This window comes from Nilaparvata lugens, chromosome 6, assembly GCF_014356525.2.
Source record: "Nilaparvata lugens isolate BPH chromosome 6, ASM1435652v1, whole genome shotgun sequence".
NCBI lineage: Eukaryota > Metazoa > Arthropoda > Insecta > Hemiptera > Delphacidae > Nilaparvata > Nilaparvata lugens.
In genome coordinates this window covers 28,387,411-28,531,589 of record NC_052509.1, presented here as the reverse complement: position 1 = coordinate 28,531,589, position 144,179 = coordinate 28,387,411, and the positions used below count along the sequence as shown (strand labels likewise).

General features: G+C 33.7%; 4 protein-coding genes across 11 annotated transcripts in view; all 4 read right to left on the bottom strand.

Annotated features, from left to right (window-relative positions):
• Positions 1 to 11,676, bottom strand: part of LOC111053694 (intraflagellar transport protein 122 homolog) — a 128,839-nt gene extending 117,163 nt beyond the window's left edge. The window contains 2 exon segments of the mRNA XM_039431419.1: positions 3,161 to 3,270; positions 11,394 to 11,676. Of these exon segments, the coding sequence (XP_039287353.1) occupies positions 3,161 to 3,270; positions 11,394 to 11,452 (169 nt within the window). The 5' untranslated portion in view covers positions 11,453 to 11,676.
• Positions 11,677 to 33,384: 21,708 nt separating this feature from the next.
• LOC120351877 (52 kDa repressor of the inhibitor of the protein kinase-like) lies at positions 33,385 to 34,277 on the bottom strand. The gene has a single exon (XM_039430610.1). It carries the CDS (start codon positions 34,238 to 34,240, stop codon positions 33,569 to 33,571), a length of 672 nt encoding a protein of 223 aa, XP_039286544.1. The 5' UTR covers positions 34,241 to 34,277; the 3' UTR covers positions 33,385 to 33,568.
• Positions 34,278 to 35,272: 995 nt separating this feature from the next.
• On the bottom strand, positions 35,273 to 37,035 carry LOC120351875. Its single transcript, XM_039430607.1, has 2 exons — positions 36,914 to 37,035; positions 35,273 to 36,179 (listed from the first exon to the last, which is right to left on the bottom strand). The coding sequence occupies exons 1-2, from the start codon at positions 36,914 to 36,916 to the stop codon at positions 35,304 to 35,306; spliced, it is 879 nt and encodes a 292-aa protein (XP_039286541.1). The 5' UTR covers positions 36,917 to 37,035; the 3' UTR covers positions 35,273 to 35,303.
• Positions 37,036 to 49,194: 12,159 nt separating this feature from the next.
• On the bottom strand, positions 49,195 to 137,006 carry LOC120351873. Of its 8 annotated transcripts, none has more exons than XM_039430599.1 (4): positions 136,609 to 137,002; positions 125,225 to 125,376; positions 92,099 to 92,345; positions 49,195 to 49,510 (listed from the first exon to the last, which is right to left on the bottom strand). In XM_039430599.1, exons 3-4 carry the CDS (start codon positions 92,307 to 92,309, stop codon positions 49,413 to 49,415), a joined length of 309 nt encoding a protein of 102 aa, XP_039286533.1. In that variant the 5' UTR covers positions 92,310 to 92,345; positions 125,225 to 125,376; positions 136,609 to 137,002; the 3' UTR covers positions 49,195 to 49,412. The 8 variants fall into 8 exon arrangements, 6 of the variants coding, with proteins under 6 accessions (XP_039286533.1, XP_039286530.1, XP_039286528.1 ...); XR_005571597.1 differs by lacking the exon at positions 136,609 to 137,002 and adding an exon at positions 127,383 to 128,204 and having other exon boundaries at positions 49,473 to 49,510; positions 85,544 to 92,345; XR_005571596.1 differs by having other exon boundaries at positions 49,474 to 49,510; positions 85,544 to 92,345; positions 136,609 to 137,006.
• Positions 137,007 to 144,179: the final 7,173 nt, after the last annotated feature.

Below are 144,179 nucleotides of genomic sequence, written 5' to 3'. Positions count from 1 at the left end.
GAGACACAGCCGAGGGGCAGAGGCAGACCCCGTCTCACATGGCTAGGTTTAGTTCATAGAAATATGAAGCAGTTGGACCTGACAAATCAGACGACCCAGGATCGTTCGAACTGGAGACTGAGATCAAGGAGAGCCGACCCCAAATAATGGGAAAAAGGCAAGGAGGAAGAAGAAGAAGAAGAAGAAGAAAAATAAGTTTTGTGGGTTGTCAAAATTCCCCTTGAAAGGGAAACTATTCAACTTATCCTATCTTTTAAAATAACAATGATTTCTGCGTTGAATAACATGTTTCTTGCCAACAACAATCGAACTCATTGTGAATTTAGATATGACGTACACTGTAAATTTATATGATTCTGTCAATTAAATACATGAAAATCAGTGGTTTTTTGACAATTTCTTAGTCTTTTTCATTCAAATACATGGAAATTGAAGTATTTATTTCAGTCGGTTTATGGTTAGTTGATGAAATTGATTGGCAATAAAAAAAATGAATTGTTGTACTGAGTTCTTGATCAACTGTACTTTAATATTGGTATTTATCCATTCATTATTTTTCCAGAAGTTATTTTATTTGAATTAGAAAATATTTATCTGATCCTATTAATTTATCATTCGTAACAATGAGTTGTTCAAAACATGAATTTAATCAAATAAAAAAAGGCCCATATACTTCTGTATTCATGTTCGCGAAAGTGTTCGCATGTTTCCACGTCTGATGGATAGCCAAAATTGTAGAGCAAACTGCACGGCGAATTGTAATGGAGGCCTCTGATTGGCTGAAAAGTTCAGCGTTCCGAGTATGGTACGGCGAACAGTTAAAACAGAGGCGAGAGGCACGGCGAACGGTTCGGAGTACGGTATGGCGAATGTTCGACAGCTGATTTTTAATTTTATGAAACATATGCTCATGTTCGCTGAAAGGCACGATGTTCGGCGGAATGCACGGTTTGCTGCGCGGTTCGAGGTTCGGTTCAGCTTTTGTAGTCGCACCTTTAGATGATGCAGGACATTTATACTGATCACAGGTCAAAGCAACATAATAATCTATACCAAGGTACCTAGAATAGAAGGTACTGGCCACGCGCATCTTGATCTTTTAATGATCAGAGTCAGATGATCGGTGTGACGTCATTGGTGCTCTAAATATCTATTCTTCCTATCTTTTCAATGTTAAATTGAGCAACTTTTCAAGTCTTTTTCTCAAAAAGTGAATAGCCCCACCGACATCTCCCACGATTCATACAATATTTATCTTCAATTCTTCAAGAAGTTTAATACTTTTGGACGGTGGATCTTTCAGAATGATCGATTTTGTAAGAGCCTGCACATCGAATACCTGTTGCTCTCTTATTGTGAACATTAACATTCTTTCCCTGGCTCTTTTGTAATTCAATTACTCAATGCTAATGAATTTGATAAATCGAACATTGAATAAGGAATTAAAAATTTTAAAACATTGATTGTTCTATAATATTATTTCTCTCACAATCCTTTATCTGTCTGTGTAGTGTATATTATATGTAGAATCAATAGAACATCTTGCCTAATCTCTTAGGAGGATCTCTTTTTTTCAGGAAAATTATGGCGTTCACATACTTGATCAAGAAACAGTTTTCTGGTTGAATCCTCTAATTGGAAACTATAACAAAAGTATGGACGAATATACAGAGCGAGTCATTTGTATGGGAACCCTTTAATAAGTTGGAGACTGTTGTAGATATAATACTGTAACTTCCATGATAAGTTTTTTGTCAAATACTCCACCTTTTGATGTACAAATGAATTCCAACCCCTCATAAGGGGGTGACTTAGGGGTTGTAACTCGAATATTTTAAATGTAAACACCCATTGGGTGGTACATAATTTCAAAGGCCTTTTCAAAACAAGAAATATGGTCTCAATAAAAATTTTCTATAATACTTTTATCCAAAATGGCGGCTGATTGAAGTTTTAGTTTTTAAATAAATTATTGATAAAGTTCAATCATTAAAGTTCGCCATTTTGGATAAAAGTATTATAGAACATTTTTATTGATGCCATCTTTCTTGTTTTGAAAAAGCTTTTGAAATAATAATCACTGTTTTATCATCATATAATTTGGCATTCGTAACAATGAGTTGTTCAAAACATGAATTTAATCAAATAAAAAAAGGCCCATATACTTCTGTATTCATGTTCGCGAAAGTGTTCGCATGTTTCCACGTCTGATGGATAGCCAAAATTGTAGAGCAAACTGCACGGCGAATTGTAATGGAGGCCTCTGATTGGCTGAAAAGTTTAGCGTTCCGAGTATGGTACGGCGAACAGTTAAAACAGAGGCGAGAGGCACGGCGAACGGTTCGGAGTACGGTATGGCGAATGTTCGACAGCTGATTTTTAATTTTATGAAACATATGCTCATGTTCGCTGAAAGGCACGATGTTCGGCGGAATGCACGGTTTGCTGCGCGGTTCGAGGTTCGGTTCAGCTTTTGTAGTCGCACCTTTAGATGATGCAGGACATTTATACTGATCACAGGTCAAAGCAACATAATAATCTATACCAAGGTACCTAGAATAGAAGGTACTGGCCACGCGCATCTTGATCTTTTAATGATCAGAGTCAGATGATCGGTGTGACGTCATTGGTGCTCTAAATATCTATTCTTCCTATCTTTTCAATGTTAAATTGAGCAACTTTTCTATAATACTTTTATCCAAAATGGCGGCTGATTGAAGTTTTAGTTTTTAAATAAATTATTGATAAAGTTCAATCATTAAAGTTCGCCATTTTGGATAAAAGTATTATAGAACATTTTTATTGATGCCATCTTTCTTGTTTTGAAAAAGCTTTTGAAATAATAATCACTGTTTTATCATCATATAATTTGGCTTGGCTTGAATACTTCAATAGTTATATTGAGCTTTCTCGTTATTTATTACGTTATATTCGAGCTGTTTCCTCTGTTTATTGTGCTATCAATTTTTATAGTTTTCATTAAGTCAAGTTTTCAGTTTAAGTTTTAAAATAGACCCTTGCGAAGCACGGGTTACCTGCTAGTATTAAATAAACCCATATTGTTTCCTTCAAAAATTGCATTCAGAGGCCTGCGTGAATTTCTATAATGATGATTATTTGAAAAAGTATCCTAGATAACTAGGTACCTTGGTATCTGTACCTTTTAGAGGCTGAATAAGAGATCCATCACTTGTATCGTAAACCAATACTCTTTGACCAGCAGCCACTACTAGTTGAGATCCATCTGGGTTGAAACAAAGATCATAAATGCTGCAAGAAAATAAAAAATATATATAGGTAAATAAACAAAAGACAGCTTGAAAAACTGTACACCCACCTCAACCGCATACACACTTGGATTAGAAATTAGCAACAGCATATATTTCCTGGTTATGACAATCAAAGAACAGAACAAATCATTCAAAGTATAAAGAAAGCCCACAGCAACAGACACCACAATTCATAGAACTTCAAATCATCCTATCCAACAAAAACTAGCAGCATACAACCACATGCTATACACATTAATAAATATCCTAATGACAAACACAGATTGCAATACTGAACTGCACACAATAAAATATATTGCATAACAAAATGGATACAAACCCTCAATTATTGATAAACTACTACATAAAATGTAAAACAACAAAGACAATCTGCAAAACCCTGACAGCTACAATACTATCATACAGCATTCATCACTCTCACATACCATAAGAATAAAACTCAAAAAATAGCAGCATCATTCAAGAAAATTAGATAAAAGGTTGCATACAGAACCACAAATTCACTCAAGAAGCTCTTGTCCTCACACAACACCCCTCAGCAACAACAGAATCGACCAGGAGTTTATAAACACTTAGGGCCGGTTTCCGAGCTCGGAATTTAGTCAAGTCCTAGACTTTAAACAGCTGGAGTCAGAAAATTGGTTTTCGCCACACTGCACAGAAAGCAGCTGTTTTCCAGTCCCTACATAAATCTGAAAGACATTGTTTGCAGACAACTCTCGTCTGACGTCAGAACAGGTTTCTTGAAAGAGTACCCTTTCCAGCCGCTAACATGGAACTAAGAAAGGTGATCAAAAAACAGATGATCAAAAAACTTTTCATTAGGCTATTTGTGTTCATTATTCAATAATTGAAACATTTATAATGATATCATCTTATTATCATTTGAAAGAATGAAAAAGTATAAACTCAACCTCCCACATAATTGAACATCATCTTTTAGGTTATTTAGACAAATCAGAATAAAAAATAAAAATACTTGGACAATTTCGTGATACTCAGATTACCTTGCCAGATTTTCCAGAGCTATCACCTTCCACTTCTGCTTTCGGAAGTGCTTAGTAAACAACTATTCTCATATATGTATGTTGTTTATTTTTGTGTGTGGCGAAAAATAGCGTTCGCACCACGGGCAAAAATGTTTTTCCGACTCTCAATCTTTTCTAGTCCTCGGACTTAAAAACCGATTTCGAGCCGGAAAAGTCTCATTTTCTGCTCTAGGTGCGAAATATAGCCTACTATTTCCAAAACGGGGCGTAGTCGCAGTGATTCTCATTATAGTCACGTTTGAATTAAATTTCGAAAAACTAGAAGTAAAATTTTAATTTCGAAAAACTAAATAGTGTAAAGTTTCAGCTATTTTGAATTATATAGGATTGTCTAATTTTGTCAAGGAAAAACGTTTCCAATTATAGAAATAAGAAAATAAAAACTTCGACTACTGTTATAAAAGCTGCGACTACGCCCCGTTTTGGAAAGCCAATTTTCTGACTCCAGCTGTTTAAAGTCTAGGACTTAGCTAAATCCCGAGCTCGGATCTCGGAAACCGGCCTTAAATTGGGAAAAACAGGCAGAAATTTCAACATAAGATTCAAAGAGCACATACGAGCCATTACCCACCCTTTCTCTCATTCCACCTTTGCAGAACACATTATCTCCACTGACCACACACAAGCTGACGTAAACAATAACCTTGAAATTACTCTACTATTTCCATAAAAACAGAAAATCAGATGTACTAGAACAGTTTGAAATATATAAGTATGTAATTGAACATAATATGAAAATTGAATAAGCCATGATAGAATAGAAAATCCTCCTTCATCAACCGCTAAAACACCCCTCCTCCCACACTTTGACCAAATACTCATCCTTATAACCTAAATACTTTATTATCACAGACTTTAGTTTCTGTTTGGCTTAAAAATGTGCAACACCAGCACGAAACGGTCTTCGCCACACCAAAGAATAGAAGTGTTTTTTCACTTTAAGGCTATAAAAGATTACAATTGTAATACATATAAAGATAGAAGATGAACTACGGTATCATAGACAGAAATAAGATCATAAGCCTAGTAGATAAATAAAATTTAGGCTCTACCTTTTTGAGAAAATATACCTTTGTGAAAACGGCTAAGCTCTAGCCGGCCTGCTCCCCCTGCTATCTCAGTTATTATTGAAGATATCGACTCAATTTTTTTTTAAATGAAAGAGGAAGACAAAATAAAGCGCGCTAGCATATTTTTATACCATTTGATTTAATTTTAATATTAGAAATAGCTGTTTCAAAACTAACCTTATTCTATAGAATGGACGATTCTAAATTATAATGATTTGTATCAACTATTATTAAAGATATTATGGGACTAAATTTTTTTAATGAAAGAAGAAGAAAAAATACGTGTCGGTAACTGAATAACAATTCTAATCAATGAAATTTAATGTTATTAATATTAACAGCAAATTTTGAATTTTGTCCAACCTATAATACTATCATGTTTTTACTAGCACCATAGAGTTGTAGAGTTATAGAGTTGCTGCTCTATTCTCTACAGGTCACAAATTTGAAGCATGCTAAATAGAGTTGTCATCGGTTTTTGAAATTGCTCGATAAGAAAGATTCCGATTTCAACTTGTTCGATTAATGATTCAAGAGTTCAATATTTATTTTATTGTTTTTTTATTGTTATTGTTTTACAAACTTCAATTTGATATATTTAAATTATAATTTGTTCTACATTTTTTCCCATTATTGGAATACTTAATACATAATCGGGGAGTCCGATCTCACTAGGCATCAAACCTGCATCCTTGTAGAAACCAATCTGAAAAAACAAACCAATTCAAACTTTTTTTTGAAAAAATTGGAAACCCCAATGGGTACTAAATTTGTAAAGTCTCATTTAGGTATTAATAATTAAAGTTTATTTATTTATTCAATCATTCAGAATTATACAACTTACAGAAAAGTACCACAGGCTAACTTATGCTTAAAACGGTTCAAGTTATAATTTTCACTACCTATCTTCAATTTTTTCAAAAAAAAAATCCAATTTTGGGAAAAAAATAATTTTGAATTAGAACTCAAATGTATCAAATTTAAATAAAAATTCTAATTCCATCAAAGAGCTAACCATTACTGCTGACCACATTTTCTTCTGTATTTAATGCTATTGATGAAGTTGATAGGAAATCTGGAAAATATCAAAAATGTGCCAGTTGTTTGCCTGAAAAATGTTGAGAATATTTTTAAATGGAGCTAACCATAATTACTGCTGACCACATTTTCTCCTGTATCTAACGATATTGATGAAACCCTACCTACCAAAGTTTGATGTGACTATCAAACCTTAAGTGATGAAGACTGAGCAAGTCTGAGGGTTGCTCAGTCTTTATCTGGTAAGGCTTTGTTATATTAGGTTGGAAAATGCTTGGTTAGAGGGGAGCTCAATGGTTGGGCTGGACTGCATTTGTTAGTTCGAGTTAGGCTTTGTTGGGTTGGGGATAATAAAAAACTCAGGTTACAAAGGTTTGGGTTGAAAAAGGTTAGGTTAGGGGAGGTTAGGTTGGAAAGATTTTGCATAGAAAGGATTTGGTTAGGAGGCATTAGCTTAGAAACACTTAGGTTGAGAAAATCTTAGGTTAGGAGATACTTAGGCTAGGAAACTGTTGGGTTGGGAAAAATTAGGTTAGAAAAAGCTTTGGTTTGTGAAAGCTTAGGTTATGAAAAGCTTTGGTTGGGGAAAGCTTCGATTGGGAAATGCTTAGGTTAAAAAAAGCACAAGTTAGGGAAAGCTTAGGTTGGGGAAAAATTGGTGAGGAAAAGCTAAGGTTGGAAAAATCTAAGGTTAGGGAAAGCCTATGTTAGGAAAAGATAAGGTTAGGAGAAGCTAAGGTAAGGAAAAGCTTTGGTTGGGGAAAGCTTAGGTTAAGGAAACCTTGGGTGAGGAATAAGCTTAAGTTGGGAAAAGCTCTGGTTAGGAAAGCTTAGGTTAGGAGAAGCTAAGGTTGGGAGAATCTAAGGTTGAGTGAAGCTTAGGTTAGGGAAAGCTTTGGTTAGTGAAAGCTTAGGTGAGGAAAAGCTTTAAGTTAGGAGAAACTTAGGTTAGGTTGGGTTAGGTTAGGTTAGGTTAGGAAAAGCTTAGGTTAGGTTAGGTTAGGTTAGGTTGGGTTAGGTTAGGTTAGGAAAAGCTTAGGTTAGGTTAGGTTAGATTGGGTTAGGTTAGGTTAGGTTAGGAAAAGCTTAGGTTAGGTAAGGTTAGGTAAGGTTAGGTTAGGAAAAACTTAGGTTAGGTTAGGTTAGGTTAGGTTGGGTTAGGTTAGGTTAGGTTAGGAAAAGCTTAGGTTAGGTAAGGTTAGGTAAGGTTAGGTTATGAAAAGCTTGGGTTAGGTTAGGTTAGGTTAGGTTTGGTGAGGTTAGGTTAGGTTAGGTTTGGTTAGGTTAGGTTAGGTTTGGTTAGGTTAGGTTAGGTTTGGTTAGGTTAGGTTGAGTTAGGTTAGGAAAAGCTTAGGTTAGGTTAGGTTAGGTTAGGAAAAGCTTAGGTTAGGTTAGGTTAGGTTGGGTTAGGTTAGGTTAGGTTAGGAAAAGCTTAGGTTAGGTTAGGTTAGGTTGGGTTAGGTTAGGTTAGGTTAGGAAAAGCTTAGGTTAGGTTAGGTTAGGTTGGGTTAGGTTAGGTTAGGTTAGGTTAGGTTAGGAAAAGCTTAGGTTAGGTAAGGTTAGGTAAGGTTAGGTTAGGAAAAGCTTAGGTTAGGTTAGGTTAGGTTGGGTTAGGTTAGGTTGGTTAGGTTAGGAAAAGCTTAGGTTAGGTTAGGTTAGGTTAGGTTGGGTTAGGTTAGGTTAGGTTAGGAAAAGCTTAGGTTAGGTTAGGTTAGGTTAGGAAAAGCTTAGGTTAGGTTAGGTTAGGTTAGGTTGGGTTAGGTTAAGTTAGGTTAGGTTAGGTTAGGTTAGGATAAGCTTAGGTTAGGTTAGGTTAGGTTGGGTTAGGTTAGGTTAGGTTAGGAAAAGCTTAGGTTAGGTTAGGTTAGGTTAGGAAAAGCTTAGGTTAGGTCAGGTTAGGTTGGGTTAGGTTAGGAAAAGCTTAGGTTAGGAAAAGCTTAGGTTGAGAAAAGCATGAGTTAGGAAAAGCTTTGGTTGGGAAAAGTTAAAATTGGGGAAACCTCAGGTTAGGAGAAGCTTAGGTTAGGTAAAGCTTAGGTTAGGAAAAGCTTTGGTTAGGGGAAGCTTTGGTTAGTGAAAGCTCAGGTTAGGAAAAGCTTTAGGTTGGAAAAGCTTTGATTAGGGAAAGCTTTGGTTAGTGAAAGCTTAGGTTAGGAAAAGCTTTGAGTTAGGAGAAACTTAGGTTAGGAGAAGCTTGGGTTAGGAGAAACTTAGGTTAGGAAACTGTTGGGTTAGGAAAAGATTAGGTTAGAGGAAGCTCAGGTTAGGAAAAGCTTTAGTTAGCAAAAGTTTTGGTTTGTGAAAGCTTAGGTTGGGAAAAGCTTTGGTTGGGGAAAGCTTTGGTTAGTGAAGGCTTAGTTGAAGAAATCATTTGAGTTAGGAGAAACTTAGGTAAGGAGAAGCTAAGGTTAGGAAAAGCTTAGGTTGGGAAAAAGCTCAGGTTAGGAAAAGCTTAGGTTGGGAAAAGCTTTGGTTGGGAAAAGTTAAGGTTAGGTAAAGCTTGGGTTAGGTAAAACTTAGGTTATTAGAAGCTAACGTTAGGTAAAGCTTAGGTTAGGAAAAGCTAGGGTTGGGGAAAGCTTTGGTTAGTGAAAGCTTAGGTTAGGAAAAGCTTTAGGTTAGGGAAAGCTTTGAGTTGGGAAAAACTTAGGTTAGGAGAAGCAAAGGTTAGGATAAGCTTAGGTCAGGAAAAAGTCAAGTGTTAGGGAAAGCTTAGGTTAGAAGAAGCTAATGTTAGGAGAAGCTAAGGTTAGGTAAAGCTTATGTTAGGAAAAGCTTTGGTTAGTTAAAGCTTAGGTTAGGAAAAGCTTTAGGTTGGGAAAAACTCTAGTTAGATGAAGCTAATTTTAGGAAAATCTCAGATTAGAAAAAGTTTAGTTTAGGAGAGATCTGTTCTTGGCCCAGGCTCAGTAAGCTTTGGTCATACTTGTTCAGGTTAGTAATTATTTGACTTGATTCAAGAGTTCTGTTGTGTATTTTTGAAAGAATAAGAACTCTCAGTAGAATTATTTCAATGATCTTTATTGAACACTTTATATTATTGTTAAGTCGAATACGATACAGAATAGAAAATACTAGAACAGGTGAACAGCGCCTTATGAATGTGTCTGTCTTTGTGTTTCAAATTCAATGCCTGTCTGATCTTTTTGAATGTTGTAGTGTAGAAATGTACAATGGATAATTAGATTATAATGCAAATGTTTGTAATATTCATATCATATTCATGTAAAATAAATGTTGTTGGTAATAAATTGAATCAGTGTTTTCTTCATTTCTGTGCAATATTTTATGTTGACTACTCTGTTTAGGCGGTAGTTCAAATATATATATATAACAAGTTCATTCAATTAAAATGTATCATTGTCATAAGAAAATGTGATTAAGAGTAAAGGTTTGTACATTGTCCACCACTTCTTCAACTCCTAGTTCTTAACATTATAGTTCTTTCCATACTCAAAGAGTCTCCACTATTGAAAAATCTCTTTATCTTAACTCTTGAATCCTATCTCAATGTTCAATTGTTCTATTCAATCATCTTAATTACTATAAATATAAATGACTTGAACCTGACATAAATTGACCAGAACCTAATTGTTTTTTTAATGTTTAAATTAGTATTTTAGGATAGAATTTATATTACCGACACCTATTTTTTCTTCCTCTTCAATTTAAAAAAATTGATTGATATCTTAAAAAATAGTTGAGATACAATTTATTGTGAGATACAATTATTGTTAGTCACATAAACCAAAAATTACCAATTTCTGTTCTGTTTCAGGGTCAGCTTTAGAAAGTTAATGTTAATTTAATGAAAAACTCCCCAGAATAATATCTAATTTCTATTTAATTCATCGATTAATCAATTATATTGTATTCCAATGTTCATGCTTGCCTGTAGTTACCTCTTCAATCACTTTCGAAGAAGTTGAATTGATGCGAACATTCATTCGAGCAATCGCTTATTTTGAAATCTTTAATTCGGCCATAAAATATGAGTCAGCTGTGCTATTGGCTTCATTAATCACAGTTCATTCTTCATTGTTTACATAACATCATTCTTCATTGTTGAGTCTCACTTCAGAAATTCAAACTGTTTTTTTTTTAATGTTTTAAAAAGTCTTTCAAAATAAAATTCATAGAAGCAACACCTATTTTTCCTTCTTCTTTCATCAAAAAAAAAATTGAGTTGATACCTTCAAAAATAGTTGAGATAATAATATATTTAGAATCGTCCATTCTTCAAAATAAGGTTAGTTTTGAAACAGCTATTTCTAATATTAAAATCTAACTAAATTGTATAAAAATAGGCTAGCGCGCTTTATTTTTTCATCCTCTTTTGTTTAAAAAAAGAATTGGGTCGATATCTTCAATAATAACTGAAATAACGGGGGGAGCAGGTCGGCTAGAATTTTGCCTTTGGCTTAAAAATGTGCAACACCAGCACGAAACGGTCTTCGCCACACCAAAGAATAGAAGTGTTTTTTCACTTTAAGGCTATAAAAGATTACAATTGTAATACATATAAAGATAGAAGATGAACTACGGTATCATAGACAGAAATAAGATCATAAGCCTAGTAGATAAATAAAATTTAGGCTCTACCTTTTTGAGAAAATATACCTTTGTGAAAACAAACATCAATAATTTGTAAACAATGATTAGTGACATTAATTTAATTCTGATTATAACTTACAAACTGCAATTTTAAAATTATTATGCCATTGCCTATCAACTTATATCCGGTAAAAATTGTACCTTGTAGTCTTTTTGAAATTTTATCATCGGTAAAAAATTACCGTAGGTAGGTATCCTAAAATTATCGAGGTTAGTTGGAATTCTATATTCTATGTGCTGTATGAAATAATCTATATTATAAAAAATGTAGAGCAATTAATACAAAAAAAATGATTACTTGATTTTATTTATTTTATATTTGAATAACTCACCACTGTTCTAACTTATCACGGTCCTGAACTTTGTCAACCCAAGCCGGTACGGATCGCATTGTAAAATCAATGCATTTTTGTAAAAAAGTTCAGTAAGTAATTAAACTTCAACTAAGTCTATGTATATTAATAACTATAAATAGATGTATATCTCTAGCAAGAAAGTATAGACTTGAAAACCAAGAGACTTTAACGATTGTAACATTTTTTTGACAGTAGGCTCTATGTATGTAGAGAAGAGAAACCAAAACAAAACAGGCTAGTCGCCTAGGCAACATCAAACAGGCCTCAGTGGGTTGACGACAAGCTAGGTCGATCCTCATTTCATACTGAAGACAAACTGGGTTAACGACAAATGTGGTCAGCGACAGACTGGGTCATATTCCTGAGCAGACCCAGTTTGTCGTGTCATGAGGTGACAGATGCGGTCGATTTTTATTTCTGCACCTCCCGACAAATGCGGTCAACCAATACCTACTATTACTTCAGGCTCAACAACTGAAGCTCTGATAAATTATGACGTCATCATAGTCTACTCATTGTCATCGATGATCTACTGGCAACAGGCAAGCGAAATAAGAGCGCTGATGCTTGTTATCACATCTGAAATGGTAACCAACAAAATTCCAATTACGAATTATATTTTCACGGTCTCCCATTCCCGGTTGCGTTCGAAGCCACTGATCAATTCCATCGTCTTTTTTTACGTTCCGTAAAAAACCCATTGATATATATATATAGTTAGATGACTAAGCTATACCTTCAAGCGTTTGGAAGCATGATGCCTCCTTCATTTCTCGTCGCCATTGAATATCGGGCAAGAAGTCAGGCGCCCAGACAGACTTATATGGGAAAACATCGACTTTCATTGTGTTATATCTTTCGACATACTTGATGGATTTCAATATAATTTTTTTTTCAACTTTTTGTCATTTCCATTACCATATGATACAATGATTTGTTCATTGAACATTATTTTTAACTCGACCAAACATCTAATTTAGTGAACCTACCTCACTACAGATTTTGATCCATTCTATTAGCAAATGAATCTCATTTTTACAATATTTTCCTATTACCATGTATTTAGGATATGGAAAATAAAACATTTATTATAGAACGCTAATATTACCGTATATTTTATTAGATGGCAAATAATAATAAATCAACTGTTATCACAATATTTTGTGAAACTGTTTCCATTCGTTTTGCAACTTAAGTATAGGTACTAACTATACTATATACTCCTATATTTAATATAAGATCATAAATAACTGCATATTATAAGAACGGGAAAAATAAAACAAAAATTATAGATCGCTAATATTACCGTATATTCCATTAGATGGCAAATAATAATAAATTAACCATTATCACAATATTTCGTGAAACTGTTTCTCATTCGTTTTGCAACTTAAGTATAGGTACCTAACTATACTCTATACTCCTATATTTAATATAAGATAATAAATAACTACATATTATAGGAACGGGAAAAATAAAACAATAGCAATGATGAAGAATTTATAGACAATTTTAGTGAATAATATTTTTTATAATACAAATTTAGCATACAATATTTTCATAGTTCACAAAATATTACAATATAAGACAAATTAATGGAATGGAATATGGATACCTATATTGGATCTATGGAAATAAAATATTTATTATAATATTACTGAAACTTATATTTTATTACTTGGCAAATAGTGATAATGAATCAACCTAAGCCTGCATGAATCATGACTGATGAAAATATAAAAATACTTATGTATGATAAGAAATATTTTTATCTGGTGCATGCAGATTCGTACATCCATAAGCACTTCATGAAACTACCATACTTTGAATAGTTTTCATTGCTTCAATAAAAAAATATTATCATTTGAAGAAGGCTTTTTTTCTACACAGCGAATACAAATACAGTAGAAGCTCTCTTAACCGACCTCGGATCAACCGCCTGTCGGATTAACCGACCATTTCCAGGAATATACAAACTTCCACTGCTGCTGCAATAATGATCCAAAAATAACTTCCATGTTTCAACAGGTCAAACATATGATTCCGTAGCAAGTCAAAATTCAGTCAGTTGCTCTCAATATTATGTGCGGGAAGTTTCTAGTGTGCTAACTGTGTTTGCAAACTTTGATATTTAACAGTTTTTAATACCATAATTGTTTATGTAATTGACTTTGTTAGTGTAAAGTACAGTAGTGTAAAATGAGTGGTGTTAAACGTAAGAGACTGGTTGTGATGATGGAACAAAAACTAAAAGCAATAGAACGGCTTGATAAAGGGGAATCTGTCAAAAGCATTAGTGATGAACTCGGTGTCGGTGTTCATCAAGGGACATGGAAGATCATATTTAAGGACTATTGGGTGAGTAATGGCTACAGTAGTTTTAAAAGTTTAGCAACAGTTTTTAAAAGCTTTTTTCACGTGTTTGAATGTTTTTAACACCTATTACGACTATTTACAATATTATTCGGTTTAACCGACCTTTTTCGTTATCCGACCATGGTCCGGTCCCGTAGGGGTCGGTTAAGAGAGCTTCTACTGTACCCACAGAGAAGAGATCAGAGGGAACATTCTTACCGACTATTGTTTCGCCTTATGTGTAGTATCACTTATACCGGTAGAAAGCGCTTGTATACGCAAATGACGATTTCTGTCTGAGCTGAGTTAGTACTGTAGTAGTGGGACGTAGTGTGGAGTCATTGGCATCCTACACTTCCCTCTCCAACAAACCAGTTCACACCACTCTCTCCCCCCAGCAAAACAACTGCTGACAGCATTTGTGGCTTGAGGCATGTATGTCTATGTCATTGTTTTGCTAATAGTACATAGACTAGACATTCATTTTTCTTATTCTCATCACTTGCTACTCTCAACTCTCCAGATTGCATGAACGCTGCTTCTCCAGTGACAAAGAGGATTAATTTTTATTTCTAATCAACAAGAACTAGAAAACAATAAGTGAATGAGTGGCCAGATTTTGTAACTTTATTACATTATGTACTTCAATTCAATAATTGAAAAAATTTAAATCAATCTAATTTAATCCACAATATTGCGATTTTGAACTTAAAAATTGAGAAAGAGCATGGAATGATTTTAATAATGACATGTTCTTGAGGTGCTGTGTAATGCAGCATTATATTTCTCTATTATTGTTCTAAAATGATTTTAATAAATGATGTCAAAACTGCTCATTAACAATAATATTGTTCCAGTTACTTTTTTTTTCATTGAATAGCCAAAGATTGTTAACCTTAATAATATTATTTCAGTTGCTTTTTGTTTTCATTGAATAGCCAATGGTTGTCAACCTTTTTCATGGACTGTACCCATAGTGGAAAGATCTAATTTTGCATATGAGCTAAATGCTGTTAGGCTAGCCGTCTAGCGGGAGATTGGGGAAGAGGGAGTAATTTGAAAATTCAATGAATTCCTCTCATTATAAACTTATAAGAGCAACTATCTTCTTAGCATTCAGTAAAATAACATCCAGTTTCATTGTATATTATAAGGAGGAAATTGATTGATACTCTTTAAAAAGATTTACCTACCCCTGTTATTATGTATGTGTATTTTTGTCGTAAATGTATTTCCTTTCCTTGATATAATACAAAATTATAAGTAGAGCAATAAAGAGCAAAACTAAAATCGTAAATCGATTTAGAAATAATCTTCATGACCTTTTAGAAGAAACTTTGTGGCTGAATCTGCTAATCAATTTCGACCATGTTGATAAACTTGAAACGCAAAAAATGCTGTTGATTTTATCATTTTTATTCATAGTTTACTTGGACGCATGGTAAGATTCAATCACTTGAAAATATCAAGAGATTGAAGATATTCTCCTCATATTCACGATCTCGGTATTTCTAAGATGGAAAACAGTAGTTGAAGATAAATATTTATGGTAACTGAGCTCCTATAGAATAAAATTTAGAACCAATCATGAGTTTCTATGATGCATGATCCTCGTTTAAGAGACTCTTGATTAACAGTGGAATATTGCGAAAAAATGGTAAAACTTCAATCGTCACTACCTTTTCAATCGGTTGTAACTTTCTAATGGTATTGAAATCGAAAGTATTGTTGATTGGAGTGAGAAGAGGAGGAAATTCCTCACATCCTTGACTAGATTTTGATTTTATATCTGTATTATTTCATAAGATATGCAACATTGAATAAATAAATTGTCGTTATTCTGTGTATGGAATATGGGTTGAAGTACAGTGTACACTCAACAAAAAATTTCCCATTTCTCTTAGGAACTTGACTCATGATATTATGATTTCCAACTACCTTGACAAGCCAAAAAGAAAGAGCGTACGGGAAGATCCGAACATTGTATCAAAAGTTATGAATATATTTTATATGAATATATATAATATATTAATATATATATATATATATATATATATATATATATATATATATCAATATATGAATATATATAATATATATATATATATCAATATATGAATATATTTTCCTTTCTCCTCTCTGAGAAGTTACTGTACTAGTGTGTGATTCACTGTATGGTGTGTGCATGTGTGCGTGTAAGACAGCAGAGCAGAGCAAGCTGATCATCTACTAGTAGTATTGGATAATTGCCAATCGTGACTTGTTTTTATTTTGTTGAATGTGGATGTGGAATGACAATAGCGGAGCAAGGGGAGTAGGTGACAGAGTACTACAACTGTTGGAGGGGGATTTCTGAATTAGCGGGGAAGGCCTGTCGATGGTACTGATCTCTCGTAGCGAGTTGAAGAACTAACTGTTAGTCACCCATTTTACCCCCCTCCACACCCACTCCACACTGCTGGTCACCCATTAAGCGCAACATTAGATGAGTTCTCTGTCCTCTTCTCTTAGTCCAGGCGCTGGCTTACATTGAGCATACATGAGAGAGGCAGAGAATTTGACTTCGGATTATTGTTAGGGGGTCTTTAGTGTATATGAAACTCGATGTCGTCACGTCCCAGGGTGGTCGACAGCTTAGGGGGGAGGGGGGTAAGTTGTAAAAAACGCGCGTTTATAAAATCGCCTGTCCTGCAGTTACTATTCATAGTACAGCTTTTAATTTTTTCTCAATATTATGAATACATAACTGGCTTTCAATGTGGTCTCATACATTTTTGCGATAAACCGCATAGTTTTTCCGTAAAAAAATTAAATATCTCGAAAAATGTATTTTTTTATTATGTACTTTTTGTTATTTCTCGAATATTCAAGTAATTAGCCGACTTAGAGGAAAAGGCTCCCAATAAACGTTGTAGGCCGTTTCTTGCTGAATCCAATGATATATATAGTTTGGAGGTTACGATCATAGATGCGGCGGTGGGAGGGGGATAAGTAGCACTGTTACGCTGCGGCGCGGTCCTCCCCCAAGATTAATGCGCGTAATGGCCTGTCTATCGCATCGCTCCTACTAGTCTATGCATTCAAATTATGTATTTCAGGAACTCTATCTTATGTATTTTCGGTCGCTGAACACGATTTTTCAACTCTCAAGCCTTAATAATTGATAATTCTCATCATAATATACTAATTATGGTCAAAATTACAAACTTCATCTCATTATCATTATTTATGATTACATTGTAATGATAAACCATCCTGTTAGAAATCCTAATGTGTTTCTTAGTCGATAAAAAACTGATATTCCATTAAGAGAGAATAATTATTCGATTTAGTTCAATGATCACTTTGGAATTGCGAAAGTCAAGTAACGGAGTAAGTTAAACAAATAATATAGGCTACCCCATATAGAGCACCGTGTAACAGGAGTAAAATATTCTCTTAATATAAATTTACAGTTGAAGCACAAATACTGCCAATTACTCCCATGATTAAATATTTGATTACAAAGGAAATACAACTCTAAAGCTGCGTTTACACCAAAGTTATTAAGGAGATGTTAATATAACTTAATCTTTATAGATTCTATTAGATTGAACATAACATATCATACATATGATGGACATATGTGTTTGCCAAGTTCCGTTCAATCTAATAGAATCTATAAAGATTAAGTTATTAACATTTTGTTAATAACTTTGGTGTAAAAGCAGCTTTATCAACTGATTTCTGTAACTTATATCTACGTATAGATACTTTTCATCTGGCTGAGTTTGACTGATTGTCTTGGGGTGGTACTTGAATGAAAGTGGAATGAGAGATATCTTTGTTGAATTTGAAATATTTGGAGAGAATACTGTTGGAAATCTATTGAGGGGAGGTCAGTATAATTAAGGTGTGAGAGCAAGCAATCAATTCAATGAAACAACTACAAGGACTCATGAACGGTTCAAATATGAGAGATTGTCAAAGTATATTTGAAAGAAGTCAGGAGCTATTTGTGGAGTTTTTTTAGAATCAAAATCAATGACTACTTGAAATTTATGACTGATTATTGTAACATAGTTTAAATTATCTTAAATTGTATTCATGTTCATAAGGAAGGACTCTGGTATTGCACATAGAAACTGTACGAGAAAAGATCCCATACTTTTTTAATTCAATCACACAAACTATGTTATAAAGTCTGTGTCATATCTAGAAAATATAAAAAAATTCCCATAGAAGTAGAAAATAATTTCCAATAAGGAAACATTAAATCTATACAGTCAATACATTGACTCTCTGTCAAATGAAGCCTTGAAAATTTAATAAATGTGACAACCGATCATGCTTTGGAGCAAACCCTCATTCGATCATCCAAAACTGAGTGATTGGAATAGCTAGTTCTTCAAAGGCTTTCCTAAAATGGCTGCTACTATATAAATAAATCTTCCATCAAAGATATTCTGTTCAAGTATGTTAACATCATTATGGATATCACTGGAGATTGTGAAGAAAGTCATCTAATGAAGTAAAACAAGAATAATGAGAGATGAGAATGATTTCCAGAAGCATAATCTTCTCAAGAGAACATAACATTTTTCTTCAAGACTCTGATGGACAACAGAATCTGCATAATGTTATCAATGGTCTGGAAGCAAGTGAAGAAGTGTGTGATTCTCTTTTGAACGTATAGAAAGAAATAGTTATTCGGTCTCCAACGATTTTTATCTGAACATAGTTGTGGCAAATTGTAAAAGTGTATTCTCACCTATAAAAAGAAACAGAGTTCTTTCATTCTCCAAGATGCAATCAAACAAAAATCCTAGTCTTAGTTAATTCTAGAACAAAAAGATCTGCTCTCTGTATTTTTACTAGGTAGCTGTTTAAAGATAATTCAGCATTGAAGTTTTAGTGCAGCATGCATTTCTACAATAACCGCAATCTCTGTCAACATCTGATGGATATTTGAAAAAAAAACTCTTAATCTCACTTGGCCCATGAAATTGTAAGTGAAACTAGTTGTGGATTTGACTAAATCCCTAAATATCGTTGACAAATTCGCATAATGATGACATGGCTCTCCTGGATTCAACTCCTACTTCACTTTTCAAAACTTCAATACGCTGCAAGATTATGGAAACTTTGTGATGAGAAGAGTTATGAAAATTCTCAATAAAGATGGAGTGATACAGGTGGACATAGCTTTTCATGTCTATGGTCTAAAATCAAACAAAGGTAGTGAACATATTAGAAGCAGCAGAGTAAAAGAATCACTCCAATAATATGCTCTCCAAACCATCGAGACTTGATTTCTAAATCTGTGGCAGAGATTTATTAATGTGACATGCAAGAATCTATAAAGGAATAATCCATACGTTAGCTACGTGCAGGAATACATACATTCATTCATTCATTTGTAGATAAAATTACAAATCATATAAATATGTTTGGGAAAGAATAACAGGCATGGCCCAAAACCCATCGAATCCCAAATTTTGATACTGAATAACTTGTTACCATTTCAAAACAGTCTGAACGGGAATACCATAATGGATGAATCAATCAAAAGTTGGTGAAATATCATTATAATAATACTGTTAGAAATAATATGAATGAATATTTAAATTTTCATTTCATTTTGATTTGACACATATCTATATATTGGATATAATTTCTCAAAAGTTCACGACAAACTGAAGATTCACGAAAGATTAATATTTTCATACTAAACATAATCATTATGATAATGAATGGATGATGAATTCCATTTCCACCATGAAGAACTAAGAAATTCCACAAATATTTCTTGGAAATTAACTGACCACTATATCAAGTAAGCGTGGCCAGTGTGCAATTAATAATATAATTTAGTCTGCAGCGCTTCACATTAAATTAATTTGAGATAAAAACAATAGAACATAAACATATATGAATATTATCTTTATTCTATCATAATATATTTCTTGAAACCCAAGTTTCGCTTATTTCAAACAGTCATTTCTTATAGTTTCCTTGCAGAATGAGATGAAGTTTGTAATTTTGACCATAATTAGTATATTATGATGAGAATTATCAATTATTAAGGCTTGAGAGTTGAAAAATCGTGTTCAGCGACCGAAAATACATAAGATAGAGTTCCTGAAATACATAATTTGAATGCATAGACTAGTAGGAGCGATGCGATAGACAGGCCATTACGCGCATTAATCTTGGGGGAGGACCGCGCCGCAGCGTAACAGTGCTACTTATCCCCCTCCCACCGCCGCATCTATGATCGTAACCTCCAAACTATATATATCATTGGATTCAGCAAGAAACGGCCTACAACGTTTATTGGGAGCCTTTTCCTCCAAGTCGGCTAATTACTTGAATATTCGAGAAATAACAAAAAGTACATAATAAAAAAATACATTTTTCGAGATATTTAATTTTTTTACGGAAAAACTATGCGGTTTATCGCAAAAATGTATGAGACCACATTGAAAGCCAGTTATGTGTACATAGTATTGAGAAAAAATTAAAAGCTGTACTATGAATAGTAACTGCAGGACAGGCGATTTTATAAACGCGCGTTTTTTACAACTTACCCCCCTCCCCCCTAAGCTGTCGACCACCCTGGGACGTGACGACATCGAGTTTCATATACACTAAAGACCCCCTAACAATAATCCGAAGTCAAATTCTCTGCCTCTCTCATGTATGCTCAATGTAAGCCAGCGCCTGGACTATCTGTGCTGTACCCGACTTCTTGCCCGAAATTTCTGGTAGCTACACTAGCGCAGTGGCATCATAGCGGATATCGCTCTTCTTATTCTCTATATCAATGAAAAAACCTGATCACAGAATGAAAAGTCGGTTAGTATCCTGACGCCAAAATCCGCCATCTTGAAAGAAAGTAGTATTGTACTATGGCGGTAATTTCGATGTCTATAGTGAGGTCCACGTTATAATGACAGTATTTGATAAACTTTGATGTTGCTATCCTTGTCTATCATTCGACAAAGCAGGTAGTACTATCCTTTTCTAGCCCCGCAACGATGCCAAATATGTTTTTGACAGTGTATAAATATAATTAATTAAGGCAGAGAATCGGCAACGCTGTTCTTCTATCTTTATCCACTGCCATTATAATGTGGACCTTACTATAACAAGATGATGCAGTCACGTGTCGTGGTCTTGGTGCACTCAAGCACAGAATACATAACAATTAGTTCATAAGTGTTCTTTACTCCATGACTCAAGTCTTGGTTAGATTGATACCTTCCATTCTGTATGTATTCTGTGGCTGAACAGTTGCTCATGAGTCATGACTGACAGATGTTTATCTGCTGCTTATTATTTGTAAACAAAACTAGAACCCAACCAATTGCATTGTATAATCAATTGAAAACCTTCAAATTATTGGAGTTGTTAGTGCTTTGGATGATATCTTGAATGTTATTGAATTTATGTAATCATGCATTTCTGTGCTCCCAAATACATTATAATGGAGTCCAATATAATAATTGTAAACAATCTCGTATTCAGTCATGTTTGTTCACATTCAGCTACTCTGCTTACGTTCTTTTCCATCTGTAGAAAAGTATGATGAGTGTTGATCAGTGAACGAATCTGATATGACTTTGTTTTTATCAGTTAGACCAAAGACGTTGAAGAGGTATAAACCCACAATTCCTATGCCTTCCCAATGTTAACTCTCACTTGAAATTTAACACTACCATTGAGGTATTTTAGTGTGAGATATTATATAATATATATTTTTGTAATATAGATTACGAAAATCTTCAAGATTTTGCCTTCCCAATGTTAACTCTCACTTGAAATTTAACACTACCATTGAGGTATTTTAGTGCGAGATATTATATAATATATATTTTTGTAATATAGATTACGAAAATCTCCAAGATCTTTAGTATATAATAATTTTCCAGTTTGTCCCCTCAAGTAGATTGTGAAGATTTAGCCATGTCATCTATTATTTTCTCCATTGAAAGTGCTAGAGACACTGTTTGCAGGGAAACCAGACATATCAAGGAGGTACCTTTATATCATCTCCATACTCACAATATAAACATATATTACAACTTTTCTAATAATTAATTATAAGAAATTGGTCAAGTGACGGAAAAATGGAATATGCAGTAGGCAATTTAGATGATGAATTGTCTCACAGATGATGGTGAGATGGAAAATTATTCTAAATAAGATGGGTTTGTTGGTGACAATGTCAGGAGGTTGCTAATGATGTTTTTCATGAAAAGTGGATTTAATGTTATGGCTTGCCTATGCAGAATGAATGCTCACAAATCGGTTTCTGATCTCATACCAAAAGGAAAACAAAAGACTTGTAACTGTAGAGTGACACAAAAATGCACAAAAAATGCATACAATACAATAATTATTGTACCTGATGAACTGAAAATTCAGTTAAAAAAATAACCAAAATAATAATTGATAGTTTTGAATAAAATAAGTTGGAGATTAAAGAAATGTCTATGATGTTAAATATTGTCTACAGCTGAAATAGTTGTTGATTTACTAGTTGATTAATTTTTATGATTATAATATTTGAGTTATCTGTAACATAGATGATAATAATAGTAATTTATGTATTGGTCGTTAAAAATATTGATGTAAAAAATCGTTACACATATGTTTCTGCGCCTTGTTTCAAAGAACTTGCATACCAAATTCCATCCAAATCGGACAATAACTGCGACTGTAACTGCGTTACAAACAAACAAACAGACAAAAGCCGATCGAGTCGAAACTAAGCTTCGGTTCTCCTCGTTCACTCACTGATCAGTGGCTTTGAACGCAACCATTGGTTGCAATCTTAGACCAGTTATAGAATAGACACGGCCCATTGTATAATTATGCTCAAAGTCGATGAAGCCAACATCTACTGTCATATCTCCAAATCGTGACGTCAGCATCGGATAGAAAACAATAAACTCTGCAGAAAAGTTTTCTATCCGATGCTGACGTCACGATATGGTGATATGGCACCAATGGCAGTGAAATGTTGGCTTCCGAGGCTAGACTTCCCAGCGTGTCTATTCTATAACAGGTGTAAGGCCAACGAGCTATTATAGTAAACTACAAAGACCTTAAAGATGTATAGACTCACATACAGCGCTAGTGTCGTACTTGGAATTGAAATCCGCCATTGAGGGGACAACCCATAAGATTATTACATACCAATGCCACCAATGCCTTTGTGATCTATTGTATTACAAATATATTTAGATATAAAATCTGAGAGCAGCCATGACAGAGAGAGGCAAGATTTCAAGAAGAGCCAGTATGCCACTGCAGGAATAGATGTGTTTTTTTTATTTCAAATTGATTTCTATCAATATAAAATTATCATTCCAATGGGTACTTCTACGAAAATTGAATGAGGTATGTGTGAGAATATTTATCTCATTGAAATAACCTCTAGAATGTTCAGAATCGACTGAGGATACAAAATATAAATGTAGGTCTATAGAAGTAGGATAGACTAGATCATGCCGACTATTTCATAACTTTGTTTGTGATATTACTTACAAATTGAATTGCATATGAAACTACAGTCGAGTTGGATAGATTTAGACTTATTTAACATTTCAACTATACACTGTTAATATATTATTTATTTGTATTGTGTAGAGAATGTCAATGAAGTCATTCATCATACAAAAAGTTCCCACAGTAACAATTTTTTTGGTATGTGTTTGTATATATTGCCATTATTTTATTGACTGCACTATCCCCAACGCAAGGTAACAAGAGGTGTTTTCATGTTGAGAAGATAAAAGGAAATAGTGTTTCAAAATTGTTTAGTAAATGTCTACTATAGTTATGTTCATTCACATCTTTTGTATGAAGCAATATTATGGGCCAATTGTAGTGATTTCCATTCACGTTTTGTGTTACAAAAAAGAGCAATAAGAACCATGTATAATGTAATGTTCCTCCCCTTAAGTACTGCAAACCGCTATTTGTTAGATTGAGAATTATGTGTTTGCCGTGTATTTTTATTTTCAATGTTCATTATTTATAAAGATTAACTTGCTCTCATTCTCTAGTCATTTTGATGTTTATTCGCACAACACAAGAAATAGGTTGAACCTAGAAACGAATATTGTTGGTATAAATCTAGTCATATCAGTTTTAGAGCTTGTGCAATTAGGTTTTATAATCAGTTACCGTTACATATAAATAGGCTTACTAGTGAGTGAATATAAACTTAAAATTGAGGATTTTCTAATAAGAAACTTGTTTTTATACTAATGATGAATATTTTGCCTTTATATGGAGAATTTGTAAGATGTTAATGTGATGATTTATTGTTTTTATGTGGTATGATTATATGTTTTTTATGTAATAATTTATGTAATTTTCTCATGAAGTGGCCTATACAAATTGTAATTTGTCTTTGGAAATAAATGGATTTTGATTTGATTTATAGCCTAAAGCTGGGTTTACACCAAAGTTATTAACAAAATATCAATAGCTTAATCCTTATAGATACTATTACATTGAACGGAACTTGACAAACACATATATTATGTTCATCATGTGTATGATAAGTTATGTTCAATCTAATAGAATATATATAGGGATTAAGTTATTAACATTTTGTTAATAACTTTGGTGTAAACCCAGTTTAATAGATTATAAACATGTTTTGTTGAACTGAGTAGCCTACTATTTTACTAAAACTCAGAAAAATTAATAATTTTCAACGAGTAGCCTACTATAGCCTTTTACTAGCTACTGAATTCATGTAAGTAGATGTTAATATGAGAGTTCTATTCCACTCACTAGAGACACAGTTTTAAGCAGAGAAATAAGTACATTTTCAACCAATAGTCTCCAAAAAAAATCAATTTAATTTAATTTAATTTAGAATTTATTAAATAAATCAAGAAAATTGAATTTTACTTGGAGACTAAAAGTATCCATTTTAATTTGATTTAGAATTTAATTTTTAATTTTTTAATTTTTTATTAGAATTTTAAATTTTAAAAAATTATGAAAATTCTCTCATTTCTAATATAGGATATTTATCATCATCTTCTAAACCTAATAAAACTAATTTCATTTTAAGTTTATTAAATTCTTTAATAGATTTTTCATCAAACATTTCTAAATACTTTTTTGGTAAATATGTTATAAATTCTTCTAATTCAACTGACATGAAACATCCATTATTTTTTGTTTTGATTTTTTTAATATTTAAAATTTCATATTCTTTATTAATTTCTAACTCTTTTATTTTTTTAGTTATCTTAATTTTTCCATAATTATTGAATTGTTTTATTAATGAAGACATTTTTATATTTCTATTTATATGGAAAAAATTTTAAGATATTTTATATTTTTATAAATCATTATATAGATACTTGAATCTATTATAATATTCATTATTTATTGAAGATATATGTTTGAAAAGTTCAGTCCATCTATCTGTATCAAGAATAATTTTATCATTTCCATTTTGTAAAACTATTTCAGTTTTTTCTCTAACTCCTTTTATAAATACTTGAAATGATTCTGTTAAATTGAATGTTTTAATTTGTTCCATTTATTAAAAAATTTATTTAATAAAAAACATACATCCATCATCTTAAAAATTATGAAGTAATTTTTCAAGATGATGGATGTATTTTTCTTATTGAATAAATGGATGAGCTTATTCATTGTCATAAATGTAAAAAGAAAACTAAAAATAAGAATTCAGAAATAGTTCAAACTAGTAATGGATTATATAGAATAGCAGCTAAATGTTTGGTATGTAAAACTAATAAAAGTAAATTCATAAAATCACCAGTAACTAAAGAAATTATTGAAAATAATTTAACTAAGGAAGAAGAAAAAATTGAAGCTATTGAAATACATAAACCAGTTATAAAAAAATTTAAAAGAAGAAAAATTTTAACATTAGGAATTGATAATTTATGGGCTATAGATCTTATGATATTTGATAAGTATCATGAACAAAATGATGGATATAAATATATTTTGAATGTTATAGATACATTTTCAAAGTATGTATGGGTTGAACCATTGAAAAAGAAGAATGGATTAGAAGTTTCTAAAGCATTTGAAAAAATTTTAAATAATACTAAAAAAGTTAATCATAAATCTCCAAATCTTATACATTCTGATAAAGGTCTTGAATTTAGAAATAAATAATTCAATCAATTATTAAAAAAATATAAAATAAAATTATATCATACTGAAAATGAAGAAAAAAGTGCAATAATTGCAAGATTTAATAGAACATTAAATAATAAATTGAAAATTATTTTTGAAATAAATAAAAATTTTAGATGGATTGATGAATTACAAAACATTATTGAAAAATATAATAATACTAAACATAGTACTATAAAAATGAATCCTATAGATGTAGATGAGAATAAGGAGAATATATTATTGAATACTGTTTATAATTTCAAAACTTCAATAATATTATTAAACCAAAATTTGAAATAGATGATAGAGTTAGAATTCCATCATTTAAAAAATCATTTCAGAATAAATATAAAAATAATTGGACTAGAGAAATTTTTATTATTACTAAAATTATCTATACAGATCCTATAACATATAAATTGAAAGATTTAAATAATGAAGATATAATTGGTAGTTTTTATGAAGATGAATTGAAGAAAACATTATTATAAAATATATAATTTTTTATATATAAATGGAAAATAAAAATCATATATGTTCAAGATGTAAAATAAATAATGAATACATGAAAACATGTTCAAAATGTGCAATAGATAAAACTCATGATAATTTCTATAAAAGTAAAACTTGTAAAAATAATATATCAAGTTGGTGTAAAGAATGCGATATTAAGAAAGTTAGAAATTACTATTATAAAAATAAAGATAAAATTTTAGAAAAAGTTAAATGTGATGTATGTGATAAATTCATTACTAAAACATATATGAAAAAACATCAAGAAATGGAAAGTCATATTTCAAATCTAAAAAAAATAATTTAAGTTTCATTTAAAAGTGAATTTATATGTTCAATTTTAGATTCAAAATCTTTTAATTTATCATTTATTTCATTTTTAAGATTATTATATGTATCCTGATTTCTATCTATACTACTTTTATCAAGTTTTTCAAATAAGATATGATTAGCTTTATTAAGTTTTTCATCTAAATTTTTCATAAAATTTTTAAAATAATCCATTGTTATAAACTCTTCATTAAGTTTTTCATCTATATTTTTTTAGAATTTTTAAAATAATCCAATGTTATAGACTCTTTCATTATATTATCAATTTTATGTTTACATTCTTTTATAATATTTTGTAATTCATCAATTTCAAATTTTTGTTCTGATTTTATATCATCACCAAATTGATTAAATATCAATGAATGATAAGAAACCATATTTATTATTAAAAATTTTTTGTGAAATTATTTTTAAATTACATCCTTCTGAAAATAATTTCAAAGCATATAAACAAAGATGTCCACATATTGGTGGATCATAATCGTTTTGTATTTCATCTGTTGAAATAAAAATTTTATTATTCAATAAATATTTTTGTAATTCTAATGGTGGATTAGCATTTCCATAACTATCAAAATAAAGTACATTATTATTTTTTTTCATATAATAAGTCCAATGTGTTCCTGTAGAAAACATACTATCTAAATTAATAATTCCACATTCAATATTATATGGTTTATCAATTGGGAGATTATCTCTCATAAAAATTCCTTTAAAATATTTTAATTTTCTTGAATAATTTTCTAAATCACTAATAGATAATGGAGTTATTTTTTTTTTTTTAAGTAAATTAGAATAAATTGAATCAATTTTTTTATTTATAAAAGATTTAAGTCCTTTACCTGTTTGATCATATTTAATAATATCATCAAGTTCTCTATCTATGAGATTATGTAACCAAGGAACAAGTTTTTCTTTAATTAGAGGAGCTAAATCATCTCTTAAATAAGGTGTTACAGTTTTAACTAAAGGAATATTATTTTCAGCTTTTGTTATTAAATCATTTAATAGACCATTACCAATTTGATTATATAATAAGGATAATCTTATACCTTTTTTATTTTTTAAAGCTTTATTTAAATTTTTATATTGTACATTAGTTAATAAAATTTCATTTTCACCTGATGATAATTGATCATATTTTAATCCTATTGTTATAGTTTTATGTTTCTTTTGTGCTATTCTAAAATTATTTTTTTGTCTTTCTGATAAATTGACTTTATGTTTTATTAAATCCATTTATTATAAAAAGATTCAAATCATATTAACAGTATTTCTATTAATATCATATATAAAATGCATTTTTGAAAATACAATTACATAAGCTATTGTTCCATTATTATTATTTGGAGCAGTTACAGGAGATGCAAAATCAAGTTCAATCAATATATCATTTTTAGTATTTCCTACATTTGTTGGATGTAAATGGGTATCAATTACAACTATTGGATATGTATTTATAAATTCTTCATATCCAAGATATACATAATCATCTCTAAACATGACTCTTCTAAAGTTTTGGTACATGTCATAGAGAATAGATGTATTTTTATTTTGAAAATCTATATTTTCTAATTCATTTGGATATCTTTCACCATTTATTTTAACTATAGCATTTTTCAATTTAACTTGATCAAATGTTGAAGGATTCTTTTTTTGATCATTCAATTTATCAGTTTGTAGACATATGATTATAAATTTAGGATTGTAAACATTTCTAAAAGAATTAGTTATTTCAAAACTAAAAGAAGATCCAAAAACTCCTTTTTTATCAATGGTTTGTCATTGAAAATAATCATATTTCAATTTTCTATCATCGCTTAATGATTTTAAATTATTAACTATTTGAATTTTAGCTATATTAGAAAATTCAACTATTGGTACTCTTAAAGTAAAAGTTTCAATAACTATCTTTCCTTCTTGTGGTTCAATTGCCCCTTGTGTTGTATCTTTCCATCTAAAGATAGCATCATTATCTTCAGATCTGGTAAATATTATTTCAAATCCTCCTTTGAACATTGGATATCTAAGATGATCAAAAAATCCTAAACCTAATTGACTTAATGTACATAATATTTCAAATTTTCCACTAGTAAATTTAGAAACAAATCCTGTATTACTAATTGTTTGTTTTTGAGAATTATGATAACTTACTAATCCTTTAACAGTACTTGTAATTCCTGGAAAATCAACAAAATCAATTAATGTATGTTGTTTTTTCAATTCAATTCTTGAAAATAGATATGGTAGAAAATTATCAATCAATTTAATTGTTGAATTATCTTCATAATCACCTCCTCCAGCTTTTTTAATTAATTTACCAGTTACATGAATTTGAAATTTAGAATTATAAAATGAGTCTCCATGATCTATTTTAAAAATTGTATAATTATTTGGTGAATTAAAATTTAATTCACTAACAGGATTTATAGTCCTGTATTCACTTTTAATTATATCACCAAAAAACTCATCAAATATCTTATTCATTTATTATAAAAAAATTTTATATATTTTATTTTTTAAGACCTAAATAAATAATATTATTTACATCAGGATTTACTATTGAATTATTATTTTGATCAGTAATTGAAATTACTATTTCTTGAATTTTATGTAAATTTTTTTCAATGGAACAAATATTTTATGATTTGGTTGAATTGAAATTTTAGATCCACGAATTGTATTATGAAAAAATTGATATAGTAACTCTTTCTCATTATGTTTATGTGAATGATTTTCATGATTACTAAGACTCTTTTCTACTAAATTACAATGTATTTCAATTACATCAACTGATCTTAAATTTTGAATTTTTTCATTATAGAATGTATCACGATAAATTATATCATTTTTTGTTAATCCTAATACATTTTTCATTGATTCTGAAAATCCAAATAGATAATGAGATGTAATAAATTGAATTTTATTATCATCTCTACTAATAATAACATTATAATCTTCATTTTCCATATGAATATTTATGAGTGTTTGTATTCTTTCTAAAGTATAGTAATTTTTTGGAAAATTAATAGTTTTATAATTTTTTCTTTCTTTTCTTTATAATATATTTGACCATCTTCTCTTAAATTATAAATATTGTTATCAGAATAAAATCCTAATAATGTTAATTTATAATTATCTTCTTCATTGATATATATTAGATGCTCCAGATGCAATCTCAATTTAGAATTTGATCCACTTAGTTTTAATAATTTCATTTATAATAGAATAATTTTGAAATAAATAATGGATATAACAAATATTTATGAAGAAAAAATTAATAATTCATTATTACCACATCCATTGAGAGCTATTATTATTGGTAGTTCTGGTAGTGGAAAAACTAATTTATTATTAAATTTAATTTATAAAAAAGAAAGTGGCTTAAAATTTTTATATCTTTATGTTTTTAGTAAATCACTAGAACAAAGATCATATACAGATTTACAAAAACATTATCAAAAAATTGAAAATAAAATTAATAATAAAATAGCTTTTTTCTATAATTCTTGTGATGATTTAATTTCAATAGATGAATGTTATGAAAATTCATTAATTGTATTTGATGATTGTTTAATGGAAGAACAAACAAAAATTAAAGAATATTTTATAAGAGGAAGACATAAAAATATTTCATGTATCTATCTAAGTCAAAGTTATTGTCATCTAGATTTAAGAGTAATTAGAAATAATGTAAATTTATTATTTATTTTTAGACAAAATAAATATTATACTAAACGAATTTATGATGATCATGTAGGATCAGAAATGAGTTTTAATGAATTTCAAATTTTATGTAAAAAATGTTGGGATGAACCTTATGGTTTTATCACAATAGATATGACTAGAAAATCAAATGATGGAAAATATAAACTAATGTTGAAAAATGATATATTAAATAAAAAACGTACATTTAACATTATAAAAAATTAACGTTCAAAAACATACATTTAACGTTATAAAAAATTAATGTTCAAAAACATACATTTAACGTTTAAAAAATTAACGTTCAAAAACATACATTTAACGTTATAAAAATTTAACGTTCAAAAACATACATTTAACGTTTAAAAAATTAAAGTTCAAAAACATATATTTAACGTTATAAAAAATTAACGTTCAAAAACATACATTTAACGTTATAAAAAATTAATGTTCAAAAACATACATTTAACATTTAAAAAATTAACGTTTAAAAAAGTTTAAAAACGTTTATTTAACTTTTTTTTAAATAATAATAAATTTTTTATTTATAAATGAAGGATCTAAAAAATGAAGATTTGAAAAAGTTAAATCAAATTGAAAAAGATTTATTACAAAGATTCAAAGAAGGTGAAAAAGAAAGAGATAAAATTGAACAAAAGAGTAAACTTATTAAAAAAGATCCATATAATGGACCAGAATTTGATGAATTATTATTAAATCCAAAAAATGATGAAATATCATTATCTAAAGCTAAATATGTTTATGATTTAGAAAAAAAACTTAAAGATGAGTTTAAATCTAATCATATTCGTGAAGGACTAGAATTAAAAGAAAGAGAAAAGAAATATGAACCTATTATTAATGCTTTGAAAGAAAATAGAATTAATGATGATGATAGAAAAGTTGAAAATTCAAAAGATATTCAAATTTTTAATCCAAACATAGTTAGTACTCCATTTCGAAAAATTCAATTTGAAGATGAAGATGAAAATGATTTTCATTATAATGAATCTACATCTACAATTGAAGATCCAATAACACCCGAAAAAGAAACTTTTAAAACTAATAAATCTTTGAAAAAAATTATGGAATCATCTATTATTAATATTGGATCAATTGCTTCAAAATTTTTACCAAGAGCACATGATAAACAATTTGGTATTTGGTATGATGAAGATATTGAAGAATGGAAAATTGGTAATTATCCTATGACTGTTGATATAGATGATATTATAATAAAATATAATGAAAATGAAGAAAAATATAAAGGTACAGAAGGTTTATGGAGACTTTTAACTAGAAATGATTATTTAGAACGTGAAATGTTTACAGATGATGATTGGGATAATTATAAAAAAATTATGATTAAAACTAATTCTTTATTTCAAAATAATGATCCAAAAAGTAGAAAACCAAAATCAAGTAAAGGTAGAAAATGGAAATTAGTTAAAACTATTTGGGAAGAACTTATTAATCAGAAAGGATCTGGAGTATTAGAATTTAATCATCAACCAATTGAATATAGATATGTAAATAATTTAAATGAATTAGTTAAAATACTTAATTATATTTCAGCTCAAGAAAATGCTGGAAATAATAGTTTTCATAATGAAAAAATGTCTCTTGTTAAATTTATGAATGATAGACTTACAGAAATAATTGATACACCAAATAGTACTAAATATTTAATTAGATGTATGTCTTTATTACCTGAAAATGTTATAGGATGTGGTTTAGTTAATGATATTATAAATAATTTACCTTTAGAGTTTATCTTAGAGTATCCAGGTGCAAATTTCTGTGGTCCAGGAACAAAACTTAAAGAAAGATTAGAGAGAGGTGATAAAGGAATTAATCCAACTGATGAATTTTGTAAGGAACATGATATATTTTATTCAAATAATAGAACTCCAGAACAAAGATGGATAGCTGATAAAAAATTAGAAGATCAAGCTTTAAATCGTTTATTTTCAAAAGATGCTACTTTAAATGAAAGAGCTATGGATTTAGTTATTGCTCCTACAATGTGGGCTAAAAGAAAATTAGGATTTGGTTTAAATAGCTCTTCATTAATATATTCTGATGAATGAAATATTAAATTTTTTGAAAAAAATCATTTTATTAAAAAATTATTTTTTAAAAATTTATTCCTCTAAATTTTTTTAAAAATTATTTATTATTTTATATTTTTATGACCCCATGGTAAAGTATTTATTTTATCTTTCAATATGTATCTTTCAGGGGCGGATCCAGCAGCGGATTTTGGGGGGGGAAATTCCTTAGGTACTTTAAAATACTAAAAATATATGACTATATATAGTCATTTTCCACTATATATTTTACCACATATTTATATTCATATATAATGACTATCTCCGGTATTTCCTGATTTGTGACATGATAACAAACAATAATTAACTAATAATAAATTACAACAGAATTTCACAATTCAATTTCGTTATGGACATTATGTAACAGGAGAAAAGAAGACAAAAATATATGCAAAATTTTATTAATTCAACGGAATCAGTAGGCTACTATAACAAACTCTTCTTTCAAAATCAAAATAAAAAAACATAGTATTCATGATAGGCTAAGACAATTCATTTGTGATATATGTTATTATTTGACAAAACGCAAGCCGATTACCTGAATTAAATTACAAGCTTTGATAGTGAGTCTTCAATCTAGGAACTTAGAAGCGGAAATAGGATTATTATTCAAACAGGAACAATAGTTATTTACAATAGGTATACAGTAATTATAATTTTACAATATATATAATCAGTTCTAGTTCAATGACATTCTATATGAACTATTCCGTTTAAAAATCTAGATGCATGTAGGAAATTCAATTTACAGATTGTAATTTAATAGAAGCAATCATTTCTAATAATAATTATTAGGCCTATAATAGAAAAAAAATCAATAATCAGGACTAAACTGTAGGCTAATGATAACAACTGTTATTATTTATGTAATTGTGATAAGGAAAGCAATCAGTAATATAATAAAAAGAATTCTTGACTACCGTAGCAAAGTTTCTATTAATTGTTTATTTACAAGGATAGGCAAAATTATAAAATTATTCTATGGGTCCCTGATTTGGCAAACCTCTCAACAATTTTTTCAGGATCTATAACTATATCCGGGTGAATGTAAAGTAGGGCCAATCCTACTAGACGGTTCTCCGACATTGTACTCCTCAACCAAGTTTTTAAGAGTCGCAGAGTTGAGAAAGATCTTTCTGAGCTTGCGTTACTTACAGGTAAAGTACACAAAACTCTCAATAGAAAATGGATCATTGGGTAGATGTCTTTTTCGCATTCTCTCAAGACATTCAAAGCGTTTGTTGGTAATGGCAACCCTTCCTTATTATTTCTCTGCCATTTGTTTCTCCAATGAGCCATTTCTGCATTAAGCTTCAGGGAAGACAGGTCACGATTATCTTTCATTATTGAACCAAATCTATTCATAATAGGATCAATTGATTTTTGCATATCTTGCACACTAGTATTTACAATTCCCTCTGGAAGCAGTAGGGGGAGGTGGAATACGTTAAGGACATCAGATGTGAATCTTGTCTTTAGATCCTGAATTATATTATCCAGTACTGGAACATACACAGTGAGTCTAAAGTACTCTTCTGTTGTTGCTGATGGATGATTGGACCGTTGAGTTTGACGCCCACATAATCTTGGGATTTTCAGTTCAACGTCCAATTTCCTGGCGATTTCTTGGGCTTGCATGTAGACACAATTGAAGTACTCAATACTGTTTTGCCTTCTCTCATTCAACAGCTCTAGAAGGCTATTTAGAAGTTCGGCTGACTTACAAAGGTCCAGTGTTTCTTTTTGTAGTATTCTACTCAATGGCAGAGATAAACTCAAGATATCACTAAGGCAAAATAAACCAATTATTAGTTTACTGTCACATAAGGCGGTTATCAATAAGGATGCTTTGCCTGAGGTTTTTTATCCTTCCACTCAGAAATTTTATGTAGGCAAGCCAGGATATCAGGTTAACTGGTTGTGAACTGAAGAACTCCATCATGCCTCTCAGTCCACCTGGTTTCACATAGGTGAGTCATTTTCTTCCCAAGAAAATTTTTCAATGCTGTATTTCTTTTTGGAAATGAGAAGAAAGCGATCACCTCTTTTAGAACACTCGCTGAATTCTCTATGAGTTTTATATTGGAGCATTTTGAAATGCTATTGTTCAACTTATGGTTATAGCAGGGTGTTGTTATAGCATTTTTAGCAACTTTTTGTATCTCCTTGACAGCCCCATTATCAGACAGCATAACGCTACAGCCATCAGTTCCAATCCCTATACACTTATCAAAAGGAAGTTTTAAATCGTCAATTTTTCTCAAAATGATTGCACCCAGGTTCTTACCACTAATACTCATTTCGACCTCACTATTACTTCTTTCGTCGCCCAGATTATCTTCATCAGCTTCTTTCATGTCTTCAAATGCATCAATAAATGTGATGAAGTCCTCTCTTATTTCAAATTCCTTTTCAAAGTGCACATAACGCAGTACAATACTCACCTGTGCTCTCTGTGAAATATCACTGGTTTCATCAAACATAATCGAATAAAGCTCAGCTTTCGCAATTCTACTCAGAATAACATCAGTAATTTCTGCTTTGCAGCACTCTATGATATTATTCTGAGTAGATTTGCTGATGTAAGTGGATCTTGATGATGATGTATTGATGTGATCCTCCAAAACTTTATCCCCAGCATCAATTCTAAATTTAATCAAAGCTCTAAAGTTACCCTCATTAGAGACTGTATCACTCATCTCTAAATTGAGTGGCCAATGTCTCTGTGCCCCCTCATAGGAATATTCTGCCTACCAAGCAAAATGACAGTTTTAACTATAGAAAGAAGTTTCTGACGATTTTTCTGGGATTGAGAGAGCCGTTCTTCATTGATGAGGTTATTTACTTCCATTTTCGGGCAGTGGTATACTCTTAGAAAGTTTTTCCCTGCTGTCACGGCATCTTTATGATATTGGGTATTGCAGTGGACTTCCAAGTGTCCATCAGATCCTGTTAATTTTTTGAAATTTCTCAAAGGTTCGGTTACAAGAGTTTTTAGAGCAACATTCTTGCAGTAGCCCCCCTCATTACGATTAGTGAACCACGGACAGTATTTACAGAACAGCCCTTGTTTTACATCGGAAAGTACGAGCCAATCCTTATGTGCCTGTAAATGACTTGGCCTAAGAAAATTTTTTATTGATTTTCCTGATACAGATCGTTTTGAGTGAGGAAAAGAGTAATTTTCTGGTGGGACCCACGGTTGCTCCAATAATTTCATTTTAGTATGTTCATCGATGGTTTTACCAATATAATGTCCAATGTCATTTAATGAGGAATTAGGGCATGCATCTGACCTCATTGATTCCGTAGATGATGTGGTGTAAGAGTCGTGCTGCAAGTGGTGGAGTTCAGCATCTGGATTACTAGTTGCTGATGCCGATGAGCACTGAGCAATATTCTCTAAAGTTTTGTCATCACTTGCCTGATGAGGTTCGACTGTATCATCTGCAAACGATGGAGAATCAGTAGCGGGCTCGGTAGCATCTACAGCAATCCTCTCTTCCTGATCGGTTCTGCGTTTCTTCGCAGCCTGACCAAAGAAGGCAGAAATCAGACTTTGGTTGGATCGTTGAGCCTGGGAATGAAAAAAAAATTATAAGTTACAAGTCATGAAAAGCACTTTCATTTCACATTTCCATGACACACCTGTAATGTGGAAAATATAAACTGTTAAACAGAAAAAAAACAAGTTTGTTTATCTGAAAAATGAACAAGGTGGTGTTTTGAAGTTTACAGTAAATAATAAGTTAGCCTATAGAGCATAAGAATTTTTTTTTTCAAATTAATCAGCTCTAGCTGTAAAAACAGAAACACAGACTGAATTCAAATAATAAAATAAATAATAAAAAATCAAGTGACTGTTACTTCTCGCAAGACTCTCAACAAGACGTAGGCTAAGCGTCCTGGAATTTAACGTAAAAATAGTAATTATATTTTTGTACAGTTATTGTTAATCTAATCAGAATGAGTGGAAGTCAACTGTCCTATCTAATGAAACATTAACTATGTTAGTTATTGCACTGATGAGCTATGTTATATTGTCATTCCACGTCAGTTGAATAAAATATTCTCTGTAATCAGCATTTGTGAGTAGATTTTCTCTTCGATAATAATTATAATTCATGACGTATAAAATCACACCCTTTATCTATTCATGTCTTATTGGCGGTGGTTTAAATTGAATTTAGATCAATCTTTATTCTAGTCTACAATAAATTGGGAAAAATAGAGATGTACCAATAATATCATTATTTAGCATAAATAATGCCATACCCATACTCTCATAATAGAATGCATTTTAATACTCACCATTGTGAAGTGTTGAAAATATTTTTCTAGAGATGTAGCGATTTCCTCAGTTCCTTCATCACAAGCTGTTCTGGTACATGACTGCGTTGATGTGACTCCAATAATGTTTCCATACCGACTGTTAGTACTGAACTAAAATGCTTTCAACGATTTCCAACCAGTCAAGAAATGCTTGCCATCCAGATTTATAAAATTTCTGAGAATTGTGCTACTTGGAATAGCTAACAATTCTCATAGTTGAAAACGAAATAATGATCGCACAAAGGCGACTACCGGACCAACCACAGCCTGGACCAAATAATTAGTTCATAGAAACAATTATAAAATTATAACAAGCCTACGATCAAACAAGTCGGCTTCCTTTGATAGTCATGGTGGCAGGAGCTCGCCGCTCGGACCGTCAAAGGAGTTGACGCCGGTATTTTTCTAGGAACTGAGCGCTTTGATCTCTATATCCAGTAGAAAGCATCACAAGTGTGTGGACAAGAATTGCTGACCTAGCAGCCTGACGTCAGCCTAGACTATTATCATCTTTGATGAATTGTCTTAAAAAAACTATAGAAAGTAGAAACAATACTCATGCACTTCAAACAAGAGTTTATTGATGTATTCATAGTCAGAGAGTATTGAATAGGAATATTTATATTTTATATTGAATATATTCAATTCTCTCTACAGGTTGAATATGAAAGAATATGATTTTTCAGTTTTAGTGTACAGATATTTATATTCACTTAAATGGTTGAAAAATCAATTCTATATAGTGCTTAAGCCAAAATTTTGGGGGGGGGAAATTTCCCCTTCCCCCCCCCCCCGTGGATCCGCGCCTGGTATCTTTTTTCATCTTTTGAACTTAAAGCTAATTTATTCAAACTTATTATGTATAATTCATGTTTATAACTTCTAATACAATTCATTTCTCTATACTCTTCTTTATCTTCAAATAAACATTTCTTAAAATTTTCCATTTTTATGTATCTATTTTTAGTATTTTCATCTAATTCATCTAATTTTATATTTTTGTTCATTAATAAACATTTTTTAATACCTTTACATTTTACTTCATTTTTATTATTTGAAAACATATAACTATAGCATTTAGATCTTAATCCACAAAACTCTTCTAAAGGTATACCATTTAATTCATCTTTAAATTTTCCAATTACTTTCTTATTTTTATCATTATAACATTCATGATTCTTATCATAATCACTTGTATCAAATTCTTTTTGATTATTTTTTATTATTTCATAAGGATCTTTACTCATTTCTAAAAAGAAACTATCTGTATCCATGTATAATAAATTAGCATCTGGATCATATTTTTTAATTTTATCATAATAAAATTGATACATTAATAATTTAGATAAATCTAAAACTGAAAATCCAATATAAATTGGTTTATCAAATTTAACCTTTTGTTTATGAAAATGTGTAGCAATACAATCATCATCAAATATTTTGAATCCTTTAAAATTAGATTTTTTAGAAAATTTGTATGACGATTCTTCATTACCTAATTTTATTTCTAATCTATTTCTTACATTCTCCATCGTCTTTCCAAATACACTGTTACACATAAGTTTATAAAAGTCCTTTTCAAAATCACTTTTACTTTTAGCTCTCATATTTGTATTAAAATTTATATATTCTTCCATAAAATTACTTTGTTTAAATTCTATAACTCTATTAATATTTTTTAAAATCATACCTTTCTCTAAATAATATTTTAAATTTCTAATGTGAACAACATAATTATTTTTATCATAAAGAGTTGTACATAATCTTTTATTATAATGTTCAGGAGCTAAAGGTAAATCTTTATGATTATCATGCAATTCTTCTGGATATTTTAAATCTACTTAAAAAATATATCCAACATCATCATTTTCATCATAATTTTTAATTATATCTTCCCATTCATCCAAATTTCTAATATCTGAATTTATAAATTGTAAATCTTTATATGGTAATTTTTGTGATAAGGCCCAACCATATAAATTGTTCGCATCGATATAAAATAAATAATTTTGTTTTTTATTTGGATTATAATTTTTTATATATTTATTATTTGCTTTAGAATATCTAGTTATACATTGTGAAATACCACCTCTAATTCCTTTTTCAATCATTAAATACATGTTATAATCATGTATTAAATCTAGTTCTATTTTTGTAAGTTTTAACATTGCATCCCATGCTAATGATGGAGCTGTTAGATAATGAGCAGGATCTAATTTATAATTATTTATACAACAATCTCTAAAATTTTCAAATATATCAGCTAATAATAATACATCTTGTATATTATATAAATCAGAATAATTTCCTAAATTTTTATTTTTTAATTTATTCCATACCATTTTATAATGTAAATAATCTTTTGTATTTATACCTTCATGATTTAAACAACTATAAAACTTATCTTGTTCTAAAATTTTATTATATTCTAATTTTTCAAAATCATCAATAAATTCATAAGGAAAAATTCCTTTACCACTTAAAATATTAAAAATTTGATCTTCATCATTAATAATCATATAATGAATATATCTTAATTAATAATCATTAATAATCAATATAATAATGATCTTCATCATTCTCTTTTAATAATCTCATTTAAAACTTTTCCATTTTTTATAAAATTATTTATATGCTTACAATCTTCTTTTTTTAGTGATTTTGCTAATTTTTCAATTGATGAAGCCATAAATCTGAATGTATCAACAAATGAAAATTTTATATTTTTTCTTGGTTTATTATCTTCACCAAATTCATAACAATATCCTGATTTGACTGAATAATTAATATATTTTTCATCAGTATTAGCTATAAGATCTACCTTTTTATATTTTTTAAATAACTCTCTTATATATAAATGAGTATCATATCCACTCATATTATGACAATAAATAGGTATAGTTTGTGGAAGTTTAAAATTCAAATTACAAATTGAATGAGCTGCACCTATATATTTTCCACTTAAATGACACTGGTTTCTTACTTTTTCATAATTTATATTATCATTAAAAGGTTTTTCACAAATATGACAAATTTTAGTTTTTTGAAATTCTATTTCTTCATATTTAGTTAATTCCATTGGAATTTGATTTTCGGAATTATATTTGTATGCTATTTTATAGCAATTTTTTCTAAATTTTCAAATAAATATTCTGGAATTTTTTCTAATTCATCTTCATTTTTAGCTCTATAACAAATTGGTTTATAAAATATATTTTCTGCTCTATTAACTAAATAAATTGTAAAACAATATGGAATATGTTTTTGAATTTTAGTTGTAGAAGAATTATTTGGATTATTTTTACAATGGTCAATTTTTTGTAATATACTTTCAAAATCTAAATAAATTACGAATGGATGTTCAATTTTTTTATTATAATTTTTAAAATAAACTGTTGATCCTTCTTGTGGCATAATAGGTTTAACCACTTCATGATTTTTACAAATTTCTAAATGTTCATTCAATTTATATTCTGAATGAAAATGTGATAAACATCTTCTACAAATAAATAATTTACCATTATGTTTGGAAACTTGATCATTCAATAATCTACTCATATTTTTTATTAAGCAATAATGGGAGTTATCATCTTTTTTTATGTATAATAAATTAATTACCAACTCTGAATCATTAATTTCAGATATTTGTAATGGAATAATACTATCTTTATCTAAAGTATAAACATTAATAGATAAAGTTGGATAATTTTCATAATTTTCTAATGATCTTTTTTCAAATATTCTTATATTTTTTAATGATATGGGAAATTCTAATCCTTTAAAAATTTTATCATTTATGTATTTTTCATATTGTTTCACCCTTTCTGGATGCATTGAATTTATTCTATTATGGAGATCAATTGCACAACAAATTGAATAAATAAAACAATAATTATCTTTATTAGTGAAATTTATACATGCTTTTTTATTTTTAATATTTTCTGGTAATTCAAAATATGAACCTGCATTTAATGAATCTTTTTTATTTAATCTTAAAATTGAACTTTCACAATTTGATAATGACCATCCTGATCCTGAATTAGGTTGATACCTAGATTCTCTTGATAAAATATCTTTAAATTGGTTATCAATAAATTCATCAATATCTAAAATGAAAGTAGAAGTTTTAGTTGTGAAATATTTTGTAGTATTCTGTGTTACCTTTAAATCATTTGGATTTTTCCTTCCATAAATACATTTTAAACTCAATTGTCCTTTAAGACTCTTATTAATTTTAAGCATCTCATTAATTTTTGATTTTAATTCTTCTCTTTGACTATTTAATATTCTTCAATATTATTATTGATAGAATTATTTTTTAAAGTATATTCACTAAATAAACTATTTTTACTTCTTTTAGTATTTATTTCTTTCCTTTTTTTACTATTAATTGCTATAATCAATTCATTTCTACTTTTATTTTTTGCTTCAATATTATTTTTATTAGCTAAATCAATTATATAATTATTATTTCTTAATCCTAATCTTTCTGGAAATTTTTCAATTTTTTCTAATCTATTAATAAGTTGTGCTCTACTTAAATTATTTAAATTGTTTATAGATTTTTTATTAGCTAATTCTTTCAATTTTTCAATATTATATGATTCATAATTAATTGGATTCTTCTTAATTTGTTCTAAAGCATCTATATTCATTCTATCATAATTAAAAATAGAATTTAATTCAGCCCATTCTCTTAATTCATTTAATTTTTTAAATTCTAATTGAACTTTATCTTTATGCTTTTTAGAATCTAAATGTTTGGTGTAAGTTTTTTTATTTAATAATTCACTATTACAAAGTGTACAAGTTATTTTATTCGAGTTACTCATGATTTCTGTTATCTATTTATTAAGAAAAAAATTAAGGTAAAATATTTTTTAGTTTCTCAAAAAACATTTGGAGCTAAATGAGAATTATATGGATCAAAGTACTTCCTTGAAACTAAATGGATCACTTGAAAATAAGTTGAGTGAAAATAATGAACTGCACTGAACAAAATGAAACACAAGACTGAATGTTTTGGGTGTATGATATCAACTTCCTACTTTGATTACAATTTCCTTTGTAGTTATATTCTTTCCTCATTCATAATATTGAATTGTATTCTCTAGCATTCTTTTCAATTATTCATGAATGTGGAAAAATAAATGAATCCTATTGAATAAATCTTAATTTATGAATCTTCAAAAATGGATCTAATTCATGTATCTTGAAAAATGGATCTAATTCATGTATCTTGAAAAATGGATCTAATTTATTTAACTTAAAAATGGATCTAATTTATTTAACTTAAAAATGGATCTAATTTATTTAACTTAAAAATAGGATCTAATTCATGAACTCAATTAATCTAATAATTTAATTTATTAATTTATAAAATAATATAATAGATCAACCTTATTCATGAATCTTAATTAATTAATAATTATAACAATAATAATTTATTCATGAATCTTAATTAATGAAAGAATTATATTATTAAAATATAATTTTTCAAGATGATGGATGTATGTTTTTTATTGAATAAATTTTTCAATAAATGGAACAAATTAAAACATTCAATTTAACAGAATCATTTCAAGTATTTATAAAAGGAGTTAGAGAAAAAACTGAAATAGTTTTACAAAATGGAAATGATAAAATTATTCTTGATACAGATAGATGGACTGAACTTTTCAAACATATATCTTCAATAAATAATGAATATTATAATAGATTCAAGTATCAATATAATGATTTATAAAAATATAAAATATCTTAAAATTTTTTCCATATAAATAGAAATATAAAAATGTCTTCATTAATAAAACAATTCAATATTTATGGAAAAATTAAGATAACTAAAAAAATAAAAGAGTTAGAAATTAATAAAGAATATGAAATTTTAAATATTAAAAAAATCAAAACAAAAAATAATGGATGTTTCATGTCAGTTGAATTAGAAGAATTTATAACATATTTACCAAAAAAGTATTTAGAAATGTTTGATGAAAAATCTATTAAAGAATTTAATAAACTTAAAATAAAATTAGTTTTATTAGGTTTAGAAGATGATGATAAATATCCTATATTAGAAATGAGAGAATTTTCATAATTTTTTAAAATTTAAAATTCTAATAAAAAATTAAAAATTAAATTCTAAATCAAATTAAAATGGAGACTTTTAGTCTCCAAGTAAAATTCAATTTTCTTGATTTATTTAATAAATTCTAAATTAAATTAAATTAGATTGATTTTTTTTTGGAGACTATTGGTTGAAAATGTACTTATTTCTCTGCTTAAAACTGTGTCTCTAGTGAGTGGAATAGAACTCTCATATTAACATCTACTCATGTACTTACTAATAACTATGGAATACTATTGTGCAAAATTTATATTGTTTGGTGCTAAAGAATGTTACTTAATTCAATTAATTATAAATAGACAAATCATTTTTAGATTGTTGTCTCTCGTTGGTTCTTTTATACCCATTTGTAGTCCAACTGGATTATATAAAATGTGTACATTATATTTCAGAAAGTAAACAATCATACTAAATAATAGAGAATATATTATTTTGAATATTATTATAATGGTATGTGGAAAAAATGCATGCTATTTTGTTGAAAATGAAACTGGACATGCAGCTTACATTCTACCAGAATAGTGTATGTGTCTATTTTACATATTACAAAATAATATAATCAAGGTCTATAAAGAGACCATGACTATAATAGTATCCATATAATAATAAGAGAGAGTAGGGTTGTGTTTGTTTGTGTGTTTGTTTGTTCGCATCAAAACATGTCAACTTGTGGATTGCATACTGGAAAAACGGGAATGATTCAGATCTCCTAATTTTGAACATAGATTCTAAAAATGTCAATCTCGTGCACCTGGAAGCCCAAATTTCAATTTTCCTTCTAGATTTTTCAAAATTAATGTTCAAACTCCATTAATAGTAGGTACATACGATTTCATAAAAAAATCACCAAATCATATGGTCAGAATTAAAAAAATTATTATATTAAAGAACTGGATTATACAGTATACAGGTGTAAAGTAGTATAGGAAAATTATTATGTTTGACGCATCATCACGTCTGAACTACTGGACTGATTAACTTGAAATTTTGCATTATAGATTCTTGCTTAACCGAAGATGTTTATAAACTTATTTTAAATTCTTCAATATATATATTTTTTTTTGATTACATCAAGTTTTCAGTTTGTCATACTTTCACTTGTTGTAAGGAAGCAGCAGAAAATTTCTCTTAAAAGGGAAATTAGAAGATAGGTATGATTGAGGATCCTTTTCGAATGATAAAAACAGGTTTTCCGTTGCACCCAAATTTTTTCCGCCATTTTGAATACAATTTCTTTCTTTAATTGAAAGGTGGTCATATGATACATGATTTCCAGAGAAAAGGTATGGTGAAAACCGCACATCAATATCTCAAACCTTTCAAAATGTATTCTCATTCATTTCCTTTATTATAGTTTAGAAGATGATAGATAAAATGGATGATATATCCATTTATCTATCATCTTCTATACTATAATAGAGGAAAGATCTGGCTTAAAGACGTATGTATACACACGTGTGTAGAGGATGGGGAAATTATGTTTGACGCATCATCACGTTTGATCTACTGGACTGATTTACTTGATATGCTGCTTATAAATAATTCTTAATCAACCGAGGATTCTTATAGGCCTACCTATTTTCAATTCTTCTGGATTTCATTACGTCAAGTTTTAAAATAGACCCTTGCGAAGCACGGGTTATCTGCTAGTGATATATGTAATAATGATGATGATGATGGTATACTAACTTGACTGGAATGAACATAGACATTAGCTTATATGTATGATCATGTTATGCCTGTTATGTGTGATGTTGGGCCGGTATTAGGCGGTAATAGTTCTATGACATGAAAAAATTATTTCATACAACTTATTTCCAAAGACCTTAAAGAGATAATGTTAAAGGTCTTTGCTTATTTCATATGATCTGAATATGACAGAAATATTACCGTCCAATAGTGTCTTCAAGTTAGTTTGTTATTTTTTTGACTACCTACCTATCATACTTTGCCTTCTTGTTTTGAACTTGGAGATATTGTAGATACTAAGTAAATAAGTACCGTAAGCTGATATCAAAGAAACGTCAACATAAACTGGTTTCTCGAATTCTTTGTTCAAAATAGCATAAAAATCCAATCTCTAAAATCATAATTTTACAGTTACGGTATGGCTTTTCAACTTGTAGAGCACTTGTACGGCTGAGCAGTATCAACAATGTAACTAAGGCTTCAAGTAAAACAATTCAAACAGTTAATTTTATGGATGCATAACAACTGTAATACATACATTTAAAATGCTCAATAAAAATTCAATTTAGTTATTATTAAATATAACTGATTTGCGCCTTGTATTTTATGCAAGTTCTCATTATAACAATAGGGCCATTCAAATTTCCCGCCGCTTCTTGCCTCTCTCTGTCATGGCTGCCAATGTTCAATTCGTAACAGGAATAGTGGCCACTCAGCCGCTCTATAGTTTACTATAAAGCCTTGTACACACGTCCGTACAGATTCGCGCGAACAATCGTAAAATTTTTTAAAAATTAAATAAAATTATAAAGTAAAATATTTTTAGTCTATTAATTAATTTGGAGAAACCTTTTTGTTTTACATACATTACTAATACTTTTTTCAGTTTATTTGACCAAAAATAAAACAACAAATTTGGTTATATATTCCTAGTATATGGTGATAGTTTCTATGCTAATTGAGAATTTAGGCCTACTTTATAGCATCTAAAATAAAGAAACAGTTGAAGAACAAATTAATCCTTATTCAAAAAAGAATAAATACAAATTATTAATAATTCTGAGTTATCATCACCATATGACAATTTATACCTACTTTTATTTTGAAAAATATGATATTGCTATCAGCTGAATTGTGATTAATTTTTGAAACCTTTCCGTTTCAAATGAATAATCGTTCAATTTAAAATATTATAATAATTATTATTTAGCATATTTTACTGTTTGCTTATCATATGGTCATAATTATAATACAATTAATATAAATGTTTCTCCATAGATTTCTTTGCATCATTTCTGAAACTCCCACACTTACATGATTTGAAATTTTATCAGAATACCTATATAGTATCATTATATATTCAATAATCCTGTGTTATTGAATCATCATGAGTCCATATAATTCATTTTATCTACCTACTTTTATTGTAAAAAATATGAGATTGTTATCAGCTGAATTGTAATTAATTTTTGAAACCTTTTAATTTCAAATTGTTCATTTTACTCTGGTAATTATGTAGCATATTTTACTGTTTGCTTATCATAGTCATACAATATAATAAAATGTTTCTTCGTTATTTGCTTCATTTCTGAAAGTCCCACTCTTACATGATTTGAAATTACACCAATGCACACTACATAATTCTACATTCATAGCCTGCTGTAAGTAAACCTATATTATTTAATTGATATATTTCCTTAAACAATAAATCATGAATCTTTCCTTTAACAATAAAAATAAATCATATAAACCAAAAAACAATAGTATATCCTATCAGATCCACCTACGGCCTTGGACTTGAAAATCGATTTCGAGCCGGAAAAGTTTCATCTTCGGCCCTTTTAATTATAATTAATTATAAGAAATCGGTCAACTGACGGAAAAATGGAATATGCAGTAGGCAATTTAGATGATGAATTGTCTCACAGATGATGGTGAGATGGAAAATGATTCTAAATAAGATGGGTTTGTTGGTGACAATGACAAGAGGTTGCTAATGATGTTTTTCATGAAAAATGGATTCAATGTTATGGCTTGTTATGCCTATGCAGAATGTTAATGCTCACAAATCGGTTTCCGATCTCATACCAAAAGGAAAACAAAAGACTTGACACTGTAGAGTGACACAGAAATACATACAATACAATAATTATTGTACCTGATAAACTGAAAATTCAGCTAAAAATAACTTAAATAATAACTGATAGTTATGAATAAAGGGAGTTGAAGATTAAAGAGATAATGTTTATGATGTTAAATATTGTCTACTACTAAAATAGTTCTTGATGTATTAGTTGATTCATTTTCATGATTATAAAAATTGTCCACAACAAAAATAGTCGAGTTATCTGTAACATGAATAATAATAGTTATTTATGTGTTGATATTAAAGATTTTTTCAAAAATAATTTATCCAATTAATTTGATGAATCAATTTAATAATAATAAGATGATTCTATATTATTATTCTATATAGTCATAATGATAATTTATATTATTAATGATATATTATTAGAATAAGTTAAAACAATCAATATTGTCTTCAAAAAAATCAGGTCAGACCGAGATTTAAACCTGGGTCCCATGGTGTGATAAACCACGCTCTAACCGCCTTGTACACCATGCCCTGGTAAAAGTGAATGCGAAAAAGTAGGAACTTGAGTTGCTGTATCTTCAAAGATACTTTTGAGGCTATTCTACGTTTTTTTTAATATTACAAAAAACCGGAGGTCTTACCAAAAATCGTTACACATACGTTTCTGCGCCTTGTTTCAAAGAACTTGCATACCAAATCGGACAATAACTGTGACTGTAACTGCGGTACAAACAAAAAACAAACAGATAAAAGCCGATTGAGTCAAAACTAAGACCTCAGCTTTGCTTCGGTCAAAAAAACTACAAAATATCTTACAACAAATAAAATTACATTAATCTTGTTTGAAATGTTTTCTCTTTCCAACAATGCCCTTGATATCGAAATTCGACCAGTAGTTTTCAAGTTATTGAGTGGGCATATTCTGGAAATATTGAAAAATCTATATATCTCGAAAACTAAGGTCGATAGGAAAGAAGTTTACTGAACATTTTTTGTCAGAAATGTCGAGTAGAATCTATGGTCAACGGCTGTTACAACCTTGGTGGGACACTTTGTATAAGTTGCCTTTTTTGTTTCAATAATTTTTCCAGTGCATGTTGTAAATTAGTTATAGGTATTACTTGTAATTAAAAATTTATTAGTTTTTATCTGTTAATTTGTTTCAATTGAGTCTATATAATAGGTAGCTTATATAGTCTGTCCAGACAGCCATGAGCCATGATAGATTAAGCCGACCCTCACTCCCCCAGGCGCAGACAAGGCACACACACCCTAGAATCTATGGTCAACGGCTGTTATAACCTTGGTGGGATACATCCTGTATAAGGACGGAAAAATAAACATTTTATTCATTTACAACAATATTTATTACTAGCAGAAACCCGTGCTCCGCAAGGATCTATTTTCAAACTTGACAAACTGGAAACTTTACATAATGCAATTTTGAAGAATTGAGAGTAGGCCAATAACTATCCTTGGTTAATTAAGAATCTAAATATATGCAAAATTTCAAGTTAATTAGTCAAGTAGTTCAGACGTGATGGTGCATCAAAAATGATTTTCCCATTCCGTATGTGTAAAAGCCAGCTCTTTACTTTATTATAGATATAGTTAACAACTGCAAGAGATAGGACTATGGAACAGAATAGTGGTGAAACTATGATAGCACCAGAAGTGTCTCAAACACAATAGTAGGCACTACATGAACTTTTTGGAAGTGATTTGAAAAAAAAATGTTGAAACAACAGAACTGAAAGTTGTCAACCTTATCATTTACCTCCATTTAGAGAGGTTTTTGTTTGAGCCGAATATATCCACACAGCACGGTTATGTATCAGATGCATATCCTTGAAACCTTCGGTACATATCAGAAACGTATGGATACATATCTGATATAAATCAGTTATGTCTCAGATAGGTAGAAATGTCCACTTTTGTGATATGTACCAAACAAGTATCAGCAATACATAACTGATATGCATCAAAGATACATATCAGTTATGTATCAATGATAGGTATCAGTTATGTATCAATTATACCTATCAGTTATGTATCACTGATACTTGCTGATACATATCACAAAAGCGGACATTTTTACCTATCTGATACATAACTGATTCATATCAGATATGTATCTGCACGTTTCTGATATGTATACAATGTACATATCATATACCTATCAGATGTGTATCACAATGTACATATCAGAGAATTAATTTTTTCTATGTATTTCAATTTTTGTCAAGTTTTATTCTTCACAAGAATCAGAATACACATTTTGAAGATGTCAAATTCACATAGGGGCTAGAATAGAAGAGGAAAATATTAATCAATAGCATGAGCATGAATGAATTTAAATGAATTTTATTTCAACATTTTGAAAGATACAACAAATATAAAAAGATTTGAAAAATGAAAGATTCAAAATTTGAAAAAAATTAACAAATATAATAATTCACAATCTATATTACATACTTATATACATGAAATACACCACTGCTGGATGAAGTTGAACAACAATCATTATAAAATAACAAACTTGAATTTTTCATTTGCAATTAGATAATTTAATGTGCAGAATTTTCATCTATATTTTCGTCATAAGCTTTATTTTTCCTCCTAGACATCTCGTTAGTATTTCTCCTCACTTCCATCAGCACAGAGCCTAGAAAAAAAATGTAAATCATTACAAGAAATGAAAGAAGTTGATGAAAATTGATTTTTAAGCAAGTTTTGTGTCTAAATATGCAAACATTTAAAATAATAATTATAATCAGAAAAGAAAACACCCAAAGAGATGATATTATAAGGTTGGTGAAAATTATGGAAACAGCTTAAAATTTCTTCCACAATGATTATTTGAGAGGATTTTATTGCAATTAAAAAAGCTACTGTACTTTTTTCAATTACCTTTTCCAATAAGTAGTATTTTTAAATCTAATATGATGCTCAATGAAATTCACTGTCAATTATCCTTGTAAAAGAAATATTAGGCTGTTTCCATAATTTTCATCAACCTTTTCATCAACCCTTGTTATGTATCATTCTATCGCTGGTGATGGATTCTTTTATGTTATATTTGAATAAACCGAGCAATGATTGAAAAGAAAAGCATGTACTGAAGATGACTCAAGAAAGTCAGTGGTGTCGGTTTCAAGAAGAGGATTTTTAGACATATACTGCTTCATTAGAATTTGCTTGGTTCCCGAAAAAAATTCAAGGTAGCCCCAAAAATATTATAAAAGAATAATAAATAATGATAGAAAGTGAAATAGATTTATCACGACGACTGATGACCTTCATTTTTTTAAACACCCCTAGTAATATATTAATAACAACAATGATTTCAATTTTGAATTACTTTATTATACTATACATTTACAATTTATTATTTCTCTATTAGTTATGTTGGCGGCAGTGCGACCAACAGTTTTGAATTTATATGTTGCCTTGCCTGTGTGCTTGGCCCTTTCTCTTCTTGCTGCTTAATTAATGAAACGTTCAATAAATGGAATTATGTGAATTCTAAAATGTTGGTTAATTTGCGTGCACCCACCCAAAACACTACAATTATTGGCGACGATGGATAAATGGGTAATGAAGAAAAATGGAACTGGAAAAACAACGGAACTTGGATGTGATTATTGTAAAACGAAAGTGAAATTTGAACTGAACACGGGTACAAGTAACGACCTAATTGAACAAGATGGCATCAGATGGACAGGCTTCTACTTCAATTGTTAGGGGAACAATTGGGAGTATCAGTGAGTTTCGACTTCAAGACAATTGGGACCAGTGGTGTGATCGACTTGACCATTTTTTTTGTAGCTAATGATGTAACTGAAACTAAAAAGGTAGCTATATTTCTTACGATGATAGGGTCGGAAGGTTATTCCTTGCTCTGCGACTTATGTACCCCGGACAAGCCAGCAACAAAACCCTTGAACACTCTTCAGAAGTTAATGTGTGACTACCTGCAACCTAAACCATCGACGATAACAGAACGCTATAAATTTAAGGAGAGAAAGCAGCTGTCTAACGAAAGTATTGCATCGTTTATCGCGAATTTGAGAAAACTATCCAAAAATTGTGATTTCGGTGATAAATTGGATGAACATCTAAGAGACCAGATTGTATGGGGATTGAAGGAAGAACATATCAAGAAGCGTTTACTAGGCGAAGCGGATCTAACCTTCCAGAGAGCAGTAGAGTCGTTGGCCTTGGCCCTGGAGACGGCGACGCATGATGTGGGGGAGTTAAGCGGTAATTCGACTTCGCGGATGATGAACTACTACAAAAATGAAAGACGGCAACCCAGTTTCCAGATGAATTCCAGATTTCAGAAGACTAATCAAGGAGGAAATTTCAATCGGTCCAGCCAAGCAGAGAGTAAGAACATGGGACAAAATAAGGGGGTATGCTATTGTTGTGGTAAGTCCACTATTCACCACAATGTAAGCATAAAAATAAGAAATGTGATAATTGCGGGAGAGTAGGACACTATAAGTAATATGTAGATCAAAAACTTCAGATTCTAAATTCAAAAGCAACGGTAATAAATTTGTAAAGAAACAGTCCTGCTATTAAATTATCAAATGTGGATAATAATGCTATGAAAGGTAGGAATATCCTTTGTGATGAATTTTTTAAATAGACCTCATGAGAAGAGAGAAAAATTGTGATTACTTTTAAAATGAAAGAATTTGCTAAAGGAATAGTTAGCGACCGAGCGATAAAGCTTACTTATCAGTAACTGTATATTAGATAAGAGTACCGTTCTGTACTGAATATTTTCTAGAAAATTATTCAATAAAATTATAATTATTCTGCAAATAAAGCACGAATTATTTATAAATTGCTCATTGATTTTGAGGTTACACTTTGTTTACTATCGATCAGATGTTTTTAAAACAGTTCGAACGCAGCTGACTGATTCAAAGTATTGTCAAATGTCATGCTGGCTTCACGCAAGATATAATATCATTTCTAAAAATTAGAAAACTATCAATAAAGGACCAAGAATTTCGAATAAAAAAAATAAAATGTATGTATTATCGTTGAAATTATTTATTATTTAAGAAATTATATTATATGTCAGGTCTTATTGTAACTAACTAGGTCATAGCATGAACAGTATATTATTGATAAAACGGCAGAAATTAATTATAACAGTCTCAAACATAATAAAATTTGTATAAGAATATTAATTTATTAATGATTAATTCAACTGAACCACATGGTAATTAAATCTCTTTGGCAAGCCTAAGCCAATCATAGTGCATAGAAATAGCACCAAAAAGGTGATCGTTTGAAAGCAACACATGTTAATCTACTATCAGACAACAAACCTGCCTTATCATATACGCTAGCACATGTACATTGTATGAGAGGAACTATGTCTAGAAGATTAAGCAGTTTTAAGAATTACATAAATTGAGTTATTATTGTAATTAAAGGAATTATATTCTACTGCCTGCCACTGACGTCACGTCTACGTCACAATCGTTCTACCAATGGCAAATTTTCATGCAAATTATTACATCGAGATTCTCAGAAGAAAGGTCTAGCCAAGAAGCTTAGAGAAAAAGACGGCACTTCCCTTTTGAAATCCTCACCGTTCAGACCTCGTTATAGTTACCAAGACCTATTTATAAGATTTTCGTTCGATTTTATATGTTTCATTTGTGAGCCAATATTTTAGGCCAATCTATTTGTTATTTGTAAATTTATTTTCATCAATCAATAAATTTAAAAGTTTAAAGTAAATTATCCCTTAATTAATTTGGTGAAGGAGATATTTTAATTAAAATTCCCCACGTGCTGAAACCGAAGCCTGGATCCGCTGCCGATCAAACGATTTTTGATCTAAAGAAGAAAACCACGACCGCCAAGGAAATTCACGTGAGTTATAAGTTTAAAGGGGCCCCAATCTACGCTTCGAAAATATTTCAGTGCAGAAAAACATAAAATTTTCTTCGTTAAATTATTGGCCACGCCGACAAGCGCTTTTAGTTATTAAGAGCCTAGAATTTATCCATATAGAATTTCTAAGAATTTGTAGTTTGATTAGCTATCCTCCGCTGCCAGAACCACGACCCCGAGCATTTTAAAAAAATATTTTATAATTTATTTTCACTATTTTTTCAAAACTGTTAAATTTTATCGATTGTAAAATTCTGTCGATTCACGCATGGTATCATGCAAGCTCAAGAACATTTTTAACTCTTTTTGTTAATGCTAAATTATTATCAATCTGTAAATCAAATTCTGAATCTGCACTGTATGATCATATATTTTATTATAATATATTTCAATTCCATTAATTCGTTTTCTGAGTTCGATTATTTCTTAAGCCTGTCAATTATTGTGTCTGATACGTTCTATATAATCAAGAACCGATCGAATACGATCATTGAAATAATTGAATTAAGCTGGATATTGGAACAGGTCTAAGTGGATGTAGCGAGTGGGGTCAGATCGAGATATTTATTCTGTATCCTTACCTGCTCATATATCAGCTTTTATCTGTTACCAACCTCGACTTAGGAGCGAACACATCAATTGTACAGCAGATGCGGCCAGAGATCATATAAATTCCTACAATAGAGCTTAAAACCCGACAAGACTCTGTTCTTGAAGTATATTCTGAACGATATTTGGTCCAAATACCGTATTTTAATCCTTCAGAACTTATTAGAGACGCAGTCCCGTAAATTATCTACATCAGGATTTTTGCTCGACCTGTATGATTTTGTGTGCTCATTCTTCACAGGTAATAATTTTAAGGTATCCGTATTCAGTGTTTAGCGTCCGCTACACTACTTATAAAAATTTCATCATTATACAATCTGTCATTAGAAGAATCAAGGGTGAGCGAGCGTTTAGGCCTCCCGCGATTCCGACAATTGTATTGAATCCTGTAGTGAATCAATCAGTCTGGTGTACACTCAGTGTCCACACACGCAATTGCAAAATTTATAGCCTCTACACCATTGATTCAGCACAAGATTCACCCTACATATGTGAGGCGAGTAAAATACCGCTTTACACCTTATGAGTAGATATCCTAATGTTTTTTCCTACAAGCTAGGACTTTACAATAAAACGAAATTTAAGTTGTATTTGAAGGATGATGCATCTCCGAAATTTTTCAAGCCTAGGCAAGTACCTGTTAGTTTGAAAGAGAAAATTGAAAACGAATTGTCAAGATTGGTTGATTGTAAAAATCTAGAACCAATTGAGAATAGCAAATGGGGGACTCCTATTGTTCCAGTTTTGAAACCTGATGGCACCATAAGAATTTGCGGTGATTATAAGGTAACTATTAATCAGCATTTGAAAGTTGATAGATATCCTATTCCACGAATTGATGACTTATTTTTAGCACTTAAAGGAGGTAAAAATATTCGAAAATTGATCTATCTCAAGCTTATCAGCAAGTTGAATAAGAAGATGATTCTAAAAATATTGTGACAATTTCTACCCATCAAGGTTTGTTTAGATATAATCGTTTACCTTATGGTGTTGCTTCTGTTCCAGGTTTATTTCAAAGAGAAATGGAAAAATTAATTCTAGGTATTGATGGAGTTGTATGCTTTCTTGATGATATTTTTGTAACAGGAATTAATGATAAGGAGCATTTCTCATGACATGATAAGGTAATTTCTAGACTTAATGATGCAGGTCTGACTGTAAAACAAGAGAAATGTGCGTTTTTTGGAGATAGTGTTAGTTTTTTAGGCTATACTATTGATAAAAATGGTTTGCATCCTTCTGTGAGCAAAGTTGAAGCTATTAAAAATGCACCAGTACCGAGGTCAGTAACTCAGCTGAAATCATTCCTAGGTATGGTAGTAGAGTAAGATTGGGATAACTGAGAAGCTTTTTTGCTCGAAATCCCCTCCCCCCTCTCCCCCCTCGTCCATCCCTCCTCCCCTTCCCCCCGCCTGTAGGGTGGGGGGTGTTCTAAAAATAGATTTCCCCTTCCCCCTGCCCAGTTGGGGTGAGGGGGATGAAAAGAGAGAGAGATATATCTTTCTCTCTCTTTCTAAAAATAGATTTCCCCTTCCCCTTGCCCAGTGGAGGTGAGGGGGATGAAAAGAGAGAGAGATATATCTTTCTCTCTCTCTTTCTAAAAATAGATTTCCCCTTCCCCTTGCCCAGTGGAGATGAGGGGGATGAAAAGAGAGAGATATCTCTCTCTCTCCCCTTCCCCTTGCCAAGGTAAGGGAAAAAAATTTCCCTTTTAGGAGGAAAAATTCCCTCTCTATAGTGACAGATTGAAGTGAATCCATATTTCTACATCTAATGCTATACTGACAGATTGAGGTGAATGCTAGATGAGGGAAAAAAATCTCTTTGAGAGGGAAAAATTCTCTACTGTCAAATTAAAGTGAATCCATATTTCTACATCTAATGCTATACTGACAGATTGAGGTGAATGCTAGATGAGGGAAAAAATCTCTTTGAGAAATTCTCTATAGTGACAGATTAAAGTGAATTCATATTTCTACATCTAATGCTATACTGACAGATTGAAGTGAATCCATTTCGCTCTAATGCTATACTACGATGCCAGACTCACTTTGAGAAATTCCCTTGGTGTCAGATTAAAGTGAATTCATATTTCTACATCTAATGCTATACTGACAGATTGAAGTGAATCCATATTGCTATACTACGATGATGGGCTCAAGAGAGAGAGAGAGGAGGATACGCTCCCCTCGCTTCTCACAACCAGCAGACGGATCTGCTTTCTCCTTCTTTTACTCGTGCCATCTCTTTCCCGCACCCTTCTAAATTCCTCCTTTATTACGAAAGGCGAGTAAAGGAGATAAGGATCAAGTTCCATTTTGATCGGGCGTTCCTATACTGTCAGATTAAAGTGAAACGTTTCTCTCTGCCCAGCATTACGAAAGGCGAGTAAGGAAGAATGTTATGGCGTGTGCCTCATCTAGACACATGCGCTCTCCTCCCTGTGAGGTCCCTTTCCAAGCCCGATAACTCCTGCACCGAAAACCATTACATGAAAAAATGTGTAAATCGATTTATGTGACAAGTGTTTAGTCGTTAAAGCTACTTCACTCTCTCTCACACATCCTTTTACAAGATTTATTGATATAGTCAGAAATGTCTAGGGTGAAAACCATAGGTTACTTCACTCACACAAGTGTTTATACAATCAATCACGGAGGTGTAGACTGAAATTTGAAACTGCAGGTGTTCACTCTCTCTCATAATATGTCTACCTTTTACAAGATTTATGCATGTATCAGATTGCTATGTGCTTATAACATTGCTTGAATGATAAGAATATTATTTCAAATCTGAAAAGGTGAATGCAATTTGAAAAGGGGGAGGTGCGCCCACCCACATCTGTAGGAACACCTGCTAATGTAGGAGGGAGCGAGCGCTTGGGTGTACGGCTGTGTGTGTGTGTGTGTGTGTGTGTGTGGTGTGTGTGTGTGTGTGTGTGTGCGTGTGTAGCGGAAAAGACTAGTGAGCATGCTCACAACAAACTATAAAAGACGCAGTCACCTTATTTGAATATCATTCACAACAGAGCAGCTGAAGCATTTCTTCTTCTGCGTGTTTCTACTATTCATTACGAACTTATCAACAACGGCAACAACAGGTAAGAATTGAAAACAATTTTTATAGAAACAATATTACAATTTTATTTTATCTATATTCACACATACATACAATTCGTAACACATAGGTCATATGTATACAGATATAAAAATTGTTAAGCAATAACAATTTTTATATCCGACCAATTTGCCGACTTATGTGTTACTAGCAACACATAATTTTTACAGTTGATGTTAAAATGTTCTATTTTTTCTCTGGTAATGCAGGAAGCAAATCTTTGAGGCAGATACACCTCACATTTGCTTCCTGCATTCCTTATTTTTAAAATTACACGTCGACCGTGTTTATTGGTGTCCTCTCGAGCTCCGATGATGCGGTACGGTAGATCCGAGTTCAACTCCCTCAGCGGGATCCATGGTTTGGGTAGAGGTTTGTTTATGAGTTGGACAAAGTCCAACTCTCCCGCACCCTCCACCTCCTTCATTAACGGCACGAGTGAGGAGTCCTCGTCCATTACAGCTCGTTTCTGTTGAAAAATATTTGATTAGTGTCTTATTTGTTTCAGATCATACTACAGATCAAGATCTCTACATCAGATTATCATCGAATTGTCATCATCGAATTCTCTGCATAAAGTGAGTAATATCAGTTATTGAAATAACATTGTTGCATGATCGAGTACTTTAAACAATAATTTCTAATCAGTTCAAATAATATTTCCTTTGCATTCCAAGCAGTTCAAATAATATTGGTAACATTTATGCATGATTTATTACTCTAAACAATAATTTCTAATCAGTTCAAATAATATTTCCTTTACATTCTTATCACTTCAAATAATATTGGTAACATTTATGCATGATCGATTACTTTAAACAATAATATCTCATAATTCAAATTCCTTGCATTCTAATCATATCAAATAATATTCGTATCAAATAATCAAAGACTTGTATGTGCACAGATTTTTTAACAATCAATCACGGAAAAAAATCTGTGCATACACAAGTTAATAATATTTGTTGAAACTAACCTTTGATTGAGTGAGCACGTCCTCCTCCTCTTCCCCGCTAACCTCAGGCTCGTCCCCAAACACCAACTTCCTCTTCGCCTGCTTCTTCCTCTCATCATTTTCCTCTCCCTACATTTTCCTCTCATCAGTTCTGTTTATATAGCATACGTTTCTCTCTCTGTTCCAGGCTCGTGCGAGCGAGAGCGTGCTACAAGGCGAAAAAAATTCGAATTTCTCCCCAACAACACGTGCTCCCAGATCGTTATCAGATTGTAAGTATCCCACACACGATCATTTTTCAAATAGCATCCATGTGTTAGAAGACGAAAAAAAAAAATCTCGTCTAGAACTCAGCATGAGACTTCACCTGCTAGAAGCTGAAATCCCCATGTCTACGGGAATAAAACCCTTGATTCTAATTTTATAATTCAAATCAATGTTAGATCCTTCAACATGGAAGTAAGAGGACCTCATTTTTCAAACATGAATCTTATCTTGTCAGTGTTTTCTATCATCAATGAGATAATGCATTTCAATATTTAATGTATTACAGTAGCAAAGTTGTTACATTTCATTTATTTACAATATTGCACACATACTTGATTTTGATCTTTCTTTGTCAATCCTGTTCTAACCCTGTCTCATCTGCAGAATCTCGTAAAAAATTGCAGATAAGTTGATTTAATTGTTCTTCTGTTAAATGAACATTGTTTTCTATTATATATCTTTTTTAATTCTATTGATAGACTCTTTAAGATGTGCACACACACATCTCCATGAATCGGGGCGGTCCCCATTCCCCCAGAATTTATCATATGATGTACCATATTAATCACAAACAAGAATATGATCGTATCCATCACTGAAGCAAGAACCTAATTTTTCATAATCTCTCACAAAAGTTGAATATTGTAGATTTGTCCATCCTTTTTCTGCTAATCTCTGCAATATATCTAGGTGCATGTCCAAGAGTTCACTTAATTTATATTGATATCTCATTTTTTCTAAAGGAACAGAATGGTATTCACTTAATTGATTAAAATGTCTATCTATAATGAATTGAACGCACAAATCTGAAGACTTTAACTCAGACTCCGCACCAAACACATTATCCATCTCAGTACAGTAGCTTGATGTTGTATCAGCAAAGACAAGATCACTACTAACAGATTACCTTGCTCTAGCTTATTATTATTATTATGAAAAGCACACTCTAGCGATAATTTATTGTACTTTATAGCACTCTATTTCTAATAAATATTTCAGGCCATAGAGGAATAGCATTCTCGATTCAGTTATTAAATATTTCACAACATTTCAAGATAGAGGAATAGCATTCTCGATTCAGTTATTAAATATTTCAAGATAGAGGAATAGCATTTCTCGATTCAGTTATTAAATATTTCATTGTTTTCACAGCATTTTCTCACCTCTCAACTCGAGTTCCGAACCTCATAACCAGTTGAGCTCTCGTTGAGACAAGACAGCTGAGAGGAATCAATCATAGGGCGCTATCTACAGCTCTAGCATAGACCGCTATCTACACCTGTAGCCCGCTATCTACACCTGTAGCCCTCTATCTACACTCGAGGAGATTCATGCAGCATCAACCACTACATGTAAGTACATTTTTACTTTGATTTTATCCTCTGAGGAGGAAAATAGTCCTCCGAGGACAGTTTTTCTCCTCCGAGGACTATTTTTCTCCTCCGAGCACAGTTTTTCTCCTCCGAGGAGAAAAAACCTTCTACAATATACTGCATGCATGCAATTTATCTTTAGAATATGGTATATCCGGAACATCCAAGCCCCGCTCTTCTTTCTCACACTCTTCATATAAACAAAATGGTAAATGTATTACTTTTTCAAATGGATTTTCCATAATATATTTGCAATAGACACATTGCAGATAGAATGGATTTTTATGTAAGAAATAACCATTTCTCGCAAAATACTCTGCTTTATTGCATAATGATTTACAAAAGTCACAATGATGATGCTTTTCAAAATACTCTCCTTGAAAGGATGAATCTTCTACACAATTAAAAGTTGAATATCTTTCTTCATATTCTCGTAGAATATTATTATCGAAATTCTCCTCTTCAATTGTTATATTATCTTTTCTTCTACAGTTCGGACTGTACCTTACATGTTCTATTGCTGGTATGTCACTTTCTTCCCATTTTCCCAAATAAATTGAACAAAATACACATCACACAATGTCTGGTGGAGATGAGAATATAAATCCCTCTTTCGCCATGTTTTCCGCGGACAAATTCTGACTAGTTTTTGTCCATCTTTTATCAAAAGATAATAATCTTAATCTTTCATACAACATTATGTAATCTTGTGATATCATTTTCACACACCCTTCTTCTACCAATGTCAATTCACAACTAAACATGTTGTTGTACTCTATCTCATCCTGATCGTTTTGTTTTTCAGAATCATGCCGAGGGAACGCAGACTACGTGGCATCAATTCAAGCACAGCCGGCCATTGCATCACCCTCGATGACGAGGATATCGACATTACCAGCGTGCTTGAGAGCTCGAAACGTCGAGTTTCCGATATAATTAGGGAACATGCGGCACGCCATGATGGGAATGTTAAGTGGTTTATAGTCTTAAACGTTTTGCTGTATAAATTAGTGGTGATGGATGACAAGCAGGTTGGTGACTCTGTCTCATCTCTAATAAATCTACATAGTTACTCCAACATAGCGCTAAACGTGCTTGAGAACTATGAAGATTTTAATGAGCATTTTTTCTTGGCTGTGAAAAAAATCCTCTCATCTTTCGAAAATTTTGTAAGACATGGGAGTGGATGGGTGCTAAAGAAAATTGAATCACTGGATGTGAACGTGATTAATTTAATCCTATATACACATCCAGTTTCATTCAAACACCCCAGTTTTTGAAAAACAAACATTGCATTATAAATGTCAAAAATCTCTCTGACAAAAAATGCTTTTTATGGTCAGTGCTCGTGTATTTCCATCAGAAGCCAAGGAACTCGGACTTGACTGTAAAGTATTTGAGCAAGTTTGCTCACACACTTAATACGCGAGGTGTAAATTTCCCGGTGACGACACGCGATATTAAGAAATTTGAAATACTCAATCCGGACATTGCAATTCACGTCATCGCGTATGACAACAAAAAGTTTTTCCCCTTCCGTACAAGCATTTTCCGCACTCGTGAACACCAAATTAATCTTTTAATGCTAAAAGGCGATGCAGGAAAAACTCATTTCTGTTTAGTAAATACCGCGAACGGGAAAAACGGGCTATCACGTCTTCTCTCCCACCTTTCAAAATGCCACGGTCAAGTACACATTTGCAATTTTTGTTTCCATAGATTTACATCAAACAAAACTAAAAATTGTGATGCTGAAGCAAATTTGTTGAAACATGTGGAACTTTGTTCCAAGTTTGAATCCCAGCGCGTTTCATATCCTAAACACGGAGAGACAATTAAATTCAAGAAACTAGGCGCGACGTTGAAGAAAAAGTACACCATTTACGCGGATTTAGAAACATACGTTGTGAATATTAATGATGATGATGATTCCGATTCTGATGAAGTTACTAGTAGTTACACAAAGAAAACGGCGCATCATATTCCCTGCGGCTATTGTTTCGTTGTTATAGATGTTAACGGGGAAATCGCCTACGGACCTGTACTCCATAGATCGACTAGTTTAAACGAAAAAATCATGGAGAAATTTCTTCAGGAAATTACAGATCTCGGAGACATTTTGTATGAGGATATGAAACGAGAAATTCCGATGCAAGCTTTATCCGAAAGTCAAGAGCTGGAATTTCAAAATTCAGTAAACTGCGGGCTTTGTGCTGAACTGTTTTTAGACAGCGATATTAAATGTTGTCACCACGCGCATGAAACTGGTAATTACTTGTGTGCGGCACATGTTTCTTGTAATTTAACAGCTCGTACTCCGGAGTACATATCATGTTATTTTCATAATTTCTCCGGTTTTGATTCGCATTTTATTCTGAAATCGCTCAGTAAATGTAAAAAAGAAATTTCCTGCATCGCAAATACGTCAGAGAGATTTTTGTCACTTTCAGTAGGCAAAATTAAATTTTTAGATTCCTACAAGTTTATGTCTGAATCCTTGGAAGTATTGGTGCGTAATTTGGTAGAAAGTACAGACATGGAAAAGAAGTTCGAACGATTATTTTCGGTGTTTCATGATCCACCTCGCGAACACAGACAGCTCTTGTTGAAAAAAGGAGTATATCCCTACTCGTACATGAGCTGTCCCGAAAAATTCGCGGAAACATCGCTTCCTCCCATCGAATGTTTTCATAACGATTTAACTGATAGACCTCTGTCTCACGAAGAATATGAGCATGCGCAAAGAGTGTTCTCAACATTCAAGCTGAAAAATCTGGGTGAATATCACGATTTTCATTTATGTTTGGACGTAATGCTATTAGCGGTAGTTTTTGAATCCATGAGGTCTACGCTTTTTAGCTCATACGGCCTCGATGTGACCCATTTTCTTTCTCTCGCCCACTTCACCTGGAATTGCATGCTGAAACACACTAAAGTCGAACTAGAATTGATTACTCGACATGCATCTTATGTTTGAGGCAAGGATGAGGGGTGGGGTGTCATTTATCGGTAAACGTTATTGCGAAGCAAATAACAAACATCTACCCGAAACATACGATCCTTCTAATTATCTGCTTTATATCGATGCAAACAGTTTATACTCGGAAGCTATGAGCCAAAGCTTGCCTGTTGGAAATTTCAAATTCCTCTCAGAGGAAGAAATTTCCAGCCTTGATTTCGCGAATTTGGACAGCAATTCAGAAACCGGATATATAATAGAATGTGATCTCAAGTACCCTCAAGAGTTACATGATAAGCATGCCAGCTTCCCCCTTGCACCTCTCCACCAAACGCCGCCGCGCAAATTGCTGTCGAACTACCAAACAAATGAGAACGGTCAAACTGGAACCAAAAAGCTCATGAACACACTTTTCGATCGTGAAAAGTACATTGTTCACTATGTCAATTTAAAGCTCTACCTTCAGCTCGGTTTGAATTTATTGAAAGTGCATCGCGTCATTAGCTTTTCCCAATCTCCCTGGCTGAAAAGCTACATCGACTTGAATATCCGGAATAGACAGAACGCGAAAAATAAATTTGAAATATCCTTCTTTAAGGCCTGTTGTAACTTGATATTTGGAAAAACTATTCAAAGTAGTCGTAAGCAAATGAATGTTAAAATTATCACGGATGAAAAACGGTTAGATAAGTACATTTCAAATCCACTATGTAAACGCTGGCAAATAATTAGTCCTAACGTGATCGTGGTTTTCTCTCGTAAGTTGGAACTTAAAATGAACAAGCCTGTCTATTTCAGCTTTTCCGTACTGGAGTTGAGTAAATTCCATATGTACGATTTTTTCTATTGTAAATTACAAAAAATTATACCGTGGGATCGTATAGAACTGTGTATGACTGACACCGACAGTTTTCTTCTAAACCTAAAAGTCGAAGATGTGTATCAGTTGATTAGAGAAAATTTGACCCTTTTCGATACTTCTAACTATCCACCTTCCCACCCTTGCTTTTCCATGGAGAGAAATAAAGTTGTAGGAAAGTTCAAGGATGAGACCGGGTCAAAACCTGTCCATAAATTTCTTGGACTTAGATCCAAACTTTACTCATTTTTAGTATGTAACGAGAATGAAGAACCTGTAAATAAATGTATAGCAAAGGGTGTACAGAGCGGAGTGAAATGTAGAAAGCTTAATTTTAATTTATATAAGAAATCATTGTTTGAACGTAGTGAACATGTAGAAAAATTTAATATGTTAAGATCCTATAATCACACCATGTATCAGGTTGAATGTGCAAAAATCTGTTTGAGCCCTTATGATGATAAGAGGTATATTGCTGAGAATGGTGTTGATACTCTCCCATTTGGACATTATAGAGTGCCAACTGTGAACTGATTGCTCAGTATGTCCCATGACAATCATCCGACACCACTGATTTGACTATATCATGAATATTATTAGATCTAAGTTAGCTTTAGAGCTTCATAGCGTGCCGCGTGTGAACTATCCCACTCGCAAATATGAGTTGAAAAGTGAAAAAGACTTGCTTCAAGCCGATCTCATTGAGATGACGAGTTTATCGCGTTTTAATAAGGGTTACAAATATATCTTAGCTGTTATTAATTGTTTTTCAAAATTTGCATATTGTGTACCATTAAAAGACAAGGCAAGCCAATCTGTATTTAATGCTCTCGAGCCAATTATTTCTAAAAATAAGGAGTTAAGCTGTTCCAAACAGATCAGGGAACAGAATTCTTTAATTCAAAAGTTAAAGCGTTATTAGATAGATATAGTATTAAACATTATCATGTTTTTACCGATAAGAAAGCCTCCATAGTTGAAAGGTTTAATAGAACACTTAAAGCAAAAATTTATAGATATTTAACTGAACATGGAACCAAAAACTGGATATCGCAACTAGACAGTTTAGTTCGTGATTATAATGCAACAATGCATTCATCCATAAGAATGAAACCTAAAGATGTGGGGAAAAAAGATCGTAATCATGTTTTAATGTCTTTGAATTCTGCATTCAATAGACAATATAAATTGAAAAATTCAAAACCGAAATTTAAGCTAGGAGATGTTGTACGAATCTCAAAGAAAAGGTTCTTTTCGATAAATCTTATAACATAAACTGGAGCGCAGAGTATTTTGTAATTCATTCTATATTTCCTTCTCAACCTGTAACGTATAGCTTACGAGATCTAAACGGAGAAGTAATTAGTGGTAGGTTTTATGCAGAAGAAATTAAAAAAACACAATTAAACGAATCGGAGAGACAAGTGTATTTGATTGAAAAAATATTAAAACGTGATAAAAAAGGATTGTTAGTGAAATGGATTGGGTTTTCAACGCCTAGTTATATTAGTAAGGATCAACTATTAGATGAAAAATAATCTTTTGTAATCTATTGTAAATATCATGTAAATTTATTGTAAATAATCTATTGTAAATATCATGTACATTTATTGTAAATAATCTATTGCAAATACATTCCATTCAGTGTAAATATCATGATGTACATTCGTTGAAAATATAATAGCTCCTCATCAAACATTGCTTTTCATTTCAAGTTTCGTAATTTGCTAAGCCTCAACCAACAGATGCATTCTCGTGAAGAGGGTGCGGGAAAGAGAGCCCCATGTGCTGTGAGCCTCTCTGATAACTTATCAGTTCCTTATCAGATCACATGCTGTACACGTGACTAACATGATTCCGATAGTAAATTTCGACAATGTTATAAGAGAGAAAGAAATGCCAACATGGTGTAAAAATGGTAAGTTATTACCACATAATGCAAGGATCCTTATAATAGGCTCTTCAGGTTGTGGCAGAACCAATTTACTATTTAATTTAATTTTTTCAAAGAATGGGTTGAGATTTAAAACTATATACTTGCACACGAAGAGCGAGTATCAAGATAAGTACTTGTTTTTGAGAAAAGTCTTTTCAAAAATGAAGGGTATTGAATTTCATATAAACAGCAATTCGGAATCTATACCTCACCCCAACAAAATTCAACAATTTTCTCTTGTCATATTCGACGACTTCCAACTTAATCACGTACCTCAAATAAGAGAATATTTTACCATGGGACGACATCATAATATTGACACTGCATATTTAATTCAGAGTTATGGAGCTACACAGAAACATTTCACTAGGGACAACGCGAATATGATTATAATCTTCAAGGTAGATTTATTGAGTCTGAAATTAATTCACAGAGATCATGTTGGAGCAGATATTTCTTATAAAGATTTCATTAAACTTTGTCATACAGTTTGGAATCGTAAACCTCATAATTTTCTAACTATTATGACCGAGTGTGGAATTAATAGCGGCAAGTACCGAGATTCGCTCGATACATTTCTTACCGTTCAGTAGAGATTAATTCTTTGTGCAGACATGTTGTCATACAGCAGCAGAAAACTGAATAGAATATAGTTGGTTTAATCGAAAAGATCAAGAAATTGAGAAAAGTAATTAGAGAGAAGCATAAAAGCTTAGTCAATTTTGAAAGGCGATCGGAGGAATATAATAGGAAAACGCTCTCCCCGTTGATAGAGCCCATAATTGAACTGGGAAAAAACAAATTCTCACACTCTGGTGTAAAACCAAAAAAGGAAGAAGTAAAAGAGGAGAGTATGCAAATTGATGATAATGGAGAGGGGGATGAACAGAGTTATGAGAGTTCAACAGACAATTTTTTAAGCTCGACTTAATTTGAAAACAGTTTACTTGGTTCTAGCAGAAACGATGATGTGCTGTCACAATATCTAAAAACATGCGGAAAAATTGAATAATTCAATCAGTTATGGAATTTCATATAATTCTAAAGATGATGTGTATTATATTGGAAATCAGCAAGTAATATTCGATAACGGTTATATAGATATTAATAATGAAAGATTTCGTTTAACACACGGTCTACTTGAGTTATTATTCAGTGCGAGACCAAACTCAAATCTTTATAATGAGAGAGATCTGGATAAGTATAAAAAAATCTTAACACTTACAGGTATACATTTAGATCGAAGAGGCTATGTTAAACGAAATCAGGGAATTAAATCGCAAATGATTCAAAAGTTATTTCCAGTAAAAAAATTAGTAAAAAGAAGGGGTGGGGTTTATTGAAATTTGCAAAAAATAATTCTCATGATAGAATTTATCAATACTTTGATAATTTTGACGAATTAGTGGAAAGATTAAATTTACTCTATTCCTCAAAAGCTAGTGGCAACACCGGGCATGATGTGGAGATCGCGTCTATAATTGAAGAGCTAAAAGAAGCAAAATTAATTGTTTAGTGTCACGATGACTCTACATCGATTCGGACGAATTGATACGGCTAGTGCTAGCGGAGCTCTTGCTAATCTTACGTGTGATATTGACTCGATAACACAGAAGATAATCAAATCGATAAATCAACAAGGAATCAGCGAAGCTGTGAAATTTTATTTAGATTCGCAAATAACCAAACTCGTTTCGGAAAATACAAAGAATATTGGAGTGAGCATAATTGAAAGAGAACATATTCTAAGTACATTACAAAATTTCAGTGCTAATATCGATAAAGCTATTGCAGAGAGAACTCTAAATTTAGAATCTGCTCTAGGAGAAGTGAAAACTTTAACAGACAGCTTTTCATCTCAGTTGCTCAGTATTAACAACGATAAAGTTGATAAAGCTTATTTAGATGAGAAATTAAAAGCCGTATCAGATAAAATTAAGAATTTGGAGGTGCTGGACAGAAACTATCTCAATACTAAATTGAAAAAACTTAGTACAGAAATTTTTACTAAAGTGAATGAAACACAGCCATCGTCAATTGATAAGCAATATTTAGAATCTGCTTTGCAGAAATTGATTAGTTCTTCATTAACAAAGGAAGAGTTTGAAAAACGATTATCTGAAATGGTGAGTGCAATAAAAGCTAATATTATGGAAGGTATTGAACAGTTCATTACAAAAGATGCTATTGCTATTCTAATTAAGCAAATTGCAGAAAAGTATGCAACTAAAAATGATATAGGAGATTTTATTAAGAAAAACGAGATGGGAGTTGCTGTGAAAAGCGTTCGTGATGAAATAGCTGAGGCAATTAAAAATTCGGAAGAGGGTACTGTCATGAGACTGCAATGTTCGGCTCCATTCATTGACTATCTAAATTTATTCATACACAGAGTGGCCCTGGACATTGTATCCAAATACGCCCAGGTAAGTTTTCACATGAACTGGATTGAGGCCAAACAACATAACCTTACAGAAAATCAGGTAGTGCAAATTATTACAGAAAAAATGGATTTAGCCAAATATAAAGACTTTATATTGGGGCCGAAAACATAAAATCTTGTAAACAGTTGCGTGAGAGAGAGTGAACGACATGTTGTTTCAAATTTCAGTCTAGACATTTTTGACTATGATTGATTGTGGTGTGAATTCATTTCCAACTCGATTGAAAATTAAACCAATTCAAGTTGGTGTATTGATTAATTAACCTCAGTTAATGTTCAACCATTGAGTTGAAAGGTAATGAAAAATGGTATGTAGGAGAAAAAAGCAGAGTTCGAGGAAATGGGGTAAAGGAATCTTGAGTTCAGCAGCAAGAGTTTTTAAAGGTGTGTCAGGTTTGGCAGGTAATGTGACATCAACTATTTTAAATAAGGTAATTGATAACCTGGGGGAAGAATATCATATTCCGGGATACGAGTGGTGTGGCCCGGGACCAAGGTTAATGAAAGGTTAAAGAGAGGTGATCAAGGTATAAATTCGTTAGATAGAGCTTGCAAGATACATGATATTGCCTATACTCAAAATAGCAATAATAAAACTCGGGTGGTAGCCGACAGAGCTCTAGCAAACGCTGCATGGGACATTTTCAAAAATCCACAAACACCCCTTGCCGAGAAAGCACTTAGCTATCTTGTTACAAACGTTATGAAAGCTAAAGCGGCGTTTGGTGGGTCTTTGAGAAAGAAGAAGAAGAAGAAGAATGAGAGGAGAAGTTATAGTAACGAAATTAGACGCAAAGCTATAGCTCAGTTGAAAAAGCATATTGCAGGAAAAGGATATTTTTTGAAGCCTTTTCCTAGTATTAGTGGGGGGAGAGTTCCACCCCTACCCCCATCATCATATGGAGTGAGTTTATTCCCTCAAGTTAAGAAACGTAGAACAACAAAGAAGAGTAGGAAGAAGAAGAAGAAGGCATGAATATTGAAGGAGAATTGAGTAATTATGATTTGATTGATTGGTCGAAATTATTACAGATTCAGCTAAGAGGCATATATATGCTAGATGCATTACCCAAAAAAATTCTAAAAAACGAGAATGCCATTGTGAATTTAGCAAGGGAAAGCGAGGATGGCACACATTGGGTAGCATATAAGAAAGTTGGTTCTAATGTTTGGTATTTTGATCCAATTGGAAATTTACAACCTCCATACGAATTGGACAAATATTGGAAAAAAGAAAATGGAGTAAATATATTTTATAATGTAGAGCATATGCAACCATTAAATAGCGATTTTTGTGGTCATCTTACATTATTGTTTCTTGCAAATCAGTTGTAATTAAGTGTTTGTGGTGAACACACAAGATGGTGGTTATTACATTACGATCTAACACGAGTAACCTCTATGAACATTTACAAGAAATTATAGAATTGGATAAAAATCGTGAATGGGAAATTGGATTGATTAATTTTTCCAGTTACAATAGTATTGCAAACATTAACAAAGGAACAAATTCCAGCTTCAAATATGGTGATAGATTAATCGAGTTGGATACTGGTGCATATGAAGTTGAGGATATTATAAAATCTTTAAAGAATAAATTGAATATTGATGGCAAGAAGAATAAACTTATTATACGTGCAAACGTAAATACTATGAAGATTGAAATTCATTCTGATAAACCCATTGATTTAACACGTTCTGATTCGATTGCTAAGATACTTGGTTTTGATAATGTTGTTTTGCAGCCAAATAAATGGCATTATTCCAAACATTTGGTTAACATAACAAGCGTTGACAGTATTGTAGTTGAGTGTAATTTAGCTTGCGGCAGTTACTCTGAGGGAAAACAAAAACATATAATCTACGAATTTTTACCAAAGGTTCCTAGCGGTTATTTAATAAACGAAGTACCATCACCGATTATTTATGTACCTTTGAATACGCATCGAATTCAAACTATTAATGTAAAGGTAACGGACCAGAACGGATCGTTTATTGATTTCCCCGGAGATACAATTACAATTAGGTTGCACATACGTGAAAAGTAATGGGTTATCTTATTTTCAACCCACGTTCGAATAAGACCAATCAAGTCATTAGAGAAAGGAACGTGATAGCGACAACACCTAAAAACAAACGTGCTTTGTCGGCTAAAAGCGCGAGAATATTAGAAAAGTTGGGTTTTATAGTTGATTGGCGAAATGTTAGGAGGGGGAGCGGCAATTAGTGAAATTCTGGATGTGGAGACAGACCTTCAGTTTTATAATGATATTACTAAATTCCAATTTCACACTCATACAGTTTATTCGGGACAGGAAATAAAAAACTCTGACGAGGCACGTATTGGCATAAATTCTTTAGATGTCTATTCTTTACCTTGTAAATCATTCATATTGATTGAGGGAACAGTTAACTGTACAAAACCGGAACAGACCCAGCCGATGCACCAGTTGCAGCAGACTATAAATTAAGCAGTAACGTAATCGGCAACCTTTTTGACGAAATACGATATGAATTAGCAGGTCAGCAAATTTCTAAATCAAGATTGATTGGATTAACATCCACAATTAAAGCTATATTGGTGAAAAATACTCTCGATAAAAACACATATCACTTGGCTGGTTTTGACAGAGCAGGATATGAGCTAACAGATAATACATTCACTTTCTGTGTACCGCTGAAATTAATCCTCTCGTTTTTTGAAGATTTTCAAAGAATAATTTTAAATTTGTAACAGGAACTCATCTTATTGAGGTCACCGACAGATCTAAATTGTGTTGAGTCTCAAAGTGGAACAAGCGTTAGTGTGAAAATTACAAAACTGCAATGGAGAATGCCCTACATAACTTTAGAAGATCATGTAAGACTGAAATTTTTGAGACTGCTTGATGCTGACACTCCACTGAAATTAGGTTTCCGCCATTGGGAAATTTGTGAATTACCAAATTTGCAAAATTCACTTAACCATTCTTGGGCAGTTCGTACCACATCGAGTTTTGATAGTCCAAAATACGTTATAATTGCATTTCAAACTGATCGTAAGAATAAAATTAAAAAATCAATATCTAATTTCGATAGCTGCAGTATTTACAATGTTAAAGTATATTTGAACAGTGAGTATTATCCATATGAAAATCTGCTAGGTAAGAAGGAAGTTTTATACCGGATGTTCCTGGATTTCGCGCCCTCGTATTATAATCATTCAATCAATAGCGAACTCGGAACAGAAATCGATTTTAAAACGTTTTGTGAATCAACACCGCTGATTGTTGTAGATTGTTCACACCAACCAAGTCATTTGAAATCATCGACAGATGTTCGTATTGAAATGGAATTTAAAAGTGCAGTACCTGCAAATACTTCCGCCTATTGCGTTTTAATTAGCGATCGTGTGATGGAATACACACCTCTCACGAGCATGGTGAAAGAAGTTCAGTAATTTTATTGATAGAGCGCGCCGCCTATATAAGGTGTGCATTCTGCTCAATTTAGTTCATTATCAGTTTCACCTTTGAACAGACAACATGTCCTATTCTTTGTGTTCTGATATTTTGGACAAGCCACAAACTCACTCTATTGGTATTCAGTGCGATCTTGATAGTTTCTATTATGAAGCAATTACTCCGAAGCCGCTGGAGGAGGAGGAGAAACGAGAAGAGGAGGAGGAGAAACGAGAAGGATTCGAGGAGTCCGCCGCCGCCGCTGAGAGGAGGGAGAAAGACAATGGATTCAACGAGGTCACCGAAGAGAAAGAAGTGGACAAGGAAGCGAGTACGAAAATTGCTACGGTTGATCTTCACTGGTTTAAACAAGATTGTAATCAAATTATTGTGAAAGAACTTGCCATAATTGATCAGTTTAATAATTATATTGTGTTCCATTTCAAATCACCATTTGCAAAGACAGAATTGAGTGCAAAATTGTATAACGATGTAACATGGTTAGAACGTCACTATCATAAAATAAAATGGGAAGATGGAGATTTAGAATACAGTGAGTCATTAATACGTGATTACCTTGCAGCTTATGAGAAAATTTTCACAAAAGGAACTGAGAAAGCAAAGTTTTTAAGAAGATTGCATAGCAACGTTCAATGTATACCAGAGGATTTTCCAAAACCTGATTTCAGCTTTTTCACTAGTTCATAAAAATAGACCACATTCTTGCTGTGCTTTATTCTCTGCCCAACATTATAATTCTTTGTTGTTTAAAAATATGTATCAAACAAATAATTTCTTGTGCGAAAACAATCGAATGCAAAGTATGAAAATGGCTCCGATGTACACGAATTCACAGAAAAGAAACTTTGCTCGTTATGGATTCTTCTACAACGGAAAGGATCTACAATGTGTTTATTGCCTGCATGCATTGAGACTGCATAAAGCGCGTACATGTTGTCTATCATCAATTAATGAAGAAAGACCACTTAATTACTCTATAATAGTTCCTGCATATACTTAGTTTTCTTCATTCGCTCAACAACATGGATCCGAGAAAGTGGTTGGCTGCTGACAACGAATTGGAAGTGAGGTTAAAAAACTGTATTGATTGGTACGATGAGTGTGAAAGTGCAATTAGGAAATCAACTCCTGAAAATTATAGTTTGGCGAAGCAATTGAAAGACATTTTTCTAAGCACGGTTAATTTAAATGATATAAGAGACTATCTATGTTATTATCGTCCTCATAATTTGTGTATAGATAAGCTAATTAGAATTGAAGATGAAATTATGAATAGTTGTGTCGAAATGTGTAAATAAACGTTTTCTGCCTTCAAATGATTTTTCATTCCAATATCCCATTCACGTTTTTTAGTTTAGTTGCTGCTTAGAGCTAGACCAGACAACACGTGTGGGGTGATCTTTTTTATACAGACAGAGAGATTCACTTCAATCTGTCAGTATAGCATTAGATGTAGAAATATGAATTCACTTTAATCTGTCACCAAGGGAATTTCTCAAAGAGATTTTTTCCCTCATCTAGCATTCACTTTAATTTGGCAGTATAGCATTAGATGTAGAAATATGGATTCACTTTAATTTGACAGTAGAGAATTTTTCCCTCTCAAAGAGATTTTTTTCCCTCATCTAGCATTCACCTCAATCTGTCAGTATAGCATTAGATGTAGAAATATGGATTCACTTCAATCTGTCACTATAGCAATATGGATTCACTTCAATCTGTCAGTATAGCATTAGATGTAGAAATATGAATTCACTTTAATCTGACAGTATAGAGAGGGAATTTTTCCTCCTAAAAGGGAAATTTTTTTTCCCTCACCTGGGGAAGGGGAAGGGGAGAGAGAGAGAGAGATATCTCTTTTCATCCCCCTCACCTCCACTGGGCAGGGGGAAGGGGAAATCTATTTTTAGAAAGAGAGAGAGAGAAAGATATATCTCTCTCTCTTTTCATCCCCCTCACCTCCACTGGGCAAGGGGAAGGGGAAATCTATTTTTAGAACACCCCCCACCCTAAAGGCGGGGGGAAGGGGAGGAGGGATGGACGAGGGGGGAGAGGGGGGAGGGGATTTTGAGCAAAAAAGCCCGTCTTAAGTCTTAAATCTCATCTACTTATGGTCAATTATTACTCGAAATTCATTCATAATATTTCTACTGTTCTTAATCCTTTGTACAAATTATTGAAGAATGATGTAAAGTGGGTTTGGGGAAAAGAACAAGAAAATTCGTTTAATAAAATCAAAGAGTTGATGTGCTCAACTAAAGTGTTAGTACATTTTAATCCAGATTTGGAAATCAAATTGACTTGTGATGCATCTCCTTATGGAGTTGGTTGTATTCTATCTCATGTAATGCCGGATGGGCAGGAAAAGCCTTTAGGATACGCTCCACGAACGCTATCTAAAGCAGAGTCTGGCTATAGTCAAGTAGATAAAGAAGCTCTAGCTATTATTTTTGGTATAAGAAAATTTCATCAATTTTTGTATTGTCGTAAATTTATTCTTGCTACTGATTGTAAACCTCTAACTTCTATTTTTGGTTGTAAGAAAGGTCTACCTTTAATGGCAGCTAGTAGATTACAGCGTTGGTGTTTATTTTTATCATGCTATGATTATGATATCCAATTCATTAATGGAAATAAAAATTGTGTAGCTGATGCATTGTCTAGACTACCTCTCATGGTCAATGATGAAATCCATCAGGATGATTTTACATATTTGAATCTAATAGAAGAAACAGTATCTCTATTCAATGGAATTGATGTCAGTAAGCAAACGCAAAAAGATCCTATTCTATGTAAAGTGTATAATTTGATTTTGAATGGATGGATTCAAATACCATCAGATGTTGATTTTTTTGAAACCGTATATTTCTAGGAAAGATGAACTGTATATTGAGAAAAACTGTATTATGTGGGGACATCGAGTTGTTGTATCACACAATCTTAGAAATTATGTTTTACATGAGTTACATAGTACCCAGGTAGTCATCTAGGTGTTGTAAAAATGAAATCTATGGCAAGATCTTATGTGTGGTGGTCTAAGTTAGATCATGATATTGAAGAGATCAGTAAAAGTTGCAAATTATGTTTGTGTGTAAAAAGTAATCCTCCTCAGGCAGTTTTACATAATTGGGACTGGCCTAGTGGTCCAGGACACCGTAGGCCTATTCATGCAGATTTTCTAGGTCCTTTTGCTAGTAAAATGTATTTAGTAATTACTGATGCTCATTCTAAGTGGCCTGAAATTGTTGAAATGAAAAATATTACTACTGAATTGACTATTCAAGCTTCTCGAGACTATTTTGCTAGATGGGGTATTTGTTATAAATTGGGAACAGATAACGGCCCTACTTTTACTTCAAAAGAATTTGACATTTTTATGAGAAATAATGGTATTGTACACATGAAAACGGCTCCTTATCACCCTGCAACCAACGGTGCAGCGGAAAATTCTGTAAAAACTTTTAAAAAGAGTATTGAAGTTTTGTTAAAATCAGGTTTACCTATCAAAGAATCTATTAGTAGTTATCTCTACTTGTATTATAGGAATGCACCTCATTGTACAACCGGCAGGACACCTGCTGAGTTGCATATTGGTAGAAAATTACGTATGCGTTTAGATAGAATTAGACCAAATAGTTCTATTGATGTTGATAAAAAACTAGAAAGTCAAAGACAGTTTTCAAGAGGAAAATTTTTAATGTAAAATTTTCAAAAGGGGAAAATGTTATGATTAAAGATTACAGATCGGGTGAATGGATTGAAGGTAAAATTTTGAATGAAATTAGTCCAGTTACTTATAGAGTTGAAACTGATAAGGGATTTGTATGGAAAAGACAACTTTTTGTATGGGATTTGTATGGATCAACTTCTTCCATTGTTGGAAAATGATTTCAATTCCAAAATGATTGATGATAATCGTTCATGTTTATTTGTGCCTGAAGTGTCAAAGAAAAATGATAATATTTGTATGATTCCTAAGACAAGTATTACACAGTCAATGAGATCTGTACCATCTGAAAATAATGTAGTACCAAATGCAGATACTAATGCTATTTCTAACAACGATGTTTCTATTGTAAATAATGATGTAGAGATTCCAAACTTGAGACGTTCTAACCGTACTGTGAAACCAAGAGTTGTCCTTGATTTGTAATTTCGAAATTTGAAATGTATCCTTGAAATGGAATTCTATTGATTATGTACTTACCGGATTTGACCTACCGAATGTGACTTAATTTTAAGAGGAGGAGAGTGTATTTATTTAGCGTATGGCTTTCAAGACGTATCAATCAGTATCCATTCCATTTTCAGGATCATCATTGGAATAATCCCTTGTCATATATCCAGTCCGTTTAAGTAAGCTATTGACTCTGGAGTTGCCATCAAGAAATCTTCTTCTGTTCCTCCTCTGAAGGCTGTGATTGCACACTCTTTCACTATATGGTCAATTGTTTGTTTTTCCCCACATTCACAGGAGGGCGATGGTATTTTGCCCCATTTATACAACAAGTCACCACATCGACCGTGCTTGGTTCTAATTCTGTTTAGAGTCGACCAAGCTTTCCTTGGTAAGCCAAAACCTGGTGGCTTTTGGGAGAACCATGGGATTTGATCTCGCTGCTTCATAGTCCATTCCTGCTGCCATGCACTAAGCAAATTGAAGTTCTGTTCTGTAGCAGTATCGATTGCAGTTTTTGTTGGTGGCTTTCTTGATCGCAAGCGGGTTTTATTTGCGGTGTAATGTTAGTTCGCCTCCTCGTGGTGCACCCTGGATAACGCTAAATGAGCTAACAACAATCGTCAGTCAGACAAATCAAGTGGTTCTCCTGACTATTCAAGACTCTTAATCAGTATTCGAAATGAACCTGCCGATACACAAAACCCACAAAACCAACAGTCCTTCTCAGGACTTGCCGACAAGAAATATTGGACCATCAGTCCAAATTTGCCACTTGAATATAGAAAGCATAAGTTATTCTAAGAGTCAGTACTTATCTAAGATTTTAAAAAGAGACAATATTGATCTGGTTGCACTTCAAGAAACTCACTGTGACACTGAGGAGCAATTGAAAAATAGAGGCAAGATACCCGGATATGACTTACTTGGTGCCACATATCATCAAGCATATGGAGTAGCGACTTACGTGAGACATGATATAGAAAATGCTTCTCTTATCTCCACTTCCTCAGATAATGAAATCCATAGTGTGGTCGTCAAAATAGGAAGCATTACTGTAACCAATATTTATAAGCCGCCGGCTGTGGCATGGCCAAGCACAGTAATCCAAACACAACCTAACCCTGCTGTATACTTGGGTGACTTCAACAGCCATCATGAACAGTGGAAATACAGACACTGTGATGCAAATGGGGAAGCTGTAGTGAGATGGGCCGAGGATGAAAACTTAAACCTTGTTTATGACGCCAAGGACAGATTCACATTCAGCTCGGCTGCTTGGAGACAGGGATACAACCCAGATTTATGTTTTGCATCAACTGATGAGAGAGGCAAACCTCTACCAGTCAGCCGCAGAGTTCTTTGTGACTTCCCCCACAGTCAACACAGGCCAGTTATAATAAGGTTGGGCATCCAAATCCCATTAGTAACCTCCATACCTCGTCCTCGGTGGAACTTCAGAAAAGCTAATTGGGAACTCTTCTCAAATGAGTTGGACAAATGCCTGGGATGGATCCCACCTACCAGCAAAAACTGTAGCAGGTTTATTGGAGCAGTGATTAGCACTGCTAAGAGATGCATTCCCAGGGGGTATCGCAGGGAATATGTTCCAGGCTGGTCTCAAGATAGTGAGGAACTCTACCATTGCTTTAATGAGACTGGTGATCAAGAGGTGGCAGACCAACTTCTCCAAAGCCTTGACTCTGCAAGAAAACAAAAATGGATGGAAACAGTAGAAAGTCTCAACTTCCAGACCTCAAGCCGCCAAGCCTGGACTTTGCTGAGGAAATTGGGCAGTGCAGCACCTGCCCAGAGACCAAAGACAGGTGTCAGTCCAAATGATGTAGCATCTCATATAACAGCCACATCCAGAGTACCAAAAGATAAGGAACATTCAATTAAGATTAAGCATGAACTGAAAAAGCTGAAAAATGAAGCAATGGCAACAGAATATGGTCAGCCTTTTTCACCTGAAGAAATTGGATTTGCACTCAGGGACACAAAGCCTGGTAAAGCACCAGGATTTGATAACATAAATCCAGAATTCCTTATCAACTGTGGAAAATATGCTAAAGTATGGCTGGCAAGATTTTTCACTGATATTATGCAGACAGGTAACATACCAAAGGAATTGAAGCAATCAAAAATAATAGCAATTTTGAAGCCTGGAAAACCTGCAGACTTGCCAGCAAGCTATAGGCCTATAGCATTACTATCAGTACTCTTCAAATTACTGGAAAGGCTAATCTACAACAGAATTTGTCAGAAGATCTTTGATGTAATACCAATTGAACAGGCTGGTTTTAGACCAAAGCGAAGCACCTGTGATCAAGTTCTGTCACTTACCACATTCATTGAAAGAGGATTCCAGGAGAGGCTTAAAACCTCCGCTGCTTTCATCGACTTGTCTGCAGCCTATGACACAGTTTGGAGGGAGGGTATGATATATAAGTTTCTTCAGGTAATCCCATGTAAACTGACAGCTCGTCTTCTAAACAACATGCTGAGTGATCGTACATTCCAAGTCATCATGGGTGCCAACAAGAGTACACAAAGAAAACTGAAAAATGGCCTGCCACAAGGCTCAGTCCTTGCACCTTTGCTCTTCAGTCTTTACATTGCTGACTTGCCAGAGACTCAGTCTAAAAAGTTTGGCTATGCTGATGATTGGGTACTAGCAACTGGGTCTAAATCATTTGAAGAAGCAGAGGAAGTCTTAACTCAAGATCTGGAAAAACTTGGAAGATATTTTCGACAATGGCGCTTGAAGCCAAACGCCAGCAAGACAGAGGTTTCATGCTTCCACCTAAACAACAAACTTACCAAGAAAGAACTCAAAATTCAATTTGAGAACACATTGCTCCTCCATAACAGCACTCCTAAATACCTCAGCGTAACACTCGATAGAACTCTCTCCTTCAAAGCCCACTTAACAAAAACAGCGGAAAAGTTGAGGACCAGGAATAATGTTGTTCAAAAGCTTTGTGGAACTAGCTGGGGGGCTTCAGCTTCAACCCTGCGCTCAACAGCTCTGAGTCTTGTATTTTCTGCTGCTGAATATTGTGCACCTGTGTGGCTAAACAGGAGAGTGTAATATATTAATAACAACAATGATTTCAATTTTGAATTACTTTATTATACTATACATTTGCAATTTATTATTTCTCTATTAGTTATGTTGGCGGCAGTGCGACCAACAGTTTTGAATTGGTATGTTGCCTTGCCTGTGTGCTTGGCCCTTTCTCTTCTTGCTGCTTAATTAATGAAATGTTCAATAAATGGAATTATGTGAATTCTAAAATGTTGGTTAATTTGCGTGCACCCACCCAAAGCACTACACCCTTGTCAGCTACGCCAATAAAAAAATCTTCACTACCGTAAGTTTATTCATCATATATGCTGATCATTGCTTATCACTGTCCCTTCAATAAACCATCCACCAGAAATGCAAATAATTTTATTAAGCTAATCAAAACAATGTCCAAGGGTATGTTGAACAAAAGTAGATCACCGAGAATCTTCAATTACACATGAAAATTACCATTATACAATAAAACATTTTACGGCTGTGCAACAGGCTGAAAAAACAATTTACTGGAGATCATTATTTTTTAAGTTTTTCGATTAGCATACAGTAATAGAAAGCTATCAAAATGAAATAGTTTTCTCAGGATAAAATTTGTTTTCTGATTATCACTTTTTGAGACATGAGCGCCTAAAGTTTCGATTTTTGGGACAGATTATTTCAAATTCGGTAGAAGACACATTTTTTGTGAGAGTTATTCCATTTATAAAAGTAACTTTCAGTTGAGTTATTTGCGGTCATTTTTTGTGAATGCAATAACTTTCTCAAAAATGTATATTGTCAGGAAATTTTCATTCTATTCGATCAATCATTTTTCCAATACCATGAAAAATTTATCCTCATCATTTCATGAATTCATTTTTTACCGAATTCGAAATGATCTGTCCCAAAAATTTCGAATTTAGGCGCTCATAACTGAAAAATTACTAATCGGAGAAAACGTTTTAATTTAATAATTTAATTGTATGGTAAGAGATGTAGTATTTCTCCCTCCATAATTGAAAGAAAAAGAGGTTGATGTCAATACCACCATATTTGTTTAAAATTAATTTACATTACAGAACCTGGTCTCATGTTACCAGGAAATATGTGGAGGTGAAGTGGTTGGAGGAATGAATGTGTGGTGAAGATGTGGTACTGTAGGTGTCACCATGAAACCTGGTTCAGTGTAATGTAAAATAATCTTGAACAAGTATAGTGGTATTGACATCAATGTCTTTTTCTTTCAACTTTTTTATTTTGACAGCTTGTAAAGTAGATTTTTTTCAGCTTGTTGCACTTCCTTAGAGAAACACACAATTGCACCATTGGTACTGAGAAATGCATCATTAGGACTAAAAAAAAATTGTAACTGAGAAATCAAAAGTCACTAATAGGCTATTAGTTCAGTCAATATAGACATAAGAAAAGGGGTGTGCTTCCAATTTATATTGTAGTTCTCATTTTTAATATATTATTTGGGTACATAAAAGAAGTCCAGAATCAATTTCTTCATGCAAAATTTCCTTGTGCTAAATACAGAGTGGCCCAAAAACCTTGTATTTTCGGCTCATTTTCCAGTTTTCAGCTATTTCTGCCAAATCTTGAGATCGGACACAAGAATTTGCTCTCGCCTTTTTTCAGATTATAAGACTGCGAATGAAATAAGATCATTCGGAACTCTCTATCTCCAATGAGTACTGGTTATGATTTTTCAAAAATGAGTGAAATTTGAAGGAAAAATCAATTTTGATGAATTTTAGTTTTCAATCAACAATATCTTCCGATTGTTACCATTTAGATGTATAATTCAAAATCCCTCTTGGCGTATTCTTGTGCTCTACAATCTGATATGAGGTAGAGCGCTCTATCTCATATAGATTTCCAGGTACACCTAACAACATTGCTCCTTGTATTGTGAAAAACACCTAATTTTCAGCTGCAACCATCATCACCAACTAAATTGTCATCACATTGATATTTCGCACAATGAAATAAGTTCATGAGATGATACTATCTACAGTCTCAAGTATAGTGAAGTAGCTGTTGTGAATTTGGATAAAGTCTATAATTGGCGAAATAAGGATGTCAAGATTGAATTGATCTTTGATGATCGTTCATCCCGAAAGTATTGATGTGAATTTGAATGCGGTGAAAAGAGTCTAAATCTTATCAGCAACAACAGGAAGGTGACCTTTGCAGGATTCTCATAATGCAGAGATGATGGATGTGTGAAGAGATTCAGAGTTACAGAGGGCTTTTCAGGAGACCCTGCTCTACCAATATCTATCTACAGTGCTGCTTTTCGGGATACTGTACCGTACAAACTGATGGAGTATGCAGCATTTCAGAACGAGAGGAAAGGTCGGCAGAGGTCTATCAGGAAACCACAAGATATAGAAGAGGATTTTCAATGACTAAAATATATATTCTGTTTTATAATGGAAAATAAATGTATATGGGATGAATAAAAATATCATTTTCTTTTCTCTACCCACTACATACAAAAAACAAAATATATATATCCTCTGGTTCTGTTGATACTGACCTTTTATACTTACCTTTACTGCCTTGGATTCGAACCTGGAACCTCCAACTTGGAAAGCTGACATGCTAGCCACTACACCATAGAGGATTTATGTTTAAAGACTTAAATTATATAGAATATGATACTTCTTCCTACTAATGATAACAAGGAATCGAGAAGTGAGTCATGATGGGGTGACTACATCATGGCACGGTGCATATCTATTTACTTGTTGTTTATTATATATACTTTAACAACTATATCCAAGCTCATTGCAGCTTCCAGCGAGCTGTAAGTGAACACTGACTGAATACTATTGGATGCTGTTCTGGGAAATATAACTGGAAAAATATATCCCTTGTGATACAATGATTTGATCACACTCTAGAATTCATATCCGAAAGCATACATGCTACCCATTACAAAGCAGAGGATAACTCATTACTGTTTGGATATTCAAGCTCCTTGTAAATTCTATAGAATGATCACTTTTTCTTACATTACTAAATGTGGAGAAGAGGATTTGAGGAATAAGAATCAGCAATTCATTGCTACTTTTATTGAACATACAAAAAACAAAATATATATATCCTCTGGTTCTGTTGATACTGACCTTTTATACTTACCTTTACTGCCTTGGATTCGAACCTGGAACCTCCAACTTGGAAAGCTGACATGCTAGCCACTACACCATAGAGGATTTATGTTTAAAGACTTAAATTATATAGAATATGATACTTCTTCCTACTAATGATAACAAGGAATCGAGAAGTGAGTCATGATGGGGTGACTACATCATGGCACGGTGCATATCTATTTACTTGTTGTTTATTATATATACTTTAACAACTATATCCAAGCTCATTGCAGCTTCCAGCGAGCTGTAAGTGAACACTGACTGAATACTATTGGATGCTGTTCTGGGAAATATAACTGGAAAAATATATCCCTTGTGATACAATGATTTGATCACACTCTAGAATTCATATCCGAAAGCATACATGCTACCCATTACAAAGCAGAGGATAACTCATTACTGTTTGGATATTCAAGCTCCTTGTAAATTCTATAGAATGATCACTTTTTCTTACATTACTAAATGTGGAGAAGAGGATTTGAGGAATAAGAATCAGCAATTCATTGCTACTTTTATTGAACATACAAAAACAAAAAAATTAAGTGAAAAAGATTGAGCATGAAAATCTCCACAATTAATGTTCAGTAACATTTTCACCTAAAATTGAAAATAAGCTTGAAATTCAAGAAAATGTGATTATTCATTTGCAAATTTTTGGCAACCCTTGATTCTATTAAATCATTCACTATGAAGAGATAGCAGACCTCGTGTGTCTAGCGTTAATGTCCTGTCACGAGCTGGCTGAGATCTTCGAATAGTAAACTTGAGATGTGCGTGAACACTAGCGTCAGAGGTGATCAATTTTCATAACGGCAAGGAAAGTTGTGTGTGTGTGCCTCACCATATTTTTCGATTTGGTTATAAGTTAGTTAGTTTATTCATTAGACAGTAGTTTAAAATAGTTTACTAGTAGTTCTGTGAACAGTAGACCTCATGCAGGTTTCTCATCCACAAGTATCTAATGTCACCGGTTTGAAATGTTAACAAACTCAGTTCACGTTTGAATTTGTATTCTACCATGATGTAATCTATCCAGTTCCATGATAATCTTCCCATCTGATGAAAATTAATTTTCTACAATCAAAATAGGCTATAAATATTTATTTATATATATTTTTTTCAGATGTTAGGAAATTGATACTGATGTGCACGCATAATACTGTAACATTAAATGATTGAACAGTGGTATCCATCATTTGTAATAAATGATTGGTGACCTGTTTCTAAAAGTAATTATTTAATCAAACATGTTCAAAAATCTTTAAGGAAGGAATCGAAACAATCAATGACTCATGTTCACTAGCAATCAGTTCAGACATCTCGACTTACCCCTCGAATGATACAACTAATTGAGCAAACATAGAGAAATCAATAATTTCAATTACCACATTAGAAACCTTTGAAAAAAAGGGGGCGATCCACCAGTTCCCAGACGGGAACACTGTAAAATTGTTGTTGCGTAGTATTTGATGGTAGAGCTTAAGCAGTGTTGGTTTTTTTTTTAATATTACCAACTAGATGTTTTTTTTTTTAGATGTGTTTTTGGAATTTGAAAGGAAAACATTTTTATTAGGAGTCAGATTTATTTTATTGAAATAAAGAAATTTCTGTGAGATTTAAATGTGAATTTTAACGTATTTTGGTTTTATAAAATTAGTTATGCTACTTCTATTTTAATACAAAACAATTAAGGAAGGTTATGGAATTTTGAGAATTTAATCAATTTGGAAAATTAAAATAAACTTGTTGCCAATGATTTTACAAAACGTTAGACAGAATTGTGTTGGACTATTTGATTATTGTGTTTTTTATTTAAACAAGTTATCTGAACGTTTTAAAAACATGATTCAAGGCTTAATTCATTTGGAATTTCTAAACATTGAAAAAAATATTGAAGAATAGATTGAAATTGGAACGGTACCGTTATACAGTTGATGTCCATCCTAACTTGCCATGGTCTGAATGGAAAACCAGGGGATGTCCAGCCACGGGTCAGCTTGGTCTGTCTCTGGAGGTAGGCGATGGAAAAGTGTGTGAAATTATTCAGAAGAAAAGTGGAAAGCTTTTTCCATTAGCTGGCTGGAGGGGAGACTAGAATGCTAGCCCCACTTCTACCTTCTCCTCAGCGTCTTTACTCTGTCAGCCAAAACTGTCTGATCAGCTTTTAGTTTTTAAAATTGAAAAAAATTATTTCTCTTCTTAAAGAAGAAACTGATGTTTGGGGGTTTGTTAAACCTTCTGGTTCATGATAATACCTTGACGGCAAAACAAAATATTGAAACCAAAGACCTTAAAAATTCATAAATCTTTAGGGTCTTTGATTGAAACCAATGCACCTGGAATGCAATGTATTCTAGGTACCTTGATTGAAACTATAGACCTTTTAGAAATAGACACTTGTGTCGCTCCCCAGTGTCAAGTAAGATGACATGGCTTCTCCAGAACATCTGTGTAATCCACTTGTCAGCTGATTCATTATGAATAATAAATTCTATAGTCTGATTGATCCTATCTTCAGAGTAGATGATATAATATAAGTTCCTGATATCAGAGTATGGAGGAATTCCTTTTCTTTTCATATATTATCCTTAAAATGCGAAATTTAAAAAAAAACTTGTGTATACATCGACGCGCAGTTGAAAAAGAAATATTCCTGCCAAATTTCATCGAATTTCATCAATGCGTTTGGCCATAATCGCATTACATACAGACAGATGAAAGAAAATCCGAGTTAAAACATAGACCTCACTACGTTCGGTCAATTAAAATTGTTGAATTCGCTTCCTATTTTTAACCACTTCATCTGTTTTAATTTATTTGAGTAATATGTCTTCTCACATTCAATAATATTGAAATATTTTTCTATTAGATCAATCGGATGTGTTACTGTTCATATGCATAGGCTCCCTAGACGTTTTCCCACCCAACTTTTTTCCATAAGTTAAGCTACCGGTCATATACCTAATTAACAGATAAAATCGAATAAAATGTTTGATTACAAATAATACCTATAAAACTAATTTAAAGCACTGGAAAACCTATGGAAACAAGAAAAATGCAACTTATATATCTGAAATTTTGAGTTACCTTTTTAATGAATGTTTGGTTTGCAAGGTCATTTTTACTTTCCTTGCCCTAAAGTATTGCTTTCCAAAAAAATTAAGACACCCGAATTTCCAGTTTTCTAGACGTTTCAAGACCCCCTGAGTCCAAAAACATGATTTTTGGGTGTTGGTCTGTGTGTGTGTGTACCATGAGGATCCGACAATAAGAAATTCAATAAAATTCAATCCAAGATGGCGGAAAAAATGGCGGATAATTACTAAAAAACCATGTTTTTCGCGGTTTTCTCGAAAACGGCTCTAACGATTTTCTTCAAATTTATACCATGGATAGCTATTTATAAGCCCTATCAACTGGCATGAGTCTCATTTCTGGGAAAATTTCAGGAGCTCTGTAATATTCTTGAGAAAAATGGTGGATAATGGCTAAAAAACCATGTTTTTCACAGTTTTCTCGAGAAAGGCTCTAACGATTTTCTTCAAATTTATACCATGGATAGCTATTTATAAGCCCTATCAACTGGTATTAGTCTCATTTCTGGGAAAATTTCAGGAGCTCCGTAATATTCTTGAGAAAAATGGCGGAAAATGACTAAAAAACCATGTTTTTCTCGAAAACGGCTTTAACGATTTTCTTCAAATTCATACCATGGATAGCTATTTATAAGCCCTGTCAACTGACATGAGTCTCATTTCTGGGAAAATTGCATGAGCTCCGTAATATTCTTGAGAAAAATGGCAGTTACCAAAAAACCATGTTTTTCACGATTTTCTCAAAAACGGCTCTAACGATTTTTTTCAAATTCATACCCTGTATATTTATTTATCAGATCTATCAACTGGCATGAGTCTTTTTCCTGGGAAACTAATGTGGTCCTTCCATCCTTGAGAAATGGACTTTGTAACCTCCTTCTCGTGCAAGAGGTAGGTAGGTAGAGCAGTTTATAAAAAGTACACAGTCATAGTCAAGATATTTCATCTGTAGAACAGCTGCTTTGACGAATTTAGAAAAAAATCATCGAATTTCACAATTAACACAAAGGAAAAAGTACTCTGAAAACAATAATTATATATATATAGGCTACACATATACAGTAGTCTGATCGTAGTTGCAAATACGTTGCCGCCAATTGTCATTATGTTATTCCCCTACATTATTCTCGTTTGAGAATGAGGCTTACAGTTCAATGAGCAAGGAAAGTTGTGTGAGTGTACCACACCAGATTTTTCCAAGTGTATTGAAAACATTCAGGTATAATACTTGTACATAAAAAAGCCGATAAGAAAAAACTTGAAAAATTACAGTCTAATATCAATTGTAGCCTACCTGTAATATTCAAAGTATTTGAGGCCATAATGCAAGACCAGATATCAAATCATTTTGAAAGCTTTGGTATTTTTACTAAAAAACAATTTGGCTTCAGGCCATGTAGAAATACTACCAATGCAGTTACAAGGGAATGAAACTGTTGCAGCTGAGAGTAGAAGAAGAACAAAGGCTTTTCACATTGAACCCTTGAAGTGAGAGAATGTAAATAGAATGAGTGGTTGGATTTCAATGTACTGTAATTAATGTACAGATATAATGAAATGTATGTTATAAAGATAAACTGTAAATAGAGTATTTAAAGCAGTCAATTTTTTGCATTGCTCAGTCTCAAGTGCACATTCATATTTGAAGAGATGGATTGAGTTGAGTTTGTGTATAAAAGGAAAATGTGATGAGTCAAGTTTATATATTTACTGTACCTACTTAGGAATATTTTCTGTAAGAAAATATTTCAAAGTTAAGGGGGGGATCCGTGTACCGTAAAAACAAGGTTGTTATGTTGTAACTTCACACATATAGAGCCGGCAACTGTAGTAACATAACCTACAAAAAGTAGAGTTTTTACAGTAGCCGGTTGCCAGTCCGGGACATAGGTTGCGGCGGGTCCATACTGTAGTTGGTGGACAATGGAAAGACTAACCAGCCCAATGGTTGTCGGTGACATTAACGGAAAAATCCCTCCCCCACCAAAACTGGCGGATATTAAGGGGTGAAAATCAAGAATTTTTGATAATGCAGTTTATGTTGTTAATGATTCTATTGTTTTTATGCCTATTACAAATAACTACAATATGATAATTTGAAGCCCAGTAAAATAGCATTCTATTGGAAGAACAAAACATTCATTTGTATCAATGATTTCGTAGGCTATAGATAATGTAATAGAAAACTAGAAAAATAAATCTATTAAGTAATTTTTAAACACATGGAAGATGAACATTGCAGGAATAATATGTTCCTGAATGGATCATGTGTTCACCTGGATGGATGACCCGCTTTACTTGAGACTCATGCTTAATCATTGATAATAATTCATTATTGATAACAACTCTTCCATAGTGATTTCTATAGTCTGAGTTTTCAATTTTAATTTTTCTGCTCTTTGTGCTACAATTAATATATTCCATAATTAGGATTTTTACTAGACATAAAATTATTTTTTTTTTGAAATACATAACTACAGGTCAATGTAACTTACAGAGCGCTAGGTCTACTGTCCCCAGAGCTAATAATAAATATTTTGTGAATGAATTCATAATATCGCTTTTATTATAGGCGATTGAAAGTCTAACAAGGATTCAAAAACTATATTCTATGTTACCAACTGATTCATTCCTATTCAATCAAAGAGACCTGTTATAGGAATATGCTGTATCATCAATTGCGTCAATGCACAACGTTCAATAGAAATACCTCTCTTGGTGATTAATAATAACTTGGCAAAAAAGTAATAATCTACCGAACTGTATTATTACTTGGAATATGGAATAAAGGCTACTGGAATAAGCCGGTATATTTGATCTTCGAAAGCTACAACTTAGTACTTTTTAAACTTCATAACACGGTCAAGTGAATTCAAGTCCACAATACACAATTTTTATTCTAAAAAACGAATTTTATAACTTTCCGAATAGTAATGCACAGATACTAAAAAAAATTGTAACAATGTTTATTAACAATTCATTGCAAATTATAAACGTACGTCTACTCTTAAGTAGAGTTTTTATATCTACACTATATTATACAGTATAAATTTACAGTTTGGATTATATAATAAAATAATCTATATTATCAAATTACTAGTTGAGTAATACTTAATAATATTAATCTTATTCCACAATGCTTAATTCTTACAGCTAAACAATCTTATTTCTCATACATAACAGTAACTGGTTGATAATATTATAGTAAGTTATTGATAATGCACTTACATACAGTCAATAAAAATGAACAGAGATAAAAAAGATCAATTCATTAGTGAATGATTAAAATATAAAGTGCCGGTTGCACAAAAGCCGGTTAAATTTTAACCGTGATTAATTCCACGAGAACCAATCAGAGAAGCCGTCTTTTCGAAGCCGGTTAAATTTTATCTGTGATTGATTCCACGAGAACCAATCAATTAAATACAATCACAAAATTACAGGCTAAATTACAGGCATATCTAAGATATGACGAAATGAGGTGATTAATTCCACGAGAACTGATGGTTCTCGTGGCATTAATCACAGTTAAAATTTAACCGGCTTTTGTGCAACCGGGCCAAACTGTGGTAACTGTATTACAGCTAAAGAAACTAGTAACAGTTTAATATTTTGATAATTTCTTGTGCACAATAAAGATCTAAATGATTTTCAAAGAAAGAAATTATCTGTTGTTTCTTATTAGGTTCAATGTCTTTATGGTATATTGTCATGCCATATTTATGTAGCATTTTGTAGATGAATGGGTGCAGAATAGTCTGCTCATTATTCACGAAATATAGAGGTCTATGCACAAGTAGATCTCTAACAATCTCAATCAAACCTAAATCCTCGCACTCCTTGACGAGATCCACAAAACTCTCATAACCGAATCTCTCTACAAGCTTTGGCAAATTATTCAAGAAAAATGACAAAAACCTTTCAATTATTTCTTGGATGAAATCATCAGTTTTATTAAAAATATGAATGTCATGTCTTCTAGTTAACATGTAGAAAATATCATAGACATGAATTTTGAGGCTAGGAGTCTCCAACAAGTGTTTAATTAAAAGAGGATAATGAATGATAGACAACATTGATTCGTCTCCAGGAACAATAAATTCCAATTGATTGTCAGTGTTGAACGATACCAAATGTTTGAACAGGTATCGTATTTGGAATTCGATTGGAGTATCATTTCGTGGTACAATGTATGGAGATAAATTAATGTTTTCAACCAGTCCATTTTCTATGCCATTTTCTGCGAGTGAAATCCAACAAATCCTTGTTTTTTCAACAACATCCATTAGACATTTGAATCCCATGTATTTTATATTATTTGCATAGAGATCAATGTAATTGATTCTGGTTTGGGGAAGGACTTGGGCAAGTAATGACATATCTTCTTCCACTAATTTATTATGGCTCAAATTCAAAGATATTACAAGAGAATCTGCTAAAGTTTTTGCTAAATATTCAATCCCATTTTCGCTTTCTCCCAAGTTATTATTTCTTAGATCAAGATACATTATGTTACAGAAAGTGCTTTTGCGTCCATCAATTATTTTACTGAGATCTCTTAAAATGATCTCCTCTTCTATATAGCTGAGCTGGACTGAAATCACAGTTAATTGTGTAACTAATTCTAGAGTACTTTTTCGGCAGTTTTTAATTTCAATCCCCAAAACTTTGCTTTTCTGAAATAATATTGGAACAATAGAAGAGTTTCCAAAATTACCATTGACTTCAATTTCAGTAATATAAATATTATCAAATAAACCAGAAAACTGAGATGAAATTTCTAGTAGTATAAGATTACTGATACCAGTTTTACGATAGTTGGCAAATTTTATGAGATTTTCTATTTTCTTATTGTGCCAGAATGCATGATTGATTTCAATAGAGCATCCTGGATATCTGAAAAGATTCAAACGTTCATCGTTGTTGAAATATGTTTTCCATTGAGATGAAAATGGCACATCTTGGTTCATTGGTGGATTCTCCATAATGTTTTTAAAGTCCACTATAACAGTAGTATTATGATTACATTGTAGAACACTTGTGCATACCTGGTGAGCCACTTGGGGCGAGATTTGATTGCCACGTAAATCAAGTTCATCCATTTGAGTAGTTGTGATTTTAAGGTACTCAGATAGATACTCGACCTCTTCATCTCCTATTAAATTGGAAGCTAGATTGAGTAACCACATTCGGGACCCACGAAGTCCATGCGCCAAATACTTGACGCCATCACAACCAATTCTATTACTTGAAACATTCAACCAGAAAATCTGAGCCAACACTTGAGACAGATAAAAAGCTCCTCTGCAAGTTATATTGTTACTGAAAAGGTAGAGATGAGATATTTGAGTATCAACAAGATGTTTAGCTAAGTATCTAACACCTTCGTCTCCAATGCAATTGGACGACACGTTCAGTGATGTTACGTGAGATCCTAATAAACCTTGTGCCAAATACTTTAAACCTTTACAATTAATGTTATTTTTTTCTAGTGTTAATTTTGAAATTTTAGTGGATACAAGATTTCTAGCCAAATGCAATGCACCAGCCCAACCTATTGAGTTCCAACTTAAATCAAGTGAATCAATTTGTGATCCTGCCAAGCCAAGTGAGAGATAGTTCATGCTATCGCAATTCATGCATACATTGCTAAGGTTCAGAGAGGTGATATTGACTACACTCAGCTGTTTACACAAAGAAAATATTTTAAAAGAACATAATCTAAATCCACTCAAATTAAGTGAATTATCACTGAAATGCGAACTCTTAGAGACATTAAGATGAGCATTATCTCCACAAAAATATCCATTACTAAGATCAAGAGAAGTTAATTTAGTTTTCTCCAGAACAGAAGCCAAATAAAAAGCACTACAACAAATGGTGTTGATACTGATATTGAGGAATGTTATTTTTGTTTTTGGCAAACTCATGACAAGGTTCATTATGCTATCACAATCCAAATAATTTCTAGCAAGACTCAGTGATGTAATCTGAGTAGATCCAAGAACTGAAACTAAAGACTGGATACCATCTGGGCCCAAACAATTATTACTCAAGTTGAGACTTGATAATTTTGAATACACCATTGAAGGTGCTAATAGTCTCATGCTTCCGCCATACATATCATTGTCAGATAGGTCAATTGAGGTGACTTGTGAGTTTTGCAGCAATTTACCAAAGCTGTTCTCATAAGTATTATCTGTGTTCTCAAGATCATCCGATAATATTATTGAATCACACTTCCAACATAAATGTGTAATATTCGCATTCAGTAAACACACTTTAAGCAACTTCAAGCTATCATGGTGATGCTCAATTCCTCTAATATCGATAGACGTGGTTTTTGTAGACATTAAAACTTCTGCTAGACATTTAATATCACTACCCGACAATCCATCCAAGTATAATGAAGTTATATTTGAATCAGCCAAGCACTGGGCAACGGAACTCATCCAATTATTATCATCATCATCAATCATAGGACTAGTAACACTTATCTTAAGACTAGTTAAGGGAGTATCTTTCAGAACGTTTGCCAAACTATCAAGAGTCGGCATGTTTTCATGACAATAAGTCAGACTGAGTGAGATTATTTTCGTGCCAACCAAACTATTAAAAAACATTGACACTGCGGTGTTGTCTTCTGAACCAAAATTGCTAACATCAATTGAGGTAATCTGAGTGTCCTTTAGAAACTGAGATAGATATTTCAGACCATCACTACACAAATAATTGGAGCTAAACTTGAGAGTTGTAATTTTTGTATCAACTAAGGACAATGTCAATGTTTTAATGAATTCGCTGTTCAATTCTATCAAACTGATATCAAGTGATGTGATTTGCGTGTCTTTCAGAACCGCAGCTAAACAATTCAACCCATTAATGCCAATAAGTATATTATTTTGCAATGAAAGAGAGATTATCTTCGTATTTACCAAACACGGTGCCAATATCATCAAGCTATCACATTTTAAGCAATTATCACTGAGGTCAAGTGTGGTGATTTGCGTGTCTTTTAGAACATCAGCTAAGAACTTGAAATCATCATCTTGTATACCACATCCAGTTAAATCAAGAGACTTCATTTTTGTACCTTTCAAACTGGGAGCCAACAATTTCAAGTTCAAGCCATTGCCGGCAAGATTGAGATTTGTTATTTTAGTATCTTTCAATATTGTAGCCAAAAAGTTCATTCTATCTTTTCCTAATTTAGTATTCAAATCAAAATTATAACTTAAATCCAGTGAATTGATATGAGATTCTGGTAAGTGCTTGGCAAAATCATTAAGCAACTCAGATGTGAGATGATTTTCTCCAAGAGCCAAAGAAGTAAGATTTGTATTTTTCAGAACTCGCCCTAGAAAGCTCAATCCATAATTAAACATAATTACATCATTAAGTTGGCTTAAATATACTGATTCGTTCCCCATTTTGATAAAATCCAGCATTCGACACATATAGCTTTTAAGCAAAGTTGTATCAGGTAATTCTAGGGATGTACTCCATAAGCCTTCATCAGGATTTTCAATGTTTTCATCTTCATTTAGTGGAAAAACTACTGGTTCTTTCAAGTGAGATGTGGTTGGTGTTTCCAAATGGGGTGAACAATGTGGAGTCGATTCTGTTCTTTGACGAGGACGAGATTTCTGGGAGTAGTTGAACTTCTCCCTGATGTAGATTGCATTCGTCTGAATGCCCCAGTTACTTAAAGGATGGCTCTTGATAATCAGACAAGTGATCCGAATATCTTCATGTGTTTGGTTATTGGATTCCATCAAGAAATGCATGACATTGGCATGGCTCAATAAGCCATTCAATATGGCATTGTTGCCAGCCAGTGACTGCTCACCGTTCACATCCATTTCAGCCAGTGACTGCTCACCGTTCACATCCATTTCAGCCAGTGACTGCTCACCGTTCACATCCATTTCAGCCAGTGACTGCTCACCGTTCACATCCATTTCAGCCAGTGACTGCTCACCGTTCACATCCATTTCAGCCAGTAACTGCTCACCGTTCACATCCATTCCAGCCAGTGACTGCTCACCGTTCACATCCATTTCAGCCAGTGAGGGCAAATGGTGTTTGAAGAATAACTGCAAAACAATCAACAAAGTGAATATTAATAGACTTATAACATATTATTCTAGAGACTTTATATTAAAGGGCCACATGAAGGAAAGAGGAAGGATTTTTTTTTAGTGGGTTGTCAAAAAAATTAAAATCAATAGATGAATTTAATTTCAATTCCAAATCAATGGATGAATAGATGAATGAAATTAAAAATTGAAGGAATTGGTAGGCCAATCTCTGTATTCTTTGCAGGAGTTTGAAAACAGTGATTATTGATCTTATTGACTTCTTATTTTCTGTATCTACTAGTTTTATAATCTTTGACACTATTAGTATGTGTTTGATGAAGGAAAAACATTTCTATTCTAATACGATGACAGTTGAATCATTCATCAATAATATAAAGCCTACCATGAAGAATAAGATATTGGTTTTAATTAATCCTTATAATTCAGGGACCGACCTCAGCTAGTTTGTTGAAAAGGATTCAGAAAACATTGAAAAATGAAGCCTTGACTTTGAGTTTTATAGAACGATATAAGTTATTATTTAATAATATTATAAGGCAATACTAAAATATTACATGAATATTATTATCATCCTTGTATAGATAAGACCTTTAGAAAATAATATGACTGTTTGGTAAGGAATATTGTGGTATTTCTCCATAATTGAAAGAACAAGACGTTGATGTTATCAATACCACTATAATTTGGTATTGGCTTTATATTGTATTTTTGTATTGGAAATATAGTGGTATTGAAAAATTATTAATAATTATTATAGAGAATACTAGCAAGAACCCGTGCTTCGCAAGGGTCTATTTTAGAACTTGACAAAATGAAAACTTGACGTAATGAAATTTTGAAGAATTGAGAATAGGCCTATAACCATCCTTGGTTAATTGAAAATCTTTAAGCAAAATTTCAAGTTAAATAGACCAGTAGTTCAGACGTGATGATGCGTCAAACATAATTTTCCTATCCCGTACGTGCATAAGCCAGCTCTTTACTTTATATAATTATTATAGATATAGTTTACGACAGCAAGAGATAGGACTGTGGAAAAGAATAGTGGTGAAACTATGATAGCGCCAGCAGTCTCTCAAACACAATAGTAGGTACTACATGAACTTTTTGAAAGTGATTTAAAAAAATGTTAAAACAACAGAACAGAATCCTTATCATTCTACCTTCCTTTAGAGAGGCTTTTGTTTGAGCCGAATGGAAATCTATTTATAAAAAAATGAATGTCTGTTTGTTTGTATGTTTGTTTGTTCCCTGTAGACTTGAAAACTACTTGACATAACGACATGAAAATTATGTTGTGTTGGGAATATGTTGGGAATATTGGGGATGGTTTCTGAACAGAAATTTTAATAGGGGGGCTAATAATAATTATTTATTAATCTATTTTACAGACATATGTTTTCGAAATTTTCGGCCGAGCGGCTACTGAAGAACGAAAAAATGATCATGATTCAAGATCATATTGTGATAATATGATTTAGCATCTAAAGTTACCAGCTGTAATAAACATATCACCCTGTGATAAATATTATTGTGTACTGGTATTAAAACGGTAGTTTGGAGTTGAAGTTTAGTTGATTGGTACCAGCTGTTGATAATGGTTCCTTAAAAGACCTATACAAATAATATCATCACTCCCCTATCATTGAGAAACTGGAAAATGTTGAAAAAAATTATTGTATAGTATTCATATTGCATTCATTAATTACTGAAGAATGAAAGAATAATTTACATTTTTTTGAATTTAGCTTAGCTTATATACATCCTAAAATGGAAAGAATATGGAATTCTGTGTGATTCATCGTACATCGCATATTTCCTGGACCATATATCGACAATCTACAGCTATGAAAACATTGAATATTTTTCTTTGAAACACTGATATAACCTTTTTTTTTAATTGAAAACTTTACTGATAGATATTACTACCAATTGATTGAGAAGAATAATATGTTTTCGGAATAATGAATGCTGCATGACCAAGCACATAGAAAGTTCGTATTGAGATGTAAATGAACATGTTGATTGTCAGATAAATTTCATGATTCACCAAATAAAGTCAAGTGTAACATGAGATACATTGGCGGTACGAAGTTCGCTGGGTAAGCTAGTTGTAAATTAAGCTTTATTATTAATAGACAACACTGAAAAAGACAGGCTCAATCACCAGGAATACTATAAATCTATGAGGGACCAGTAAGCCATTAATTTTGAGTAGTTCAATTACTTCCATTATGGACACTGGATACATTATGATATAATTTAATTAAAGCGATAGATAATAAGGGACACAATTACAGGAATAGTGGTAGTCAGAATCCTTCTAGAGAAAATAGAAACTGGGACACGAGTAAAATAACTTGCTATAAATGTAATGAATTAGGGCACTATGCTTCAAACTGCAATCATAAAAAATCCGGACTAAGCCGAGAAAATAAAAAAAATAGAAAGGTCAATTCATAGCAGGACTTTTAAGATGAATAGTAATAATAATAATAGAGGTGTAAATTATTTAAGATCTGTCAAAGAAACTGGTAACAGGAAGAAAGAAAATACATCTTCAGTAGACAAAAAGAAATTAAAGGGAATAAAATGTAGGAGTAAGAGAAAGAAAATTAAAACATTTAATAAGTTAAAAATAAGAGCTCTAAAGCCGCGTTTACACCGGAGTTGGCAATAAAAAATTGCCAATTTCGATTGCAGACGCTAGTTGCCGATGGAAGTCTGCAACTTGTACTTGCAACCTGGGCACATAGTTTGTTTTTAGGTCTGCAACCTGCAACTTGCAACTAAACTTTACAGTATGTAGAAAATCAGACAGTATGTAGAATGTCGAGTGCTGAAGAGGTTGTTCTTGCTGCGGCAGCATGTGTTATTTTATCAAAATGTAGAAAACCGAGAAGATACTGGGTTCGACCTTCATTGCAGGCAAGAGCAAAGTATAGCGGCAGCGATATTTAAATCGAGATGATACAGATCCTTTGACGGGAGAATTGAGATGCGATGGCAGTGTAAAAAACTTTTTAAGAATGTCAAGTGACGATTTTGAAAGTTTAATTGTTGGTATTGGACACATAATTAGTAAACAGGATACTAACTACAGGAAAGCAATTCCAGTGCGAGAAAGATTGGCTATTACATTGCGCTTTTTGGCGAGTGGCGACTCTTATACTAGTATCAGTTATTTGTTTAAAGTTTCCAAAAGTGCGATATCTATTTTAGTGCCAGAGATTTGTGAGGCTGTTATAGGTTTCCTGAAGGATAACATACAGGTGAGCAAAGAAAGAAAATTACTAAATATTGTTATTTTTAGATTCCTTTTATTTGTTTACGTTGTGCACTGAGTTGAATAAATCTAGACAAAAGTTAATTGTTAATAAATCTAGACAAAAAAGTTGCAACCTGGTAGTGACTTGTTAATAAAATATGAACACAAGTTAAGTTAATGTTCCAAAGTAACACAATTCATAAAATTAGAAATAATGTATACATCAAAAAAACTCCAAATCAAACAAAGAAACTCTATAGCTTAAGAAATATATAGCTTAGCTTGAGTAATGTATAGCTTAGCTTACATTATTATAGCTTACATTGCACTAGCACCAACAACAACCAAACAACAAAACACAAGTCACGACGACTAGCCTGCTTGAACTGAGGAACTGACGCAGCGCGACCACGTGGAGCCAACAGGCGGGAGGGGTAGCGGGGTAGTTGCAGACTCAAGTTGCAACTCAAGTTAGCGCTGCAACTCGCATTGCCAACCGGGGTTGGAGACCGATTTTGCGAGTTGGCAATCGAAATTTGGTTTTCCGACCGGAGTCGGTAAAGATCAAAGGCGGTTGCCAACCCCGGTTGGCAATGCGAGTTGCAGCGCTAACTTGAGTTGCAACTTGAGTCTGCAACTACCCCGCTACCCCTCCCGCCTGTTGGCTCCACGTGGTCGCGCTGCGTCAGTTCCTCAGTTCAAGCAGGCTAGTCGTCGTGACTTGTGTTTTGTTGTTTGGTTGTTGTTGGTGCTAGTGCAATGTAAGCTATAATGTAAGCTAAGCTATACATTACTCAAGCTAAGCTATATATTTCTTAAGCTATAGAGTTTCTTTGTTTGATTTGGAGTTTTTTTGATGTATACATTATTTCTAATTTTATGAATTGTGTTACTTTGGAACATTAACTTAACTTTGTGTTCATATTTTATTAACAAGTCACTACCAGGTTGCAACTTTTTTTGTCTAGATTTATTAACAATTAACTTTTGTCTAGATTTATTCAACTCAGTGCACAACGTAAACAAATAAAAGGAATCTAAAAATAACAATATTTAGTAATTTTCTTTCTTTGCTCACCTGTATGTTATCCTTCAGGAAACCTATAACAGCCTCACAAATCTCTGGCACTAAAATAGATATCGCACTTTTGGAAACTTTAAACAAATAACTGATACTAGTATAAGAGTCGCCACTCGCCAAAAAGCGCAATGTAATAGCCAATCTTTCTCGCACTGGAATTGCTTTCCTGTAGTTAGTATCCTGTTTACTAATTATGTGTCCAATACCAACAATTAAACTTTCAAAATCGTCACTTGACATTCTTAAAAGTTTTTTACACTGCCATCGCATCTCAATTCTCCCGTCAAAGGATCTGTATCATCTCGATTTAAATCATTTAAAAGATCGCTGCCGCTATACTTTGCTCTTGCCTGCAATGAAGGTCGAACCCAGTATCTTCTCGGTTTTCTACATTTTGATAAAATAACACACGCTGCCGCAGCAAGAACAACCTCTTCAGCACTCGACATTCTACATACTGTCTGATTTTCTACATACTGTAAAGTTTAGTTGCAGTTGCAGGTTGCAGACCTAAAAACAAACTATGTGCCCAGGTTGCAAGTACAAGTTGCAGACTTCCATCGGCAACTAGCGTCTGCAATCGAAATCGGCAATTTTTTATTGCCAACTCCGGTGTAAACGCGGCTTTATTGATTCAGGATCCGACGTTAGTGTTATCTCAAAACCTGTTTTCAATGAACTATTGTTAAGTGGCTCTGACCTTGAAATAGTAGAAGATAATCAACTTTGCGTAACCGCTAATAAAAGCAAGTTATTATTATCTAACACTGTTCTACTTAAAATAAAAATTGAACATTTCTCTTGGAAATTCCGCTTCTATATTCACAAAACTCTCTCTATGCCAATTATCCTAGGAGCTGATTTCATACATCATACTCAGTTAGTTCCCGATATCTTTAATAAGAGGTATTATTTCGGCTTTTGTCCTCAATTCAAATTTCCATTTGATAGTAAATTGAGTATTGATTCTTTGAAGGGAATAACTATTGATCCTAGTAGAACTAATTCGATCAGGAATTATCCCAGACCTAAAAATGTAAAAGCAATATCTAGATTTATAGGAATGTGTGGTTTTTTTCATAAATTTATTCCAAATTAGGCAACAATTGCTTGTCCTTTAAACGAATTGAGGAAAAAGGATACAAAGTTTATATGGGGTGAGGAACAAGAAAGGGCTTTCCAAACTCTAAAAAAGGCTATCATGAATCCGCCCATTTTAATAACTGCCGACTTTAATAAAGAATTTGTGCTTGCTACTGACGCCAGTTCTAAAGCGATATCTGCTGTCCTCTCTCAAAAGGTAAATGACACTTTGAAACCAATTGCTTACTCCTCGCGAAAGCTGACCCAACAAGAGTGCAAATATTCCACTTATGAATTAGAGTGTTTAGCGGCAATACATGGGATGGAGAGATTCCGTATGTACTTAGAACATGCACCTTTTGTCCTAAAAACTGATAATAATGCCCTTGCATGGATTCTCCGCCAAGACAAAAATTTAGGGCGTCTGGCCAGGTGGCTCATTAGGTTATTATCCTCTCAGTTTCGAACCGAGCATATACCGGGGAAGGTTAATTTGTTACCCGATGCTCTGTCCAGAATGTATCATGATGATCCCGAATTACCTGAATTAGATAATTCTCTTGAAAATATGGATATTAATTCTGAATTGGAATTGATAAACTCTTTGAAAATTACTGATTTTCCATTAGCTTTCACCGATATAGGTCAACATCAGGATAATGATGCTATATTATCGGAAATAAAAAAGAAAATCACTGATAACCACGATCAATTCCATACAGTTTATCTAATGGGGTACTAGTGATCAAAATAAGAAATCATGATAAACTAAAAATCGTAGTTCCCAAGGTCCTAGTACCTGTGATTTTTAAATATTATCATGAAAGTATTGTAGGAGGTCATCTGGCACAGCTAAGACTATAGGAAAAATTCTAGATAATTTTTATTGGAAGGATTTAAGAAAGGATATCAGATATCTTGTGAAGAGGTGTAGTATCTGTGCTCAGAGTAAGCCAGCTCATGCAACGAATTTTGGATTTTTATCATCCAAGGTTCCTAATGAACCACTGGAATCTTTTCATATAGACCTAGTAGGACCTCTCCCTCGCACCTCAAACTCTAATGTTCATATTTTTACTTGTATTGATACCTTTTCAAAGTTTTCGTGGTTAACAGCTTTGAGAAAAGCCAACTCAGATTCTGTTATTAAGGTTTTGAAAAATATTTTTGCAAGTTTTTCTACACCCAAATTAATTATTTCTGATAATGCTTCCATTTTTAAAAGCTCTAAATTTAGAAATTTTTGTTTTCAACTGGGTATAAAACATAGTACTACTTCACCCTTTTACCCGTGCTTGTACAAAATGCTAGGTGAAGAGGTTTGTGAGTTTACTATTGCTTATATTGATGATCTTGCCATTTCTAGTATATCTCTTCAACAACATATCAGTCGAATTGAATTATTATTCAATAAGTTAAGGGAAAGTAATTTGAAGTTGAAACTGAATAAATAGAAATTTATTGCAGATAAGATAAAGTATTTGGGTTTTATTATAAGTAAAAATGGTATTGAAGCAGATGACTCTAAGCTAAATGCTATACAGAAATTTCCCATTCCTCAAAATTTGAAACAATTGCAGTCATTCATAGGTCTCTGTAATTTTTACAGAAAGTTTCAGAAAAATTATTCATATCTGACAAATCGTTTTAAGCATCTTCTATGCAAGAAAAATAAATTCATTTGGACTGAAAAAGATAATGATACCTTTCAAGAAATTAAAGATAGGTTCATCGACTGTGTGATCTTGAAACATCCTGATTATAACAAAAATTTCATTTTGGCCACTGATGCCAGTGATGTAGGAATTGTAGCTGAGTTATTTCAGGTAGGTGAAGATAAGGAACACTGTGTCATTGCATATGCTAGCAGAAGCTTAACAAAATCTGAATTAAATTACACAATATGTGAGAAAGAATGTTTAGCTGTATTATTTGGCTTAATGAAACTTCAAAATTATTTTGGTAATCAAAAAATAGTTGTCCGTACAGATCATAAAGCCTTGACCTTTTTAAAAAAAATGTAAGATAGGACATGGTCGTCTGGGAAGATGGATTCTTGCATTACAGAATTTTAATATTGAGTGGGAATTTGTAGCAGGAAAGGATAACATTGTGCCAGATATCATTTCTAGAACTGATTATGAAGGTAATTTAGAAAATCGAAGTTCAAATGAATTCAAGGTATTAAATATCATTAAGAGTGATAACAAGTTAATTGAAATAGTAAAGAAAATCAAAGAATTTCAAAAAGATGATGTTTGGTTAAAAAATGTAAGAGAAAAGTTAGAGACAGGTAATTTGAATATCAACAAATTTTTTAAAGTAAATGATGATCTTTTGTTCACTAGAAAATCTGGAAAGAATAGTTTTTGGAAAGTTTGTGTGCCTTCAGCACTGTATGAAGAATTGATAGTTGAATTTCATGAAAGATTAGGTCATGTAGGTATATCAAAAACGTGCAAATTTATTGAAGAAACTTTTTACATAAAATATTGTTACAGACTTGTTACCAAAAATATAAGATACTGTAAGTATTGTCAACTTGTAAAGACATCAAATGAGAAGAAATTATTAGAAATGCATACCACAATTTCTGAGAAAAAACATCACAAAGTGTTCATTGATGTTTATGGAGAATTACCAGGTGGCAAATACAAATGGATGTGCATTATTCATGATGACTTTACTAAGTTTTCAAAGTTGTATCCTATAGTTAAGGCTAACGCTCATAATTTAGTAAAAGTTGTTGAATAATATGTAAATGAATTTGGTAAATTTGAATATATAATCAGTGATAATGGTACTTGTTTTCAAAGCAGATTGTGGAAAGAATCTATGGAAAGATTAGGTATAAAATATTACTACATTTCAGTTTATCATCCCCAGGCAAATCTTAGTGAAAGACCATTGAAAGAGGTAAATCACATATTGAGAACTTACGTTCCTGTAAATAAGCATAATATTTGGTACAAGTATATTGATAAGGTTGAATTTGTCATCAACAACAATTTTCATGAATCAACTGGTCACATACCCATGGAGCTTATGATGAATCATAAATTGGCACATCTTGTTTTAAAGTATATCAAATATCCTGTAGAAAATAAGTTTGAACTTGAAGAAGAAAGTATCAGAAACAAACGAATACTGTACAGAATAAAGAATAGAGGTGTCATCAGAAGATTCAAACAGAATATGCATAATAAACCCAAGTATAAGTTCAAGGTTGATGATCTAGTTGTAATTCGAAATTACATTTTGTCGAGCAAGCTGAAGAAGTTTTTTGCCAAGCTGTGTCCTAAATATCGTGGACCTTACATAGTAAGAGATGATCTCAATAAAGGGTGTTTCAAACTTGAAGAGATAAGTACAGGTAAAATTATGAGAGTCAATCAATATATGATGAAGAAATACCATCAGAAAGCACACAATGATTAGGAATCCTGTGTTATGCCGGGATTCAGAATAGCATAATTGCTACACAGTGTATGGTAAGAGTCCATAATTGTGTCTTTTTTCTTTCCTGTAGCCTATTTTTCTTGGCCCTTAATCGTTTCAAATTTCGATTCTTTCCTGTCTTTGTGTAATGTTCAGTAAATTTCTTCATTGATGCATATCTTAACCAATCTTGTCCATAGTCATTTAAATTTGTATTTTTTTTTCTGAAATAATTTTGGAAGTTAAAATAGTAGCTTATTTTCCTAATCTTTAAATTGTTGATACTACTTAACTTTTCTAAAATCTATCCATTGTAGTGTAAATAATTGTTTGCTTGCGGTATATTTTTTCATCATGTATTACATATTTTAATTATGTCTATTTTTTGTCAGGTATTATATTAGGTAACTAGGTTTTTCAGAGCAAATTATGTCCCATTTTCTCATTTTCAGTATATTTTTATTAAATATACTTCCTTATGAAAGTTTAGAACTGACATGTAGGATAGGCTTTAATTAATCTTTCTCTTCCTTGTATTATTTAGGAAATTTATTTACTCAATTTTTCTTTTTCTCTTATTTGTATTTTTTAGGGAACTTATTTACCCATTATTCATCTTGATTGTCTTTGTATTGTAATCTTGAAATGTTTGTACTTATTATACAGTCTTCAAATTCTGAAATTATTTAAAAAATAAATGGTACAATTTAGAACATGCTGAAATTTAATCTTATGTATAAATTCTTTTGTTATAATAATAAAACTTCAAAATTTTAAAGTATTAATGAATTGTGTTGCCATATATATGAGATGTTCAATAAAAATTAAAGTTAACTTGAATAATGTTTTCATTAAATAAAAACGTCTTGTCATATTATTAATTGAAATGAGTTAAAGATTAAAATTTCTCTAAAGTTTTTGTAATTGATGTCTTTTTCTAAATTTTAAAAACTGTTTGTTCTATAAATTTTGATATGATTGATTATCGATTGAAATGGATGCTGGAGTGTATGTAGAATTTTTAGTGGGGTTTGTTGATTAGAATTTTGCTGGTATGTGATTGTTTTTTGAGATGGAAACCCATTATTGCCTAAAGAAGGAATAACTGAGGTTATGACTTAGAGAGGCAGTAATGAGATAATATTTTTTGTGTTGATTACTTATGTTGATTGCCATAGATGCAGATGATTACTTATGAATATTGATTGCCTTTGAAGCAAAATATTATTGATGTTTTGAATGATTTCTTGTTTAATGATTGATAGTAAAGTTTTGTCATGAAATGTAGTTTGTGTTTAGAACATTGAAAAGTCGAAATAAACTATAGTATCCAACAAACGATGATTAATAATATTAAATAATTTGCTTTTTAAACAATATTTGAACAAAAAATTAAAATGAAAATTTATAAGTATGTCCACATAAATAATTTTGAATCCCTGAATGATAAATCATAAATGTGAAATGAATTTGCTATAAATGCTATAAATGAAATGTTATGCTAAATGATAATGAAATGTAGATATATTGTATTATGAAATGATTGTGAATAGAAGACAAATTGTCTGAAATTATTGAAATATGTATTGAAATTATTTTTGTTGTGATGATCTGATGTTTTTTACAATTTTGATAATGATTCAGGGTGTAATGAAATTTATGTAACATGTATTTGTTTATGTTCTACATTTTGAAAAATGGATTAAATTTTTTTATTTGAACAGTGAATAAATGGAAATGAAATTATTTTTTTTATTGAAATTTTGTAATTGATGTCTCCAAATTTCACAATTTATGTATTGCTGACTGTATAATAAGATGTTAACAAATTTCATTTTTATATTGATTATATACTTAGAAATAATTTTCATGTGTATTAGATTGTATTTGTAGCCTAATAAAAATTTTCTTTTTAGTTTATAAGCATTTTAAGATAACAGGTACAGCGTGGACATTAACATCAAAAAAATTATCACGTGAATCTCGAAATCAGCAACAAGTGAATGCTATGAAGAGTGTTAAGAACATTTGGGTGATTTTCGAACTAGTGTGACTCATTAATTGACTATCAGTGCCAATGTCGATGCCAATGTCAACGCCAATAACTACACCAATGCCAACACCAATATCTACACCAATAACTACGCCGATATCTACGCCAATATCTACACCAATAACTACGCCAATATCTACGCTGATGCTAACGCCAATGCCAACGCCAATATCTACACCAATAACTACGCCGATATCTATGCCAATATCTACGCCAATATCTACACTGATGCTTATGCCAATGCCAACGCCAATATCTACGCCAATGTCTACGCCGATGCCTGTGCCGATGCCAATGCCAATATCTACGTTGATGTCTACACCGATGCCAATGCCTGCGCCAATGTTGATGCCAATGCCTATGACAATGCCAACGCCAATGCCGACACCAAAGCATACGCCAATGACAATGCCAATGCCTATTGCTGACCAAGTAACTCAAACTTCAACACTACCACATTACCTGGAGGTAATTGCCATCCATGTTCACATTCACAACTTTGAATTCAGAATAACAATCACAGTATCATGAAAGAAATTGATTAAAAAAAAAATCCTCTCCTAAATTATTCCTGTATGCAGAACTCTAAACCTTGAAAGCTGAAAATATCAAAAAACCAAACCTTACCTAAATTAATCCTCACCTAAGTTAATCCTGTATGCAGCGCCTATCTCTTTTCCAAAAAACGAATTACATTTTCATTTCAAGCCTGAAATGTACATTGTATAATTATATGATACAAAATTTATAGAACTACAAGCATGAGGCAATGCTAACTAAGGTGTCACCTGTATCGAGTTTGGTATTGGTCCGGCCAGAGCATTCGAATCGTAGCGCCAAAATCCCTGACTACAGTTCTGCCAATAGCAGGCTTGTTGGCACCAGTGTCGATCATCCAGCTGTTTGCCTTGTCATCCTAACTTCCAGTTTTTGTTTCGTCAGTCGTTCAGTCGTTCTTGTTTCGTCCATTTTGGTTTGTCTTGTCAGCCCATTGTCTTGTTGCAAGACCGAATTTGTATTTTGTAATGTAATTTCGATCGGAAATTTCTTGTAAATGATTGTTTAAGTGTTGTGTGTGTGAATTATGAATATAACAGCATAAATAGTGTTGAATTGAATTAATTTGAATCGGATTTGAATTTATAAAGAATCAGTTTGAGCTTTGTTCGAACATTGACCTGCAAGTTGAACACAAAATCAATGCGAAAAGGCAGCCCGGAAGCAAACCTTTCTTTTCCCAGATTTCTTCCCACCTTGAATCTGACCAAAACACCTAATAAAGGCTTCGAAGGGCAAGTAGACAAGATTGGATTAAATCTGGTGAGTTTTTGCTCTTTCTTATTGTTCATTAATGCAAAGTTTAACTGTACCAATAACCTGGCTCAAATTGAAGATTAAATTTTGCTCCTTGTTTGTATTTGATAATTTGAATAGTAAATTACAGTCCTCTAGTAGCTCTAGCCTGAGCTTTGTTCAGAACATTTTTGGGCCTCCGAACCGTGATGAATTTAAATTTGTAATTTGTTGATTAATTCACACACATTGGATTTAGGCAGTTTTGTATTTGTCCAGTGTTGGCATGTTGAGAATGGTCTGATCCATGCTCAACTTAGTTTGTTGTAGCCTTGTTCTAAGAGCAAGGTTTCTTGTCAATTTGTATTTGTCTGAAATTAAATTTATTTCAGTTAAAATTGTAATTTTCCTGAAACTAGGCTCATTGTGCTCTTTTTCGGGAATTTGTTTGTTTGTTGGATTTTGTATTGTCCATTTTGTTATACATGTTAGTGAAGGTTAATCACAGCATGATTTTGTTAGTTCAATTCAACAAGTTATTGTTTGTTTGTGAGTTGTTGGAAGAACATTATCTAATCATATAGTTTTGTCTTCAGCAGTAACTTATCTTGTGAATTGATAATCAAAGTTTAACTTTGATAACTTACTAGTCGTGATTCTTCCTTCCATTTAGTTTTGAACTCATTCTTGTTTTATTGTCTGTTGTTTTGTATTGTCGGGGCTGAATTGTTTTGTGTATGAGTTCAAGATGGAGGAAAAATTACAGAAACAAATCAGGGTTCATCGCGCTAAACTGGAACAATTGTATGCCAGATTGCAAAGAATTTATGAACTGTCTAAAAATGTCTCTGATCCAAAGGTTGCTGAGCAATTTTTAATCTTGTATCCTTGGGTGTCTCAGACCATTTCGGATTATGAAAAGACTGAATTAGTGGTTAATGAGTTGGAACTTGAGTTGAATAAAGACCATGTTGTAGCATTCAACGACTCACATCTAGATCTGTTTCAGTATATTGAAGTAGCGGCTAACACTCTCAAACAGAGAGAGGCAACTGATGCTATTGCTCAATCTTCGGCAGCTTCAGCAGCTAGTGCACAGCCGGTCGTGTCCAAGTCGGTACTGCCCAAAATCGACCTTCCGAAATTTGATGGGAACCAGACTCAATGGTCGGTGTTTTATGAACTATTTAAGGCATTGGTACATGACAACAAGAGTTTGAACGATCAGCAGAAGGTCCAATATCTTGTAAGTAGACTTACTGGACAAGCAGCAAATATTTGTTGTCATTTGCCACCATTGGCTAATAATTATCAAATAATTTGGCAGGCATTATTGACCCGCTATAACGATCCACGGGTGCAAGTCGATGCCTATTTCAAACAAATTTTTGAATTTCGTCCAATAAAATCAGAATCAAAAGCAGGTTGTATTGCGATTTTGGATGGGTTTTGCAGTTCAATCAATGCAGTGAAGAGATTGCGACTCACTGATTTGTCAGACTCGATATTCCTCTATCATGGCTTGAGATTGTTGGATCCAAGTTCTCGTAGAAATTTTGAATCGGCTGTCTGTGACAAGGCTATGCCAACTTATACTGATTATGTCAAATTCATTGAAAAGCAAATTGAGACTCTTCCTTCTGATGAGAAACAGACTGAATCGTTTAATATGAGGCACAAAAAGGATAATAAATCAAAGGTGTTTGTGGTTCAATCTAATGATTCATCTAACGATGCATCTAGTGAAAAGCCCAATTGTTTGAAGTGCTCAAAACCGGGTCATCGGTTAGTAGATTGTGCAAGTTTCTTGAAAATGACTCCTTGGGATCGTTATTGTTTGATTAAAGGAAAGTTTTGTTGTTTTCGTTGTCTTGATGTGGATCATTTGAGTAGAGATTGTCGTAGTAAAACTCAGTGTGCTCAATGTCGAGAATCTCATCATTCTTTATTGCACTTTTCCAGATCAAGTTCCAAGGAAGGTGTTATTAGGATGTCCTATTCCACCCTCTAGGTTTCCTAATAATTGCGAAGTATTGCTACGACGCGGACTAGCTACAGCCGGGTATGGGTCGGGGTTGGTGACCGTATTGACTGGTGGAGATACTGGACCTACACTTCTCCCCCTGTCCTGATTCTTTACCCTCTGTCTTTGGCGGGAGGTATTTAACTTGAAGGGAAGAGTGTGTGCCCGTGCCGTTGTTGGCCGATTCGGCCCTCGGCTCTTGGAATTCAGGTTGGGTGTTAGGGAGAATTCAGGTAACCTTAACCAAGGATACAGATCCGGATATCAGATCCCCACAAATAATTATATTTGTAAAGGTAGTACGCAATCTGAACCAACTGCGAGTTGACGGCGAACAAAGCTGGACCTGCAAGCCTGGAATAAAGGTTGTAAGTGGAGGAACTCGGGATGGGGTTTAATAAGGAATGATATAGAATTTTTGTTACGGTTTTCGCAATTTGAGACTGCGGGCTGTCAGTGTGCAGACTGAACCTGCGCACCCGGTATTAGATTAATATGATTGGAGAGGCGTGAGTGGTATAAGGAACAGGATATGGTATACCGAGTTTGAGGTATGGGGAATATTTTATTGGGCCTGGGGAATGGAGATTCGTTAATAGGATTGTTCCTTCCGGTAACTAATTGGGTTTTGTTCAATAACTCACGATCTGTGAATCACGATATAGTTCTCAGCAAGCTGAACACGCTAGCTAAAGACAGTGTATCTATTTCCGCGACTGGGTCGATCTCCAATCTGTGACTGAGATCCTGCTCTACACAAGGTTTCCTACACCTCTCGCTGGTCTGAGGACCGCAATGGGAACGATCTCTAGTCTGGAACTGAGATCTCGCGCTATACAGGGTAGGAAAAATTAAGAGGAAGAAAGATAGAGGATGCCGCAGTCTGGGGACTTCGGCGAGGACGTTCTCAAGCTGTACCTGAGAGCAGGAAGCGTCGCAGTCTGGGAACTTTGACAAGGACGTTCTCAAGTTGTACCTGAGAGCAGGAAACGTTGCAGTCTGTGACTTCAACAAGGACGTTCTCAAGCTGCACCTGAGAGCAGGAAGCGTCGCAGTCTGGGAACTTTGACAAGGACATTCTCAAGTTGTACCTGAGAGCAGGAAGCGTTGCAGTCTGTGACTCCAACAAGGACGTTCTCAAGCTGCACCTGAGAGCAGGAAGCGTCGCAGTCTGTGACTTCAACAAGGACGTTCTCAAGCTGCACCTGAGAGCAGGAAGCATTGCAGTCTGTTACTTCAACAAGGACATTCTCAAGCTGCACCTGAGAGCAGGAAGCGTTGCAGTCTGTGACTTCAACAAGGACGTTCTCAAGCTGTACCTGAGAGCAAGAAGCGTCGCAGTCTGGGAACTTCGACAAGGACGTTCTCAAGTTGTACCTGAGAGCAGGAAGCGTTGCAGTCTGTGACTTCAACAAGGACGTTCTCAAGCTGTACCTGAGAGCAGGAAGCATTGCAGTCTGTGACTTCAACAAGGATGTCCTCAAGTTGTACCTGAGAGCAGGAAGGATTTTAGAATAGGGAAAGTGAAGAGAAAGTAAGAGAAAGGATGCCGCAGTCTGGGGACTTCGGTGAGGACGTTCTCAAGCTGTACCTGAGAGCAGGAAGGATTATAGAACAGGGAAAGTTGAGAGAGAGAAAGTAAAAGGATGTCGCAGTCTAGAAACTTCGACGAGGATGAGCTCAAGCTGCACCTGAGTTCTCTAGGAAAAGGATTGGGCTTTTCCTACTTGGAATTACAGCAAGTCAGAAACTGCTAAGCGAATTTAAAATACAGGGCCACTCTATAGTATGAAAATTAATAAGGAAAATACATCCCTAAAAACTGAGATTACCTTATTACAGAAGAGGAAATGCACACAAGTGACCAGTCCTGACATACAGTTACCTGAATCACTGCAGGACTAAATACGGAGAATAGCGAACAAATTCCCGCACTAAACTTAAACGTCGTGAAGCGACAGAGTCGAGACTTAAGAATTAAGCCCTCAAAAATAATCTGCTTAAGAGCCTAGCTAAATTTCCCCACTCAACTATTTGTAGCACAAACTTGAAATCCCTTACAGGTTTCAAAACCAAGGATAACTCGTTCACTCCCAGTGATACAAATTTAGGAAAAATAGCTGACAAGAAGACAAACCCACAGGGGAATTCTAACTCCGAGTTGTTTGGAACTCGACCTACAATATTCTATGTTAACACAAGATAGAATAATAATTAGTATTGGTAACGTCGTAAGGAGAGGAGATTCACGACCCGATCTCACGCTCAACCACCGAACAACTGCCTCTCTCCCATGTCTTCTTGAAGCAACACCGGGTTGCTGAAAGTTAGGAGGCCGGGGGAAAAGGGATTGCCGACCAATGGGAGTCTGAAAAGACGATCACGCCACTGGTCATGTGACAGGGTTTGAATCCACTAGTGCTGATGCTAAGGGCGCAGCTAATGATGACAATGATACTAATTGCTACACTAATTCAGGCCGGAACAATATTTCTATTCCAGAAATTTCATGAAGAGTGATAGCTACCAGACTCGGTAGCCGCTTATCGTTTTGATGATACAGATGCTGCTAATGCAATATAAAATACGAGGACGCTCAGAGTGGTAAACAAAATCTGGAAATTTCTGGTTATTATGAACCTGTTGCTGCTGATTTAAAGGGGTTGACGGCGATGGTGATAATGCATATACACAACTACAAATCCAACAAAATATATCTGGCAGTCGATCCTATTCCTATTCTAAAATAGAATAATTTCGCTAATTTTACGCTGGACGATGGCTCTCTATCCGTCACAAAAATTCACTTTGTGACCCCCCCCACTCCTACTAAGGAGGGGGGGGGGATTGGCGTTGAATGTACAAGGCGACGTCGGGAATACCGGCTACAACCACACCATCCTCCCTACTTTTCACATTACGGAAACGCATTTCAGCGATGGATAAAAAGCGATCAAGTAGACCAAGATGAGGCGCCATACTGCTAAGAGGATCGAAGCACTACTGAAGCAATAGAAAGACAACTAGATGGGCTTATACAAAAATATTCAGGTAACGACAGTGTAGAAAGACAAGATTATCATTATCGGGAACGCGATAAAAGCAACCCTACAATAAACAGATAACAAAAATATCCTGAAAGAAAAGGTTCGAACATCTTATGCGATGCAACAACAAGAGAAGGAGCAAGAAACCAGTGAATCAACCCTGTCACGGCATCTAACGGGAAACGTAATAACTAGTTGAATAAAGTGCTTCCCCCGCACCTTGCGCCGTCTAAGGCTAGTAAAGGCAACCCGCACTTCACTCCACCTACACAATTTGCATTTGCCTGTTCTTCTGAGCTAGATTCCTCCTCCTCTTCCTCTACACATGGGGGCAACAACTTAATGTCTTTCACATGAACAGTCACTAATTTATTCTCTGCTACTTTAACCTTCACTACTGTAGGACTCAATATCTCAACTACCTCCCAGGGGCCTGAGAACTTTGGGGCGAGTTTCGCGGCAAACTGGTCAACTCCCGAAGATAAATAATGTTCTCTCTTATATATCAACTGACCTGGGGATAACTTAACATCTCGCCTCCGAAGATTATAATAACGGCTAGCATCCCTATATGCTTTATCCAAATTATCCACTACAATTTTCCTGGTTTGAATTAATACCTTAATATTTTTCTGTAGCGTGGCCTGACTACTTTCAAAACCCTGCGTACGTGGATCGTCTTGAGACTCGAATGCGGACTCACCTGGAGCCCTCAATTCCCTACCGAAGTTGAGATAAGCTGGAGTATATTGGGTGCCTTGATGAATAGTTGTATTCATCGCAAAACAAAATTCTCTTAATATCGGTCCCAATCCGAGTGGTTCTCTCCTACAAAGATTTGTATCATAGTTTTGAGTACACGGTTTACTCTTTCAGTAGGATTACAACTAGGAGAATATGGGGGGGGGGGGTAAAAAACACATTCACGCCATTATCCTCACAATACGAGCGAAAATACTTGCTAGTGTATTGGGTTCCATTGTCACAAATGAGCATCCTAGGTGCTCCATACTGTGTGACAATCAGTTCACAGAAAGCTTTCATGACTCCTGCGCTATCTGCCTTAGATAGGGCGGCCACTTCTGTCCACTTAGTGAACTGATCTTGGAACACGACTATGTAATGGTGTCCTAACTTGGAACGGGGTAATGGGCCCACTAAGTCAGTACTGACAGTCTCCCAAGGGTGAAACAATTTATGGGGATTTTTCATGCGACCATATGGGGTCCTCTGTTCTATCTTAATTTTAATGCAGTCATCACACCTCCAAACATAGGTGGCAACATCATTAAACAATCCAGGCCAATAATATAGGGGCGCTATCTTGTCATATGTACGATATATGCCAAAGTGACCCGCGGTTGGAGCATTATGATTTTGTTGTAAAACTTCAGAGCGACAGCTCACTGAGACACAAAGCTTCCACCCCTCAGCACTCTGCTCTTCCTGGAGCTGCCTCCTAGGCCAAATGTGTCTATACAACAACCCATCTCTAACTGTATAGTTGGGGAATTTCTCGGGGTCTGCAATCAGTAATGATTTAATTTTCTTTACCCAGCTATTGTCGTTCTCTCGACCGATAGCGATAGGGGCCACCCCACCCTCGGAGTTCGTTTCTCACAAAGTAAGCTCCTCCTTACAGGGGGTGCGTGAGAGTACATCTGGAACTATGTTGAACTTCCCTTTCCTATATTTTATTTTCAAATTATATTGTTGCATTTTCATTACCCATCGTGCTAAACGACCAGTGGGATGGGGAATGGCATGCAACCACTTCAAGGACTGATGGTCGGTAATCACAGTAATTTCGTAACCTTCCACATATGATTTAAATTTTCTCAGGGCATATATCACAGCTAGACACTCTTTCTCGGTTGTGGTATATCAGACTTTGGGATCTCTTAAACCCCTACTCGCATAAGCAATAACTTTCTCCTCACCATTAATCTCCTGAGTCAAGACAGCTTCCAACCCTTCGTTGGAGGCATCAGTCTGAATCACAAAGGGTAACTCAAAATGAGGATAGGTTGATACTGGGGCACAGGTTAAAGCATCTTTGATTTTCTGAAATGCCGTTTCCTCCTCTTCTCCCCACTGCCAATTCACCTTCAACTTTAACAAACGATGTAACAGATTTGCTAGCTCTGAAAAATTAGGGACGAACCTACGGTACCAGGAGGCTAACCCTAGGAAGCTCCTGAGAGACTTAACACGCTGCGGGGTAGGGAAATCTCTAACAGCCCTAATCGTTTCCAGGTCGGTACGGAGGCCTTGCTCTGTCACAATATGACCTAAGTATTTCAGCTCAGATTTCAGAAAATTGCACTTATCTTTATTTATAATTAGACCTGCGTCTCTCAACCTCTGGAAAACCTCTGCGAGATGTTCTCTATGGGATTCAAGAGTCTCCCCTAATACTACCATATCGTCTAAGTACGCGAATGCATACGTTTCGAGTTAAGGCCCTATAACCTGATCTAGCAAACGTTGAAAGGTAGCTCCAGCTGAGTGTAAGCCGAAAGGCATCACTTTAAATTGAAATAGACCTCTGCCCGGCACTATGAAAGCAGTCAATTCTTTACTCTCCTCATCTAACAGAACTTGCCAATAACCACTCTTCATATCAATAGTAGATATATACTTAGCATCGCGAAGCCTGTCTAAAATACCAGTCATATTTGGGAGGGGGTAAGCATCTCTATGAGTCACAGAATTAAGTTTATGAAAATCAATACAAAACCTTATTTTCAAATTCGATTTTTTTACTAATATGATAGGAGAACTCCACGAGCTACAGCTGGGTTCTATGACTCCCTGTTCAAGCATTGTATCGACTTCCTCATCGATCACTTTTTGCATGATAGGGTTCCTGGGATAGGGACAAAGTCTGAAGGGTTCAACTCCTTCCTGGAGTTTTATTTTGTGTTTCAAGATATGGGTCCGTCCTGGGAGTGAAGAGAATTTCCGGATTTCTTCTTCCAGAAAATTATCGAATTTCTCCTGCTCAGAGACAACTGATAACCTACCTTCCCCTTCCTTACTCCATAATCGGACTCCCTGGGGTTGCATTTCTAATACAGCTCCCATCTTATGCAGATTTTCCACTCCTAAAATCATACAAGGTTCAATATCTGGGACAACTGACACTTGCCACTTATACTCCTTGCCACATACAGTGACCGGTAAAGTGGTCTCTCCTTCTATTTTAAGACGTTTCGCGATCTCACTAGAAACGTATGACTTTTGAGATATAAGGTATCTATAGCAGCATTCAGGTCCACCCCCTCTACTCCTACGTACATGTACACCCTGTTATCTCCGACCTCCCTACTTGGTCTAACGGCAGCTACAGTCGACACCTTAGAAGTATTCGCTGAACTCTTACTACCACGTATAGCTCCCACTATCTCTGGTTCCCATTCTACTCTATTATGCCTTATATTGATAGTTAAATTATGCTGAATCATAAATGACACTCCCAACAATACGTCAGGCTTAAGGCCTTCCATCACTACAGCCTGGAAAGAAACAGAAATATTTTCTATTTTCAATTGGGTAAAAACTTTTATCGAGAGGAGAGCAGACTTCCCATCAGCGAGTATCGCTTTATGTGTGCAGTTTTCTTTCTTTACTGACCCCTCACGTTCTAATGCTCTCAGAACTTGTGTACTGATGTAGGATTTTTCCGATCCTGTATCAATCAAAGTGACAAATTTCTGGTTTGCCAAACTCACATCGATGAAAGTCCATGTATCTCCTGACACGGTTCTGGGGCTTAAAATCTTTGTTGAATGAATTACTGAATTTCCCGATGATCTTTTACTCTGGGACTTACAGTTACACTGATCATGATTTTTCCCACATTCCTTACACTTAGAAAGCTCGGGGCAAGTTGACCTCCAATGTCCTGTCTTTTTACAATTCCAGCACACAGGACCCTGACTAGTACTACTCTCTTTTATCACTTTAGTCTTCCATGGCTTAGTAGTTGCCTTAGCTGAATTTTCTCCCCGTTTATTGTCCTCGATTTTGGTATTCCGTGAGGACAACCTAGAGTGCTTTTCCTCAGCACGGATTGCCTCATATTCCCTAGTTATATCTAACAGTTGGTCTATGTTTTGGGCTCCTACACTTCGGACATGTAACTTATATCTGGGTAATAAATTCTGATACACCCTCTGATATATCCTATCCCCGTCGTAACTTCCTAATCTCCTCATTAAAGTGAGTAGGGCTTCGGCATACTCATCAGCCGGTTCGCCCTCCCTCTGCTTCCTTGCAATGATTTGACTTTCAAGATCGTCACTATAAGTATGGGGATAGTATCGGAGTTTAAATGCCTCTACAAAGTCAGCCCACGTCCTCCACTGGAAGCGCGGTGTGGTGCCGGCTCTATACCTGTTGGTCGATTCACTCTGTTGTGGAGGGACGGCTCAGAGTAGACACGGCTTGTGCCTGGGATAGCATCGTCCCGGCGAGTCTGAGAGGTCGCAGCGGTCCAGGACCGATGGTGTTCAACCATCCTCCTCCTCAGCTCCGTCAGAGTCCCCGCTGCCGACAGGCCGAGACTCTCTAGGTAGCCGACCGCTTCCTCCTTATTCAGCTGGTACACCCACGACACTCGAGGGTCGGTTTCTCGCTCCGTGGTGTCTGTCTCGTGATCTCCCTGGTCCTCCTCGTCCTCTTGGAGTGTAGACTCCTATCCCCATTCCGACATCGTGCACTGGGGTTTACTTAACTTTTGCTCACGATCTACTTGGGCACCAGACGTCTTAGCCCCACGTTCGGAGACATCAGTTTTATTAGGATGTCCTATTCCACCCTCTAGGTTTCCTAATAATTGCGAAGTATTGCTACGACGCGGACTAGCTACAGCCGGGTATGGGTCGGGGTCGGTGACCGTATTGACTGGTGGAGATACTGGACCTACACTTCTCCCCCTGTCCTGATTCTTTACCCTCTGTCTTTGGCGGGAGGTATTTAACTTGAAGGGAAGAGTGTGTACCTGTGCCGTTGTTGGCCGATTCGGCCCTCGGCTCTTGGAATTCAGGTTGGGTGTTAGGGAGAATTGAGGTAACCTTAACCAAGGATACGGATCCGGATATCAGATCCCCACAAATAATTATATTTGTAAAGGTAGTATGCAATCTGAACCAACTGCGAGTTGACGGCGAGCAAAGCTGGACCTGCAAGCCCGGAATAAAGGTTGTAAGTGGAGGAACTCGGGATGGGGTTTAACAAGGAATGATATAGAATTTTTGTTACAGTTTTCGCAATTTGAGACTGCGGGCTGTCGGTGTGCAGACTGAACCTGCGCACCCGGTATTAGATTAATATGATTGGAGAGGCGTAAGTGGTATAAGGAACAGGATATGGTATACCGAGTTTGAGGTATGGGGAATATTTTATCGGGCCTGGGGAATGGAGATTCGTTAATAGGATTGTTCCTTCCTGTAACTAATGGGGTTTTGTTCAATAACTCACGATCTGTGAATCGCGATATAGTTCTCAGCAAGCTGAACCTGCTAGCTAAAGACAGTGTATCTATTTCAATTTTATGATAACTAAAGCTCAAAGGATGAGGTTTCGGGTGTCGGATTTCTGAATCGTGAGCCTGCAGCTGCGAAAGGATTTTCAGCAATTCTGAAACTGCTAAACAGGATTTCCGCGCTAGTCTGATGACTGCGTGCCGGTTATTAAGGGCCAATCTGTAACTGCCCTTAAGGGTATGGGAATCACTCTCAATCGTCCGAAACGCTTTTAAATCAGTAGTCAGTATGTCGACTATTGTGAGAGGATGGGGAAAGGTTTACAAGGATTCTCCTAAGCTTCTCGCTGGTCTGAGGACCGCGACTGGGTCGATCTCCAATCTGTGACTGAGATCCTGCTCTACACAAGGTTTCCTATACCTCTCGCTGGTCTGAGGACCGCGACGGGAATGATCTCTAGTCTGGAACTGAGATCTCGCGCTATACAGGGTAGGAAAAATTAAGAGGAAGAAAGATAGAGGATGCCGCAGTCTGGGGACTTCGGCGAGGACGTTCTCAAGCTGTACCTGAGAGCAGGAAGCGTCGCAGTATGGGAACTTCGAAAAGGACGTTCTCAAGTTGTACCTGAGAGCAGGAAACGTTGCAGTCTGTGACTTCAACAAGGACGTTCTCAAGCTGCACCTGAGAGCAGGAAGCGTCGCAGTCTGGGAACTTTGACAAGGACGTTCTCAAGTTGTACCTGAGAGCAGGAAGCGTTGCAGTCTGTGACTTCAACAAGGACGTTCTGAAGCTGCACCTGAGAGCAGGAAGCGTTGCAGTCTGTGACTTCAACAAGGACGTTCTCAAGCTGCACCTGAGAGCAGGAAGCATTGCAGTCTGTGACTTCAACAAGGACATTCTCAAGCTGCACCTGAGAGCAGGAAGCGTTGCAGTCTGTGACTTCAACAAGGACGTTCTCAAGATGTATCTGAGAGCAAGAAGCGTCGCAGTCTGGGAACTTCGACAAGGACGTTCTCAAGTTGTACCTGAGAGCAGGAAGTGTTGCAGTCTGTGACTTCAACAAGGACGTTCTCAAGCTGTACCTGAGAGCAGGAAGCATTGCAGTCTGTGACTCCAACAAGGATGTCCTCAAGTTGTACCTGAGAGCAGGAAGGATTTTAGAATAGGGAAAGTGAAGAGAAAGTAAGAGAAAGGATGCCGCAGTCTGGGGACTTCGGCGAGGACGTTCTCAAGCTGTACCTGAGAGCAGGAAGGATTATAGAACAGGGAAAGTTGAGAGAGAGAAAGTAAAAGGATGTCGCAGTCTAGAAACTTCGATGAGGATGAGCTCAAGCTGCACCTGAGTTCTCTAGGAAAAGGATTGGGCTTTTCCTACTTGGAATTACAGCAAGTCAGAAACTGCTAAGCGAATTTAAAATACAGGGCCACTCTATAGTATGAAAATTAATAAGGAAAATACATCCTAAAAACTGAGATTACCTTATTACAGAAGAGGAAATGCACACAAGTGACCAGTCCTGACATACAGTTACCTGAATCACTGCAGGACTAAATACGGAGAATAGCGAACAAATTCCCGCACTAAACTTAAACGTCGTGAAGCGACAGAGTCGAGACTCTCAAGGACTCTCGAGAATTAAGCCCTCAAAAATAATCTGCTTAAGAGCCTAGCTAAATTTCCCCACTCAACTATTTGTAGCACAAACTTGAGATCCCTTACAGGTTTCAAAACCAAGGATAACTCGTTCACTCCCAGTGATACGAATTTAGGAAAAATAGCTGACAAGAAGACAAACCCACAGGGGAATTCTAACTCCGAGTTGTTTGGAACTCGACCTACAATATTCTATGTTAACACAAGATAGAATAATAATTAGTATTGGTAACGTCGTAAGGAGAGGAGATTCACGACCCGATCTCACGCTCAACCACCGAACAACTGCCTCTCTCCCAGGTCTTCTTGAAGCAACACCGGGTCGCTGAAAGTTAGGAGGCTGGGGGAAAAGGGATTGCCGACCAATGGGAGTCTGAAAAGACGATCACGCCACTGGTCATGTGACAGGGTTTGAATCCACTAGTGCTGATGCTAAGGGCGCAGCTAATGATGACAATGATACTAATTGCTACACTAATTCAGGCCGGAACAATATTTCTATTCCAGAAATTTCATGAAGAGCGATAGCTACCAGACTCGGTAGCCGCTTATTGTTTTGATGATACAGATGCTGCTAATGCAATATAAAATACAAGGACGCTCAGAGTGGTAAACAAAATCTGGAAATTTCTGGTTATTATGAACCTGTTGCTGCTGATTTAAAGGGGTTGATGGCGATGGTGATAATGCATATACACAACTACAAATCTAACAAAATATATCTGGCAGTCGATCCTATTCCTATTCTAAAATAGAATAATTTCGCTAATTTTATGCTGGACGACGGCTCTCCATCCATCACAAAAATTCACTTTGTGACAGTGTTGCGTCCTCGTCGAACTCCAAGGCAGGTGGCACATCACCTATTAGTTGTTGTTCTACATCCAATGATGTAGAAAATTCGACCGTTGTGTTGTCGACCGTCACTGCACATGTTCGGGATTGTAATGATCAGCTTTGTGATGTTCGTTTCTTGATTGACACTGGGAGTCAGTGTCATTTTGTTACAGCAAAATTGTGTCGGCGTTTGAGACTACCATTCCAGCCCATGAAAACCGTTGTTCGTGGATTCGGTGGTGGTACTAGTGAAGTTCGAGGTCGTACTTGTGTGTCGATTCAGTCGAAGTTGGATCCTACCATCAAGTTTTCGATGGATGCCACAGTGGTAGATAAAATCATCGACAAGTTGCCTTCTTGTGAAATCGACAGATCCAAACTTCATCATCTTGAAAATCTCACACTGGCTGACGACAAATTCTACCTTCCTAGTAGAATAGATGGCATCATTGGTGCGGAGTTAGTTCCTCACTTGCTACGTGGGAGTCCTAGTATAGGTGAATCGCACGAATTGATGACTGTTAATAGTGTCTTTGGTCACATTCTGATGGGGAGAGCGCCGATTCTCACTTCAACAACGAATGTGTCGAATTGTTTTACAGCCATCTGTAGTCCATTCGTTAGTAGTCCATCATTGGATAGTTTTGTGGAACGTTTTTGGGAGTTGGAATCGTGCCCTGTACCAAGCTGTCAACTGAAACCGGAAGATATGGAGTGTGAGGTAAATTTTCGGAAGTCTGTACATCGTGTGAATTCTGGTCGTTTTGTTGTTGCCTTGTCATTTGCAGAGCCGCCCAGCAGCTTGGGAGATTCGTATGCTATCGCCGAACGCAGACTGCTGACTTTGGAGAGACGACTAGAGCTTGACAGCAATACTCGTATTTCATATCATGAAATATTGATCGATTAGGGTCACATGTCGTTTGTAGCAGATCAGACAGACCGAGGTGGCTACTACATACCGCATCACGCCATCGTGAAAGCAAGCAGCACTACCACGCCCATCCGAATTGTATTTGATGCTGGTTCCAGAACATCATCGGGTTTGTCATTGAACCAGGTTCTTCATGCTGGTCCCAAATTGTAGACTGACATTTTTGTTTTGTTAGTTAATTTTCGTTTGTTCCCAATCGCACTAACTGCCGACATTAAACAAATGTATCAACAGATATTAGTGAAGGATTCCTGCCATCGTTATCAGCGTGTATTGTGGAGATTTTCGCCGGAGGATCCGATCGAAATTTATCAGCTCAATTGTGTTGTTTTTGGTGTTTTGCACAGTCCACCAGCTTGTAGAGGAGGATGGAGATCGTTTTCCAGCAGCCAAGGCGAGAATACCATGGACGACTTAGTCACATCTGTCGCCACAGAGTCAGAGGCCGCGGAGCTGTATCGTCAGTCCAAGCAGCTGTTTGAGGGAGGAGGTTTCTCACTCACGAAGTGGACTTCAAATTCACCATCAATATGGAGAAATTCTCGGAGGAAGAGAAATCGTTTTCGTACAAGGATTTTGAAGCAGACAACTCCTTGGCTATCTTGGGATTGAATTGGCAACCTAGTACTGATCTGTTTCAGTTTTCAGTCAAGAGTGGTGAGGTCGTCGCTACTAAGCATTCTATTCTGTCAGTGATGGCTCGTATCTATGATCCACTTGGTCTCTTGTCACCGTTTACATTATTTCTCAAGTGTCTTGTCCAGAAACTGTAGAAATTAGGAGTGGATTGGGACGAGAAGCCGCCTGAGTCTATATGCACTCTTTGGGAGAATTGTCAAAAAGAGTTGCCTCTATTGTTGAAATTTGCTGTTCCATGTGAAGTTGGTTTGTTTCAGGATTCTCACATCAGTTTGATTGGTTTTTGTGACGCATCATTGTCTGGTTATGGTGCAGTTATCTATGTGAAGTCGCAGAAGGAGAGCGAGGAGCCAAGAGTTGTATTATTGTGTTCAAAGTCCAAGGTAGCACCATCTAAAGTTGTTTCAATACCTCGTTTGGAGTTGTGTGCGGCACTCTTGTTGGCAGAACTCATGAATTCAGTAGTCACTATTATTAGTGAACGTTGTCATGTGTCTCGTATTGTCACACTCTCTGATTCGACAGTCACCTTGTGTTGGATTAATGCTCCATCCGTGAAATGGCAAAATTTTGTTGGTAATTGCGTCGCAAAAATACAGGATTCTTGTATACAGGAGTGGATGCATGTTGCCGGAATTGAAAATCCCGCTGATTGTTAGTCTAGAGGTTTATCACCATTTGAGCTTGTGAACTTTCCGTTGTGGCTCTCAGGTCCATCATGGATAGCAGAGGACGAATGCGATTGGCCCATCCGAACTCAAATGGAAGAGATTGTGGATCCACCAGAGGCGAAAAAACCGTCAGTGTTGACAGTCACAAAATCTCCTGATTGTAACAGCAATGCAGTATATTCATTGATTGGTCGTTGTTCAGATTATGGTCGTCTTTTGAGAATTGTAATTCTTGTTCTCAAATTCTTACGAATCTTACCTCAATCAGAAAAATCAGATTTCAATGTTGCTGAGAGGTATCTATGTAAAGTGGTACAGAAGATACATTTTTCATCTGAATTTGTGCAATTGGAGAAGGGAGAAGATTGTTCTATGCGCCTACGTCGCCTGTCTCCATTCATTGATAGAGGTGTGATTCGCATCGGCGGTCGTTTGTCTCATGCTGGACTGGAATTTGAGACTTGTCATCAGATGATCTTACCAAAATCTGACGCTTTCGTATTGATGTTGATTGATTATCATCACAAGAAGAACTGTCATGCTGGACCTTTGTTATTGTTGTCCTTGATCAGACAGAAATTCTGGATACTGTCTGCTCGCTCTATTATTCGTATTTGTGTTTTTAAGTGTAATCGTTGTTCCCATGTTCGACCTAGTAATAATGCAATCATTCCAAAAATGGGTGACCTGCCTGCTTGTCGAGTGTCAAAATGCAAACCATTTGAAAATTGTGGTGTGGATTATGCTGGTCCTCTGTGTATTACTATGACGAGACGTCGTAATCCTTGTGTTTTGAAAGCCTACATTTGTCTGTTTGTGTGTATTGCAACAAAGGTGGTACATATTGAGTTGGTATCGGATCTACGCCCATGTTTTTAGCTGCGTTTCATCGTTTTTTGTCATGTCGTGGACCCTGTCGTGTGATGTATTCCAATTGTGGTACTAATTTTGTAGGTACCAAGGAACAGTTGCGAAAGATATCTCAACTTTTGAACTCGTCCGAGTTTCAAACCACATTGACTAGTCAACTCGCCGAACACAAAATTGAATGGAAATTTATTCCCCCTGGTTCACCACATTTTGGAGGTCTGTGGGAGGCAAATGTCAAATCTGTAAAGTTGCATCTGTTCCGAGTAATTGGCAATCAACTTCTCACCTATGAGGAACTGAACACGGTATTGGTGCAGATTGAAGGTGTCCTGAATTCCCGCCCACTGTGTGTACTGAGTGAGGATCCGTGTGAACCGCTGGCTTTAACCCCAGCGCACTTTTTGACGCTAACACCGTTGAAATCGTTTCCCATGCGGGATGTGGACAGTGTCCCTGTGAATCGTCTCACTAGGTATGAATCGATTGGTCAACTTATTCAATCGTTCTGGAACCGATGGAGATGAGAGTACCTGCACGAACTTCAAAGTCGTAAAAAATGGTTGAAATCACCCACTTCTATCAGTGTGGGAACGGTTGTGGTAGTAGACCAACCAAACACACCTCCATTGCAGTGGCCACTGGGTGTCATCGAACAGGTGTTTCCGGGAAGTGACGGCGAGGTTCAAGTGGCGAGTGTTCACCTAAAAACTGGTATTTATAAAAGACCAGTAACAAAATTATATCCACTCCCAACTCAATAGTTGTGGTGATTGTTGCATTTTTTCTTTTGTGTTGTTTTTTGGTATTGGTGTTTTGTTCTTTTTGTCATGTCTGGATTTTTCCCTTCCTTGGTTTTTCAGTTTTGTAACTTGACTGAAAAATAGTTTTTCAGAGGCGGGGGTATGGTCCGGCCAGAGCATTCGAATCGTAGCGCCAATATCCCTGACTACAGTTCTGCCAATAGCAGGCTTGTTGGCACCAGTGTCGATCGTCCAGCTGTTTGCCTTGTCATCCTAACTTTCAGTTTTTGTTTCGTCAGTCGTTCAGTCATTCTTGTTTCGTCCATTTTGGTTTGTCTTGTCAGCCCGTTGTCTTGTTGCAAGACCGAATTTGTATTTTGTAATGTAATTTCGATCAGAAATTTCTTGTAAATGATTGTTTAAGTGTTGTGTGTGTGAATTATGAATATAACAGCATAAATAGTGTTGAATTGAATTAATTTGAATCGGATTTGAATTTATAAAGAATCAGTTTGAGCTTTGTTCGAACATTGACCTGCAAGTTGAACACAGAATCAACGCGAAAAGGCAGCCCGGAAGCAAACCTTTCTTTTCCCAGATTTCTTCCCACCTTGAATCTGACCAAAACACCTAATAAAGGCTTCGAAGGGCAAGTAGACAAGATTGGATTAAATCTGGTGAGTTTTTGCTCTTTTTTATTGTTCATTAATGCAGAGTTTAACTGTACCAATAACCTGGCTCAAATTGAAGATTAAATTTTGCTCCTTGTTTGTATTTGATAATTTGAATAGTAAATTACAGTCCTCTAGTAGCTCTAGCCTGAGGTTTGTTCAGAACAGGTATGCAGCTGTCTACTACAAGCATGAGGCAATGCTAACTGAGATGTCACCTGTATCGAGTTTGGTATGCATCAGTCAACTACAAGTATTCGGATCAGCCCAACACTGATGTCATCACACTGGAGTCACACTTAACTGAAATTCATACTGAGTGCCTTAACGGACTGTTTTCCATAAATTGCATTGATAAAATCAACCGCGTCAATAGTGAAAGAAATGAACATTTTTTGATTTATTGAAATTTTATGTGAAAATTAAATGTAACAATTCATCAATTCATTAAAAAAAAATTTTTTTTTTGTTCAACATACTAAATTTTTTTTATGCAATAAAAGATTGAATTTTTCTATCTATTAAATTTATGTGCAATTTCAAAAACTATTCTTTATATATATTAAATTTTCTGTTAAGATATTTTCCTTAAATTATGAAGCTAAATCAAAAGTAATTTTGATATTCTATACTTTGAAATATTGTTTGGAAACGTATAACAAATGCTATTGATGAATTTTTATAATAATTTTCAATTACAGTTGACATGTAATGTTTTTATAGAAAAAATTGTTACTGTTGTCAAATTTAATTTCAACAATTTCCATTTGTTTCAATGTAATTTTTTTTCTTTAAATTCTCAAACAGTAAAATTTTTTATGTCAAGAGGGGGGTATTTGTAATATTCCATTTTTTTCTCGATTAAAATCGAATCTTCAATTCGAGATCTATAAAACTTGATAGTAAATATCAGATTAATCGATATGCGGACAACTTTTCAACTGAGAATTTATTGTAAATAATTGTGTTGCATTCCATGGTATCACCAAAACAGAGAAACAGAATTAATAGATTATTTAAATATAGATGATATATAAATTTAAAATAACAGTTTCAAAATAAAGTTTTATTGAGAACAAATGTAAAATGTAAATTCTAAACTTGTAATTTATAATTTTTTGGAATTTAATATCAATGACGTGTCTATAACGTTGACACTGATTTTGAGGTGTGGTCTTTGCTCTGTACTTTGTGCTCGGTCTTCTCTAAAAAAATGGTGGCTGGCTATGAAAGTGTTTTGTGCTCTCTGAATATTTTTCTGTTTAATTGAAATTTATAATGTTTTAAATTGCGTTTTGATGAACAGTTTTATGGTGTTCTAATTTTGTATAAAATTGTTTTGTGTGTATACAAGCCTATAGCCATTGTTTTCAACTATATAAACTGGATAAGTATTTTAGCTTGTAATGATGCTAGGATGCTTAAGTGTGTAAGGTATTGTATTGTGGATTTGTGTTGTCTATTGCCAAAATTCTTCTGAAGATTATAAGTTGGTTTGCTCTGAAAACTGGATTTCTCATTCATAGGCGATAGATCCATTCATAGTTTATCAAGAATCTACCACTTTGGAGCCGATACTTCCTGTAGGTTAATAGGTGTGAAATGCTATCCAACCTATTTAGGAGAAATTGGTAGCACGGCAGGGAATATAGTTTACTACTTGAGTCAAGTGCAAAAAGCAAGTTGAATTGACAGTGGCGCGATGTTACAAGCAACAGGTTGAGCACTAGAAGTAAAACAACACTGGTTTTCGAACCAGACAGATCAAAAATGTAATATTCTTTTATTAAATACCTAATTTGATACTGTTATAATTATTTTAAAATCATGAGCTTTTGCTAAAAGTAGTATTATTTTACAAGTGAATTACCAAGACACTAAATATTTTATAATCTAGCCATTATGTAGTTCCTACACAATTAATATATTTCAAAATTGATGAATAAAATCTCCACATTTAGAATCGCTTACATTTGTACGGCGCAAACTGTGCCAAAAGTATTAATCTAATATCAGAGATTCATGAGCTTTCATAAGCTTTACAATAGAGGTTTATGCAATGGTTGTAATAAGGTAGTAAGCTGACATTAAAGCACGAATAAGCTGCATGCTAAACGCCAAATAAAATAACTGTTGAATATATTTTATTTAAGACCACTATAAGTATGTAATTTCATTTAAAATCTGTACCTTATAAGCTATTATAGAAACAGTGAATGTTTTTCTGGCTCTAACTTTTGTAAAATTAATCAAACATTTTTTAATGAATGGTGAATTCGAGTGTAATATTTTTGTATTTTATCCAGTTTTTCAACCATCAAAATTCAATATTTTTAGTTTTTGGGTAAAAATGGACTAAGTATCAGGAAATTTGAATCATAACCCTATTTTGGACTTTTAAAATGTTATCTAAATTTGGGAGAGAAATAGTACAAGGAGTTTTCTCTTAGTTTTTCTCTCCGGGTCAGTGCTTTCTTGTAAAAATAATAAATAAAATTAAATCTATTATGTTCGGTTATTTCTCCATTATTTTTATAGGAAGTAGACAGAGCTTCATTAAACAATCTAAAAGTAAATTTCATAGTTGTTTATGTAATTACTTGCATTGGAATTGAATAATATGGCGTTATTGATTCCTCAAGTGAGAATAATGGATGAAGCTAAAGGTAACTATGCAAACAACATACTTTACTGAAATTTAGCAATAATTCTTTACAAATTCAGTGTAATCCGAGTGAAGCGCATATATTTCAAATTTATTTGTTCTTTTTACAAATGCATAGGCTACATACAATTTAGATTTATTCAAATACACATACAAAATAAGAACAAAGAATAAAGAAAAAAGAATATAAACAAAGTACATATATTAAATACAACATAACAGGCTTCGTGATGATTTGAGCTGAAATAGGGGAGGATTTGATTAATAGAAAATAGCTTAGGAAATAAGTGGGCGAATTAAAACAAAAACGGACTAAGTTAATGCGCGAAATACCAAACAAAACCTAATCAGCAATATTGTAAGATCTGATTCATTTGGAACATTAATTATATTTCGAAACCGTTTATAGCCACTTACCTATGTGCGACTTTATGTGATTCTGCCATCAATATCGGTGATAGTCTAGTAGAGAAGATGAGTACAAAATTTGGTTTATCCTCGAGACTCAACACTACTCGACACATACTCTCAGTAAATCAATTTTCAACTCGCTGTCAGTAGACTATGCTCTGGAATGAAGAATAAAATTGAATTGAGTAAATTGATAAAAATAGCTCAATGTAATACAAGACTCAAGGTTCAATTCCTATAGAAATTCTGTATTGACGGCTGTAGTTTGCTAATGTATATTATTGTAGACTACAATCATTTACGGTAATATACTACTATAGCCGTTTATACAGAGTGGCTATAGCCACGTGCATAGAGTTATCGTTAACAAATCGGACCTTAACGAGGCTAATAAATTTAAAGGTCTAATTTCTAAGCAATGACTGTGGGAGTTGGACATTATTCTGTACTAATAACTGTATTATATTACTATAGTCTTATAACTATATTATGTTGACTATAGCAGTTATTGTCCTGTCACCAGCTGGCTCAGATCTTTGAATAGTAGACTTGAGATGCGCGTGAACACTAGCGTCAGGTCCAGGTGATCAATTTTCATAACGGCAAGGAAAGTTGTGTGAGAGCGCCACACCAGATTTTTAATGAATGGTAAGATTACAGAAATAGCATGCAATTAATTCAAAATTTGAAGCTGATCAATTCGGTTTTCTCTTTAGTTCTTGTAGGAAAGACAAATAACGACTTTGCCCTTCAGAAAGTCAAAAATCTGGTGTGGCGCACCTACACAACTTTCCTTGCCGTTATGAAAATTGATCAACTGACGCTAGTGTTCCCGCGCATCTCAAGTCTACTTTTATAAGATCTGAGCCAGCTGGTGACAGGACAATAACGCTGGATACACACGAGGTCTGCTATCTCTTCATAGTGAATGATTAAATAGAATCAACAGTTGCCGACAGTTTGCAATTGAATAATCTTATTTTCTCGAATTTCGGGCTTATTTTCAATTTTAGGTGAGAAAGCTACTGAACATTAACTGTAGAGATTTTTATGCTCAATACTTTCCACTTGATTTTTTTTGTTTAAATTCAAATTTCAAATTTATTTATTCCACACTCATAACTACATATAGGTACATGAATCAAACAAAGCTCAACATGACAATACAATCCAACCAAAGTGTAATAATAATAAACGGTAAGTGAAAAAACCACTGGCATAAGATGACTCTTGTTCGCCAGTGGGAGTAGGAGATGAAATTATAATACGCTTAACCTGATTTAAATTGATTTAGCACAGAAGCAAATATTTTTACGGATGATTGTCAGATCTGAGTCATAACATTTATATTTATTTATATTGTATCTGGTTCGTTGATGTTCATTATTTATTTAAAAAAAAATATTTTTGTTACTCTGAAAGTATTTAAAGACGTTCAATACATACAGCTGGCGGATTGTCATCACTTTAATTTCATTGAAGGCTTGAATAGAAGGGTATATCATGGGTCTATTTAGTATTGTTTTTATAATCATTTTTTGTATTACAAATAGAGCTAATAGATGAGAGTTGAATGCTCCCCCCCCAAACCACTAATCCATATTGCAGTAGGGACTGTACAATTGCAAAGTTAACTATTTTTAACATTGGTATCTGTAGTATGGACCGCAATTTATAGAAGTTATAGGATACAAACTTTAATCGCTCACACGAATAATCAATGTGTCTTTTCCATTTAAATCCTTCATCAATAATTATACCTAGGTATTTGATGTGGCTGGTTTTTTTCTATTTCAGGGCAGTTACATGCAGCTAAATTATTGTTAAAATTCTCACAATTAATGTGCAGTTTAAGTACACAGTTCATTTCTTCTCTTCCAGCAATACTCCTCGAAAAAGCAATATACTTTGTTTTTTTAATATTTAAACTAAGGGAGTTGAAATCCAGCCATCTTTTTAGTGTAGAGATGCCTTTAGAGGCCGTCTCATAGGTCTCATTCCATGTTTCACCCCCATACAACAACACTGTGTCATCTGCGAATGAATATACTTCCCCTCCATTCAACTCTAATCTAAGTACTTCATTCACATATAACAGGAAGAGGATAGGTGATAAGACAGTGCCTTGAGGGAGACCATAGCATGAAAGAGGTATTTCACTTACTGAGTCATCAAGTGATAAAATCTGTGCTTTATTTGACAGGTAGCTCTTGAACAATTTCAAAGGTAATCCTCTTATGCCAACCCACTCTAATTTGTCCAAAAACTTATCGTGAGACACAGTGTCATAAGCTTTTGCTAGGTCCAGGAAGATAGCTAGGGTTTTCTTTCCTTTGTTCAAACGATCTGAAACCGCGTTTGAGAATTTGATCAGGGCATCATTTGTACTCTTTTTACTCTGAAAACCAAACTGATTCTCTTCTATTATTTTGTGTTTGTTTAAAAACTTAATAATCTGTTTTTTATCAATTTCTCCATTATTTTAATCAATGAACTTAATAAACTAATTGGTCTATAATTTTCTGCAAGTTTCCTATCCCTTGATTTGAACAGTGGTTTTAACTTAGCAATCTTGAATGAAGTTGGAAAAAATCCTCTTTCAAAGCATTTATTTATTATAAAAGTTAACGGCCAAGCTATAAATTTCAAAGCTATAAAAGGCGCTATTTTTTTCAAAATCTTACTATTAATGCTATCTATGCCTGGACTAGTATTGCTTTTTAGACTATATATTACATTTTTCACTTCATCTTCTATGACAGGTTTTAAAAAAACGAGTTTCCTAGAATTGAATAATCTTTTTTATAATCAAATTTATAATCAGTTTGGTTCTCATATTTCACTATTTTATCTGCATAAGTCTTACCCACATTTACAAAATATTCATTTAATTCTTGTGCATTCAGTTTTATTCTACTACATTCATTTCCTCCCTTATTTAGCAGCTCGTTAATGTAAGTCCATATTTTTTTTTGCATCTTTGCCACATTCATCAATTTTATTTCTATAATTATCTTTAGTGCTAGTAATAAGATTATTCAATAAGTTTCTATAGGATTTGAATTCATTTTTCAAACTTGTATTGGTAGGTTCTTGTTTTACTTTTTTAGCCATTTTATCCCTCTTATTAATCGAGTTGATTAGCCCCTGAGTGATCCAAGGCTTAAGTGGTTTCTTTTTGTGATTAAGCTTAATCTCTATAGAAGAAAGCTCTATATATTTTTTTATTTTATGAGTAAGGTTTTCAACCAACGTGTCCACCTCCTTGTGATTATCATTGTTACTTTCATTATTGTTATCATTATTATTTCTATTTTGATCATACAGAAACAACCATTTTTCATTTTTTAAGTAAGTTTCCAGTTTAGTTAAATCTATTTTATTAATTATATTTCTTTGAGCAAGAGATTTTTCTTTCGTTATGTGATTAGAACTTAAATGCAGCGCAGTTGCAAAATGATCACTAACATTTACTTTAAGAATACTAGCAGTTTCTGTTTTAATTGAATTATTCAATGTATTTTTAAAAAATATATGATCAATGCACGAGTGACTATCATCAATACTCCTAGTTGGTCCATTAATAAAAGACTTGAAGCCGTTACTACTCATTACATTTAAGTAACTTAGTGTATGTCGGTCAGTTCTCAAAATATCTATATTAATATCTCCAACGAGAACAACATTTCTATCTTTTGGAAGAGAATTCACATAGTCGTTCAAGTTACTGATAAAGTTATCTGTGTTATTATTTGGTGACCTATATATCGCAACAATCTGTAAGATTAAATTCCTTCCCAACTCAACCAAAATACTAATCATATTAGCATTTAACAATTCACAATCCAACACCCTAAATTCAAAACATTTTTTTAGATAAATACATAGGCTGTCACACTTGTTCAATTTTGTAGGCTTATTAACCAAACTAGAGGATCGAGGTGGCAGTGGCAGCTCTGAATACCAAGTAAAAACCGCTCCGTACTAATAAAGTGTTTCTTAAAAAATTTTCGCGTATTTCATCATATTGCCACTTAATTTCGTGACTTGAACACTTTTATTGAATTTCTATCCAAAACATTTTAATCGAAACTGAGTCTTTATTTGTCAAAATTGTTAATGAATCCGTGACTATACCAAGACTGGAACATTGAAATCGGGTGAGATCTTTACAATTTATCACTGAAAAATTATTCTTATAGTGACAGAATACGACATTGGAAATATAACGATAATACCCAAATTGATTTAAAATATTTTTAGTGAAGTTGGATTCATTTTACAAACTCCTGAAACCGCACATCATGACGTAGTTTCTACACGCAGTTTTCTGCCTGTACATATCAGTGCACGCATGTTATTTCTCAACTCATAAAAAGAAAAATTAAAAAAATTCCGTATTCTATTGGATAGACTCTGGGTAATATTATAATAAATAAACTTGAGACTGATCAAAATAGGTCAGACTACTAGATACTAGATCTTGTTTTCCAATTCTTAATGACTTTTCAACCTTTCGAACTAGTGACTTGAACTAAATTATTGCCTATATTTGCAATTTCAACCCGTTATTACTGGAATTTTAGTTTCTGACTGTATCATTGGAAACATTTTAATTTTATTGTTTCCCTTGTTCAAGACTGTGATAGAATTTTATGTTTTTGGCCTGATCTAACCTCTACATTTTGATTGAAGATTCTGACATGCTCACAAAATTCCTATAAATTGCTTCATCTTATTTAAATTATAGGATATATTATTGGTTAATTGTGTCATCGTTTTGTTTTATGTGTTACCCCGGCCTAACTTTGTGATATTTGACTGTGATATATGAAAACTTGACTGCACTGATATAACCTTTATGCTTTGATTGTTGACTCTTGACAAACTCAAGTAACCAAATTCCCATCTTTCTCCCTGCAAGACAACATATTATCTGCTTGCTTACCAAAATGAAAAAAAAAAACAATCTGAAAAGGCCATAAATAATGAAAATATCCAGTCTCCATGTGGTGTTTGCCGCAAACCAGTTGAGAACAGTGACCATGCTGTAACATGCGACTGTAACGATAATAAATGGTATCACACCAAGTGTGTCAACATAACCAACAAACAGTATGATGAAATGAAAGCGGGTAAAAGTTCTAACCTAACCAGGATGTGTGAGGAATGTAAGACTCGTATAAATGCTGAAGCTTCCCATATCTCAATACTACTAAATAATTCAAATAACAATGATTTGCTAAAATCTGACCTGAATGACAAATTACAATGTAACTATACATTGCCTAACAAAATATTTCAAAGCACTGACTTGACATATCAAGGCTCAAACCCCAGAATGCGCCAAAGCTATAACAGCTATGATGTCATAATTAAAGTTTTACATGATGATATGGAGGACTTGAAAAATGAGATAAAAATACTACGGACTAACAATAGTCGTCTGTCAGATATCAAAGCAAGAAAGACAAGTGTAATTTACAGCATGGAAAATATAATTCGTGACTTCTCTCAAGGTATCCATCCAGAGCCCTGCTGCCCGGTAAGAAAGAGGATGGAGGATGCTACAGCGTTCTTGATAGAGGACTCCGAGTGTACAAATGAGGTAAACCCTGTCTGGATTAAAGAATCCTTGGCAGCGACAAAGAATGCACCAGAGCCACTGCCAAGCGAGGGAGCTGAAGTTCGAAACAGGATCATGGAGGCCTGCAATGCCAAACCAAAACCACATTCAAATAAGGTTAAAGAGAGTTGTGTTGATGAGAACGGGGATGAATGTCGGAACGGTCCACAGGATGAGGGGCGCCCTGCTCAAGGATTTGGGGAACGGGCTGAGGGAAAGGAAGGGGAGGCACCACTGCTGATCGGGGACAATACGCTAAGGCTGGTGGGAGATATAATGAGAGACACATTTGGGCAAGAATTGGAGGTGGAAATTGTACCCTTTGGAAAAATCCAGGATGTCAGTAGAGCACTAAAAATCAGAAACACTATACCATCGAAGGTTGTACTCAATGTAGGCTCAAATAACCTGTGTAGGGCTAAGACACCGAATCATGTCATGAGACCATTATGGCTCACTTTAGAGGCTAACATTAAACGGTTTCCACACACTAATTGGTATGTTACATCTATTCCAATTCGGGAGGATATAGGTGAGAGATTTATTGACGAAACAAACAAGGCTCTGAAGTTTATGTGCTGGCAGCTTAATGCTACATTTATTGACAACTCAAATCATTTACATAAGTGTCACCTGAGCTGGGATGGACGAAGTTTAAACCCAGAAGGTTCTAAAATCGTGGCTGAACAACTTGCAAGTGCACTGGAGTGTCAAGGTAGGAATTCAGGATAGCAGCTAACAAAACAGAAAGATGACCGAAACCGCAATAGACCAAATAATACAACCAATAAAACAATAGAAAATGCACATCCACACAAAAAATCGTTGACTGTTCTCCACCTAAATATTCAAAGAGGTCTTCAAAATAAACTTGATGGACTAGTAGTAGAGCTCGAAAAATTTCACCCTGATATTCTAATTATCTCAGAACATGGCTTAGGCACGGACCAATTAAATCTCACAAATATCGAAGGTTTTAGACTGACCTCCAGTTATTGCCGAACTGAGCATATGTGGGGTGGCATAGCTATTTTTGTAAAAAATCATTTTTCTGTTGACATGGACGAGCTTCAGTTACCAGAACAATGCAAATCAAAGGAACAAGTGTTTGAAACTGTTGGATTGATACTCAAATATCAATCAAGAAAATTGATTCTAATAGGAACATACAGATCTCCTAGCACTGATACAGCAGAAATTTTTAGGAAAATTGGGACAGTTACTGGGACAACACACTAAGAAGTCAAATGATATAGTAATACTGGGAGATGCAAACTTTGACATACTCAGACCAGATGAGCATAGTGTAAAGGACCTTCGAAATGTGTTATCCGAGTTTGGATGCAGAATACATCACATCCCTGTAACAAGGAAAACCCCCACTACTGTATCCAGCATTGATGGGTGTTACACAACTATCAAACAAGAGGAGATCGAGGTGAAAGCACACTATACACCACTTTCAGACCACCATTTGTTGCTATGCAAAATAAAAAATAGAAGTAAAAGTTGCCACACCACTTACAGATACTCTAGGAATGTCTCAAAAAACAAATTAACTGAACTAAAGCAAATGTTAAATACAACAAATTGGGAGTCTGTCTATATACCAAAGTCTGTCGAAGTAAAATATAATAACTTTCTGCAAATAATGCGCCAGAGCATTGACCACATTATGCCTCTAGGACCGAAAAAAATGAATATACCAAATAAAATTATTTTTATGGATTGTGAGTTGCAGAAGATGAAAGTCTCCCTTCAAAGTTTGAATGACAGATACCTGCTGACAGGATCAATCGAAGACAAAGACAGGTTTCAAGAGTCAAAGAAAACCTATGACATTGAAGTGAAGAGGAAGAGAACGGATCACACAATGAACAAAATAAAAAACTCAAAAGACAAAACCAAAGAGCTGTGGAAAACTGTGAATAGCGATATAAATAAGCAAGATGGAAGGCAGAACAGCATAAGGCTTCTTCTGGATGGTAAGCTGACAGCAGATCCACTTGAAATCAGCAATATCTTCAATAGCATCTTCACCTTACCTCAAGCATCAAACCACACAAATCAATCACAAACCAGTACCACATCTGAAACTGAGCCCGACAATAGTATACCAATTTTCTCAGCCTTCAAAAGTGTCACTCATCACGGAATGGATGAACTTCTTAATAATTTAAAGTCCAACAATTCGGCAGGCTTTGATGAAATCTCTGGGAAGATGCTGAAATTCTGCAAAGAAGAAGTCATAAAACCATTGACCCACATCATCAACACCTCATTGAGTCAATCTACTTTGCCTAGTAAGATGAAAATTTCCAAGGTGTATCCAGTCTTCAAGAAAGGAGACAAGCTTAATCCAAACAACTACAGACCAATATCAAATTTGCCTGGAACTTCAAAGCTGACTGAGCGGGTGGTGTACAATCAGTTAATAGCACACCTGAAAAAAATGAACTGATTTCATCATTTCAACATGGTTTTAGGAAGGGGCGGAGTACAAACACAGCAATAGCATATCTCTGCAGGGTGATTAATGAGATCTGGGAGGAAAAGAGGATAGCATCTGGCCTGTTCCTGGACTTGCAGAAGGCATTCGACAACTTAGACCAAGAAATCCTAATCACAAAACTGAAACAGCTAAACATTCAGGGCCAAGTAATAGAATGGATCCAAAATTATTTCACTGGAAGGTATCAGTATGTTGAAATCAGTTATCAGCAGCACACTGCCTTGACTAGTGCCAAATCATCTCTTTGCAAAATGTCCAAGGGTGTTCCTCAAGGGTCAATTCTAGGACCCTTGTTCTTTCTCATTTACATAAATGACTTCCCAAATAATCTCAAGAAGGACCAAAAATGTGTACTATTTGCAGACGATACCACCATAATAATCCCATCAGACAGAGTATCCGAAAGCAACGATGTAAGCTCGACACTTGAAATGGCCACAAATATATGTAGGAAACTGAAACTATCAATCAATAAAGACAAGACAGTAAATATAAACTTCACTCCAAAGGGACAGATATTCAATATGGACAACAATGTAACCAATGAACCAACAAATACAAAGGATTGTACAAGATTTCTTGGTATCATGATGGACAAGCACCTGAACTGGAATGAACATATTGATCTTCTGTGTAAGAAATTAGCTTCAGCCACATATGTACTTCGTAGAATAAGATGTACCACTGATGTCAGTACCACATTTATCGCGTATCATGCCCTATTTGCCTCACAGCTGCGATTTGGCATTGTTGCCTGGGGAGCATCAGCGCAGGTGCACATGGACAGAGTTCTACGAAGTCAAAAAAAAGCCTTATGAACCATCCTAAGAAGAGATGCACTGGAGCACTGTAGACCATTATTTGTCGAAAACAAACTACTTACTGTGGTCTCTATCTACATATTTGAAACCATAACTCTTGCCATAGACTCAAGCCCGAATCTCAGAAATAGCCAACACACTCATAACACAAGAAGCAAGCTGAACATTGACCTTCCGCAACACAGGCTGAGCAAATTCAAGAACATGCCTACCTATGCAGGCTCACATTTCTTCAACTATCTACCGGACAGCCTAAAGACTTTGAGGGATTCACGGACAGCATTCCACAGAAAGCTGAAAAAATACCTCATTGCAAGACCGTACTATGCAGTGACCGAATTTATTGAGGAGCATACGTACCACCAGCTTAGAGTATAGTGCAGGATACTCTATACACCTTGACGACTCTGACAGAGAAGACCAAATCCATTGACGATTCCCCGATCCCAGGACCGTGAGGAAGACATCAGAAGTAAGAAGTAAGTAAGTATAACCATCTATAGGTTATTAAACTCAATCGGTTTATTACCAGAATACCATGTCTCTGTGAGAACTATAATATCAAACTTCAGTTTAAAGTTGTTTAGTACTACCACAAAATCATTAAAATTACTTCAATACTTAATCATTAGATACTTCGAATGTTCATACTAAGAAGATTGAAGCAATCAATTATGTTCAAATTTTCCCTATTCAAATGCAAATCATAGTTCAAGTAATCATTTATTTCTTCCGTTATAAATACATCATTTCCTAAACTGTCACATAGGTCGTTGAAATCGTTCATATCAAAAAGAAAACTCAACCGGGTACCTGGATTTCACAGTTTATTTCATCGTCGTATCATCTGTACTGGACATTTGTTGCAGTTCCTTTAAAGTAGTAACCCTAATTGCTCTGGAGTTTTCTTCCTTTCGTATGTAGATTTTCCCATTTCTTGTCCATGCGAATTTATATCCATTCTTCCCTATGAATTGTTTTGCCTCATATAACAGAAACTGTTATGTGGAGATAAAGTTTCGTTGATGAATACTGGCCTATCTGCAAGATTCCTATTTATATTGATAGATCGGAGATTAGCTTTAGGATCATTTCTTGCTTTTTTCACTTCATCGCGATACTTTTTATAACCGTTCATCCACTTGTCCTTTGATATTCTACTATGGAAAGAAACAATAATAGGCGACACATCCTGATTTGTTGATGGAAAACGGTGAGCAGCATTAATGTCTGTCTGCTGGCATTCAATTCCCTAGCAGTTGCACTTATAATCTCCATAATATCTTAATTTTTTGTAATCGGAAGTCCATGAATTTCTATATTATTTCTTCGACTATAGCCTACTGTTCCAACTCACTAATTCTTGATTGCATTTCACTCAAGTTCATCTGAAGTATATCATTATTTTTTTCAACTCTACCTGTTCTTTTTTAATGGATTGGAAAGCACTAGTGTATTTATCAATTATTGCCGAAAACATTTCCACCGACTTACCAAATTCAGTCATATTAGAATTAATTTTGTCCAAGTCATCTCTTAGTGATTTAACTTCTAAAGCTATTATATTTTTTAATTTCTTCACTGATGATGTTTCTCATTTCCCTCAACAATTTATCCTTTCGACTGACCGTGATTTCATCCATCTCGCACGTTGACTGGACACCACCTGCTTTACAGACTGCACACTTCCACTTGGATCGGTTTTCTTTACATAGTTTTTTAAAATTCACCTCACTAATATTCACGCAGTTGTAGTGATATTGTAATTTACAGATTGAACAACGAATTAACAATTTTTCGTCACTTATACTAATTTTACAGTTTGAACATGCACCTTTTTGCATTCTCACAATACTAAAACTCAACAAAAACAACTTCTAATCATTGTGATAAGCGAGGAATCGGTAAAGCAACCTTTCTGCTCGATAGCCGAGCTCCTACTACAAATTGTATCTGAAGCCTGATAATTGAGAATCTAAAATCAAACTTTGCATAGATGGTGCAGTGCTCCTAAAATTTCTACAGATATGAGAATTGTGGCAGTTGATAGAGCTTATCAATGACTTTTCTAGGTATGAATTTGATCAAAATCATTAGAGCCGTTTTCGAGAAAATCGCGAAAAACCCTGTTTTTGACAACATTTTCGCCATTTTAGCCGCCATCTTGAATTGCATTTGATCGAAAATGTCCGTTAATTGGGAGATGAGATATCGTATACACACACACATACAGACCAATACCTAAAAAACACTTTTTTGGACTCAGGGGACCTTGAAACGGATAGAAATTTATAAATTGGGGTACCTTAATTTTTTTCGGAAAGCAATACTTTCCTTACCTATGGTAATAGGGCAAGGAAAGTAGAAGTAAGATCTCGCTAACGCTCGTTCAATTATTGTGCAGATTTATCAAGTTTAGGCCTATACTTACGACGCAGTCCGCATTTTTCTGAATTTGAGGATTAATTATTAAGTATTCTTGCTTGATAAAAAAATATTTACGGGAGTTTTCATTGCTAAAAATCATTATAATTTTCCTGCTTTTTTATTGTTACTGAACATGAACAGATCTTTTTCGAAATATGAAATAAAACAGTTGTTTTCCTGTTGAGTGTTGACTAATGTTGTGTAAAGTAAACATAACCTCACAAAATTTTTGAAACCACTTCACAGGCTCGCAGCTTGGTCACAGAATAATTACAGAAAGGAAACTGTCAATCAAACGCCTATCCAACAAATGCTTTACGGGGCCGCGGAATTAGAAATATCTGGAGCTCAAAATATCAATGTTAAATGCCCTATAGTGAGGTCCACGTTATAATGACAGTGGATGAAGATAGAAGAATAGCGATGCCGATTCTCTGTGAGCCACAAATGGCGACCATGTGCTCTCCTAAAATTTAAAAATTGTAGATATATGTTATTTGTTGCAACACGTGCTCTGAACATATTGTATTTAGGAATATGAACGCTCGAAGAGCTAGAATAATAAAAAGAACCGTTTCTCGAAACTATTGAGAATGCATTTGAATAGCTTACCTAGCCAGATGACTGGGGTTATTATTCTTTTCAAAGTAGTTTGAGACAAAATCATTCTGTCATAGAGAATTGCTAACAATATATGATAACAGTAACGTCAGTCACTGACACGGCTACAATAGAAACCACATGGTCCACTGTGCTTTGTGTCAACCCTTGTATATATCTATAGCATAAGTTGATGGCAGGTGAATGAAGTTTGTGAATAGCGATATAGATAGATAGTTAGGAGAGAAGTAAATATAGATAGGTAGTTTACAATGTAACCACGTGGTTAGCATATGCTACAATTTTACCACGTGGTCAGCACATGGATATTATTGAAGCAATTATTTGATGATCAGTTATTTGAATGGTGATCACATAAAACGATAAACATGATATATGAGTAGATGTATTTATAAATTAGGTCATGAAGTAGATTAGGCTATATGTATAAAGTATTCAACAAATAATGTTATATAATAAATTATAATTCAATAATTATTATAAGCTAATTAAGTTAGTTGAATCCGAATTCATAGGCTAAGGACAAATTAGTAAATAGAATAAATTAGGTATATTTGATTGAAACAGGTTGACAATGAGTATAAGAAACCTGCTTAATTAATTAAGTAGTAATTGATTGGTATCTTATTAATTTGATTTATTCAACTCGATTGTAATGATTACTGTATGACATTGTATTTTGTTCATTTCATGTATTTATTATTGAAGTATTTGCTATATTAGATTTATAAGATTGATTAGCCTACTGTATTAATCAAATCAATGCATTCAATTGTCAGTATCCAAACTTCAGAGTTTAAATATTGATAAAATATATGATATCATTTGTTTTAATAATGAAGGGGAGCCATAGTTTAAAATGATTTAACATAATAAACATTATAGTGAATTCAAATTGATATTTGAATTCAATTTGTAAGCAGAATATTAGCTGAAGAGTTTGAGTGTAGGCGGAGCTAGAGGGCGAAGGGTGATGAGGGGTGGAAAATGGTGGTTCTAGTATATAAACAGGCAGACCATGCCTTGCAGTTAGTTGCAGAGTTGCAGTGAGTTGCTGTTAGTTGCTGTGAGTCTCTTGGATTTTGGAGAGTGTTCAGTGTAGGAGTGAGTTTTTGGTCTCAGACTTCAATTATCCTATAGGGAATTGACTGAGCCAGGTAAAGATTGTATTTAGAATTTTCAATTTTTTTTTCTCATTTAAAATCCACACCACCCCACCCTAAAAAGCCCAAATAACTATATCAATTTACATAGCATCAAAGTAAACAGCAAATTTAATTATTTAGCTCTTCTAAATACAAATCTGTAGATACAGTTTTAATTAACTTCTTGAAGCTTACAGTTGAAATTTTCTTCTAAGCACAAATAATAGTTTCTTAAAGCAAGGCTCCCCTAATCATATTCATTCTTTAAAATTTATCAATTCTCTTATTTTTGACTATAATCGTATTTTTAACTAGAGGTGTTCAATATTTTGATTTTATTACTTATTTTTCAAGTAACCTGATAAAAGTAATAATAACTGTTTGTTAAATTTTGTTGTTTAAAATTAAACTTGAACTGTTGTAATTTCAAAAAACTTAATCATCTTGTATTTATATCTAATCATTAATATATTTTTGATCAAATTTTTATAAATTCATATAAATTTAAAGTTCAATAATAAATTCATAATTAACCTTTGTTTTGCCTTTCACTTCGTACATTCCCTTACACACGACCCTGATCTATCTATCTTTATCTTTTTATTCGATACTATTAATAGCTCAGTGAGTGAAATTATAGTAAAATAATTATTTTATCAATCCAAAGTGATTGATTGGCGCCGGGCAAAATACCGTATAGAGTGAGGGAGTTCGAAACCCACTCTAAACAAAGACCGAAGTGGGAAAGAGTTCATCTGCATTAATCAATTATATTTCTACACTGTCAAAAACATAATTGACATCGTTGTGGACCTATATAGAAAAGGATAGTACCACCGGCTTTGTCGAATGATTGACAAGGATACCAAAACCAAAGTTGATGAAATACTGTCATTATAACATGGACCTCACTATATGCTTGAAAACTGTTGCTGGGTGGAACTCCGAATATTTGTCAGACAGCGGAATTGGAAATATCCGTTACTCGAAATATGTATTGCTAGGCGGAGTTGGGAGTATCTGGAACTCGAATTATTGAATAAACAAATTTTGTTTGTCAGATGGCGGAATTGGAAATATCTGGAACTTAAAATATCAGTGCCAGAGTGGCAGTACTGATAATGTGTTTATTATTGAGAAATGGTTCTGACTTATTTTCTGGAATGATATGGACTAATTGGCCCACTTAGGGTAATTCATAGCTCATTATATATAGATCTTAGACAGAAATATTGGACTTGAACTTTAAACAGTAGAAACAACTTGGCTGATCTTTTTGGACTTGTTTTTCTTTATCAAAATTTGGGAATAGAATAGTATTTTTGGACCTGGTATGTTGTTCTTTTTCAATTATATTCATTATATTCATACACATTATGCAAGTTTTAAAAACTCTGTTATCTGTTTCAACAAACAAGACTGACGACTGTTGATGTGTTGATGAATTTATTTTAGGTTAACTATAGAACCCTTGATTTGTTTTGCGATAAATTTGTTTCATCCCACAATTACACAGTCTTGCTAATAACAATCGATATTGTGAATTCGATATATTTCCAATTCCACATACTTCCAATTCCACCAGCTGACAAGATATTTTGAGTTCCGCCGGTCTGCACGATATTTGGAGTTCCGCCTGTCAACATATTCGGAGTTCCATATATTTCCAATTCCGGCCAGCTGCAAGATATTTTGAGCTCCAGATATTCCCAATTCATGCGACCCCTTTTTACAGACTGTGGCTACAGTTACGGTAACCGTAACTCCATTCGCGTTCCAGTAAACATTTGCGCATGCGCGGCTACCGCTATTTTCATGTGCACTGTGGTGTTGATAGTTTTTTGACACATGGTTATGATAACCCATCGTTTCAATGTTTCAATCATGAGGTTTACATCCTTCCAGGATTTGAAAAATATAGTGGTGAAAAAGAAAACAAATTAAAGGATGAGCTTGTATATTATGAATTGAAGTATAAATGTACTCATAGTGGTGTAATAAAAAGTAAGTCCAAGTGACATTGACCAAAAAAAGTAAGTTTAAGGGAAAAGATATGCGAAAAGCCTTTAAACGAATCATTATAGACCTTAGCTATTTATTACCTAAACTCCCGATTTTTTTGTTGTGTTGGAGAGGGGCGTAGGGGGTTCTGTACCCGAAACCCCGAAAGATGGATTAGGAAACAACTTCAGAAGTGATACTTTCAGTTTCAGTTGATGTTCAATTTTCAGCTGCTCTAATATAATTATGCTCTATTTAGATATGCTACATCATACATCCCTATGCACTGTTTCGTATTTAGTATTATCATTTCATTGTAGCTTGAGAGTCCTACTGTAAGCTAATTTGCCACCAGCCCTCAGTTACTTGTGGTTGCGCAGTTAGCCTACCCTTTCTTTGTAATTAAGTGCCCCTCTGGTTTTTGCATTCATAACAAGTGTTAACCGTCAGGAGAAACTTCTAAACCACTCTTGTTATAACCTCTTATTATTACCAGTATTGTGGAAAACCTCATTTAATTCTTATTATGATAAATCATTATACCGGCCATGACAAACCGTAACTCATACCTCAATCCTTCCCGCAATATTGTTCCACCTCATTTCCGACCTTTTACCGCAAATAGTGAAATACCGTACCTAAAAGTGCTTCAAGACATTAATCATCGACGAACCAACGCTTCAACTACATATGGTGACAAGGAACAATATCAAGGTATTTAGATTCATTTATAAATTTCATTATTTTCATCCTCGCATTGCATTTTATGGTATCCTCACCCCTTCTACTGGTCCACCATTTTAATACAGTCTTATTCTCTACTCCTTTTATTTCTTCAATATCCTCAATCCCGAACAATTGATTTACTGGGCCAAATTTGTGAATCAATATTTTTATTTTATTGGAAATTTTATGTTCATTTGCTTCTCATTCAAGCTATCAGTCATTCAGTTTGTTCCAACATTCGAACACGATTTCTGAATATCATTATTGCGCAAGTCAAGATTTATTCATTACTGAACTTGGCTTCGATTTACTGCCGCTCTGTCAGTACAATCAACCCATTGTTTTACTGCTTGGCGCTTATCGCAAATTGTAACGGAGCAATTCTGTTATCTCTATCGACTATAATTATTTTATTATTATCTCCCTCTCAACATTTTCATTTTGAACTTGAAACCTCTACTGCCTTTCGCTATTCAATCAAAAATAAGTTGATGACTTGTGGCAAATTACTTATTGTAGTAAATACTTATTGTTATTTAGTGAACTTATATAACTATATTGATTTGTAATTGTAAAACTCAATTACTTACTTCTAACTTTAAAAACTATTTGGTATATTTTCATCATACCTTGTCATGCTTAATGACTACATTATATATCTATACAACTTGTAGGTACTGTAACTTCAGTTACTTCAATTCGAATAATGGCTTACAGTACCTACTTTAATTGAATTCTCAGTCTATTAATTTCTATTGTGAAACCGCATTATTAACTGTATATTTCGAATATTATTCTACTTATTTCCTCTTATGCCTCATATAAGCCAACTTTTCTTTCAAATTGTACTTTTAAAAAAATCTCAATTCCAATAATTGCATTGTTTTATAGTAATTCTCTTAGCTTCTTATGACTATTCTTGCAATCTCAATTATTTATTGTACCTCAAATTATTATTGTCAATTTGAATTGTGATAAAACCTTATTGTTATCAAGTTACTAGTCATCATGGCTAAATCTCTAGCAGTAGTCACTGCCAAAAAGAACAATGCATTTGAACAAATTCAGATATTATATGAGAGCGCGCCTAATTGTAGCGAGATTCGAAGGTGAACTTTGGTGTCACATTGTAAAAATTTCATATCAAAATCCTTAGCATAATCAATCATTCAACTTCAATTTATTTTGTCCACTCAAATAAATTTATTCAGCCGTCAAAATATTAACCGTTATATTTTTATATGATTTTGTCATTGCCATCTCGATCATACTGTTAACTGTTCTAAGGAGGATAATAAACTGTTCCAATACTCTGTTACAGAATGTAGTATCTGTTCCATTTCCAATTTCCAATATTCCAAATTATTAGTATGGAAGTTTTGAATAAATTAATATTAGCCTACAACTACAAGCAAGCACTACAGACCTTCACCTTCCAGTCTTATGTTTAGTTAGGACCTTATTATGTGATGAAAATGTAATTTTATTTAGTATTATACTGTTGAGTGTTTTTCGAATGAGTGATAATTGAGTTTCTTATCTAAAATATTAAAAAGTGAATATAGAATATTATCCTCTTGCAATAATTGCTGTAATAGCCAGTCTTGAGCTGTTCTTGAAGGTAAAACTAGTTTTCTTTTAATTCTCTATAATAGAATGTTTATGCAGTCTGTTGAGATTTGACGTATTTATTTTTACACTTATTCTTTCTTAAATGTATTTTTTAAAGGTAGGCTAGTTTATAATACAAATACAGTAAAGCTAAAGTTTATCTGATAAGCTCAATTTTTATGTTGCGTGATTCAATTAGGCCTATTTAAATTGTGCCAGCAATTAAATTTTCTAGAATTTGGACAGCAAGGATTACAATTTTCAACTGAAGCTTTCAGTTGGGTATGGTACCTATTGAATTTACGTATAGAGATTTGGTGAAAGACTCCAATGTTGGCCATAAAATGTAACTTTTATTCAGAAGACAAAATATTCCAATAGAGAAGTAAAAGTAAAGAATAGAATTGATGTAATTTTTTATAATAATATACAAAAACCATTTGAAGTAAATGAAAGGTTAGTCAAATTTGTAGGTTAGAATTGGAGTGCAAGGATGCTAATCTATTTAAAACTCTTATTTATTTATTGGATAGAGCAAACAATACAATAGTCGATAAAGAAAAACAGGCTAATTTTTCAAATCCAATCAAATTTTATTCACCAATTAGCCAACAACCGTTTTACATAAAAATTTAATAAATAATTTGTAGTTAAATAATTGGCGTGGCTAGAAAAAGAAATCTTGTGCTCTAGCATCTATTGCCTAAAACTTCTTCAATTTCCTAATTTTGTCTAATTGTCCAAATATTATGTAGGTGAGGTATGTCCATTTCAATTTATACACTTAATGATCAATCTGAATATACAAATCAGAATAAAACAAACAATTGATATGAAATTCAAGTCAAGTCGTACTTCATACAACAAATATTATTACTATTTTTACACGAGTAACTTGAGCATGAAGAGTAACATAAACTACATTCTACTTGGAACTGTGCTTTAGTAAACTAGGCCTATATCCTGCTTAATTATAATTGCTCGAAATTTCTGAAAAAGTGCACTATGTGGGTGTCTGTCAATAAATCTTTATGATTTAAATAGGTAGTTCTTCTTCAGATGAATATCTTTCCAAATGGCAATAAAATACGGTACACCTTTTTCCAAATGTATGAATCTACAGTAATCAAATTGATCGCTTGGAAAGATCATTAAAAAATCATCTGGTTTGTTCATACTAATTTAAAACTCACGTCATTTCTAGAAAAGCTCATACACTGCAACCTATGGGAGTAAAATAATATACATCGAATTTTGTGATAAACATTGATCAGTACGGTACTGTATATGGATTTTAAACCTACACAACCCATACCAAACCTAACTAACTTGAGTGTCAGAAGCTATAAAATCATTTTATTTCAATTTACTTCCCAAAGTGCTATTCCCAACAACTTTTTTCCTCTGCACGGCTAGAGCTGTCGCTAAGGGATTGCGCCTTTAGTGAGCAATTGTAGAAACCAATTGATTA

What these genes read in the sequence shown, in the direction of transcription:
- LOC120351877 (XM_039430610.1), bottom strand. Translation starts at nt 34,240, where the DNA reads ATGCAAGCCCAAGAAATCGCCAGGAAATTGGACGTTGAACTGAAAATC.
- LOC120351873 (XM_039430596.1), bottom strand. Translation starts at nt 92,309, where the DNA reads ATGGATGTGAACGGTGAGCAGTCACTGGCTGGAATGGATGTGAACGGT.